The sequence below is a fragment of the Xiphophorus maculatus genome, chromosome 13, assembly GCF_002775205.1.
Source record: "Xiphophorus maculatus strain JP 163 A chromosome 13, X_maculatus-5.0-male, whole genome shotgun sequence".
Lineage (NCBI taxonomy): Eukaryota > Metazoa > Chordata > Actinopteri > Cyprinodontiformes > Poeciliidae > Xiphophorus > Xiphophorus maculatus.
Genome location: NC_036455.1, coordinates 14,613,137 through 14,743,884, shown reverse-complemented (window position 1 = coordinate 14,743,884; position 130,748 = coordinate 14,613,137). Strand labels below are relative to the sequence as shown.

General features: G+C 46.2%; 14 protein-coding genes, 1 long non-coding RNA gene and 1 other non-coding gene across 29 annotated transcripts; 6 read left to right on the top strand and 10 right to left on the bottom strand.

The window, feature by feature from the left end:
• The first annotated feature begins 3,005 nt into the window (after positions 1-3,005).
• Positions 3,006-5,870, top strand: meaf6 (MYST/Esa1 associated factor 6). Of its 2 annotated transcripts, XM_005814081.3 has the most exons (8): positions 3,006-3,185; positions 3,980-4,095; positions 4,184-4,271; positions 4,360-4,405; positions 4,481-4,673; positions 4,942-4,971; positions 5,519-5,552; positions 5,644-5,870. In XM_005814081.3, exons 1-8 carry the CDS (start codon positions 3,096-3,098, stop codon positions 5,656-5,658), a joined length of 612 nt encoding a protein of 203 aa, XP_005814138.1. In that variant the 5' UTR covers positions 3,006-3,095; the 3' UTR covers positions 5,659-5,870. The 2 variants fall into 2 exon arrangements, with proteins under 2 accessions (XP_005814138.1, XP_023200272.1); XM_023344504.1 differs by lacking the exon at positions 4,942-4,971 and having other exon boundaries at positions 3,007-3,185.
• Positions 5,871-8,838: 2,968 nt separating this feature from the next.
• On the bottom strand, positions 8,839-17,196 carry LOC102238354 (four and a half LIM domains protein 3-like). 3 transcript variants are annotated; one of them, XM_023344545.1, is made up of 6 exons: positions 17,090-17,196; positions 14,067-14,231; positions 11,359-11,533; positions 10,708-10,877; positions 9,876-10,062; positions 8,839-9,089 (listed from the first exon to the last, which is right to left on the bottom strand). In XM_023344545.1, the coding sequence occupies exons 2-6, from the start codon at positions 14,220-14,222 to the stop codon at positions 8,938-8,940; spliced, it is 840 nt and encodes a 279-aa protein (XP_023200313.1). In that variant the 5' UTR covers positions 14,223-14,231; positions 17,090-17,196; the 3' UTR covers positions 8,839-8,937. The 3 variants fall into 3 exon arrangements, with proteins under 3 accessions (XP_023200313.1, XP_023200312.1, XP_023200314.1); XM_023344544.1 differs by lacking the exon at positions 17,090-17,196 and adding an exon at positions 15,741-16,105; XM_023344546.1 differs by lacking the exon at positions 17,090-17,196 and adding an exon at positions 14,324-15,319.
• A 969-nt stretch (positions 17,197-18,165) lies between these two features.
• Positions 18,166-18,304, bottom strand: LOC111610668. The gene has a single exon (XR_002753762.1). It is a non-coding gene; the product is annotated as a U11 spliceosomal RNA (small nuclear RNA).
• A 1,058-nt stretch (positions 18,305-19,362) lies between these two features.
• Positions 19,363-23,825, bottom strand: LOC102236796 (ras-related GTP-binding protein C-like). The gene is made up of 7 exons (XM_005814080.3): positions 23,609-23,825; positions 22,860-23,063; positions 21,597-21,796; positions 21,413-21,527; positions 21,195-21,337; positions 20,170-20,312; positions 19,363-19,973 (listed from the first exon to the last, which is right to left on the bottom strand). The coding sequence occupies exons 1-7, from the start codon at positions 23,798-23,800 to the stop codon at positions 19,816-19,818; spliced, it is 1,155 nt and encodes a 384-aa protein (XP_005814137.1). The 5' UTR covers positions 23,801-23,825; the 3' UTR covers positions 19,363-19,815.
• A 239-nt stretch (positions 23,826-24,064) lies between these two features.
• ppt1 (palmitoyl-protein thioesterase 1) lies at positions 24,065-29,361 on the top strand. Of its 2 annotated transcripts, XM_023344547.1 has the most exons (10): positions 24,065-24,154; positions 25,277-25,398; positions 25,886-25,995; positions 26,468-26,595; positions 26,670-26,740; positions 27,698-27,800; positions 27,869-27,959; positions 28,029-28,127; positions 28,207-28,278; positions 29,118-29,240. In XM_023344547.1, the coding sequence occupies exons 2-10, from the start codon at positions 25,284-25,286 to the stop codon at positions 29,238-29,240; spliced, it is 912 nt and encodes a 303-aa protein (XP_023200315.1). In that variant the 5' UTR covers positions 24,065-24,154; positions 25,277-25,283. The 2 variants fall into 2 exon arrangements, with proteins under 2 accessions (XP_023200315.1, XP_014330040.1); XM_014474554.2 differs by lacking the exon at positions 24,065-24,154 and having other exon boundaries at positions 25,284-25,398; positions 29,118-29,361.
• On the bottom strand, positions 29,358-36,718 carry cap1 (cyclase associated actin cytoskeleton regulatory protein 1). Its single transcript, XM_023344543.1, has 13 exons — positions 36,575-36,718; positions 33,970-34,077; positions 33,663-33,763; positions 33,489-33,566; positions 32,757-32,900; positions 32,532-32,617; positions 32,347-32,452; positions 32,069-32,255; positions 31,636-31,826; positions 31,432-31,555; positions 30,927-31,009; positions 30,704-30,847; positions 29,358-30,003 (listed from the first exon to the last, which is right to left on the bottom strand). Exons 2-13 carry the CDS (start codon positions 34,073-34,075, stop codon positions 29,920-29,922), a joined length of 1,434 nt encoding a protein of 477 aa, XP_023200311.1. The 5' UTR covers positions 34,076-34,077; positions 36,575-36,718; the 3' UTR covers positions 29,358-29,919.
• Positions 36,719-40,277: 3,559 nt separating this feature from the next.
• kiaa0319l (KIAA0319 like) lies at positions 40,278-54,902 on the bottom strand. 4 transcript variants are annotated; one of them, XM_023345050.1, is made up of 24 exons: positions 54,576-54,902; positions 51,545-51,726; positions 50,777-50,906; positions 49,831-50,099; positions 49,149-49,211; positions 48,877-49,063; positions 48,378-48,479; positions 48,199-48,296; positions 47,997-48,087; positions 47,029-47,121; positions 46,817-46,949; positions 46,575-46,680; positions 45,769-45,891; positions 45,578-45,701; positions 45,246-45,378; positions 45,010-45,158; positions 44,663-44,814; positions 44,431-44,569; positions 43,549-43,708; positions 43,331-43,473; positions 43,118-43,240; positions 42,629-42,719; positions 42,466-42,557; positions 40,278-41,582 (listed from the first exon to the last, which is right to left on the bottom strand). In XM_023345050.1, exons 3-24 carry the CDS (start codon positions 50,898-50,900, stop codon positions 41,410-41,412), a joined length of 2,868 nt encoding a protein of 955 aa, XP_023200818.1. In that variant the 5' UTR covers positions 50,901-50,906; positions 51,545-51,726; positions 54,576-54,902; the 3' UTR covers positions 40,278-41,409. The 4 variants fall into 4 exon arrangements, with proteins under 4 accessions (XP_023200818.1, XP_023200816.1, XP_023200817.1 ...); XM_023345048.1 differs by having other exon boundaries at positions 45,563-45,701; positions 54,576-54,899; XM_023345049.1 differs by having other exon boundaries at positions 45,563-45,701; positions 48,378-48,476; positions 54,576-54,899.
• A 1,000-nt stretch (positions 54,903-55,902) lies between these two features.
• ncdn (neurochondrin) lies at positions 55,903-62,172 on the top strand. Of its 2 annotated transcripts, none has more exons than XM_023344423.1 (8): positions 55,903-55,974; positions 56,048-56,201; positions 58,237-59,176; positions 59,819-59,991; positions 60,060-60,298; positions 60,383-60,598; positions 60,668-60,810; positions 61,519-62,059. In XM_023344423.1, the coding sequence occupies exons 2-8, from the start codon at positions 56,055-56,057 to the stop codon at positions 61,935-61,937; spliced, it is 2,277 nt and encodes a 758-aa protein (XP_023200191.1). In that variant the 5' UTR covers positions 55,903-55,974; positions 56,048-56,054; the 3' UTR covers positions 61,938-62,059. The 2 variants fall into 2 exon arrangements, with proteins under 2 accessions (XP_023200191.1, XP_023200190.1); XM_023344422.1 differs by adding an exon at positions 62,095-62,172 and having other exon boundaries at positions 55,908-56,201; positions 61,519-62,005.
• Positions 62,173-62,953: 781 nt separating this feature from the next.
• tfap2e (transcription factor AP-2 epsilon) lies at positions 62,954-71,141 on the top strand. Of its 2 annotated transcripts, none has more exons than XM_023344459.1 (7): positions 62,954-63,310; positions 64,340-64,783; positions 65,830-65,884; positions 67,225-67,450; positions 68,798-68,916; positions 69,613-69,751; positions 70,410-71,141. In XM_023344459.1, exons 1-7 carry the CDS (start codon positions 63,281-63,283, stop codon positions 70,663-70,665), a joined length of 1,269 nt encoding a protein of 422 aa, XP_023200227.1. In that variant the 5' UTR covers positions 62,954-63,280; the 3' UTR covers positions 70,666-71,141. The 2 variants fall into 2 exon arrangements, with proteins under 2 accessions (XP_023200227.1, XP_023200228.1); XM_023344460.1 differs by lacking the exon at positions 62,954-63,310 and adding an exon at positions 63,361-63,836.
• A 1,880-nt stretch (positions 71,142-73,021) lies between these two features.
• Positions 73,022-81,609, bottom strand: psmb2 (proteasome subunit beta 2). Its single transcript, XM_005813362.2, has 6 exons — positions 81,396-81,609; positions 79,910-80,032; positions 79,768-79,838; positions 73,847-74,009; positions 73,314-73,363; positions 73,022-73,204 (listed from the first exon to the last, which is right to left on the bottom strand). The coding sequence occupies exons 1-6, from the start codon at positions 81,484-81,486 to the stop codon at positions 73,103-73,105; spliced, it is 600 nt and encodes a 199-aa protein (XP_005813419.1). The 5' UTR covers positions 81,487-81,609; the 3' UTR covers positions 73,022-73,102.
• Positions 81,610-81,720: 111 nt separating this feature from the next.
• cdca5 (cell division cycle associated 5) lies at positions 81,721-82,941 on the top strand. Its single transcript, XM_005813369.3, has one exon. It carries the CDS (start codon positions 81,744-81,746, stop codon positions 82,536-82,538), a length of 795 nt encoding a protein of 264 aa, XP_005813426.2. The 5' UTR covers positions 81,721-81,743; the 3' UTR covers positions 82,539-82,941.
• A 356-nt stretch (positions 82,942-83,297) lies between these two features.
• LOC111610631 (bypass of stop codon protein 1-like) lies at positions 83,298-86,342 on the bottom strand (the record flags this gene model as incomplete). Its single annotated transcript, XM_023345345.1, has 3 exons — positions 83,298-83,319; positions 85,924-86,039; positions 86,286-86,342. Coding segments are annotated over 3 exons (195 nt in total), but the record flags the coding sequence as incomplete, so codon positions are not given.
• Positions 86,343-86,354: 12 nt separating this feature from the next.
• On the bottom strand, positions 86,355-88,588 carry LOC111610580. Its single transcript, XR_002753728.1, has 3 exons — positions 88,365-88,588; positions 87,447-87,512; positions 86,355-87,358 (listed from the first exon to the last, which is right to left on the bottom strand). It is a non-coding gene; the product is annotated as an uncharacterized LOC111610580 (long non-coding RNA).
• Positions 88,589-93,225: 4,637 nt separating this feature from the next.
• c13h1orf216 (chromosome 13 C1orf216 homolog) lies at positions 93,226-96,747 on the bottom strand. Of its 2 annotated transcripts, none has more exons than XM_005813363.2 (2): positions 96,491-96,747; positions 93,226-94,558 (listed from the first exon to the last, which is right to left on the bottom strand). In XM_005813363.2, the coding sequence occupies exon 2, from the start codon at positions 94,534-94,536 to the stop codon at positions 93,589-93,591; it is 948 nt and encodes a 315-aa protein (XP_005813420.1). In that variant the 5' UTR covers positions 94,537-94,558; positions 96,491-96,747; the 3' UTR covers positions 93,226-93,588. The 2 variants fall into 2 exon arrangements, with proteins under 2 accessions (XP_005813420.1, XP_023200184.1); XM_023344416.1 differs by having other exon boundaries at positions 96,421-96,548.
• Positions 96,748-100,462: 3,715 nt separating this feature from the next.
• On the bottom strand, positions 100,463-111,116 carry clspn (claspin). Of its 2 annotated transcripts, none has more exons than XM_023345524.1 (24): positions 110,860-111,116; positions 109,043-109,163; positions 108,544-108,872; positions 108,329-108,475; positions 108,202-108,249; positions 108,052-108,124; positions 107,861-107,963; positions 106,654-107,117; positions 106,376-106,564; positions 106,082-106,245; positions 105,840-106,012; positions 105,716-105,759; positions 105,032-105,198; positions 104,481-104,937; positions 104,279-104,312; positions 104,096-104,171; positions 103,914-104,023; positions 103,684-103,845; positions 103,484-103,605; positions 102,573-102,697; positions 102,389-102,509; positions 102,243-102,313; positions 102,004-102,159; positions 100,463-100,735 (listed from the first exon to the last, which is right to left on the bottom strand). In XM_023345524.1, exons 1-24 carry the CDS (start codon positions 110,884-110,886, stop codon positions 100,610-100,612), a joined length of 3,609 nt encoding a protein of 1,202 aa, XP_023201292.1. In that variant the 5' UTR covers positions 110,887-111,116; the 3' UTR covers positions 100,463-100,609. The 2 variants fall into 2 exon arrangements, with proteins under 2 accessions (XP_023201292.1, XP_023201293.1); XM_023345525.1 differs by having other exon boundaries at positions 108,799-108,872.
• A 1,619-nt stretch (positions 111,117-112,735) lies between these two features.
• LOC102216706 (protein argonaute-4) lies at positions 112,736-130,181 on the top strand. 3 transcript variants are annotated; one of them, XM_005813365.3, is made up of 19 exons: positions 112,736-112,935; positions 119,689-119,860; positions 120,007-120,127; positions 120,200-120,381; positions 121,004-121,140; positions 121,752-121,886; positions 122,284-122,371; positions 122,450-122,597; positions 123,226-123,345; positions 123,423-123,584; positions 126,533-126,666; positions 126,999-127,183; positions 127,259-127,418; positions 128,364-128,535; positions 128,606-128,749; positions 128,824-128,958; positions 129,036-129,137; positions 129,209-129,408; positions 130,073-130,181. In XM_005813365.3, the coding sequence occupies exons 1-19, from the start codon at positions 112,917-112,919 to the stop codon at positions 130,179-130,181; spliced, it is 2,625 nt and encodes an 874-aa protein (XP_005813422.1). In that variant the 5' UTR covers positions 112,736-112,916. The 3 variants fall into 3 exon arrangements, with proteins under 3 accessions (XP_005813422.1, XP_023200712.1, XP_005813421.1); XM_023344944.1 differs by having other exon boundaries at positions 112,917-112,935; positions 123,423-123,551; XM_005813364.3 differs by having other exon boundaries at positions 112,917-112,935; positions 126,518-126,666.
• The last annotated feature ends 567 nt before the right edge of the window (positions 130,182-130,748 follow it).

Sequence of the window (130,748 nt, the reverse complement as noted above, 5' to 3'; positions counted from 1 at the left end):
GCTTAAGCACCTAATTTCCGCTCGCTGTCTCTCTTCCGCTGCCTTGACTTTTTCTTATCACAGCCAAAACCTTCATGCCGGACAAATGGACGGAACCAACTGGAACAAGAGCAGAACCGGGTTTTCTGGCCGAAGCGGACCTCAGGTCATTTCTGGGGAACTCTGACGAACCGAACCGGTTCTCCTCACGGCGGCTCTCCTCAAAGCGAACCCCAGAGGCGGGAGGTTCTGCTGCGGTTCGGACCCTGAATGGTTCGGTCCGCCAGATGATTCAGAGCAGCTGAAAGCGGCGAGTGGAGCCGCGCAGGCCGGCCGGACTTCAGGCCCAAATCAACACAAAACCGAAGAAATAATCAGCAGAATTTTCCCAAAAGTAGAGATAATAATTATAACATTCACAAAAAGTGTATAAAATTAAACAACATATTAAAAACAAGATATAATAATGTACTATGAAGAACATTGCGCACATATTTGATGTGTATTTGCTTGATTCCGGTGACAAAATTCATATTTCATATTTGATGACGTTTTATGACGTAAAGCACTTTGAACTGAAGATGGACTGAGTTGCTGAAATGTTCTATTAAAATAAACTTAACTTGACTTTTGCATCCAGTTATTATTCAGTTAATCTATAAATAATCACCAGATCATTTCTACTCTCAAAGGATTTTTTAGCTGCAGATCAAATATTCAAACTTTCTCTAAAGGAATGAAGTTACTGGCTTTTAGCCAATAAAACTTTTGTTTTCTTACTTAAAATTAATTGAACTATTTATTTGTGTGTTCGATGCATTTTTAATATGAATATTGTCAAATGTACATGTATCAGTGTTGCTCCCTTAATTCTGACTCAATATAAAATCATGGAGACCCAAATGTAGGAATCAGCATTGATTCCAGTCATGGCTGAAAATCTCACGTTGATGCATTAAGTCGCTTTGCATAATTTTAATATCAGCTTTCATCATCGATTCAATATTTCTGCCTAACCAGATTTCAGTGCTGGTTTCATCATCTGACCTCAAACCGCTGCAGCTTTTCCAACAAGATTTCAGTTTCATTTGTCATATTTATTTGTTTTCATCAAAATGAACTAACTCTGAGCTGCTGGCCTTGTTGATGCAGACAGACCTGGTTCTGTTTCTGATGCTGCTGGTTTCAGTGAGTGATGCAGATTGCTGGTTGAGCTGCTGCAGCAGTGATGCATGTCCAGACTCGCCCGTCCAGCAGGAAGCATCTCTTCTCCTGCCTGGGAGCGGCTCTGTCTCTGCGGTGAGCTGTTCTCCCAGCTGCCAGACAAAGAAGCAGGAAAACTCCCAGCCTGCAAGCTGCTGGGGAGGAAATGCTGCTGCTGCTGCTGCTGCTGCTGCTGCTGCTGCTTTCTGAGGAACGTTTTCTGTCCCTGCGTCTATTTTGTGCTTCAGCAGCTGCTGGAGGGAAAGCACCACGTCACTGAGGAGGAAAGACTGGAAAATATGTGTATGAGATGAATCACATCAGGCACCATGCAGGGAATGAGCAAAAGGAAAAGCTGGATCTGAGATAGAGACGGATGATGATTCACATATCATACAGCGTCCTATGGAGTACAGTTACAATCAAAAACTAGCAATAATTTGGGTTATTTAGCTTGTTAGAAGATAAAAAAACATTTCAAATTATATTTTCACTGTATTCATTTATTTATAGATATTACATTATCAAGCTAAATATCAAGTATACCAACTAAATGTTTAGCTCCAAACTAAATAGCTAGCTAGCAAGCTAAATATTTATTTAGCACCTGTAAACTTTAGTTTTCAGCTACAATCTCCTTCTTCCTTCATCATTAGTTTTCCAGACCTTCTGAGGGTTTTCTAGACAAACTTGTACCTGAACATTTTCAGGCTGTTGGTTACCAGTGAAGGCAGGATGAGCTCAGGTTAGCAACGAGAAACGCAGCTGCTATGTTTCACTGTGACCACTAGATGTCACCCTCTCTGAGACAGCGAGCCTTTAAATTGGAAGCAGCTCTGCCTGGTGAAATGAAGCCAGCCTCATTCTGCATCACAGCCTGGGTCTGTTTCCACTTAGTCACATGACACACACACACACACACACACACACACACACACACACACACACACACACACACACACACACACACACATCCCATCCTGCCCTGCAGCAGTTTCTCCTCTCAGCTGTTCCTGGACCAGCAGCAGCTGCTGCAACATGACCATCAGTCAGAAAACAGCTGACCTTCCACAGCAGCTGATTCATTCTCACACTAATAGACAATAAAGGGATGGAAAATGTAATTTATAACTCATGTCAAGCAGGAGGAGCTGTAGGAATGTTTGAGGCTTCAGGCAGTCCTTTGTCCCAACATGAGGATTGCAGTAAACTGAAACATACATTTTATTTAAAACAAAAAAAACCCTAATAATTAATCTGAATGTCTGAATCAAACTTAATCCTTTTTCTGAAGCTAAAATGTTCCTAAAATGAAGCTAAAATCTTTCTAAAAGTGTGACTGAAGAAGAACATCCCATAAGCCTCCAGCTCTGGCAGTGTTTCCTCTAAGTTTTTCTGATGAAGAAGGAAGAGGAGTCAGGTTTTTCTGATGCTGTGAGATGTGTTGCTACTTCACTTTGACTTGATGTTTTCCTTCTGGTAAACTTTCCCTGCTTTTGGCTCTGTATCGGCTTGGAGATATTCCTGAATGCAGCAGAAAGCATTTCCTGGTTGTTCTCCAGCTCCACAAGTCATTAGGAAACATTTAAGGAAACCAGAAATGTTTGGAAAACTTCGATGGATAAATGCTAGTGATAAAACTTTGAACACGGTGAAGTAACAATTAAAACTAATCAACTTTATATTCTCTGCTGTTAAATCGGTATCTTCGCTGATCAGATCTCATTGAAAAACATACAAAATTAACGTGAAGCTGCAGATGGAGTTGTTGTCATAGTAACTGTTTCAACCCTACTGGAGTCCTGCCGTGGTCTGGAGCGCCCCCTGCCGGATGTATCGGGACCCTGCTACACTGCAGCCTGCTGCTTCTACCTTTTCCTCCGCTGCGGTTTTCCAGAAAGCCTCCTCCCGTCATGGCGATGCACGCTAAGGCCACCCCACCTCAGATCCCGGACACCAGGAGGGAACTAGCGGAGCTGGTGAAGAGGAAACAGGAGCTGGCTGTGAGTAGATGTGGATTTGGGGGGGTTTATTCGCGGAATTAGTCGCTCCGCCATTAAATGAGGCCTGCATGCTAAGCTAATGGAGGCTAAGTAGCGTTTTGCTCTTGGTAACTCAACGGTTAGTTTCCTTTTAAAACGCATCTAAAACTATATTAGAAAATTATTGAATGGATAAAAAGCCCAGGTATTGTTTCCTAAAGATTTACATATGTTTATTATCGTTGAAAAATTCCGAATAAATGTGTTAATAACGCTCTGGTGTTAGCATTGAAACATGCAGCCGCCAACGGTTCGACTGAAATCTCGCGATATCAATATATCATCCAGTCTGTTAAAGAGGACATAATTAACTGATGAAATTAATATTATTTAATGACTTCCAGAAGAACAAACATAAACGTATGTCTTATAAGCTATAAACATAAGCATTAAATTTAAAAAGAATAGAAATATCTCTTATTGTCCCAGAGGGGAGAAATTTAGCTGCAGTTCAAATGTGAGAAAGTGCAGGCACACAACGGTAAAACAATATATTTATATAACAATTAGAATAAAAGGAAGTAAGGACAAAATACAACATAAGAAAATATCACAGTATTCCAATTAAAACTAATTTGCAGTTTACTACACTAAAGAAAAAAATGTTTAAGATGAACACTCTTTACTAGAAATTAGAAAAACTAAATGGGGTAAAATTTGATTAATTTACTTTTTATTTGTTTATTTTATCCAATAATATTGATTTTGTCCAAACATGCCCATCATCTGAACAGCTGTCTGTTTCAATCTAACAGGAGACGCTGGTGAACCTGGAGAGACAGATCTACGCCTTCGAGGGCAGCTACCTGGAGGACACCCAGATGTACGGAAACATCATCCGAGGATGGGACCGCTACCTCACCAACCAGAAGTAGGAGGAGGAGGAGGAGGAAGGTCTGACGGGTTTTACCTTCTGATGTTTGGTTCTGATGACCAGACCCTCCATTTTCTTTACACAGGAACTCCAACAGTAAAACTGACAGAAGGAACCGGAAGTTTAAGGAGGCGGAGCGTCTGTTCAGCAAGTCGTCTGTGACATCTGTTGCTGTGAGTTCTGTTGTGTCAGGTTCTGGTCCTGGTTATGGTTCTGTGTTGAGTAGCGGGCTCATGCCGGTGTCTGCGTTGTGATGTGCAGGCGGTGTGCGCGCTCGGAGGGATCCCGGATCACATGAATGAAAAGCGTGAGTGGTGTTTAACCGTCAGACCGCCGCAGCAGCGCCTCTTGCTGGTCCTGATGTTCTGCCGGATCTCTGCAGGCGAAACCGGCAGCGGCACAGAGAGCGACACGTCTCCGGACCTTCAGAACCAGGAGAACGAGCCAAGCCAGGACGACACGGAGGACGTGGACTCGGCGCTGCAGGACCTGAAGCCTCAGAAAGCCGCGTCGTCGTCGTCGTCCAGCAGTCACCACGGCAACCACAAGAAGAGGAAGAACAAGAACAGACACAGGTACAGAATCCACAGCAGGTTCTGACGGGCCCGATAACACTGGATCTTGCAGCAGCTCAGAACCCGCTCAGGCTCATCCAGTTAGAAGGTCTGAACCTGTAGAACCCGGACCCGACTGGCAGTTCAGAACCGGTTCAGACCCGATTAGTTCCAGAACCATGTGAATGATTGTCACCGGGCTGCAGCTGCAGCAGGTCGGCGGTCTGCCGGTCCGGACCGTCTGATGAACTAACAGCTGCTGCTCTCTTCCTCCATAACGCTCCCTCAGCCCCTCCGCCATGTTTGATTATGACTTTGAGTAAGTCTGAAATTTACTTCCTGCCTGCTCTGCTGTTTCCACTTCCTGCTGTGATGTTTCTACTTCCTGCTTTGCTGTTTCCATTTCCTGCTCTGCTGTTTCTACTTCCTGCTCTGCTGTTTCCATTTCCTGCTCTGCTGTTTCTACTTCCTGCTCTGCTGTTTCCATTTCCTGCTCTGCTGTTTCTACTTCCTGCTGTGATGTTTCTACTTCCTGCTCTGCTGTTTCCATTTCCTGCTCTGCTGTTTCCACTTCCTGCTGTGATGTTTCCATTTCCTGTCTGCTGTTTTGTGAGATTCTTACTGCATGGCCCGGTTCTGATGCATGGCCCGATTCTGATGCATGTCTGTGTTCTATCAGAACTTTCTCAGCATCTCTTGTTTCACTCCAGAACCGACTCATTGCTGGTTTTACTCTAAAGGTTCTGTTTGACCCTTTTGGGTTCCAAACTTCTTCCTGGTTCTGTAGTGGCTCCGCCCTTTGCGTTCCCATCCAGAATCAGAACCTCCGGTCCAGAACTAACCGGGTCACTCTGTTTTGTTTTCAGGTTCGACATGAAGGTCAACAAGAAACCCAGAGCTGTGAGTAGAGCAGAACCAGCAGTACGGGTCAGCGGGGTGCTGTAGGGGTTCTGGTTCCGTTGACCCTGTTTTGTCCTGTTCTCTTCTGCAGGACTACTCCACCTGATGGACCGGGTCGCTTCCGAACCTCTGCAGACCAGCGTGTTTCTGGACTTTAGTTTGAAACATTCCCACCTGGTGTCCTGGTTGTGTCCGGATCAGAACCACCAGAACCATCCTGTATTTATTGTTCAGCTCTGTCTCATGTTTCCCACCAACGTTTTTCTTGTTTTATCAGCTGTTTGTTTTACAGAAAACCAATAAAATGTTGGAATCAGATGTTTGATTTCTGAAAGTTCTGCTGTCCATCACCGGACCGAGCCGGCCCGCTCGCCAGACGACCGAGTTTTTTCAGATCTGATCAGTGATTTTTTTCCGAGTGGAGAGCAGAGTCGGGTCAGACAGTAGGCATGACATTTGGGTCAGAACCAGTCTGGGACCAGGTTTCCTGCATGTATTTTAGGTCTGAATAATAATCTGTTAGGCCTTTTCCTAATAATCTGGTCTAATACCTGAATAATATTTATTCGGGTATTAGAGACTTAATCATAATGGAAACTTTTGTATTTCTCCATAAAATTTTAAACATCGTTGGATTTCTGACTGATGTAGTTCCTGCTGTAGTACATGTAGCTGCCAGCAGGAGGCGCCAGAGGCCTGTTCCTCCAGGTCGGTTCTACCTCTGGTTCAGTGACGTGCGGTGAGGCACTGATTTAATCATAATCAGATTTACAAATATAGACTCCCTGCATGTTATTGTTTATTTACAGACATTTCACGCGTGCGCACAGCGCTGGAGGGCAAAAGACTAACTTTACATGCTATCCAAAGCCGCGGTGGAATAATTCCGTTAACTCAATGAAACCTGGAAATGTAGGTATAAATAATTTATGAAAAACCGTTGAAGTACAACTCAAAACCACTTCTGTCTCACTCTCTATGTCGGTAAAGCTACACAGACTCGTTGCCATGACAACAACGCCACTTTATCATACATTTCCAGCCATTTTCCCGTAAATATCCCGGATTGTGCCGCCGCTCACGTTAGTTTTCTCCCAGGTCTTATTACGTTACTCTATGTTCGCGTCCCTTCTTACGTTTCATGTCTCTCAGACTCTTTTAGGGTAGAAATGTAGTCATCCATGAAGAAAGCAATAAATATGTCGCTACGCTTGTCTGATTTACTATATGCTAGCTCGCTGTCTCTTACTCTGCAGACGTGGAGTCATAAGACCAATGTCTGGGATCATGAGCGCCCCCTGCCATGAGGCAAGAGAACTGTCTGCTTCACCTCAACCTGTGCTCTGCCGTTTCTAATCGCTCCTCGGCACACGAACTGTACATTATATAAATAAGCTAAATTATGGAAAATCAGTTAATGTTTTTAACCATTTTATTGGCGGTGTACAGACAGCACAGTGAGCCAGAGGTTGATCAGTCCAGGTGAGGCTCCGTTCGCTGCTGCCTCACCTGCTGCACTTCTGGGCATTTGAATGGGAAAATGCGAAAATTAAGTGATTTTGAAGAAAAAATAATTAAAATTGGTTAAGATAAATGAAAAATAAAAACTTTAGGGTACAAAGTAGAAATATAAATGATCTTATATATTATTTTTCCATAATGACAGGTGAGGCTCTGCATGTCGCTGATCTGGTTGCTTAGAAAATTCAGTTTTTAATAATAAATCAGAAAACCAATATTTGGTTTGTGATAAACCAATGAAAATTGAATCCACATAACTGAACCTCCAGGTTCTGGTACTGTTGTTAGTCTGGGTCGGTACCAAGTCCAGCTGGAAAATGAGACCAGTGTCTCCATGAAGCTCTAGAATGTTCTGGTGGACGGTAGGAACCCAGTGGACGAGAACCAGCAGTTTATCACTGACTGGGAGGGTCACTGGATGTCCAGATGACGTTGAACCAGTTCTGGTTCCCCTCAGCCCGGGTCCGATCCTGGTGGACCTGGATGTTCTGACTCCTGCTGAAGTTGATCCAAATTCCTGAATGAATTCTGCTTAACAATCTGCTCATGGCTGCTGTTTTCCCTGGTGCTACTGCACTTTGTCCTTCCACTCAACTTTCTGTGACGCTCAGATACAGCACTCTGGGAACAAACGGCGTCTTCAGCAATCTCCATCAGAGGTTAGTAATTATTAGTGAAGATGATGAGCAGAACCAGTCACTCAGAACCAGAACCTCCCCGATGACGTCACCGAACATCTTCATGCGAGTTTGACCCAATAATAAACCGGGCCTGAGTCACTGAACCGGAACCGCTGGGATGACCCAGAACTCACAGGCGATTTATCTGAACCACAGCGGGTCGCTGGTGACTAAAAATAACTGAATAATCAACTGCAGCACAGCTGGTTCCGAACAGGACGGGATCAGAGGTACAGAACTTTCAGTGTTAACGGATCCAGATCTGAAGAGTTTGTAAAGTTACACGGTCAAAAAAGAACAAGAATAATTTGGGTTATTTAGCAATATTTAGTTAGCAAGCTAAATATTCAGATAGTGAGCCAGTTAACGAGCCCGGCGGGCCGCCGGTGAGAGGGCGGGGCCCAGCGGCCCGCCGGTGAGTGGGCGGGGCCCGCCGGTGAGTGGGCGGGGCCCGCCGGTGAGTGGGCGGGGCCCGGTGGCCCGCTGGGACCAGAGAGGAAGGTCAACCAGACTGGAGAGGAGTCATGGGAACGCCTCAGCCGCGCTGACCTCAAGTCAGATCATAAAGTCCATCAGAGTCCGTTCAGAGCAGGAAGCCGTCAGAACCTCTGAGCCCGACCTCCGGTTCCGTCTCACGTCCTGCATGAGAGCCGGACTCTAAGCAGAACATCTGACAGAGAGTCGGCCCGGTTCAACATAAACACAATCAGAGGAGCAGCACAGAGGTTCTGATCTGTAAATATTTAGATGATTACATCACTGGTGACATCATGGATGACATCACGGAGGGGCGGTTCCCTCTGATCTTCCCAAAGATACATTTATGAGCCGGGAGGTTCTGATCAGAGGTTCTGGTCAGAGGACGCAGGAAGCGCTGACTCTAATTTCAGAAATTTGATTTTAATCTCAGTAGCTGCTGGGATCAGAACCGGGCCGACACTCCAGAATCTCCTGAGCGTTTCCCAACTCATCCAGCAGGAAACCGGACCATCTGCATCAGGTTCTGGTCCAAGTCGACCTTCAGAACCAGAACCAAGTGGCCGACCCGGTTCTAATAATGAATAAAACCAGACAGACGGTTTGGTGTTTCAACCTTTTATGATTTGTGCAGTGTGATGATCCTGTGAGCAGAACTAAGTCTAGTGTTCGGAACCGGTTCTGGTGTTTGGAACCGGTTCTGGTGTTCAGTCGTCGCTGTTGCAGTCGGCGCAGAGGATCTGGTCCCGGTCGGGGAAGAACCCGGACCCGACCAGCGACACGGAGCAGCGGGAGCATTTGAAGCACGGCTGGTGCCATTGGCGCTCCTCGAACGACACGTACTTCCCATCGCCGAAGCCTGCAGAACCGGGTCAGAACTGGGTCAGAACCAGGTCAGAACTGGGTCAGAACCGGGTCAGAACTAAGTCATCCGGTTCGTTTACAACTAATATCACTTCTGATGCTGCTGGATAAACCTGGACGTTTTCCTCCGCAGAACTTCAACACATTTTACTGCAATAAAAACTGACTTCAGTACTCCTAGTGTTAATGTGTTTTTGGCAAAATGTTAAATCATAACATCTGATTTAATATTTATAATGATGCCGTCAAACTGACAAAAATAACAAGTTATGGTCAGACTGATCCGGGTAGACGATCCTCAAATTTTACTCAAATAAAAGTAAAAAGTGTGTTTTAGCTAAACAATTAAAAAATGTTTCATTCCCCCAAAACTTATTCAAATATAACTATTTATGACAATTTATATAATCATTTCTAACTATTTATGAGTATTTATAACTATATATTTACTAGCCGCCTCTGCTCACATAAAGCTGGAATAAAATGTAATGTAATTGAAAATGATTTGCTGTTTGTCTTATTACTGGACAGGAAGTCACGAAACCAAAACAATCAAAAAATTTAAATTAAAGTATTAGTGATATTACTGATCGCAGAAAGATGGCGGCCTGATCAATGAGGCGGCCATCTTTCTCTTTTCTCTCATTATCAGTTTCTTTCTGCAAAGATTTGATTCTCCAGATGAAACCTGATGATTATTTCTGCTTGTTCTTCCTGCAGGTTCACGTTTCCTCCAGGCTTTTATTGTGGCGGGTCACCAAGCCGCCTGCCAGAGTCTCACCTGTGATGGGCGCGTTGCACGCGGCGCACTTCTTGGCGTACAGGTTGCTGAAGCATCTGACGCAGAACGGCCGCTCGCCCTGCGAGGTGAAGGTCTGCCCGGCCAGAGGAGAGCCGCAGCCGCAGCACAGGAAGCAGTCCCGGTGCCACACCTCGCCCCGGTACGTCAGCCCGCCTTTAGTCAGCGCCTGCAGCGGGGCAGAGCCGGGTCAGGACCAGGTCAGGACCGGATCAGGACCGGGTCAGAACCGGGTCAGGACCGGGTCAGAACCGGATCAGAACCGGGTCAGGACCGGGTCAGAACCGGGTCAGGACAGGGTCAGGACAGGGTAAGGACCGGGTCAGAACCGGGTCAGAACCAGGTCAGGAACAGGTCTGAACCGGGTCAGGACCGGGTCAGGACCGGATCAGGACCGGGTCAGAACCGGGTCAGAACCGAGTCAGAAGCTCCAGACAGCATGAAGCTGAAAACCAACACCGTTAAAACAACAAACATTTTTCCTTTCAGGTTAGAAAACGTTTGTAAATCAGTTTTACCCAGAATTCCTCAGTCGGCGTTTTTAGCTCAGACTGGTTTGGGTTCGAATCCTGATGAAGCTTTTCACGTTTCTGTCAGAAGGATTTATTCAGCTAGCAATCGCTCACTGAAGGAATGCTGGGTTTCACTTTTAGATGTAGATTTTCTCTTATTGAAAACAGAAATTCAGTTATTTATTTGCATAAATATTTGAGTCTATTTGTGTGAAAAATGTGCAGAATGTATCGTTTTCCAACCGATTAATCGTCAGAATAGCTGCAGCCCAAAGCGAAGCGTTGCGCCGGTTCTTCCTCACCTTCCTGCAGTGGCTGCAGCGCGGCGCCACCTGCTGTTCGTAGCAGGCCTGGCAGTAGAAGCGCCCGGCGTCCGGGACGAAGGCCTCGGCTCCGATCGGCTTCCTGCAGCCGCTGCACAGGAAGCAGTCCTCGTGCCACGCCGCGCCATCGTACTCCAGCATCCGGGACCCTGAGGGACAGACGCCGCTCCGATTGGACCAGAACCAGAACAAACTGCTGGTCTGGATGCCAGACAGGCTGAGGGAAAGCAGAGCCGCAGCAAGGCATGCGACGGCACTCTGAAGACTCTGGAGTCCATCAGCTGCTGGAGCCAGAACCAGAACCTTTAATCACCGGGTTTTATGACTGCTTGGACCGGCAGCGGGACACGAAACGGACTCGGCTGAAACTCCAGGCCCGTTGGGGATAGGAGGCCAGCACTAGCACGCCTGGACCGGGCCCAGAACTCTAAAGAGCCCTACAGAACCCTACAGAACCCAGGTCATCCTGCCACAGGAGGCTGCCTGTTTAATTTCAGCACTGCTGCCATCTAGGGGCCGGAGGCTAGTTTATCAGTCAGACATGAATAAAGACAAAATAAAAACTTCATGTCGATGAGGTCAGCTGGGTTCTACCCACTGGTCCCACCCGGCTGCAGGCTCCGCCCCTACCTGGCTGGACGCTCTGGCTGCAGGCAGCGCATCGGGAGGAGAAGCTGCTGCAGTAGCAGGAGCTGCAGAGCAGAGCGCCGCCCTGCTGGGTGAACGACTCGGCAGCCAGAGAGCGGTTGCAGCTGCAGCACCTGAAGCAGTTCTCATGGAAGAATCTGTCCTGGTGCACCAGCTCCTGCAGAGACAAGGGGGAGGTCAAAGGTCGGGGGGGGGGGAGTCACATTTAATCTAAAATTAAACGTTGAAACATCTGAAAGTTCCTTAGAGACGACAGACGGGTCCAAACTTCTTCTGAGCGTAGAATCCATGCAGCTCTTTCAAAATAAAAGTTCTGTTAAGTTCTAAGTTCTTCAGTGATGGTTTCCTCTGAACCACACGATCCAAGTCCAGTCTCATCGGGTCCAGTCCGGTCTATTCTGGTCCAGTCCAGTCCGGTCTGGTCTGGTCTATTCTGGTCTATTCTGGTCCGGTCTGGTCTGGTCCAGTCCGGTCTGGTCTGGTCTATTCTGGTCCGGTCTGGTCTGGTCCGGTCCGGTCTGGTCTGGTCTATTCTGGTCCGGTCTGGTCTGGTCCAGTCCGGTCTGGTCTGGTCTATTCTGGTCCGGTCTGGTCTGGTCTATTCTGGTCCAGTCCGGTCTGGTCCGGTCTATTCTAGTCCAGTCCAATCTGGTCCAGTCCGGTCTGGTCCGGTCTATTCTGGTCCAGTCCAGTCTGGTCCAGTCCGGTCTGGTCTGGTCTATTCTGGTCCGGTCCAGTCCAGTCCGGTCTGGTCTGATCTATTCTGGTCCGGTCTGGTCTGGTCCAGTCCGGTCTGGTCTGGTCTATTCTGGTCCGGTCTATTCTGGTCCGGTCTGGTCTGGTCCAGTCCGGTCTGGTCTGGTCTATTCTGGTCCGGTCCGGTCCAGTCCAGTCCAGTCCGGTCTGGTCTGATCTATTCTGGTCCGGTCTATTCTGGTCCAGTCCGGTCTGGTCCGGTCTATTCTGGTCCAGTCCAGTCCAGTCCAGTCCGGTCTGGTCTGATCTATTCTGGTCCGGTCTGGTCTGGTCCAGTCCAGTCTGGTCTGGTCTATTCTGGTCCGGTCCGGTCCGGTCCCATTATAATATATTGAGAATATGCTGAGAATAAATAATTCTGTGTTTTCTTTTTATCTCTTTTAGCTTGTTGCTAAGCTAAAGCTAAAGGACGTGACATGATAGAAAACGCCCTCTTTAGGGCGGAGCTTAAGTAGAGGCCATTTTGTCTGCTGGCTGCAGCGAAATGGACCGGCTGTATTTTGGTTCTAATGGATTCATGAATTCGATTCGCTGACTCTTCAATCTCAGACACCAGGAACTTGGAGAAGGATAATTCTGTTCTTGTTCTGGTCCAGTTCTGGTTCTGGTTCTGCTGATTGTCCGGGTCTGAGTGGACCGGTGCTTGGTTCACGTAGATCTGTGAGAGCAGAAGCTGCTGAGCCCCCTGCTGGGCGGCTGCAGCGGTGATGGACGGCTCCATTAAGGCGACGGGAAGCAGAGCGATGAAGATGCGTTGTTGTTTATCTGAGCGGAGGAAGAGGAGGATCAGAGCTGGAATGGGCCATAACTCACAGCCTATCAGAGATCTGCTGCTGTCTGCAGCTGCTTCCTCCAGAGCCGCTTTTTCCCACTGAACCTGAAGGCCTCATCCGTCAGGTTCCTTATCTCCAGGATGTGGAGCCGCCGCCTGCAGACGAGCTGAAGGTCTAAAAACAACCAGAGGAACCATTTCCTGCTGGTTCCGCTCCCGTCAGGGATGGTCCAGCTGGAACCCCTCACACCAGGTCAAAGGTCAGGTCCCTCTGCACCCACAGGACCAGCCATGTTCTGGTCGATTAAAGTTCTGATCTGGTTTCCATCCGGTCTGAACAGCTCAGCTTCAATCTGAATCAATCAGACATTCTTCATAATAAAATTCAGTTATATAACACACTTTAACATTAATTTAATATGTAATAAATTGATAAATTGACATGTGATGCCACTGTTTTGTTTTAATAAATTGAAGTTTTTTTTTACCAAGTTTATCATAAAAACTATCAACCAGTTTATAGAATAACTGTTCTGCTAAAGTAAGTATATATATAAGTAAGCATATATATATATATATACTCCAGATCTTCCAGGTTAAAAACGTTTCCAAAGTTTGGGGTTGAGAAATGATTTTCAGGATGTGACGTCAAAGACAGAAAACGTACGTTTCAATAAATTTATTAATCTGTAGAGCATCTAAGGGATTTTGGGAAATATAAATATAAATAACTTTCTCCTGCGCAGTTATTTCTTATCTGACGTTTATCTGCGTGCCCCGGTGACGTCAGACAGTCAGAAATCAGTGAGACGAAGCGACGTCGTTACGTCAGTCCAAACTGGAAATGTGGCTCATGTCACATATTTCCATTTCAGTAAACTCAGCCAGTCAGAAATAATCTGAAGGGTTTCAGTTATCTGGGGAAATGTTCTGCTCCAAAAAACAAAAACTGTTTGTTTGTTTGTTTGATTCATTTAGTTTAAAATTAACATGTTAACAGGAGCGAGACGGTTGAATGATGCGCGCTTTGCCTCTTTAGCTGCTGTGTTAATTTATTAAAAATAATCCCATTTAGTTTTTAGTCAGCAGGAGGCCGCCGGCTGCAGATCATCAGCAGTGACCCATAGCGCCTGGTTCCGGTCCGGTCGCGTGCAGGACGTACCTTCTCGTCGTATCCAATCAGCTGCTTGCACTCCTGGCAGGTGTTGGCGTGGCGCCGCTGGTAGCAGCGGACGCAGAGCGGCTCCTCCGCCACCCGGATGAACGTCTGTCCGCTCAGCGACTCGCTGCAGCTGCGGCAGCTCGGCGGCTCGCTCATGGTTCCGACCTGCGGGTCAGAAAGCGGGTCAGAACCAGCGATCTGGACCTGCGGTTCGGCTGCCGCAGAAGGAGGGTAGAGTTCTGTTCTGGTAGCAGAACCTCTGCTGGGTCAGAGGAACAGACAGGCTTCCTCCTGGAACGTCCTCAGAGGTTCGGGTTTCTATTCTGGTTCGGTTGCCGACCCGGAACGCAGAACCAGAACAATGGACTTCCTTCCTGCTCGCTGCTGGACTTCCAGCTCAGAAACATCTGCTGCTTCTTTCAGCAGAACTTCCCCCGAACCCGACCGGGTCGGACGTGCAGAGTGGGACTGCAGGTCTGGTTCTGGTTCTGGTTCCGGTTTGGCCCTGCAGCTCAGACATTAAACAAAAACATTCCATCCTGTCAGTTCTGGTTCTGGACAGGTTTACGGACCGGCTCGGTTCGGCCCGCTTGGAAGTGGGAGCCAGATGGAAAGTGTCTCCGGTCGGGTTCCGGTGTCAGAACAGTCTGGATCATCAGGCGTCATAAACCCGTCCGGACCAGAACCCGTCAGAGCCTCTGGCCCAGATTACATTCAGAACCTTTTATGGAGATTTCACTGCGGCCATCTGGACCGGCGGCCTGGCTCGCTGCGCCATCAGAACCTTATGTTTCAGAACATTTAACAGTTTCTCCGGACCGGACCGAACCGGACCGGGCGAGTGAGAAGCTGGAAGATGGAGGTTCCAGAACCAGGTCCAATAAAGTTCTGAATACTCTCTAGAAGAACTTCAATAGAAAGTTCCGGATCATTTCCAAGCTCTGATGAACAGAATGACTGTAATTGTAGTCCTTTTGATTAAAGACTACAAACATGGCGGATCACAGGAGCGCAGACAGTAAACTACAGCTAATGTTTTTATTCATTCAGATTTTCTTCCAGAAACTGAAACTTCCCGAAGCAGGACTGGATCAGCTGGTTCTGGTTCTGGTTCTCTACTGGACCCGTCAGTCTACCAGCAGAACCATTAAAACATGATCAGAACTGATCCAGCAGAACCAGGAGAACCGGGTTCTGATGTCTGAAGCATTCTGGTGTTTTAGGTTTTAATGATCCAGCATGTGGGCCGATGCTGGAACCAGAACCAGCAGAACCAGTCAGCTGGTTCCTGTCTGACTAAAGTTCTCCAGTATCCAGCTGCTGTCGGACTTCCAGAATGTTTTCATAACTTACATCATTGTTCCTTTAATTAACTAAAACTTCATAATTTTTCTAAAATGATTTGAGTTTTAAAAATTAAAAAAGTTATTTCATCTGTAAACTCGGTTCTGCCAATAGAACCTGATATTTTTCTTCTTCTATTTTAATGGAACAAAGTTTTCTTATTTTTGTAGAAAATGATTCTGTGAACCATTTCAGAACCAGAACCTAAATGGATCTTTAAAGGTTTCATTTTTAAGGAACGTTTCCAGAACTTTAAAGTCCAAATTAGCTGAAACTCGCAGGATGTTTGTGTTCTAAAAAATAAAAGACTCATTTCATTAAATATCACACCAAGTCCCACAAAGGGCCCCCGCGCCACAGCTTGGGCACCTCTTCTTTAGACTCCAGGTGTTTTAATTCTTTTGAGTCGAACCGGGTCAGACCCGTCCTGCTGAAGCCCGCCGAACCTCCAGGACGCATCAGGAATGTGACTGCGGTCAGAACAGAACCGGCGCTCAGCGGACTGTAATGGGTCGGAACACGAGAATGGAAACCGTTCAGGAGGAACGTTTGGATCTCCGCAGATATGGCGGGAATACATCTGTTTGGCAGAACGGACCGGAACCGCCTGCAGGGGTCTGACTCGTCAGAACCGGGTGAGAGATTCGGGTTAAATCAGGTCCAGCTGAGCTCATCTGCTTCACCTTTGACCTTTTCAGCTTCCTGCTGAGCAGCTAAACCTGGAAACGTTCCGTCAGTCAGACCTGTTCATACAGAACGGAGGACGTTACAGAGAAAGGGTGAAATATTTAGTCCAAAATAAATATTTAGCTTGTTAACTTAATATTTAGCCTGCTAACTATGCTAAATATTCTTTTATTTTGAAGCTAAGTATTTAACATAGTAACTAAATATTTCTTTAGCTAACTCAGTCATTTTATTTGAAGCCAAATATTTACCTGAATATTTAGTTAGATAACTTAATAATTAGTTTGAAGCTAAATATTTGGCTTGGAAGGTAAATTTTGGTTAGAAATTGTGACATTTTTAGAATGAATAAGTGAAAATATGACTTTGAAAAATGAATCCTGTTTGTTCCTCTGATCTCAGGCTAAATAAACCAAATTATTGCTGCTGGGAGGCGACAGAACGTTCCCAACATTCAGATTCAGATTCCTGTTTGGTTTTCACTGGGAAGGAGAAATATGAATTATCATTCTGCTGATGTTAAGGCAGAAGGATTTCCACAAAATGGACCAGAAATACTCTAGAACAGAACCGAGTTTATGGATCTAAGTGGTAAAATTCTCTGCTTTTAGTTAATCTTAGAGTGAAATGTGACAAAGTTGTGACTAATAACAAAACTACATTACTACGTTACTACAAACTACATTAAATTATAGTAACAAATAAACTTAAGAGAAATATTTTAAGCGTTCTGTGGTCTCAGCTTCGGGGCCTCCCTGTAGCACAGTTTGCTTATGCCTTGGTCCGGTTCTGAGTCTGCTTGAACCTGGAACCAAACATTTCCTGACCCGTTTCCGGTCAGAAACCTTCAAGTTAATTAACCAATCAGCTCCGAGCTCAAAGTGAGGACAGGTGAGACTCTGTGCGCCTGCGCAGCCCACAGAGATTAAACCTTAAATGTGACCCCAGATGACCCCTGGTGACCTTAACCGAGTCAGTAAAGGCGAACTTACCGTCGTGGATCTCCCGGGACTCCTCGCTGCTCCCACGCGTCCGGAATCTTCCGTGAAGTTTCCACGGACTGAGGCGGAGAGGCTGCGGCGCCGCGGCGGGGGAGGAGCGGACCGCCTCCTCCTCCTCCTCCTCCTCCTCCTCCTCCTCCTCCTCCTCCTCCTCCTCCTCCTCCTCCTCCTCCTCCTCCTCCTCCTCCTCCTCCTCCTCCTCCTCCTCCTCCTCCTCCTCTCACGTCTTATTCTTCCTCAATTTTATTTCATTATTTATGATCAGATTCAGATCGAACCGGAACCGAGTCAGGTTCTTTTATGTGTTTAATGAGAATTCAAACGAACCCGGTGACGCATCAGGAACCAAAGTTCACAACCAAAGCGACAAAACTGAGCAGAAAATCAGACAGAAAGAAAAGAACAAAGTGAGGAACTGAAAGTAGAAAATGTTTCTATAACAAGAGGATTTTCAAATCCTAATTTAAGTTATTAACATATTGATTTAAGGATTGGACTTTTGAGTTGTTGTAATGTTTAATTACCTTCGTAATGAAATTATTTCACTTTTAAAAAAGTTTAAATGGGTTAAAATGTTATTACCACAATTTAGCTCTTCTGTCAGAAGAGCAAATTTTATAATAGCAAAACTCAAAAGCAGAAAACATTTCTTGTATAAGATCTAGTTTTGAAAAATGTTTCCAAAAAACATGAATGAATTTAAAAATAGTTCTGTTGTCTCAACATCCGAGTCACAAAACGCAGGATCTGTTGTTCATAATCAGTTTCTGTTGCAGAAAGTCCTGACAAACATAAATCTCACAAAACTTTGACATGAACTTATTAGTTATGATGAGAATAGCGCGCATCGCTAAACTCTCGCATATTGATGAGGAAACGGACTGAAATCTGACCGAAGAGGAAACTTTTAAAGATATTCATAACATTATCACGTTTCTTAACCATGTAAGCCATAAACGGGTTTTAATGTAACAACACTTGTTCTCTGAGACAGGGGACGCAAATATTGGCAGGCTCAGAAATTAAAATGCATCTCCCCACATTAATAGACTAGACACTAGAAGAATTACTTTATTCATCCCAGCAGGGAAATTATTTTAAAATAAAAATTAAAAATGATGCTTCCGAAATCTCTTGATGGCGATTCCGCGCAGAGGATGAGACTCCCTCAGCCTCCCTGCGTCAATCACCACAGAAGCCCTTTTTTAAAAAGATGATATAAAATGTTCTATATGACGGGATTCTGCTTTGTAATGCTTTAAGCTATTATGATGTTAAAAGAAAAAAATCTGGGAATTTCAAACCATCTGCGGAAAACATTTTCATCAGACACTGACTGAAAAACGTTTGACTCATGTGTGTCAATAAAGCTATAAAAACCGTATTTATTTCAATTAATCTGCGAAATAAAACCCGCCGTTTTATGGCCACATGGTTAAGAAACGTGTTAATGTTACGAATATCTTTAAGAGTTTCAGCTCCCGCGACAGCAGATGCGTTTCTCGGCGTAACACCTGTTCATGTTGGAGAAGCCCGTTCATTAATCTACAGCGCCCCCTGCCGGCGGAGGATCGTAGTTCCAGCAGGAGTTCTGATCAGATTCATTCACCAATTTCTAAAGTTGACTTTAAACAACAAATCAAAGCTTCAGAACATTTCTGCATCACCAGCATCAGGCAGATGATCTGCTGGAGTCGTGGTTCTGGTTCTGATGGTTCCAGTTCGGATCCAAACAGCTTCACTTGTTGGCACAGGTGTTCACAGGGGCCTGCTTAAAAAAACACACACAAAACGGTCATCGAGAAAATTCTGTTTTTGCACTAAATTTTCCAACATTTATTACAGATTAATATTTTTGGTCTCAAATTATATACATTTCGAAATCGTATTTACTAATTGTTTTCTGAATTTTCAATATGGCCGCCACAGTTATGGAAAATGAATTTTTGCACCAAAATAACAAATGAAATGAATCAATTTGGTGTCAAATCATAACCCATATATTTTGAACCAAATCAAACATTTTCTTGATGTTGCGTTTCCTTTTTCAAATGGACATTTTTCAAAATGGCTGCCATGGAGAATGTTAGAATGTTCTCCATGGCAACACTAAAACATTCGAACCAAGAAGTTGGATTCACTAACCAGGAATGTTGAACTGCTAAACACAGTAAGAAGCTCGGAGAAGCTAAACCGCTAAAATAAATGTGATGGTTTTGAAACATAAAAACTTTATTGTTCTTCAATGGAAACAAAACACAAAGTTCTGCAGAACCTTTTAATTAAAAATCCACACCAAAATAAAAGCACCAAACTGATCTGTGGCTAAAAGCTTCTTCAGAACCAGTAGAGTCAAACTGGGTCAGTTCTGGTTCTGTTCTGGTCAAACTGGGTCAGTTCTGTTTAAACTGGGTCAGTTCTGTTTAAACTGGGTCAGTTCTGGTTTTGTTCTGGACTCTAAACTCTAACCTCACACTGAGAAAGGAAGGCCCGTCTCCACTGACGGAGGTTCTATGGGTTCCAGTTGGACCTGCTGGGAACCAATAAGCTGGGCTTACTGGGAAACATTTCAGCTTCCAGAACCATCTGCCTCCTCAAGCAGAACCTGGAAAACAGATCCAGACTTGGAGTTTTTCAGTCGGCTTCCTGTCTGTGTCTCTGGGAATAATTCTGTGTCCAGCTGTCTGGGTCTGGAGGTTTCCGGGTCTCCAGCAGCTTTACACTGCGCTCCCGTTCAGAACCGGGTTCTTCTGGGCCGACTGCTTGGTTCCGGAGGAAGTAGCCGACATCCAGACGGCGCCGTCAAAAAGGCTTCCCACCTCAAACACTTCGTGGATCGCCTTCCGGAAACAGTGGAAGTTATAGTCAATCAGACCTGGACAGGAAGCAGAACACGGGTCACTTCCTGTTGGGTCTTTAAGGTTCCTCAGTTTTCTACAGAAAACAACAAGATATTTTATCCTACAGAGGACGGAAAACTGGAAAAGCACAGAGAGGAAGGAGAGGAGGACAAAAGGAAAGACTAAAGTCTAGAACATGTTTTTGTGAGTGAGAGCGGAGCGACCAGAGACCTTTCCTCTCCAAGCTCTCCTCCCTCAGGATGCAGACCAGAGCCAGGAACCTGGTGACCTCCTTCAGGTAGAGAACCGTGGTGTTATTCAGCCTGATGACGGCCAGAGACTGGTCATCGTAGGCGCCGCCGTCCGCCGTCAGCCTGGAGGAACCATCAGGATCAACAGAACCATCAGAACCAACTAAAACTTTACAGAACTATGGATACTATGGATTAGTTGAATTATGATTGGTTGTTGACTAATGATTTATTAGATTAACAGTAGTTCCAATCTTTTATCTAATAACCTCGCTTACACCTTGTTTCATTGTTGTAGTTTGGCCGCCAGCCAGCAGGGGGAGCTGCTGGTCATCCTGAAGCAGAGCCAGAAACAAACATGGCGGGCACATCAGAAAGTGTCCGGTTTGGGAAGTAAAATGCTTTTAAGTGGTTCTGTTTAGAAATATAAACTCCATAAGATCCATAAGTCTCTCCTTAAAGCACCGTCAACTTCTCCGTTAAAAATGACAGATCTGCCCAGAAGGCGAAGATTTTACGACAGACAAACAGAGGAGAAAGCTCTAAGCCCCGGGCAGGAGGCGGGGCTTAGAAAGCTCTAAGCCCCGCCTCCTGCCCAGTTTCCCTTCTGTGAAACACAAAACAGAAAAATTGGAGCTCGGTTTATTATGAGGTCTGTCATGAATTAATGAACCGGGGAAAAAAGATGATAAGGAATTATGAGTTTCACATATTTTATTCTTTTCCTCTTTGTATTTTTCTATTCAGCGACCTTAGAGGTTTGTGTTTTGTTATATTTGATGAATATTTGTACTTTTATTGATGTGAGAAAACTACCTTTTTCTGTTGATTCAATCAGTTTTTAATACAGCAGACACAAAATAATGTTGGATTATCTTGTTTTCTATAATTCCACATGTTATTTTGTCCTATCAACTTTAGATCAGCTCATTAATCTGTAACTTGCATCCCTAATCAGAACCATCTCGGTGAAGTTCTGATGGGACCGGGTCCGGTTCTGCTCACCCATAGATGCAGGAGACGTCGATGACGACGTCGATCATGTCGCAGCAGAGTTCGTAGGTCTGCATGTCCACCGGCGAGCTGTCGGTGGCGATGTAGATCTTACTGACCACATCAAACAGGAAGGCCTTCTCGATGCCCGAGTGCTGCAGAGCGGACCGGATGTTAGGGACGGGACCGGACCGGACCGGACCCGGCGTGGCGGCGGCGCTGGAACCTACCGATATGAAGATGTTGAGCAGGTTCTCCAGGGTGGGAAGCTGAGGGATGAGTTTCTGCACCACCTTGCTGAAGGCCTCGAAAATGGAGTGGTCGTAGATGCTGGTCAGGTAGAAGCTGCGGATCGGAGCAGGGAGACGGTCAGAACCGGTCCAGACGAGCCGGTTCCGGTCCGGTCCGGCTCACCTGAGGTGCAGCTTGTCCAGGCTGGCGTCGGCCAGGTCGTCGTTGGCTCGCTGGTGGACGTCTCGCTGCGTCTCGATCTTGTGGTCGTCAGACAGTCCGTCCACCTTGTGGATGAAAACCTCGAAGTTGATGTCCGGGTTGACCTTGTAGGCCCTGGAGACGGTGAGGTGCAGCCGGCCCAGAGCCTCCATGTAGTCGTCCTGGAGATTACAGCGGATTATAATCCAGGAAGCATCGATAGAGGACTACAGAACGATGCTGGAGGAACTGAAGAAACCGCTGATCTACACAAACCAAGCATCTGCTCTATGACTGAAACGATTAATCAGACTGATCTGATTACAGCTGCAGTAAAAACAACCAATCAGAGCCAGGAGGCGGGGCTTAGTGCTGTCAGTCAATCCTCCTGAAATCGCTGCTAAATGTGCTAATGACAGAGAAACTACTTACTGTTACAGGAAAACCGTTCATTCACCGTCGTTGATGGCTATGCTAACTAGCTTTAGCTTTTATGACAGGCTATGCTAGCTGCAGCGTAGCAGAGAGGAAGAGCAGGAAGAGCAGGATGAGCAGCGCCACAGGAGACTGTGATTGGCCTCCTGGCTCTGACAACCAATCACAGTCTCCTGGCTCTGATTGGTTGTTTCTGGTTAGAACTGGGAGAACATGGAGATTTTCTCAGATTTTCTGTTTCATATCCAAACATGACAGTTTGAACAAATAAGTAAAGAATATTTTTACAAAAGTTACATACTGCAGCTTTAGTGGATTATTGGAAAAACTAATTCAGTAATCTATTAATTATTAATTGGAGAATATAAACTGCAGAAGGCCATTTACTGAACGAACACTGAGCAGGAACCAACATGTAAACATTTAGCATTTCAGTCTTTATAGTTTTAGTTTCACATTCTGTAAAAAATCTCCTGTTATCACATTTTTCTATCCAGTTATTAATCAGTGATCAATAATTGATCATCAGGCGAGCTCTACGCTGTGTGGATGTTCAGCTGAGTTTTCATGTTAGATTTTTTTTGATCAAACGTTCACCAACAGAACGCTGTTATTCAATTTTTGGCAAAAAATTGGGATTTTATTTAAAAAGGGGATTAAATTATTTTCTAAAGAATAAAAAAAGTTTAAGTGGTTAAATGAAAAACCTGCAGGATGTGAATTTATCAGATTAATGGTCAGGATAATGGATCAGAACCTCTGTTCTGATTGGCTCCGTGGCGGTCAGGTGACTCAGCCCTGACCTGCTACCTGAGCGTCGATGACGAAGATGAGCGCTCCGGTTCCCTTGAAGATCATCTCGCTGTCAAACGTCGGGTCGAAGAAATCCACCTGGCCGGGGAAATCCCAGATCTGGAAGCTGACGAAGGAGCTGCTGGAGACGTCGTCCTTGTAGATCTTGTTGGTGCTTTCCAGGAACAGCGTCTCGTTGGGAGACATCTTATGGAAAACCACCTGGACCGGGACACAGAGGGCCACCATGTTCAATCATTACATTTATTTATGCAGAACATTTCAGGAACACGGAGCTCAGAGTGAAAACATTAAACATCATGAACTTCATACAGTTATTAGAAATGTTCTTCAGCTGACAGAAGGCCGACTTTGTAACTGTCTTTATGTGGCTCTGAAGGTTCAGGTCAGAGGTCAGAGGTCAGGTTCCAGCTGTAATAACTAAAGCTGTGCTGACTCTAGATCTATAACTCTAGATCTATAACTTCAGTCTTGTTTCAGTTCAGCTGGAGAAGGTTAAGGCGCATCCTCACTTTGCTTTGTTCTAAGAATTGGTAGTCATGGTAACTAATCTTATTTCCTGTCATAATCTGAAGTAGAACCCGAATTAACCCGAATTCGGAGTTTAACAGAACCGCTTGATTTGGATGCAAACAGGAGGTAAAAACCAAAGAACATCTTCAGAACCAGGACCTGTCGGTCCGGATCACAGGGAGTTCTGGATCAGAACCGGTGGTCAGCCTGCTGCTGGGTCAGAACCTCGGTACCTTCTGGATGGAGGACTTGCCGCTCCTCCTCAGACCCATCAGCAGGATCCTGGGTCTGCTGGCGGACGGGTTCGCCTCCTCCGGGTCCAGGTCCAGGTCCTGGTCCTCCCCGCCATAACCGAAGCTCTTCGGGAACGAACCCACCACGCTGTAGCTGCTGCCCAGGGTCGGCTCCTCGTACTGGATATTCATCCTGGACCGGATCAGAACTGGACCCGCTCCTCCTGCGGACCCTGGCTCTCTTAGGCCTGCTCCTCCTACTCCGAACCCCGGCTGTCGGAACCCAGTCGACCCGAACCGGGACCGCAGCTTGTTGTTTATAGCTCGGAGGTTCGGACCGAATCAGAACATGTCGGCGGACCGGGTTCTGAGCGGCTCAGCAGCTGGACTGTGACGGGTTCGGTGTTCCAGAACCTCTGGAGCACTAAGTTAAAGGGCTGCTAACACGCCTAGCTTAGCTTCAGCTGGCTTCTGATTGGCTGCTCACTCCAAACACTAGAGTCACGTGACCAGCAGCTAAACCATCAAACAGGAAGCAGTCAGGCGGTGAGTTCCATTTTCTCAGGTTTTATAACACTTTCAATATTATTTAAGTTTAATAAATAAAAAAATCTGATTTTAAAGTTTTATTTGATGGATCTAAACCTTCAGTGGAGCAAAGCGCCGCTTCTGTTCCTATAAAAGCTGATTTTATTTGGCCTGTTTTCGGTCATTTCGCTCCTGTGAAACGACGCAGTGAACTAATGTAACATCCCATAATAATCTTTAGTCTCTGAGACGTTCAAACAGACCTTATCGGACATTCTGTAGACTTTCCTGCTGATTTATTAATAGAACCAAAGCCAGAGCAGAACCAGGAGCTGATTAGATATGAAGTTTAAACACAGGAGCGAGTCTGGACCAGATTAACGAGCAGAACCAGAATCTGAGATCAATCACTCTGAATGATTAAGATGCTGATTGGTTTGAAGTCTGCGGCACATCAGAAGTTATCATCATCATCATCATCTTCATCAACCTTTCATTATGACGGTTTGTCGTCAGTGCCTTGATTCAATCTGCTAGTTTTCCTACAGTTAATAATAAATGGAATTATAATCTGGATCTGACAGCATAGTGTTAGATCTGGGATTAAATGTCAACCTGGATTGATTGGATTTTATATTCCTGTCTGTAGATTAGTTCTGTTTGACTTACTTGCTGAGACATTTGTTGTGAATTTGTGCCCCATGAATTAACTGTATTATTATTACTTCAATATATTTTTTACTAAAGTAAAGGTAAAACGTATTTGAAACAGAGACTGATGATAAAACCTGATTTAACTTTTATAAATGACATCAGACAGAAAAGTTTGGTTCAGTTTCTGGTATCTTAAAGAGTAAAATGAAAAACGTATATTAATAAATAATAACTAAATTAATTTAGAGTGAAAACTCAACATAAACTTTATGGGTCTGATGCTTACAGTGGGACCCATAAGGGTAACGTCTGACAGAACTTCCTGTTTATTATTTTGAGTACAGATGGAAAACATTAAAACAACAAAGCTTGTGTGCAAACAGGAGGTCTCACTTCAACATGTTCTGCTCCTCTGGACTTGTGGAGGTTCTCCAGCTGGTTCTGGATGTCCAGCTGCTAATCGGACCTGTGTTTGTGTGTTGTCAGTTTCAAGATGGCCGCCGTCCTCCTTGCCCTGACCCTGGCTGCTCCGGTGCTGCTGGTCACCTCTGGTCCAGTTCCTGACACCAACAACGGGACGGTTCCTCTGGTTCTGTGGCACGGGATGGGTCAGTCTGCTCTAGATTAATACAGCCAACTACAGACAGAACCAGAACCAGAACAGAGAGGCTGAAACCGGTACCGGTTCTGGTAGCTTCATATCAATCCTTCAGTCCTGCTCTGACTGAAGATCAGAGCTGGTTCTCCTACTAGTCCGGTTCTGTTCCTGGTTCTGTTCCCGGATCTGTTACTGGTTCTGTTCCTGGTTATGTTACCGGTTCCGTTACCGGTTCTGTTCCTGGTTCCGTTACCAGTTCTGTTCCCGGTTCCGTTACCGGTTCCATTACCGGTTGTGTTCCCGGTTCTTTACCGGTTCCATTACCGGTTCTGTTCCCGGTTCTGTTCCTGGATCTGTTACCGGTTCTGTTCCTGGTTCTGTTCCTGGATCTGTTACCGGTTCTGTTACTGGTTCTGTTAATGGATCTGTTACCGGTTCTGTTCCTGGTTCTGTTACTGGTTCCGTTCCCGGTTCTCTTACCGGTTCTGTTCCTCCAGGAGACAGTTGCTGCAACCCGCTCAGCATGGGATCCATAAAGAAGATGATGGAGGAGGAGATCCCAGAGATCTACGTTCTCTCTCTGATGATCGGGAAGAACGTGGTCGAGGTAACCGGTCGCCATGGCAACGGGTTCCCATTGTACCGCTGTAAACATTTGAACAGAATTAGTCTCTGCTTCATATGTAAAATACGTATTTTGTGAAGCCGAGTCGCTCCAGGTTTTAATTTCTGCTTCTAATCGATCTGATTGGATGCTGGAAAAGACTATTGATGTGTTCAAAGGAGTTAGCCTATCGGTGAAGCTATGCTATCCTAAAATAGCATCTCAATGCTAAACATGTAGCATCTAAAGAAGCTCCATGAATGATCAGGGTTCCTGAAACTCTTTGCCTCAATCTGATGGTTGAAGAACCTGAAGAACAGATTAAATCTATAAATGTGTTTGTTGTTGTTGAGCTCAGATGTTTATTTATTCAATAATGTAGCAGCAGGAAGAGGTTTGGAATTGAAAAAGGTGCATTTTTGCAGCCATAGTTTGATTAAAATGTGATTAACGACAGTGACGGTTCGTCCTGCAGGACACAGAGAACGGTTTCTTCCTGGACGTGAACACTCAGGTGTCGATGGTGTGCAGCCAGCTGGCGCAGGACGCCCGGCTGCAGGGCGGCTACAACGCCATGGGTTTCTCCCAGGGAGGCCAGTTTCTGTACGGGAGTTTGTTCAGAAGGTTTCAGCCTGAATGAGGAAGCTCCGTCTGACTCCTGTTCTCCGCTCTTACAGGAGAGCCGTGGCTCAGCGCTGTCCCTCTCCACCAATGAGAACGCTGATCTCCGTCGGCGGCCAGCATCAAGGTATGGTTAGCTCACTTCCTGCTGGGAGTTTCACAACATTACTGCCCAGAGTTTCACTTTTGCTGCAGCAGCTCAGCTTCATGTTTGAGAGGTTTCCATGTGTTGATATGGAAGAAACACCATCACAGCCTGAAAAACGATTTTTCTCATACAGACTCAAACCAAGATAAAAGATAAAACACATAAAAACAGGAACTATTGTACAGTCATGATTGAAAGAAATGTGTGAGAATTTAAAAATCTACAACATGAGCATGAATACGCATAGAAAGTAAACAGGATATTTTACTATTTACTGTTCCAATAGCAGTGGGCTGTGACTACTTACTGGTTTTGTTGGGAGCAGTTTTAGCATTTAGCACAGGAATCTACAACTTTTACAATCTCAAGAGCCATTTTGTCTTTAGCCCGGCTAATTAAAACTTGTTTGGAGCCACAAATGTTACATAACTTAAAAAGGCATAAATTTTAATGAACATCCACTATAGAAAATGTATTGATATTTCTAAAACCCCCCCCTTTTATTTTTATTCTCAGGTTTTAAAGTAAAGAAAAATATGAAACTTTTGCAAAAAGGGAAAGCTAAGTGTGCTACGCACTTATAAAGTTAGCAAAAACACTAAAGCTTTAACTACAAACATTAGTTTACAGCAACTTAGCATTTAGCCGATGCTAATGATAAAGTGCTAACTTCAACCATTTAAATTAGCACTTTAGAATTTATCTGACAAATTAATTTGGGGGAAGCTAAATGTGCTAAACATTACCAAAGTTATCAAAATGCTAAAGCGCTAAATGAAAAATTAGCTCCACTATTAGCGCATTAGCAGATCCAAATACTCTGATTCTCATCCTGAACAAGCACAAGGTGACAGTAGGAAGGAGTGGCTCTTTTTCAGCAGGCAGAACCGGAACCAGAACCGGGCCATCTAACAGCAGCTGTCTCTGATCGCTCAGGTGTGTACGGGCTGCCCAGGTGTCCAGGTGAGAGCTCCCACATCTGCGACATGATCCGGGAGGCGCTGAACCGCGGCGCCTACAGCGACCTGGTCCAGAAACAGTGAGTTACCATGACGACCGTCCCATTTCCCGGTTCTGCTTGCCGTGACGGTTCTGTTTGGGTTACAGCCTCGTTCAGGCCCAGTACTGGCACGACCCGCTCAACGACGACCTGTACAAGCAGCACAGCCTCTTCCTGGCCGACATCAACCAGGAGCGGGTCAGAACCAGCAGCCGTGACGGTCCGACCCGACTTCAGAACCGCTGACCCGGATCTCCTCTGTTTCAGGTCGTCAATGAGACGTACAGGAAGAACCTGCAGCAGCTGCAGAAGTTCGTCATGGTGAAGTTCCTGCAGGACACCGTGGTGGACCCGGTCGATACCGAGGTAACAAGCCCGCTTCTGGTTCTGACCCATTGAAACCCACAGGCTGAGGTGATGCAGCTGCATGTGTTTCCTCCTGCAGTGGTTCGGTTTCCTGAAGGCGGGCCAGGCCAAGGAGACGGAGACGCTGCAGGAGAGCGCCCTCTACAGAGAGGTAACAGTCCAACCGGACCAGAACCACAAAACAGCAGAACCTGGCGTTGGGAGCAGGTCCTGTTGGCGCTCTGCTGCCTCCTGCTGGTGAAACCATGAAACTGAAGTTCACTGGATGTTTATATCTGCTCTGCAAACAGTTTTATCATTTAGAGGAACAAAAATTTGAATCAAAAGTAATTACTTCAATTTTAAAATTAATTTGTGCAGAAAATTATTTTTCTACTTGAATGTTCACAAGCAGCTGCTGCTGGAGAGGTCAGAGGTCAATGCTTCCAGCTGAAGCTCCCTGATGTTCTGCAGATCGCTCCAGTCCATTTGGTTAAAGTTCAGAACCAACAAATGTTTTAGAAATAGATATAAAATGCTCACTTTAGCAGTTTTACAATTATCCATTTGTTTTGAGCTTTTTTTTAAATTCTTTAATAATTTTTTTTTAATTTACATTTTACATATAAGATTATATCTGTAAATGTTTTTTTGTTTTAGAACCTAAACAAAATAATCCTATTGTAGATATTTAAAAAAAAAGTCATCTTTTCCCAAAATTGTATGTAAAGTTTGTAGTTTTAAATGAGTTTTGTTCAGCTGGACTGAGGGGAAAAGCTGTTTTAGTCTGGAAATGCTGCAGAAGTTTCTCGCTGTTCTGGTTTTTGTCAGTCAAGTTATTTTCTCATGTTCATTAAATCTGCTTCAGCCTGAAATGCAGAAGAGTTTTAACATAAAACAATGAAATCATAACTATGTCCTGTTAAATCTGAAGAGGGGATGAGATTTTTCTAACCTTTTGGATGTTTTCTCGTCTGGACTCGGTTTAACAGTTTACCCGTCTTCCTGCAGGACCGTCTGGGTCTGGCCGCCATGGATAAAGCCCACAAGCTGGTCTTCCTTTCCACAGACGGAGATCACCTCCAGTTCAGCAGGGAATGGTTCACCGCCAACCTGCTGCCCTTCCTCAGGTAGACCAGCAGAGGGCGCTGCAGCAGAAACTCCTCTTTTGCACTGATGCTTTCCGGGTGATTTTAGCTTCCTGTTGTGAATGATGCTGCTTTTAACCCAATAAAGACACAAACTTCCTGCTGTTATTGCAACGTTTTAATGACTCAGCATTGATGAGAACATTTCAATTTGGACCCAAAAATAAAGAAGTGAGAAAAAAAGGAAACATGTTTAGAGATTGGTCACCACTTCCAGGCTTTCTGTCTCCAGCATGGAATGATGCCAACACTCGGGAATGTCCTGGAAACCTGGAGCTTTATTCCTACCTGATCTGGATTGTTTGAGCCGGATTGAACTCAGCAGAAGTAAAGTGATGCTTTAGTTGGTTTTCTAGGTGCTTTAACAGGAAGTTGCATAAAAATGAAACAGGAAGTGGAGCAGGAAACAAGGAAGCGTCTTGACGGCTGATTGGCTGCTGAGAATCTAATCTACGCTCTCAGCTGTTTGCTGCCGATTGGCTGGAGGATCTGCTCCAGGTGCGAGCAGCCCTCTCATTGGCTAATGAAGGGTCAGCTGCAGCTGTGATTGGCTGATAGGAGGCAGGGGGCGGGGTTAACTCATGACGTCTGAATCTCAGTCTACAGTGTGACATTAGCTGGTGGGCGGGGTCAATCAGTCAGGTGGTTAGGGGGCGGGGCTCCGCCTAGCCAGCGATCTCCGTTGCTGTGGTAACGAGCTTCTGGCCATCCCAGACCGTCTTGAACTGCTCCGGAACAGGAAGCTCCGTCTGGAGGACAGGAAGGACAAACCAGCTCAACCAAACTAAGCAAAAGCTTTTATTTTGACATTTCCAGCAGGAAGTGTTCATGCAGTGTAGCTGTTAGCTTAGGAACAAGAGAAGGTCAGAGGTCATTTACGTTTGTTTTGTTCTGAAATGATCCAAATGATTCAAAGCAGCGTTCAGGTGACGATACATTCATTATTATGACGCTGCAGCTAGCATGAGCTGGTTGCTAGGAGACGTTAGCATCCCATAATAATCTAGTAAGGTCACTGGCTAATAATCAAGTTCATCCTTTCACAATAAAACAAGCAGCCTGGAGATTCATTATAGATAAAAAACTGAGACTCGAGTGTTGGACTCGAGTCCAGGTCAAAGGTCAAGTCGAGCCTGAAGTCTATTTGAAGCTCGACTTGAGTCCCTGATGATCTGCTCTAATCAATCAAACAATCAGACTTCCGACTTCCTGTTAGCTTCATAAACATTTCAGCTAAATTCAGATCACGTTTCTCTTTAATCCGTCTGACGGCTCGGTTCTGACCGGATCAACAGTTCCGGTCCCGACTGAAACCAGAACTGAACCGGGTCCAAACATAGCCAACCGTCTGCAGTCGGATTCTCCAGGTAAGACACTGACTGCTCAGAAGTAATCCGCCTGACGCTGGTTTTAAGGAGACTGTGTTGGAACCGGTTCCGAGTTACTCACAAACTCTCCGTCCTTGTTGGGAACCAGGATGTTCATCTCGGAGCTCTTGGCGCTGATGATCTCACAGCTCAGCGAGTCTTTGCTCAGGTAAACATGGCAGCCGTCCGTCTTGTTGATGGAGATGGTCGGGATTTTCCCCATAACCTGCAGAGAGACGGGCCGGTCAACAGCCGGAACCAGGATCGGGTCCAGAACCAGGACCGGATCCAGGAGACGTACGCACCTGGACCTTGACGTCTCTGCAGTTGATGACCTCCACGATGCCGACGACGTCGTCGAACACCAGACCCATCTTCTTACAGCTGTCTGAGGATCAGCAGCGCTTTATTACATCACAGCTTCATCGGCCAATCAGGCGACCTGAATCACTGCCCAGCGCTCTGATTGGTCAGCTGATCAGACATTTTATTTCTTTTATTTTTTAGAAAAACCTGAAGCAAAAGTTTCCTCATTTAAACAGTTTCACAATTTAATAAGTTTCTGATATACAAATAAAATAAAAAAATTAAGTTATGGAATCTCAGGTTTTTATTTAAACAGTTTGTTTTCTGGTCAATGATTCAATGAGTGAGTTCTAAAACTGGCCAGCAGGGGGAGCTGCTTCCTCACTGGCAATACAGGAAATAAACCAGGAAAATAACTGGATTAAATCTGATTTTTAATCATGAATGTTTGTGGATTAAACCTGGCGTGGACCTAAATGTTCTGGCCCGGTTCTGAGCTCTTACCGATGGTGATGGAGTTGATTTTGCCTTTGACCTGCAGCGTGCTCTGGTTGCACTTGAAGGCGTAGACCACCTGCTTCAGCTCCGTGTTGCTGATCACCAGGCCCTGGGCCCCCTCCTGGTTCTCCTGCAGAATCAGAACCAGAACCAGTGGGTCAGAGCGCTCACAGCTCCAGATGCACAAAGCCACCAGAACCACCCACTCACCACTTTCCACTTCTTTCCCTCCAGCTCCAGAACCGGCGGCAGCGTGCGGGTCGGTGCGGCGGACCCGGCGGGTCGGGGCGTGGCAGAGGAGAACGGTTTGGGTCCGGTACGCACCGGGGCCGCCTGGGCCGCCTGGCCCCTCAGGGCCGGGTTCTTGTGGGTCTTCTGGTTGTCGCTGACGTGCTTCAGGCCTGAAAGGGTTAAAAATCAGAGTGAGGCTGCTGCAGCAGAACCGCACAGAACCTCAACGGAACCGCAGCAATGAAAAATATGACAAACTTTAAATTTTATATTAATATTAAATAATAATAATTTTCTTTTTAGGACATTTTTTATGAAAAATATAAAGAACTGAATTTCTCAAATACAAATGACATTTAGAAAAATACATTTTCATATAAATTTCTTATTTTTTGGTGGATTAACCTCTGACCTCTCGTGATGTCGGATCCCTGGTTGATGGCGGCAAACAGAGCGTTCCTGCTGGTGGCGCCGCCGCCGTCGCTGCCGCCTCCTGGAGCGCCGCTCAGCTCCTCGGGTGGAGGGGGGGGGCCCGGCGGGGGCGGGGGGCCTCCGGCCGGCACACTGGGCGGAGCCACAGAGGCCACGGCGACCGGACCCTGAGGACGGCGAGACAAGATGGACGTCAGCGACAAATAAAGGGATGGAAGTGGTCCGGTTGCGGTTCCAGGTCCGGTTCGGGTTACTCACGGTCTTGCTCCAGCTCAGGCCGGTGGTGTGGTGCTGCTTGATGTAGTTCTGCAGCTCGGTCCAGATGGAGACGTAGGCCTTCACCCAGTCCACATGCATCTTGTCTCTGCAGGGACAGGAAGGGACAGGAGACATGAGGAACCCGCTTCCTGTCTGGACAGGAAACAGGAAGCAGCTGTACTGACTTCTCCTTGTAGTCCTTGAGGACCCGGTTGGTGTAGAACATGGCGGCGTCCTGCATCTCCTTAACGTACGGACCGGGCTTCGGAGCCTGACGGAACCAGAACCGTTAGTTTCTACCAGACGCCAACGGTCGCTAAGCAACGGCACCACACATGCACTCCAAACGAACCAGCGGTGAACTACGAACACGAACCAATTCAGAACCACACAGACAGTCGGGGCGTTACCATGGCAACCCATCCCAGGGCGGGAACGCTCTCGCTGACGGCAGACAGGTGGTTGAAGAGCGGAGAGGTCCGGTTCTGCTCCCGGAAGGCCTGGACCTGCTGGATCGCCTTGGAGACGGGCTGCAGGAGCGCCGTCAGAACCGGCTGGGGGGCGGAGGGGGATGACATCATCAGTAAGACAGTGACATCATCAACAACATCAGAGCAGATCGGCACGTTTTTCCCCTCTTGGTTCTGATTTGACCTCTGACCTCATCCAGAGGTTCTGCTGCTCAGACAGAACCGGGCCGACACCAGAACCCAATCAGAACCCGGTTTGGTTACATACAGGAATAAACTTGTTTTATTGAATTAACAGCTCGGTTTAAATGGACCGCTGTGGTACCGGGTCAGATAGATGGTTCTGTTTAAGGAACCAGTAGACCTGCTGCTGGGTCCAAATGATCAGCTGGTGTTAAATCAGCAGAACTGGGTCAGAACCAACCCTCTGTAAAAACTACAGACATGGAGGACAGCTGGACCTCATGGTGCCTTCCAGGCTCCCGGGTCGGGACGGTTCAGACAGAACCAGGTTCTGGTTCCGTCTGGATAGATGATGAGTTTTAGACGGTTCTGATCATCTTTCAGAACCAGAACCAGTTGCAGAGGTTTGGATCCGACTGAACGGGGTCAGAACCACCAACCGTCTGCTGCTGTCAGAACCGAACCGGGTCGGGTCGGTTCTGGACTCACGTCTGAGGGCTTCTGGGAGGAGGAAGCGGCGGCGAGGAGCTGCCTCTGGCTGGAGAACGCCTGCTTCATCATGTCCGCCTGAGGAGGAGCACAGAACAGGGTTACCATGGCAACGCCGTCACCACGGCGACGCCCCCCCCCTGGCAGCCAGAGGGGGCGGAGTCAGAGACCTACGTGTTTCTGGACGTCTCCTCCGATCTGCTGGCTCAGGGCCACGTACTGCGCCACCGGACCTCTGATGATGTCATCATACGCCTCCACGAACGGCGCCACGGCTAGGAAGGAACAGACAGGGTTCTGATCCGGACCGGTTCTGATCCAGGCAAGTTCTGATCCGGACCGGTTCCGACACAAACTGGTTCTGATCCAAACCTGCCTGACCCAAAACCTGGAACAGAACCGATTCTAACTGGACCTGTGGATTCTTTTGTTCTGGTTCAGGAGAACCAGAACCGTCCAAAGTGGACCAAGCCCGACTTACCTCCTCCAGCAGAACCTGCGGCGCCGCCCGGCGGGCCTGACACCACCTCCAGCCGGCCCACCGCCGCCTCCAGCCGCTGCACCAAACTCGCCAGCTCCGCCGCCATTCCTGCAGGGGACAGGAAACAGGAAGTGACACGGCTGCAGCGGTTCTGATCCAGAAGGAGTCGCTCCACCCAAAACCAGCGGGCTGGGTTCTGCTCCTCCAGAACGGGTTCGGGTCAGCAGCTCGTTAACGGGCCGCTGAGCTCTTAACGAGCTGCAGCTCATTAAAGGATCAGAAAACTTTCCACAACAACAACCAGGCGGTTCTGCTGGTACCGCTGATCGGGTCAGTTCTGATTAGGTTATTGGTTCTGCAGAGATCACACCCAGAACCAGCCGGCCCAGTTCTTTCAAACCTTGACTTACTAAATGTATTGTTTAGGACCCAGATTCTAATGTTCGACCCGGTTCTGGTTCTGCAGCGTGAAACCATTCCGGACCATCTCTGGTCCCGGTCGGATCCAAACTCCTTCCTGTTTCTCCTTCTGTTCTGTAAGCGAGAAGCTCCACACCCAGGGTGTTCAAAGTGAGGGTGGCGGGCCGTTAGCGGACACAGATCAAATAAATTAGGACAAAAACACTAATTAACTTAAAATCTACTAAAATATTAGATTAAATAAATATTTCTGGTGTTGCCATGGTAACCAGGTCTACATGTAACCATTGATTGATTGTTACACTCTACAGGAAGTGTTTTCAGATGAAGACCGCCCACTTCCTGTTTTTACTGCATAAAATATGAAATATTCTGAAATATTTTGTCTGTTTTCTTCAATCGAGACCAAAACAAACAAACTGGATGATTTAATTTAACAAGGAAAAAACATTTCAAGTTTTGGATCTATGATCCCGTTCCTACAAAAAATTATTTGTTTAAAATCATTCATGTTTAAATTATTGTTAAGAAAACGAAACATTTTTATTATGTGGTTTTGTAAAAGTATTTTTCATGTGACAAAATGTTTGTACACCAGGATCCAGCTGATTTCTCCTGGTTCCTTTTCTGCATTTTAACCAAATTTATCATCAATAAAACGTTAAATTTGTTTAAATCTAAATCAGACTCGTTTCTCCCTGAACTTCAGCTGGAAGTTTCCAGACAAGCAAACACAGACGGAAAATCCCAGAGGAGGGAAGAGCTGAAGCTGCAGGAAGCCAGTCGGACCGGCGGTTCTGAGGAGAATCGGGTCAGAACCAGGAATAAAATGGAGTTTCCCAGGAATTTACAAAAACTCAACTTTATGAACTCAGAATCCCAAAGAAGAGAAAACCTGAGAAGAACTGGAGGAAAACTGGATGCCTGTGGTTCTGATCCGGTTCTGACCCAGAACCCATTAATAAGGCTCTCTGTCACTTTGGACCTTCATGAGGAAACCAGTTAAACGTTAACCTGAGGCGACGCCTTCAGGCAGGGTGGGGCCGCCGGCGCTTCCTGCTCCCAGGTGACTGACTCACCTGCAGGGGGCGGGGCTTCAGGGGACAGACAGGAAGTAAACAGCTGCAGCAGGAAAACTGAGGAGCCAATCAGAAGCCAGGAGGCAGGTCTGGTTCTGAACTCAACAAAGTTGCTGAATGCCTGCAAATTAAACTACAGAAACCAGTGGAAAAACTCAATTTGGTCCAAAATCTGAAAAACTGCAGTTCTGATCCACTTCAGCAAAACCGGGTCAACCCAACAGAACCGCATCCTGGCTGACCTGCAGAGAAATCTTGAAGCTGGAAAAGTTCCTGCAGGATTCACTTCCTGTCAACCCGGACAGCTTCTGCAGAACAAAAAAGGTTCTGGTTCCATCCCAGCAGAACCAGCCTGGAACTTTTTGGGTTCTGGTTTGGCCTGTGCGGGTTTGACCCGCGGAGGGGGACAGACAGAAAGCAGGGCGCGTCGCTCTGCATCCTTCACTCCAGGCTGAAAGGTGTTCCGGCCGCGGAGGGATACACGCCCAGCCGCCCGCAGCGCGCAGCCTTCACCTGGACCACAGGTGGACCACAAATCACGTCCAGGCTGCTGACGTTGTTAATGAGATTTGCCAGCCAGGCTAAAGCTAAGCTAGCAGCGCCGGGCATGTTGCGTTCACCTCTGCGTCCCCGTTAGATGTAGACCCGGCTAACCGACCCGACCCGACCCGCTACCTTCAGAACCAGAACCACCGGCCAGAACCGAATAGACAGTACCGTTGGTTCTGTGCGGGAAGCCGCTTCAGAAGCGAGGAACCACCTGCAGGGGTTACCAAACCATCCAGAACACCGTCTGAAAACAGAGCCGCTGCAGCGGGAGGGGGACAATTAAACGGGTTAACTAAACGGGTCAGAACAGCGTATTTAACCCGACTGGTTCTGTTGGCAGCATTGAAATGGGTCAGGTGACTGCGGCAGAACCGAGCCGGTTCGGTTATCTGTACGGAATAAACACCGTTCATGTGTTTTCCGGGTCGCTCCCTCCCTGAAGTTCCTGATTTCTCCGTCTGTCTCCTCTCCGTCCGACCAGCCGCTCCCAGTTCCGCTTTGTTCCCCTCACCAGTAAACCCAGTGAAACCAGCGACATGCGTTCCGGTTCGGCCTACCTGCTAACCGGGTCTAGCAGTGATTTGGTCCGTGTTCTGTCGCAGGGTGTGCTGACTGCAGAGCAGACTGAGCTTCGGTGGGTTTCTTCCTGGATGAGGTGAATTTACCCGGCTGGCACCGCGGCGTGTTTCCGCCCCTGTCACCCTGATTCCTTTCCCATATAAGGAGCGCGGAGGCAGAGGGCAGCGGCGCTATGACGCCCAGAAACCACCGCTTTTCTTCCTCTCATCATGGCTGCAGCGTGCACCGTCATGACAGCAGGAAGCAGAAACTACACATGCTTCCATCTGCACACTGCAGTTAGCGCCACTCTGCAGTCAGAGGCGCACAGACTGCACACAGGGCTGCACATGTGCACCAAATCAGAACTCTGCTCTTATGTAGGACAGACGCACAGCTTGCAGTGAAGCTGCAGGAGCAGAAGGTGGATGAGGTGAAGAAGAGGATGGAGGGGCGGGTTGTGCACGCAAACCCCCCAAACCAGCAGGGGGCGCTCCCGTTAATGACAATAGATCACAAATGTTATTTGTTTTAGTGAGAATACTATGAAACAGTGGTGGACACTGCTAGCTAAAATGTTACCAGCACTTACAGCATTAATTGAAAACATTAGCTCCTCTAATGCTGAAAGGCTATGCTAACATGGTATTTATGGGAAGCTAATGCTAAACTGCCGCGCTTATAACCAGCGCTTCAGGATCAATTCTTTGGGTCAGTCTTTTCACTCGTGGGTTCAGTTTTATTGTTGTTGGTTTTGCGTTAAAATTTATTTATGGGAAGCTAAGTGTACTAAATGTTTTCAATGTTCGCTAAGCCACTAAATGAAATACTAGCTCAGCTGTTAGCACATTAGCAGAAGTGTACCCACCACTGTTACTACAGTTTCAGCCAAGATAAATTAAAATATTTTATATAGAATTTAAATTTAAGACTTAAAGGAAATTTAAGTTCATTTTATAAAACTGTAAAGAATAATTGATTATTTTACTACCAAAGTGCTCTGATGTTTTGAGTTAGCTCAGCTAATTAAACTTCCATGTTGAGATGTGGTCAGTGGCGGTCGGGCCCCAAATCTAATTCTGCTGAAGGCCTCAGAACACTCTGGGTCGGCCCTGGTTGTTGGGATGACCCGGAGCTATTCCCAGGTCAAAGATCATCAGCTTGTACGACCAACATCAACAAAACTGATGCTTTCTCATAAAACAGTTATCTAATGACAGGAAATGACCTCAATCTGCTTCCTTCTTAAACCAACATGGACATTTCTGTCTGCTTCAGTTTCAGGAGGAAACCATAACGGCTCTTAGAAGGTCACATCCAAACACCAGCCATTATAGACATCATCATCATCATCATCATTAATGAAGCAGCAAAGAGGAGCTGAGGTTAATGGGCTGAGAAAAGTCAATGACAGGATCAACTTCAGCTGAGTCGTCTGACTGAGACGATCACCGTGGCAACAACAGATGGATGATGTTCGGTTCTCATACAGAAAATAAAATCCTTTTAAATTATTTTTATCACAAAACTAATAGAATTAAATAAATCAGGACTGATGTAAATAAAGTCATGTAAAGAGTAAATATGTAGTCTGTACAAATACTGATTATTCACTTATATTAAAAAAGATAATCTGTGAAACATTAAGATAAAAAGAAATCAGTACTTTATAAATGCACTGTTTTCTGAGGAGCTACCCAGAGCCAGCAGCAGCCAGGACAGGGTGGCAGTTCACCTCTAGGGGGCAGCAGACTCCGTAGGAGCCAAAGGGCCAGCAGACGCATCATGCTGGGTTTGCCATCCTAACCATCGTACTTTAGTTAAGTTTTCCTAACTCCTTCCAGTTTCTCCAATGCTCTTCCTTCACACTGAGACGTTTTCAACAGACAGCAGAGAAAAGTCAATACAGAAGCAGCAGAACCAGAACCGCACAAAGAAACGACCCACTAACTCAGATACAACCTGATTGTTATTTAAAAACTGCAAAGAAACAAATAAAACAGTGAGAGCGGAGCTGGTCATTAAATATGACAGATGGGTTTGCTTTAGTGAAACAGTGGAGGCACAGCCAAATATCGTCTGCATACGGTGTGATACCAGAGGTCATTTCAGGAAACAGCAGCAGAAAACCAGGCGAATATCGTGACAGATATGATCTGCCATAAGTCTACATCATTAATGGTCTGCTTTGGGTTTTTACTTATTAACTCATAATAATCACAATCCAAGCAGCTCTTTATAGTAGAGCGCATCCCAGAGGGGGATAGAAGTCACATCGGTATCTTATAAACAAAAGATTACTTCTGAGTAGGCATGCGTCACTTTAATATTATTATGAAGTGTTGCTAACTGTTAGCACTTTCACTGAATGAAAAACGATTATTAGCGTAGCGACTGTCAAACAAAGTCGGGGAATCCTTGTTGACGCGCCAGCTGATCCAAAACGCCAATCCAGGATGCAGTTAAGATGGTTTCATTTTGTTATGTTGTCAATATCCAAGAACAATAAAGCTGATTGATTGATTGATGATTGAACAGTGTCCAAAAGAGCATTAAAACCGGATCCGCAGGTTTAAACAGTGATCAAGGACAAAAAACATACTAGCATAAGGCGGTCAGCAAAAAGTAAACCTCCCCATCACCCACTCACTAAAGTCACCTGGTCCGCAACAGGTGATCTACAATCAGTAATAACACCACGTGATCCCGCCCCTCACCTATCCACAACAACGATGTTCAACCAAAAATGTATCAGACAAACATTTAGTTTATGTCAAAGTGAGACCTCTTATTTCTACACAATCTTTGGGCTACCTGGAGGTCAAGTGTAAGCAGTAGATATTTTTATTAGTACTTCGCATTTGTTTCATGTTTTACGTCGACTAAAAATCTTTTTCTTTTGTTCATTTAAGGATTTTCACCAAACTTGATATTTTGGTCATCATTTATAAATACTAAATCAGATCTTATGAACAGTTACTCGGTCCTTAATTATTTTTCACTCGAGTAATTCTTTGGATAACTTCTTTTACTCACCTGGATAAAAATGCATTGAAGTAGCGCTACTCTTGCTTCAGTACAACCACCGGTGGATCCCCGACTATTCCTGGGTTTTTCTGTGAAACATGACTCCTAATTACTCGTGGAAAAAAATCGCCTATTCAATAATTCTTTTAGTTTTTTTGGACAACACGCCTATAACAGTCAAAAGAAAATGTCGCTCGGGAAGCTGAAACACAAAAGCCAAATACTAGCCGACACGCTATTGGCTGGCGTTAGAAAAACCATCCAATCCAGGAGAGCCATTTATTTTCGTTGGCTCTGATTGGCTGAACCCGTAAGCGTGGAGTAAAGAGCCCTGCTAAGACGGTTCCCACTGTGTATTAACACATAACGCCATATTTGGCGTTTTAACTATTAAAATACGCAGTTATCAGCATTTTTAGAGGAAATCTCAACTTCCTCTCAAATTTATGGGTATTTGTGGCCCATAACCTCCATGTATGTCGCTGTTTTATGTTGTCCACACTGGTGCTGCGATTTATTGTTCCGCCATTTTCAGGTCTCCTCCAGAGAACCATCAGAACTTCAGCTTCTGTCTATTGCTAACTATCAGAACCCGTTTAAACCAGCGACTGAAGAACAAACGCAGCAATAGAAAGATCTACAAAGAAAAATCACAGTCCATTTTTTTTTACAATAAACTTTTAAAACATTTTATTTAGATTTACAGATGATCCAGTTTCATTAGGTTTGACCACAGATAGACGGGAGGACGATCCCTCATTAAACATTAGAAAAGCAACCAGTGCCTCCCTGTTCTGGCTTCACAGTGAACTCTGCAGAGCTGAGGTCCTACAGGTAACAGGAGACATGCTGAAGCAGCTGGAAAACTAAAGGACAGATGGATGAGAAGAAGCAACATGGTGTTGCTCTGCGTTTCTCCCCCCAGCCAGGAAACAACCAGGCTGCTTCATGGTGGTTCTGGTTGAGCAGATTAGAGGAAACCTTCTCATCAATCTCCTGCTTCACATCTGAATCTAGAATAATTTCCTCTTTTGACTTTTAGTAAAGCAACATTCAGTTTTCACATCTTTTCTCAAAACTATTCCTTTTCCTCAGCTTTAGAAGTTATGAGCTTTTCAGGACAAAGTAGAATCAAGCAAAATAAATAAGAAAACATTCAATTAAAAGCTCATCATCCAGATAAAAATCAGGGTTCTGGTGATGGCCTGTCTAAGCAGGAAGACTACAGATTAAAATCCCACCCTGTTTCCACTTTAACAGGAAATTAAAGCTTTTATTGAAATAAAACCAAAGCTAAAATGAAGCACACAGTCAGAGAAGCTTTCAGTTTTTCTCCCATGTGAGCTTCCTGTCTGCAGCGACCAGCTTTGATTCCAACTCAACAGCCAATTTCTCCCTTTTCAAAGCAACACCAGAGACAGAACGAGGTCAAAGTTCATCATCAGCATCTCAGTGGAGGGGCTCAGTCAGCGCCTTAACAGGCTGCTCTCCAGTGTGTGACAGGATTTCAGAATAAAAGCCCACTCTGACTGTCCAGTGGGTCAACAAGACAGAAAACAAGCAGACATGCAGCAGAACCTCCGGCCCGGTCCAATCCGGCCCGGCAATCCTCATGCGGGGATCTGGATGGGCTTTGGGTCGGTAGCTCTGGTTTGGTGGCAGTGTTTGGTTGCGAGGTGAACGCTCCCAGCGGCCAGCCGGCGCGTCGCTGAAGCAGGAAGTGATGCGTCCATCAGTAAAAGTCGTCTCACAGTGAGTACCCAGCGGCCCAGAACTCATTAGAACCCGGTTCTGGCTAGACCCGGCGCTATAGAAGCTCCTCGCGGGGCTTCTTGGCCCTCGGGGGCCCCTGGCCGTTGTTCAGAGAGCCGTTCTGGGGCCGCAGCAGGTGGCCGCGCTCCTGGCCCTCGTCGCTGTCTAGGTCCGAGTCCGAGTGCATGAGGGCCGAAGAGGCGGGGCCGGGGGCTGGCTTCAGGCGCGCTGCGGAGGGGCACAGGGGTCAGAGGTCAGATCATGCATTCTGTAGGACTGCAGCTAACGATTAATATAGCAAACGATTAATCTATTGATTAATCAGATAAAAAAATTCTGCAGGCTGCTTTCTATGACCGAGTGTTAGGGCCAGGCTTAGAAAAAAAATAATGAGAATAAAATCATAACATTACCAGAATAAAGTCATCATATTAGAATAAATTATCATTTAAACTCAAACACAAAACATAAAAATGAGGAATGTTGAACATCTTGTGAAGTTCTACTTTGTTTTTGGTTTTACAGATTAAGAAATTTTTTTTTTTTTTTTTTTTACCCCTCCAGGGTATTTTGTGGCTCTAGTGCCCCTTATACGTCAGCAGGCTGACAGGAAACGGGGAAGGAGAGGGAGGAAGACATGCGGCAAATGTCGTCGGGTCCGGGAGTCGAACCCGTGACGGCCGCGTCGAGGACTGAAGGCCTCCAAATATGGGTCGCGCTAACCGCTACGCCACCACGGCACGCCCCAGATTAGGAAATATTTAATCTTTTAGTACATCAGCATCAGATTATGAGCAGCAGGAATTTGAAACAACTGAGAAAGAATTTATTTATTATGAAGAAATAATCACAGACTGATTTCTTGCTCTCATTAAAGTAACTCATCCGGTTATTTTGCAACTTTATTCTGTTAATATTATGACTTCATTCTCGTAATTTAAATAAAAATCTTAGTCTGGCCCTAATGCTCATATATTTTACACAATTTTAGAAATACATAAACGCAAATAAACAAATAAATAAATAAATCTTTAAGGAAGAGTCAATAACAACATTCCTTCAGTGATCGATTGTGTGTGTGTGTGTGTGTGTGTGTGTGTGTTGGTCCTACTGGTTCTGGGCGGCTGCAGCGCCATCACTTCCTGCTCTTCACCTTCCAGGATTTTATATCGACTTTTACTGCGGCGAACTTTATTCCTTCGTCTTCAGGAGACAAAACATCATCATCATCATCATCATTTGGCGGCCAATCAGCAACCAGGATCTGAACTCACCTGTTGCAGCAACACACCAACGACCAGATCAGCGTTGCCACGGCAACCACAATCAGGAAGGACGCTATGGTCACGTACAGAACGCTCCAATCTGGAAAGAAAACACGTTACAGTTTAAAGACAGGATCCTCCTCCTCCTCCTCCTCCTCCTCTTCCTCCTCCTCTTCCTCCACCTCCTCCTCTACCTCCTCTTCCTCCTCCTCCACCTCCTCCTCCTCCTCCTCCTCCACCTCCTCTTCCTCCTCCTCCTCTACCTCCTCCTCCTCTACCTCCTCCTCCTCCACCTCCTCCTCTTCCTCCACCTCCTCCTCCTCTACCTCCTCCTCTTCCTCCTCCTCCACCTCCTCCTCTACCTCCTCCTCCTCCTCCACCTCCTCCTCCTCCACCTCCTCCTCTACCTCCTCCTTCTCCTCCACCTCCTCCTCCTCCACCTCCTCCTCTTCCTCCTCCTCCTCCACCTCCTCCTCTTCCTCCTCCTCCTCCTCCTACCACAGTTGCTCTCTGCGTCTCCCAGCTGGGCTCTCAGGAAGTTCTCCATCCAGAACGGCTGGCAGACGCACTTCCTGGTGAACGAGTCGCACTCTCCGTGTCCGGAGCAGTTCAGCTGGCACACTGAGGAAGAGGAGGGAGGTGAGGAGGAGTCTCAGCATCAGACCGGCCTTACGGCTCCCCCTGCTGGTTCCCGTCGGCGCTGCGACTCACCGACCGTGTCTATGTCCTGAGCCTTGAAGATCAGGAAGTCGTTCTTCTGTTTGCGCAATTTGCTGCGCAGGTTGAGCGTGACGCTGCGTCCGGACAGCGGGGGGCGCCCCGGACCGCCCGACACCAGGAACACCAGCCGGGTGCTGAGGAAGAGGAGGACGGCTCAGCTTCATCACAGACAAACGGCCGGAGGCCGACGGGAAGGGGTCGTGGCCAACCTGTGCTCGCCGAAGGCGCCGATCTCCCTGACGATGATGTCACCGTCCAGGACGCCAAGCAGGACGCCGACCTGACGCAGCAGCAGGTCCCGCTGCCGCTGGGACACCTGGGATACGGAGACCTCCAGGACCAGCTCCACCAGGTCCCGCTGCCACGGGTCTGACAGGGGTCAGGCAGGGGTCAAGGAGAGGTCAGGAGAAGGTCACAGGAGGGAATCGGATCAGTGGGTCGTCAGGTAGGTCTGACTTTAATTGATTTATTGATTAATTGAAGATTTCATTTTTGGGAAATCTGGATTTTCTCCTTGTGTTTACGAACTTCATAGTGATGTCACCGCGCCATGGCGGCCATATTGTTTTACAGCTTCCATGTATATGGATTTTATTTCAGGTTGTCTACGATGGAATATTAAAGCCAGGCTGGAATATTTTATTTTTAAATTATGAGAAAAAATTTTTAGAATTTCATGAAAATGACATGAAATATAATAAAAAGTTAAAATCAGAATCAGAATTCCTTTCAATGAAGAAAGTTGAGCATCTTGTTAAGTTTTACTTTTTATCCGTTTTCCAGATAAGGAAATTCTTCATCTTTCAACAAATTAGTTTGAAAGTTTGAATCATACAAATATTTACATGAACTGAGCTGCTCACAGCATTTTTAACTTTTCTTAAAGCTTTTCTCATAGTTTTAGATATTTTTTAAAATTGCATATTTATTCTGCTAATATTTCTTTACTTTATTCTCTTTATTAAACTGCAGAGCCGCCTCAGAGCACGGACGATTAAAATAAAAATATTTACTGTAACTAGATCTGGTGTTTTATTTGGAATCCATAAAGCCCCGCCCTGGTTCTGATTGGTTCTTGTCGGGTCTCCTACCGGGTCGGACCTCCACGGTTCCCCGGTCTGAGCTGCTCTGTCCTTTGCTGTCAGTCACCTGCAGCGTGAAGCTGTACTTCCCCTCCACCAGGTTCCCCAGGAACAGCACCGCCTGGTGGTCGGAGTTGTTCAGGACGTCCTGGAAGACAAAACCACCAGCATGAGGAACCGGAACCAGAACCAGAACCAGAACCTGAACCTGGACCCGGCAAGGTGGTGCAGAACATCTTACCCCCGCAGCCGGGCTGCTGTCGTCTCGGCTCCACAGGAAGCTCAGGCCGCCTTTATCGTCAGAGGAGCGCGACCCGTCCAGGGCGGCGGTTCTGACCGGCAGGGAGACGGGCGGGGTGGACAGAACCCGGGCCACAGGAGGCTGGTCCTTTTCTGGGGCAATGACAGGGACAGACACTCACTACAGGCCTCCTGATTGGCTGTGAGACGCTGCAGGCCTCCTGATTGGCTGTGAGACGCTGCAGGCCTCCTGATTGGCTGTGAGACGCTGCAGGCCTCCTGATTGGCTGTGAGACGCTGCAGGCCTCCTGATTGGCTCTGAGACCCGGTCCAGAACAGCCCACTGACCTTCTCTGACGATGACCTTCACCGTGTCGCTGCTCTCCAGCTTCCTGTCGTCCGTCACTGTCAGCGTGAAATGATACTCCCCGACCTCCAGGCCCGTTACCGTGGCAACAGCTTTGTCTGCGTTGTTGATCTTCACGCCGTCCGGACCGCTGGAGAAACAGAAAGCGTCCAGAAAGTGGTCCATTTTTAAATCAGGCCAAGTCCAGTGCACCTCCAGAACCAGACCCAGAACCGACCTGGTCTTGGTCCAGAGGTAGGAGGCGATCTTCTGGTCATCTTTGCTCTCTGTGCCGTCCAGCGTGGTTTCATCCACCGGCAGTGTCAGCTCCTTCTCCGGCCCAGCGTCCGCCACTGGAGGCTGGTTGTTCTCTGCAGCAGAACCAGCAGAACCATTAGAACCCAGCAGAACCATTAGAACCCAGCAGAACCAGCTTAAAATGTCTCATTTTTCTTTTGTTTGACCAAATCGTTAGGAACTGAAGAGTGTGAATACTTTCTGCTGTGTTTATTGGCAGACCGACCAACAGGAAGGTTCTGGATCCATGAAACATACTGAGGCGGTTCTGACCCGGTTGCACGATGACGGTGACCTTAGACGTGTCCTGCTGTCCTGCCGAGTCCGTCACCGTCAGCTGGAAGGTGTAGTCTCCCTCCTGCATGGCCGACAGCTGCAGGATGGGGGTCCGGACGCCCTGGAAACCACGAGACACGGTGAGGCCGGCGCATCCGGACCGACCCGGCGGCGCTGCAGAACCTCACCTGCATCTCCACCACCTTGTCCTTGCTCTCTGGGCTCAGCGACCATTCGTAGCCCAGGTTGTCGTGGTCGTCCGTGCTCTGGTTGCCGTACAGCGTGATGGAGTTCCTCGGCAGCTGGATGGCCTGGAAAGAGACGCACAGCCCGTTGGGATTGGTACCGCCTGCGGCCGGTTCTACAGCCCGGTTCTATGGTGCACTGTTGGGGCCAAAATTAACACTGCTGTTCACCCAGTAGAGGTTGCTGCCTTGTTCCAGAAGGTTTAATCCAGAGCTAACTACTGATCTGATTAGTGATGGACCAACTTAGAGTCACTTTGAATTACAGTAAACAAAAATACAATCCATCTGCAGCATGGTGTCTACTGGTACTTTATGCTAAACATTTATCTTGATCATTTTTTCTACATCAGCCTAGACATGCTAGTTGTTAGCCTATCCAATGCTAACACAAGCCTACCCAAAGTTAATGGTAGTTTTTCAAATGTATTATTATTATTAATGTTAGCCTATCCAATGCTAATGCTAACTGAACTGATGGTAACACCAGCATATCTAATGCTAATGCTAGCCTATCCATTATAATGGACAGCAGAGGAAGGAGGATGACCAGCCTAACCATGATAGTCATTAGCCTCTCCAAAGCTAATGCTAGGTAATATTGTCCTGCTCAGTCAGTGATGCCGGCCAGCGCCAGAAGTAGCCTCCTGGGAACAAAGAAGTACTCGATGCTGGGTGGAGAATAGTCCAAGTTTTGGCACTGTTGGTGCGCCGCACAGTCCAGAACCAACAGGAAGGAGGTTTCTGACCTGGTTTGGGCCGGCGTTGGCTACAGGCTTGTAGTCCTTGGCTTTGTTGACAGACAGGCTGGCCTGGGTCGAGTCCGTGGCGCCGTCCGAGTCCGTGACGGTCAGACTGGAGGAAGAGGAAAACTCATTCACAATTTTTTACTCAGGGAAAAAAGTTCTGGCTGGCAGCTTTAACCACCCTGGACCCGGTCTGTGTTTGGACCAGAACCTCAGCAGAACCGGCCGGGTTCCTCCACCCCCACCTGAACGTGTAGTTCCCAGGAACCAGGTTGGTGAGGGTAAGGATGGGCGTGTCGGCAGAGACCTTCTCCTCCCTCAGGGGACCTTTGACCTCCTCCCAGTGCCAGGTCACGACCTTGTCGTCGTCGGTGCTCTCTGCGCAGAGGAAGAGGAGGAAGGTTTGGGTCAGAGCCATGGCGGCTGGCGGCGTTTCTGTCGAGTGAAAACCACTCACGGCTGCCGTCGATCACCGTGGAGCTGGTCGGCAGGGAGATCTCCTGGTACTTGGGGGAAACCATGGCAACCGGGGGTTTGTTTACGCGCGGCTCTGCCAGGTGGAAAATGAGGCATTAAGTGGATCACTGAGCAGAACCAGAACCAGTCAAACACATCATGGGATGTTCATTCATGCGACCTCATCTGCTCATTTATCAAATGTTTGTGATTTTGTTCGGCCCAAGACCAAATAAAAAAACGTAATAATTTGGCCAACAAAACAGAAAACAACTGATGACCCAAAAAATGGAAATGATCAGTTTTTCTTTTAATAAGGCAGGTGTAGTTCTGTTTGTGTTAATGATGCACATTTCATAAACATTTACTTTATTGATGAGCAGGTAAGATAACATTTTTTATGAAAAAGTATCTTGCATTTTCAATTAATAAATATAAATTCTCATATAAATGTATGTATCTTTCTTTTTTCAAACAGCTGCTCCTCTCTAACTTATTTTACCGACCAGCTCTGTCCACCACTATGAAAGTTTTTTCTGGGTCTTTGCTGATCGGTTCTGCAGTTCGGGTCGGACCTCCAGAACCTTCAAGGTTTCTGACTCAGTTTCCAGGATCCAGACATTTATCCATCGCTCCTCGTTTCTTCAGTCGCTGGAATCGGTCGTTGATAAAAAGTATTCAGGGTTTAAAATCGGCTCCAGGTGAGTTCAGGTGAGGCTCCGTGAACAGCTAACCTGGAAATTAATCTGGGCCTGAACAGAACCTGAACAGAACCTGAACAGAACCTAAACAGAACCTGAACACAACAGAACCTGTTGTGTTCAGGAACACAACAGGTTCTGTTGTGTTCAGAACCTGTTGAACACAACAGAACCTGTGAACAGGTTCACAACAGGTTCTGTTGTGAAAATGAACAGAACCTGAACACAAACTGAACAGAACCTAAACAGAACCTGCCTCCCGTCTCACCTGGTCTGACGGTGACGTTGACGTAGCCCCGCCCACGAGCGCCGTCCCCATCCATCACCGTCACCTCGAACTCGTACAGGCCCACTGTTAGCTGGAGGGTGGGAGAGAAGGTCAGACAGAACCAGAACCAGAACCAGGACTTGAACCAGGTTCAGAACCAGAACCAGGACCTGAACCAGGTTCAGAACCAGAACCTGGGTACCTTGCTGAGCTTCAGTGTTTGTCCCTTCTGGCCCTCCATCTCTCCGGTGTAATTTCTGGGATGCGTCTTCAGCCGCCAGTCGAAGGCGTAGCTGCTTCCTGAAGAGAACCAGACATGGGGCATCGTGGAGGGAAGCTCCGCCCCTCTCCACGATGCCCCGCCTCCAGGTGAGACCTTACCTGGTTGGGGGGTCGGGACCACGTAGGCGTTGAGCTCCACCTCGTTCCGCGGCAGCGTCACCTCCACGCTCTGTCCGGCCGAAACCACCAACTCCCTGACTGCTGGAGGAGAGCAGGACCAGTGAGCTGCACGGTGCGTTCGCTGACCCTCAGGAAACGCGCATGAAATTACTATTTTATTCTCTTGAAATTCCCAAAAGTTAAATGTATTTAATGATGGATTAATGGCTGCATGTTCGGTTAGCTCCATGAATCTGTGAGATGGAGGAGTTTGTTCCGACTGCAGCTGATTGTTTCTGGTTTCCAGATATTTGCTCGGCTCACAGGAACTGATAACTCGGTTCTTCCTGTTTGCAGAGCCTTGGAGCGCCGCGCCACATTCCAGCTGTCGACACTAAAACGCCTCTGGATCTGGGAAAACTGCAGCTGACCTCGGGCTGGCGGGGGCAAAGTCCACGCTCCCACCTGCAGGTCATGTGACGCCTCTGCTGCCTCTCACCTGCTGGGGGCGGAGCCACAGCCGTGTCGGAGGACGTGGTGGGATCGACGGTGGCGTTCTGCGGCGGCGGAACGGGAACGCCGTCTGAGCTGCCATTGGCCGGCAGGTTGAGGTTCTGCTGGGCCGTCGGCAGCAGACTGGAGCTGCTGGGAGCTGTGGGAGAAGTGGGAGCGGCGTGCAGCGTCTCCTGCACACACAGATTCATGAACGAAACGGATCAGAACCAGAACAGAACCGGAATCTGCTGCTGGAGCGCCGTTCTATGGCGTTACCATGGTGACGAGGTCGTGTCTTCGTGCATGTCGAGGATTCCTGCGCCTCATCCTGACCGAACCCTGCAGGAGGAAACAAATGGGTCAGGAAAGAAAAAAGTTTTGGGAAATCTGGATGTTTTTGGGTTTCAGTGACGGCATCGCGCCAAGGGCGGCCATCTTGACAATTATGTTCTCTTATTTACACTTTGAATTCAGGTGGAATATTAGAGCCAGTTCACGATTTTTAAGTTTCATTACAAGAAAAAAGTCACAACTGTACATGAAGAAAATAGTATAACAAAAAAGTCATTATGAGAAAAAAAGAAGTTTTTATGACTTTTGAACATCTGGTGAAATGAAGAGTTAAATGTAACGCCGGGATAAAAATAGGAAAAAGTTGTAATGTTTGGTGAATAAAGTAAATTTTATAATAACGGCGACACAAAAATTACACAAAAATTAAAGTGAAGTTATATTTTCATGTTGGTTTAATTAATTACTTTTGTCACATCGGCATCAAATTTGAAACGATTGAATCTTTTTTGGAAGAAAGAATCACAAACTGATATCGGATGCTTAGAACTCTAGAAGCTTTTTCCTCATTAAAACTTTTTTTTCTGGTACATTTGCTAATATTATGACTTTATTCTTATAATGAAACTAATTTCCTTCCAGCCCTCAGCGATAAAATGAGCGCCACCTTGGCCAGCAGCTGCAGCAGCCCCAGCGACTCTTGGTGAGGCTGCGGCAGGGCGGAGATGCTGCAGCCGTCCGTCCTGGAGCAGCCCAGCAGCACGCAGCGCCCCCCGACGCTCCACACGGCGCCGCAGCCGGGCCGCAGGCAGCACGTCTCAAAGCAGGTGGCGCCGCCTTGGCCGGACGCCAGCGGGAACCAGCCCAGGCTCAGGGTGCTGCTCCAGTGGATCCCCAGGACGCCGCCGGAGACCCGGCACAGAGCGGCCGCCTGGCCTGGAGGAGGAGGAGGCAAAGGGTCAAAGGTCATCCCACACGCAGCAGAAGAGTCCAGACGGAGAATCTAAAGGATTCTGAAAATAGCGCAGTAATGAAAGCAGTCAGTGAACGCATCACGTTCCAAACCCAACACATCTGACTCCATGTCCAGACAGAACCGGGTCAGAACTGAATCAGAACCGGGTCAGAACTGTCTGTTTTATTTTGTTTATGAATTTTTCGTGTTTTAAATAAAATTATTGGAAAAACAAAGAGGCTGTGACGAGAGGAAACAGAACTGCTGTGTCTTCACCCACTTCAAAATAAGAGCATGAACAAAAACGTTGATAATCCAAACTTGTTCAAATTTACCAAACAGCCAATTAAATTAGTGCTTTAGAATTTATCTGGAAACTTTAATAATGGTTAAGATAAACATTAGCAAAGAAGCCAAAGTGCTCATATGCTAATTAGCTGTTAGCGTGTTAGCGGATGTTTGGCCACTACAGGTTTTAGTTCAGCTTAATCAGAAACCTTCGGTTCCGTCTCCTGGTGGGACAGGTGCACTGAGGACGGCCCAACTGGACCCGGACGGCACCTTTGACTGCTGTTGCCATGGCAACGTGATGGGGTAAGAGCTGAAGGCAACGCCACACAAAGCCCTGTTCATCTGTCCGCCATGTTGGCTGGCTTACCTGTGGGCGGAGCCAGGAGCCACAGGCGGGCAAGCAGCAGCAGATGAGGCCAGCGCCAGGTGAGCAGGCCGCCGGACATTTTCCACCTGGTACCAGAACCTGCAGGAGCAACGGAGACAAACATCCAGAACTGGACCGGAACCAGAACCGGTCCAAAACAACAGATCACATTTCATTTAAATTATTCAAAAAAAATTAAAGGGATGAAATAAAATATTATAAAAACATTTTTACAAAAAATAAATAATAAAAAAGCTAAAGATCAAATAAGGTTAAATTTTGTATTTAATCTTTGCTGAAGAAACAAAAAAAGTCCTAATATTAGAATAAAGACAAAAATACCAGAAGAAAATGAGAAAACAGTGAATTAAGTGACAGACAGACGACAAATAAATAAATATTCACCACAAATAAATAAATATTCAAAAGGTTTACAAACTGACTTCAAATATTTCAAATAATAATTAAAAGATTAAATGTTTCCTCATTCACTGGATTCTCACATTTAAATGATTTTTTTATAATAAAGAAAAATAACATAAGAAACATTTAGTAAATAAATATAATGAAGAAATATATTAATTACAAAAAACAATTAAATAGATAAACTATAAATTACAGCACTATAAATTATGCATAAAAAGTACAATTTAATTTTTAAAAGTTACATTTTAATAAATTTACAAATAAAACAAAACATGATAAAATAGATAAAAGGTGAAATAAATATTTATCTTCTAAATGTTTCCTGGATAATTAGCTGCTCACCTGGTCCTGGTTCTGGTCCTGGTTCTGGATCTGGTTCTGGTCCCGGGACGGAAGAGAAGAAGATGAGGAAGAGGAGTTATGTTGGCAGTGAGCTGCAGTGAGGCGACGGGTGAAGACGGGTCGACACCAGAACCCTGACTGTCAGATCCAACATGGCCGCCTCGGGAGGCTCCGGCGCTGCGCTGCGGAGCGAAACATCGGATCAGCGAAGAACCAGAACCACCTGGTTCTGACTGCAGGTCCAAACCGTTTCGGGCCCTTCAGGGCCACCATAGGGTTGCAGTCATAGCAACGGTAAGGTGAGCTGTAGAGAACTGCAGAACCAAACCCACAGGTTCTGATCCTGGCATCGCCATGGCAACGGGTAGCAATAACGTCACAGTCACACGGTCCTCTAAACCCGAGTGCTCAGACAGATGAGAAGAAAAATATAACATTTTATTTGACATTTTTCATCATGATTTCTGTTTTGTTAGATAGAAGAAAAGTTGAAATAAATTCAGATTTTCTGATTGGCTGCCAGTCAGATTCAGAAACACCAGATTAGCTCTGCTGCAAAACACTCATAAAATGACATTTGATTCATATTTTAATCAAATTTTAAATATGTAATATTTACTAGAGTATCTAGTTTATTTACTTTGGATCAACATTATTATTATCTTTTTCTTCTTTTGCTCTTTCCTTTGGTTTGTTATTTTGTTTGTATTTCCTTTTAATTCCTGTAAATTTATTTGTGTTGCCCTGTTGATGAAAATGTGCTACAGAAATAAAATGACCTTTACAATATTACATTTTCTTACAATCAAGAGGAGATTGTGTTGGAAATTGTTTGTTAATAAAGTCATAATGTATTATCTGATGATGGACTGAAATCAGATGGAATTAGGTTATTATTTATGCTGAATGAATGTCATAATTATTGAATGGCTTTATATATTATTATTTATTATATTTATATATTTTAGTTTATATTTATGTTTAGATTTCTTTATATATTTTGTAATTCCTGTGGGTTTGCAAAGAGGTCAGAGGTCAAAGCTGTTGGAGTCATAGCATTGAAACGTTTGAGAATCCCTGAGCTAACCTCCAACCGGATCAAACTGGGTCAGAACCACAACCCGAACACAGCAGCAGAGCTACAACAAAACCAGGCCTAGTCAAAGTCCAGAGCTCAGCCAGGGGTGGGACCTCTGCCAGTGTTTACTCTTCTTCTTCAGTGAATATCCTGCGGGAGCGTGACGGTGAGGTTATCTGGACCAGAACAGCAGAACTCAGACTGGGCCTAACGCTAACCCTCCTGCAGCCGGTTCTGTTTCCGGTCCGGTGATCCAGGCCCGACCCGCCCCACGTTTCTGTCTCAGTTCTGATATTTGTTTCCTGCTGCAGTTCTGCTGGCAGCTTTTCACACATGCTTCTAGTTTCTGCACTTCCTCCTCTGCAGATTCTGCTTCTGCCAGAGATCCTTAATGAGTCAGCTTTAAACCACAGATTTTGTCCTAATTAAAGTCAGAGAAAAGCTGAACACAGAGGTTCTGCAGGAAGAATCCCTGAATGTGTTTGGAGCAGAAGCAGAACCGGTCCAGGAGGGCAGAGGCACACTGGAGGCGGTTTGGTGACATTCCTTCATTCTGGATTAAATAAAAAATGAAGCGGGAAAGTTTCTGAGGAAATCTAACATGGGTCTGCCAAAGTCTGAACCGAATCAGAGGTTCTGAGGTTTAGTTTGGTTCTGTAGGCCTCAAGTTTCAGCTTCAAAGCCGAAACAGCCACAAACAACATGAGAGTTGTTTTGATTCCATGTCAGGAGAATGTCCAGAATTAGCTAAAATGCTGTCAGTATCATCCTGACAAACTCCAACATACTCAGGATGCTAACTCCCATTTTGATATCAAATGAGCCTAAATGTTAATTTTTGCTCATATACTAACATAAACATGCTACCTCTAGCATGTTGATCTGCAATAATAGTACATCTAGTATACAAACAGTAAAGCATTTACTTAACATTAAGTAAAATGCTAATGTTAGCTTTAAATGCTACCATTAGTATGTGGGCTACCTCTAGCATGTTTTACTTAATGCAATTAGAATCAATTCATGTTAACAGTTTAGCAAACATTTCCAACAGCAAGATGTAAGATAAAACACTGAAGATTAGCATGTTGACTATTATTGATTAGTATGTTACGTTTAGCTCAAAATGAACTACAACACTGATGTTAGCCTAACTGCTACCATTAGTATGTGGGTAATACTAACATTGACTTTCTGCATTTGGTAAACAAACATTAGTTAATGAGCTAAAAGGAACTGAAATGCTACCAATTAATATGTGGCTATTATAGCATGTTGGCTAACATTTACAAAACAATGGAAAGTCAATGTCAACAGTGGAAAAATACAGTAATGAAGAATCAATAAGAGGATAGTCCTGAGGGGCCCCATCACTGAGCCCTGAGGGGCCCCAGCACTGAGCCCAGAGGGGCCCAACACTGAGCCCTGAGGGGCCCCAGCACTGAGCCCAGAGGGGCCCCAGCACTGAGCCCAGAGGGGCCCCATCACTGAGCCCTGAGGGGCCCCAGCACTGAGCCCAGAGGGGCCCAACACTGAGCCCAGAGGGGCCCAACACTGAGCCCAGAGGGGCCCAACACTGAGCCCAGAGGGGCCCCAGCACTGAGCCCAGAGGGGCCCAACACTGAGCCCAGAGGGGCCCAACACTGAGCCCAGAGGGGCCCCAGCACTGAGCCCAGAGGCCTGACAGAACCCGGCCGGACCTCTGAGTCCGGACCAGATGGTGGGTCTGCATTCAGCTCGAACCGGCCCAAGACGGGAATAAACTGGAGGAAATTCCGTCATGTGGAGGGATCATTCACCGTGGATCTGACATGAGTGTAAACATCAGTCCGCGGTCACAGCGGGACGGCCGCAGCCGCCGGAGGAGCGTGGGCAGGCCGCCGTGGAGTGGGTCGGGTCTGCTGCAGCAGGTTGGCGCTGACAGCCCGGTACCGCAGGTTCGGTGAGGCTTACCTGTCTAATCCGGGATCAGCCGCGCTGAGGCACCTTCAGGCTAACAGCTGCGGTCACCTCTCCAGGAACCGGGGCTGGATCCGGAGCTCGGTCCCGGTCCGGGGGTTCTGCCAGCGGTGAGGCCGCCTCCCAAGGTTCGGTAGCGGAGATGTGCCGCTGGTTCTGGCCCTCTGTACTGTAAAGTGGGTCAGAGCGGATCTGTACAGCTGATGAGTGACGGATCACCGATGGAAAACACAACTTCCGGTAGAGGGATTTTCAACTTAAAAGTCTGAAAGGAATCAAATGAATGGAACAGTTCGAGTTCCCTTCAATACTTTCCTCGGGATAGACTCGTTACAGGTTCGGTTCTGTTATATAACCAGTCAAACTGTGGGTTTAAATCTTCATTTACCAGAATATGACGAACTTTAATCAGACTTCCGCTTTGCGTCACCTGGCGGCAGCTTGGCGCTACTACACCAACTCGGCTGTATTCTGTTCTGATTGGCTGTTTTCTTAAAAGGTGAATGATGACGTGCTTGAAAGTTAAAGTACGGAAAACCATTTTGATCAATACTTTTAAAAGTCCTTGAGACCAATCCATAACATGCAGTTGATTATTTATTTAGCTTTCGCTTTAATTAGTCCGTCACAGATACCAGAGCGAACCCTGGACCCATCTCACACAGTCAGACATGGCAGTGTTGTTTAGAAAGATAATGTTTTTAGAGAGAATGCCTGCCAACACTATGCGGAAAGGTCCCTGGGCAGGATTCAAACCTACAACCCTGACAGCTAATCCGCCCAACAGCCTTTATGTTATTGAGTTGAATAACATGTTGCCTGGTGAAACCGGAGGATCGGGTGGATCCAGTTATATAACTTTCTACTGACTGATTCTCTGATCAGAAACCATTTAACTCCTCAGATTATGGACAGTAAATAAGGCTGAATAGGAGTCACAGGTTGCATCTCTTACCGTCAGCCGGCAGATCACCTAGGAAGAAATGTGGACAAGGTGGTGTGGGAGGAGATTACTTCTGGAACACCGCACTCCCCTGTGGGAGCGGGTTATTGAAGTTTATGACGTCATCAATCGCTATAGATGTATTTAAAAAAGAAAAAAAAAGGTATTATTAAAAATATAAACACCGGAAACCCAAACCACTGCCTGGAATACAACGCTTCAACGTTTCTGTCTCCGGCTGATGCGCCGGCTGTTAAACGATGCACACCCAGTCAATGCCTCGTTTTCCGGCGCGGCTTAAAATGGCGCCTTTACTACGCAACAAACCCTGATCTGATTGGTTCCCCGCGACTGTTTGAGGGTTTTTATTGGTTTCTGGTAGTTTATTTTGATACGGGAGGATTTAGAAGCTGCTGTGCTGCGTCTGGGAACAGCTGACACATCACTAAGGTGGTTTTAGAGTCTCCCTCCTGTCGGGTTTCACATTTTCAGCTGACTTTAAACTGCTGTTGCTGGTTGCCAGGGTTACCATGGGTGACCAAGCGGCGGAGGAAGAGGAGCAGGGAGCAGCAGGAGGAAGGTGCCTCAGTGAAGCTCAGACCCAAGTGTTGGACAGGTGTCTGCACGCGCTCAGGCACGCGAAGAATGACAGCCAGACGTTAGCGGCTCTGATGCTGGTGAGTCTCAGCCTGCCGAGGTTATTTTTTATTTTTTTATTTATTTTATTAAACACTTTGAACAATTGTACAAGATCACGTGGCATGTACATACATGAAGAAGTCAAGTCTGACAGGCTTAAGGCACACATATAATTATAAGACAACAATTTAAAAAAAAGTAAAATAAAAATAAATAAAATTCGTCAGACATCAAACAGAGGGAAAGCAGAACGACAAAAACAAACAGGAAAAGAAAAAGGCTTTAGTTCTCACATAAATTCAGGTCGTTATAGAGCTGTATTTATTCCTGCTGGTTTTTCATCAGTTTTAGGTTCTGAAGTGATTTTTGTCCATTAAAGGGTTTTTAAAAGCTGAAAAGTCAGGATTTCTATTTCCCCATTTACAGGAGTGGATGAAGAATCTGGTGAGGATCAGCAGGTTGTGAGGAATCAGGTTCTTCTGTCTCTGTGGGTCCAAATATTAGATCCTCTCTTTTTAAGGGATGATGGAGGAAAGTTTGGATGAGATCCAGTCCTGAAAGTTCCTCCAAAATGTTCCAGTTTGCACACAATAGAAAAAGAGACGATCTGTTCTTTCAGTCGTTGTCACAAAAGGTCCAGCTGTTGGTATCAAAGTTGAATCTTTGTCTTAATAATTCCCTGGATGGAAAAAAGTTATTGAGAATTTTAAAATGAACTTCTTTAGCTTTAGGACTTAGAGGAGATTTAAGGTCAGCGGTTCTCCACTTATTAACCTCTGAATCAGAAAACTAATTTAAAATGGAGTTTTTATTTGGTCGGACAGGAAATATAATAATTTTTTTCCTCCCCTCCAGGGGGTCTTTTGTGGTTCTAGTGTTCCTGATATGAAAGTAGTCTGACAGGAAAGGGAGGAAGACATGCGGCAAACATCGCCGGGTCCGGGACTCAAAGCCTCCAAACATGGGTGGTTCTGTCCCCTACGCCACCGCAGCACACCCAGGAAATAACATTAGTTAGATGCTGACGCCTCCGTTTGTTAGAATTACTTTTGCCCAGAAGGTTACATCCAAACAGTTGAAGTAACTGAAGATTAGCTGATTGAATGTTTATATTTTGAACCAGATATTTGACTGCAGAGGGGTCAGAGTTCATTACTGTGTTAAACTGAGTACATGAGCAATCTAGATTATACAATAAGCAAAATTCGTCATAAGTCAACCAATCTCCACTGTCATTAAGAAAATGTCTTATGGACCAAATTCCTTTTTCCATCCAGTGATCCAAACACAGAGACTCTCTGCTGTTCCAGATGGAGTTTGGTGAGGAGTGAAGCTGTTCGTGTTCAGAAGTTTCCAACACAACAAAACCTGCTTGTAAAGGCAGATCACTTAACAGGAAGTCTGTCGACACCAAAGTCACATCTAAGAACAAAATCTATGCATCTAATTTTTTTAAACAAACCTTTGGGGAGACAAAACCAGATACTATTTCTATTCATTAGTAAAATATGTAAACCAATTTACCTTTAAGACCGCATTTAAACACTCAAAGTCAATAACTTGTAAACCTCCATCTTTAAAGTCTTTAACCAGATTTGTTTCTTTAAGTAGTTGACATGATTTCTCCACATGAAATTTGGAGGTTAATCCAGCCGGCTGTAAAGATTAGCTTCGCGCATACATGGTGTATTACGGTAATACAACAATAGCCGGTAGTGGAGTCCCTGCAGCCAATCAGCTGCCTTATAGACAGGAAACACTCACAGGTAATCATCCAGAGAATGCTCCTTCAAACTGTAGTTTTGTTTCATTTGTATTTATTGCTCCGTTGTTTGGTCCGATACATCACGAAGCAATTATTTAAAAATTAAAACTGGTCCAAATGGCTTGAAAATGTGGCATTAGGATGAATGTGGCTAAAATTCATGATCAGCTTTTTATAAATAATGTTATTGATAACATTATTACAGTGAAACCTCCATCTATGTTTTAACAAAAGCTGATAACCCTGCTAACTGGACCTGGTTCTGACCCGGTTCTGATTCGTCTCTGACCCGGTTCTGTCTCCCTCAGATAACGCGGCTGTGCCCTGCCAGCCAGCTGGACCCGGCCACCATGCGGCGGGTGTTTGAGGCGGTGGGCCCGGCCCTCCCGGCCCGGCTGCTGGTCACGGCCCTGCGGGACGCCGGGGGGGCGGGACTTCCTCCCCAGGAGCTGCTGTCTCTGGGTTCCGCCCTGCTGGCCGCCCTCAGCACCGACCCCAACATGGCCGCCCGGCCCCAGCTGCTCGCCACCGTGCCGCTGCTGCTGGGCCTGCTGGCCGACGGGCCGGGGTCGCAGCAGCAGAACCGGGCCGAGGCGGGTCCGGAGGCCCGGCCCGGAGGGAGCGGGGGCGAGGGGGATGAGAGCAGGAGGTCAGAGGTCAAGTCTCTGGACGAAGCCGTGGTGGCGGACTGCTTCCAGGTTCTGACGGCCGTGTTAGGGCTCCTGCGGGGCCCGGAGCGACTCCTGGCCCGGGGCGCGGTGCCGGCCCTGTGCCGGGCCTCGGGTCAGAACTGCTGCCACCAGAGGGCGCTGTCGCTGCTGGGCTGCCTGCTGTCCAGAACCAGAGAGGAAGCCTGGCGCAAACACCCAGCAGAACTCCTCTCTCTGCTGCTCAGGCTCTGCTCGGAGTTCTGCCGGGCCTCGGACCAGACCCGGCTCCAGATGTGCGCCCAGCTGGTGCGGTTCCTGCCGCCGCCAGAGGCGGCGCTGCAGAGCGCGGAGCTGAGAGAGGCGGTGGGCAGAGTGTGGGCGGCGCTGAGACCCACGCTGCAGGCCAAGCTGACGCCCAAACAGATCGGGCCGGTTCTGGTTCTAAGTGCCTGCTTATTGGACCTGTATGGCTGGGAGTCGGTGGGTCCGGCCCGGTTCTGCTGCCTGCTGGTGAACCGGGCCTGCGTGGAGGTCCGGATGGGTCTGGAAGAACCGCCTGGGAACGATCCGAGTCCAGAGCTGCAGAACACACTGACAGGTAGAGTCCGGTTCTACCGGGTCACCGGGTCCGACTTCCCTCTGGTCCAGAACCAGAACTCAGTGTAAAGGCCGTTGAGTTCTGGTTCAACAGAAAATAAATACAATAAATAGAGAAATAAATAAATATACTTCTTTAATAAAGAGCCGACTGCGTCAGTTTTATTTTTTAGACGTTGATCTAATCAGTTTCTAAAACGATGAGTGAGTCACTTCCTGCGTGTTTGTGTTTTAGTGGATAAATTTGCATGAACATATCAGATGTTGCCTGAATTATCGAGCAGTTCATCTAGAAAAGACGTGTTTCAAAAATTACAGTTTGTCTAAAAAAAGTCTGAAGAAATAATTTGGGAAAAAAAGTTTCAAATTTGTTTGAAAAAAAAAGGCAGAACATAAAAAAATCTAAAAATAACAGTTAAAAGGATCATTTGGAAAGAATTGGATAAAAAAAATAAAATGTAAAAAGATTATTTCAAAAATATGAAAAAATATCTTTAAAAGATAAACTCCATAAATGTAGGTTCATGTATTGCAAAAACATTTTGAATTACTTGCCATAATATTGGGACTAATTTCTCTCCGTAGGTTCTGGTCCCTGAGCTGATTGCAGCGTCATCATTTCTTCTTCTTCTTCTCCCCGCAGGATGCTACCGCATCATGGAGGCGGCCATGGAGCAGGCCTGCACTGCCGGCGCCGCCGGCGCCACGGCGCCGCCTCACTGCTCCGCTCTGAGCGCGCTCAGTCTGCAGCAGAGCCGGCAGGTTCTGGAGGTTCTGCAGGAGGCGTTCTCCGCCGTCATCTTCTACCTGCAGCAGGTGGGCACCTGGACCTGTCTCCTCCAGCGGGGGGCGCTGCAGAGCGTAACGTGTCTCCTCTCCTTCAGGTGGAGTCCGACCGCTTCTCCGACCCGTTTGTGCTGGCGACGTTCCGGGCGCTCTGCGCCTGGCTGGCCGAGGAGACTTCCTGTCTGAAGGAGGAAGTGACCGCTCTGCTGCCCTTCCTGATTGGCTATGCCCGGCGCCACCTGCAGGAGGGAGCCGCCGAGCCGAGCCTCTCTGATTGGACGGCCCGGCTGTCCTTCAGTGAGGGGGGCGGGGCTTGGACGGGCACCGGGGCTCTCAGGTAAACCCAGAACCGGCTGCAGGAGCCGGTTCCACTGTGGCACAGGCCACGCCCCCTCTGATGGAGGCTCCACCCCCTCTGCAGGTACCTGCTACCTGCCCTGTGCCACCTGTCGGCGGAGGACGCCCCCAGGAAGGTGCTGCTCAGCGTGGACGCCCCGGCGCTGTTGGTGGACTTCCTGATCCGGACCTGGACCGACCTGAGGGGGCGGAGCCTGACGGCGCTTCCCAGAGACCCCAGCATGGAGACGGCGTGCTCCGCCCTCCTGAACGTGATGGTGACGGAGCCGGACAGCGTCAGGTAGCTGCTGGTTCTGGTTCTGGTTCCTGGTGTTTGGTTCTGGTTCTGAGCCCATCTGTCCGTTTCCAGGAAGGATCTGTGTTTCAGAGCCCTGGAGGTCCACCTGAGTGAAGCACTTCCTGTTCTGATGAATAAGCCCCGCCTCCTGGTCCTAGCAGCCAATTACTGCACTCTGGGGCTGATGATTGGCCGGCTAAAGGCTCCAACTGGAGGTCAGAGTTCATTTCCAATCCTCTAGTTAATCAGTGGTGAGCACAGCTAATCTTTCATTTAGCATATTTAGCTTCCCCAAGTTAAATTTTCCTTATAAGTTTTGTTTTGTAAACTTTCAAGTAAATAAAGTTCAACATCTGTGTTGAAGTTTTTGTTATTGACTATTAAGACTTTTTCAAGTTGTTTATATTCACGCTCTTATTTTGAATTAAGTGAATCCAGTTCCATTTCCTCTCCTCTTGTTTTTTTTCCCAAATCATTTTTTCAAACATGAACAAAATAAAAACAGAGCAAGCTGTGATATGAATAAACATCTGCTGCTGTTGATGTCTAGAGTTTGTTGGTGCTGCAGGATTTTAATCTGTAAAAATCTGATTTAATTTGAATTGAATTTGTTGGTGTTAGCTTCCACTATATGTTCTGTAGATATAGCGCTTTAGCATTAGCTTCAACTAAATGCCATGCTGGTATAGCGTTAGCAGAACTAATGTTTATGATTAGCGCTTTGTGGTTAGCGTAGCTAACTTTTAATCAAACCGGTGATTGTTTTAAATCAGTTTCAGCACTAATAGAAAGTTGTTTGACCACTTTTTGAAGCTGATGGTTGGACCGGGCCTGAAGCGGATCAGAACCTCCTGCTGCGTTGAACCAGACCTCCTATTTGTCTGTCCGTCCTGCTAACTCTGCTAACTCTCCCTTGTCTCCAGGTCCGGTGGATTCGGGCCAGAGACGTTTCTTCTCTGTAACCCTGCGGTTCCTGCGCGGCGCCCTGCGTCCCGGTTCCGGTTCTGGTCCGGTTCAGGTGAGCGCAGACTGGGAAGAGAGCTGGGACGAGGCGGCGGAGCTGTGGCGTCTGTCCCTGCAGGCGCTGGGTGGCTGCGTCCGGGCTCAGCCGTGGCTCTCTGGGCTGATCCGGGACGAAGGCTGGCTGCGGCACACCGTGGGCGTCCTGACGCAGAGCGGCGCCGCGCCAGAGCGCCACAGCCAGGAGGCGCTGGAGGAGGCGCTGTGCGCCGTGGCGGAGCGCTGCCCGGACTGCCGGCGGGAGGTCCGGGAGGCCATGAGGAGCGGCGGGGCTCTGGGCCGCATGAAGAGGCTGAAGGCGGCGGTGGGACTTAAAGATTAAAGGAGGTTCTGCTGAACTGCCTGGTGTGCTCTTTACCTGGCTCTGGACCGGCTCCTGGTTCTGATCAGGTTCTGGATCATGTTCTAGTTCTTTCTTTTGTTTAATAAAAATCTATTTTATTACTGAAGTTTCCCGTTTCCTTCCTCTGATCCTGCAGTTCTCTCTGCCGCCACCAGGTGGCGCACTGACTCCAGCCATCAGTTTCTGCAGACCAACAGAATTTTCCCGTTTTCCGGATGTTTTCTGAGTTCTGGAGAGGTTCTGACCCGTCTCTGATGATATAAAAACGGGAACCAGAACCTCCTTTTAAAATAATTTATTCTGTAACTAAAAGCATAAAACCAATCAGGAGATCACGAGTCTTCAATGATCCGGCTGGGATCAGAACCGGAACATTCTGATGGGTTTGGACCGAATTACTCTAGATGCTGATAGTTATGTTCTTCTTATAAACATGTATTTAAATTATAGCCTGATATAAAATCTGTAATTTTCTTTTTCTTTTTTTTTTTTTTGTTTAATATAAACAGATTTTTTTGGTTCCGGTCCAGTGATGTGATTCTGACTTCCTGGTTTTAATGTTTTGCTGCTTCGCGCTCCTCCTTTCTTCATCAAGTGATGATGAAGGAGCCGGTTCGGCTCTTTCTCCAGCCGAACCGGTCCTGGTGCAGAGCAGTTTGAAAAGAGAAAATATAGAAGCTCTCAGACGAACCAGACCCAGCAGAGTTCTGGACCGGTCAGAAATGGGTCCAGACTCGAATCATTTCCTGGCCGAACTTTTCTGCTCCAGTTTCACCAGCAGCATGAAACCTGCAGCTGCTTCAGGATCCATCCCGTCCAGGACCGGAACCTCCGGAGAATTTACTAAATTACACATTGAAAATTATTAAAATTTAAATTATTTAGTCTGGTTTCAGAAGAAAATTGGATTCACTTTTTAAATTTTGATCTTGTTTTTCGTTCTCGGGTTCAAGTTTAAACCTTTGGACGTTTATTGATGGATCCATCTGTTCCTTTAACCTCATTATTACTGAATTTGCTTTAAAACTTCTGGATCAGAACAAAATTCTGGTTTTCTTAATGTTTGATGTTCTTTCTGGAACATGGAGAATCCTCAGAGGTTCTACTGGACCTTCAGAACCGGTTCTGGTGTAAAGCTGTGGGATGGTCTCTGCTGAAAAGTTTCCCCCCCCATCCAGTCAAACTCCTGCTGCTCCTCTCCAGCAACCTCACTCCTCTCTGCACCTTCAGCCCGTCTCCTCCTCCTCTTCCTCCTCTTCCTCACTTTAACCCCTGCGCTGCAGCCACGCACCGAACCGCACCGAACCGTCCCGGACCGCAGGATGCTGTGGAAGTCCCGGACCAAAGCCGAGGTAACCCCCGCTGCTCTGACTGGTTCCGCTGGGTCCAGCCGGGTTCTCCGAATATTTTGGGATTTATTTGCCATCATAAAATCTGCAGAAAAACTGGAGTTTTATTCTGAAAATGTATTTTAGGGACAATGTTTTACATAATGTGTTTATTTTGTGAATCGTTCCGTAAAGTCATTTAAAGTAATACTGAAGGAAGAAGCGGTTCCGTTTGGACCGGAGTGTCCCTTTAAGACCCGCCGATCCCTCCCCTCTTCCCGCCGGGAGCGCGCGCGCCCTATAAGTAGCGGCCGCTCGAGTCCGCGTGTGTTCCGTGCGCGCGTGCGTCTCCGGCAGCAGCTTCCTCTCCAGCTCGGAACCGGACAGGTGTACGGCGAGCGGCAGCGGACACTTTTCAGTTGATGGAGCGCTGAGGGGCGCGGGCCACACCTGGACACACCTGAGCGTCACCGGAACCTGCGCGTGCTCAGCGAGTCTCCCCCCGGGTCCGCGGAGCGTCCAGATGTTGATCCACACATACTCAGCCATGGTGAGTCAGGATGCGGGGCTGCGGCTGCGGCTGCGGCTTTAATTAAACTCCAGATTGCGCAGTTTGCGGCGGCGCTCTGCGGGTTGGATCCAGGTTGGCTGTCAGGAGAAACTTGTTCCGGACTGACCGGGTTTGGTTTGGCCTGGTTTGGCTGCGGAGCATCGACCCGCATCGACCCGCCTGACCCAGCTGCAGAAAGCCGATGCGGCTGGATGAGTGGATGCACTTTCTGTTGCGTTTATCCACGCACCGTGTTCACAGGTCACCCCCGCGCTCCCTGCAGCGGTGCATTAGCTGTCCTGACCTCTGACCTCTGACCTCTGACTCCACAGGCTGCTGCTGCCACCATCACTTCAACCGGAAAATATTTAATTCACTTTTAAAAGTAACTTTATGTTTAAAATATTAAGATGTCTAAATATTTAATATTGATTTCCTTACACCGCTTGAGTAAACGTTAGTTTAGGTTCTTGCGGGTTTTCTCATGCGGGTTTCTCCTCCAGGAGCGGGCGGACGGACTCAGCGGATCCTCTCCGAGCGGCCGCCTGTCGCAGCTCTCCTCCCTGAACCAGGCCGCCTACTCCGCGGCTCCCCCGCTCTGCCACACGCCGGCCTCGGACTTCCAGCCGCCCTACTTCCCGCCGCCCTACCCGCAGTCCTCGCTGCCGTACTCCCAGAGCCAGGACTCGGCCTACTCGCACCTGCCGGAGCCGTACCCCTCCATCAACCCGCTGCACCAGCACCAGCAGGCGGCCTGGCACTCCCAGAGGTCCCGCTCGGAGGACGGCGGCCTGCTGTCGCAGTCGCACCGGGCGCTGAGCCTGGACCCCCGGCGGGAGTACGCCGCCGTGCCGCGGCTCCTGCACGGGCTCGGGGAGGGCGCGGCGGCGCTGGGGGACGGAGCTCTGGGGATGCACCTGGGACACCACGGCCTGGAGGAGCTGCAGGTGACCCGCTACTCAACCTCCGCTTCAAAACCGGAACTTTAATTCTCAACTCTTAGATTATATAAGCATCATTTGTTTAGATTTTTTAAAAAATACAATTACCTGATTTTTGTATTTAAAAAGGCCCGTGGACTTTTTTTTTTACTTTGTTTTTCAAAAATTAGAGTGGAAAAAAAAAGATTTAAATGTTTTATTATCAGCAGATTTTTCTGTTTCGGTTTAATTCAGTTTCTGGTTTTTATTATTTTTGTAATAATAATGTTTATTTTATTTTATTTCAGTTTCCTAAAATCCTTAAGGCCCTTTAGAAAAATCATTCAGGCCTTTAAAACGGAAAAACTAAAATATTTTTATATAATGCGAGATCAAATTTTGCTTCAGTTTAAAATAATATTTAAAATACAAACAATATTTCCTAACATCTTGAAATTGTTATTTTATCTGGACTATAAATGTGGATCAACTCTCTCTTTTTTTTTTTTGCCGTAAATGAAAACATTTTCTTTGGGAAATCACGTCCCGCTCGCAGCTGCGGCGCGTCCCGCCGCGGCGCACAGCGCAGCTGAACGACACTTTGTGCAGTTTTTTTGTTTTTGGCGCAGTCGGCCTCCTGCAGCAGGTGCAGCCGCAACAGAAACACGGCGAGACGAATCGATGCCCACGCGGCTCCACGCTCCGTGTTGACACGCAGCTTTGATTAATGACGTCAAAGTCACGATGTTACTTTAATATTGTAATTAAACCTCATAAAAATATTTAGTTTTTCTTCTGATTATTTATTCTCAAGTTGCGCAGAAATACAATTTGAATATTTGTTAAAAAATATTTAAATTACTGTTTTTATTATTACTTTTGCTCCAACATCAATTAAATTTCAGAATCAAATTTTACTTTTTATAGTGAGGCGGAAACAGAGAAGGATGATCTTTGACCTCAGACAGCGAGCACGTGGGTAGATGACGCTAACCGTGTGTGTGTGTGTGTGTGTGTGTGTGTGTGTGTGTGTGTGTGTGTGTGTGTGTGTGTGTGTGTGTGTGTGTGTGAAGGGGATGGAGGAAGGATCCGCCCTGGGCATCCTGGACCACTCTGTCATTAAAAAAGGTAAGAGGACAGAAGACTCTTCTGCGCATGCGTGCACCGATATAATTGTGTTCAACATGCTGGGGGGGATTTCTGTGTTTCAGGGCTCTCTAACACAAGTCTCACTAACACACATACACACACACACACACAAATCCGCGCGCGCACTATAAATAATTCTGTTTTGCTTTTTCATTTGAAGTCAAGAAGTCTCTAATACTGAGCTGCAGACTGCAGCCCAAAGGCACAGATTCTTAATGAACTGTTCATGGTCATATGAGAGAGAGAGAGAATGTGTGTGTGTGTGTGTGTGTGTGTGTGTGTGTGTGTGTGTGTGTGTGTGTGTGTGTGTGTAGGGGAGAAAAGCGCAGGGAATGTGATAAAAGGGGAGTTGTGGATAAATTTGCAGAGGCTGATGGTCTAAAATCACCGTCAGCGACACTGAGGCCGAATAGAAAACCCAAACTGCTGCTGGGGGGGCAGGTGAGGAGGGGGAGGTGAGGAGGGGCAGGTGAGGAGGGGCAGGTGAGGAGGGGGAGGTGAGGAGGGGCAGGTGAGGAGGGGGAGGTGAGGAGGGGCAGGTGAGGCGGGGCAGGGGAGTAAGAAGAGGAGTTCTGCCGGTTCTGGATTCGTTGCGTTTCTGTCTCTGGTTCAGAAACGGAGCTGATAAAAACACCTGGAGGCGTTTCGTTCCCACCTGGACGTGTCGCACGGCGGGGGGCGTGGCTTAGCGGAAAGGACTTCTGGGTTTTCATCGGAACCAGAAAGAACCGGCTGAGAAATCAGAAGATTTGACTTTAAATCAGAAACTAAACAGATTAAATGTTTTATCTTCTGATCCAGATTTTAAAATAATTTCCTCAATGAACAGAAACAGAATCTAATTTATTAAATAAAGATATGAAAACTAAACACCCAGAATTATTTCCCTTTGGGATCAAGAAAGTATTTTTGATTTTGACTGAAGTGATTCGTCATCATCAGGTCAGCACAACGCCAGGCGGGAAAACCAGGGTCAAAGGTCATCTCCATTTGACATCCATCAGTCTCCATAGAGGAAGATTATTCCCAAGACAATTGTAAAACAAATTAATAATAAAAACAAATTAAAATGATGAAAAAAAACATTTTTTATTTAAAGTAAATATAAAAAACTGTTGAAATATTTATTTAAAATAAGGTATATATTTTAGAAAGTATTGAAATAAAAACATTAATTCATGAAAAAAATTAAATATAAAAATACATTTAAAAAACTTAAAATAAAAAAGGAAAGAAATAAAAAACCAAAAGAAGTTAATAAAAGTAATGAAACATTTTTAAATGAAACAAAAAGGTTTTTCTGACCTCCGTCCTCTCAGTTCCCTCCAAGCTCAACGGCTCCGCCCTGGCGGCGCTGTCCATCGGGAAGGAGGGCCTGGGCGTCGGCGCCGTGTCCAACCCGGCCGAGGTGTTCTGCTCCGTCCCGGGTCGCCTCTCCCTGCTCAGCTCCACCTCCAAGTACAAGGTGACGGTGGGCGAGGTGCAGCGCCGCCTGTCTCCACCTGAGTGCCTCAACGCGTCGCTGCTGGGCGGAGTCCTGCGCAGGTGAGCTGGGGGCGGGGCTTATCATTCTGACTCAATGTTCAGAAGTTAGCCGCTAAATCTGGAACAAACAGGAAGTTTATTTATCAATTATTTTGTTCACCAGAGATTTCCCAGGTTACCTGAACTCATCATGCTGAAGCAGTTTAAAGATCTAAATGGGGATTGGTCCAAAATGACTTAATGTTTCAGCGATATTTATTTAGCCTCAAACTAAATATTTAGTTTTAGATATTTAGCTAGGAAACTAAATGTTTAGTGTGAAACTCTGATGCTTCTAAATAAATAATTAACATGGAGAAAATATGAGTTTGAAAAATGTACCCACATTTTTCCCTTGACAGGTTTAATAATCCAGATTATTGTTGTACATTTTTGACTAATTTTGCTGAAATGAGCTGCAGCTGAAAGCAGAACCTGGACTGTCCCGGTCCGACAGAGCAGAACCTGCAGCAGGAAGCTGAAATTCAGATGATTTATGAATTTTATCTGGATGTAAATCTTCCTTTAATTAAGCAGCTTCACGTCACATGACCTCTCCTTCCTCACGTCTCCATGAGGCTTTCTTCTCTCAGATCTGCTAACGGAACCTGCGGCTCCGACCGGGCCCCAGAACTGGGTCATGGGACTGAATCACAAGCGAAGAAGTTTAATGAAGCAGCCTGAGGACAGCGGCGCCGCCGCGCTCTGAAACGCTTCAAAGATGTAAAATCCTCCCCCAGAAATCTGAAATTAAATCTCTAATCAGACAGATCTATTAAGATTTCACACAAACTGAAAAATCAATCAATAAAACTAAAAAAACTGAATTCTCAGTGATTTAATATTTTATTAATGGAGCAATTTAAAAACACCATGAAGACAGGCGACTGAATGATAAATAAATCAACAAATAAAATACTAAACAGTAAATACTGAATGTCTGTAAAAGTACAGAAATAAATGAAATGTTCAGCAGCAGAAGCTGCAGCATCAGGCGGATGAATCAACGCGGATCCGTCCAGAAATCTGGATCTATTTGTTCTGGAGGAGGAATACATCACCAAAACCCAGGAGTGAGGCAAACAGGGACATACAGAACTATATGGACCGGGCAAAACTAGAAATGAGCTTCTTTCCTGCAGAACCAGAAATAAAAAAAAACAAAAAGGGAAACTGATTTTTTTTTTTTAGTAAAAATGCTAAATTATAGATTATATAAACAGAAGCTGAAGAAAATAAAAGAGAAGCTTGAAGAGAGAAACTATCAGAGCTGACATGAGACAGATTTCAGCCTCTCTCTGTTTGGCTCACACACACACACACACACACACACACCCCGTTCTGAGCGCGCTCAGTGTCGTCCCTCAGGGCCAAGTCGAAGAATGGTGGCCGCTGTCTGAGAGAGCGTCTGGAGAAGATTGGGCTGAACCTGCCTGCCGGGCGACGCAAGGCCGCCAACGTCACTCTGCTGACATCTCTGGTGGAGGGTAGGCGCACACACACACACACACACACACACACACACACACACACACACACACACAGTGACCTGCATACACTCTGACAGAAACTCTCAGAAAGCTGTCCCCGCTTCAGCACACATGAACAAACAGGGATGACTCTGATAGCTGCAGGCGTATACACACACACACACACACACACACACCGACAGTGTGTGTGTGTGTGTGGTGTCACAGCAGAGAGCTGTTAGAGGAGAGAGAGACAAACTAGCACATTCAACCAGCTTCATACTGTTGAACTGGGATTCCTCTGCTCCAGTTCAGTTCATTGATTCAGAACTAGTTCATGTTCATAGTTCACCATCACATGTAAAATGATGCTTGGATAAAAAATCTGCAGGTCTGGATAAATGTGTGAATCTGGAAAAACATCCAGAAACTTCATTTCCAGTCAGGTTTATTCAGAGCAGGAATCTGTTGCTTCTTCCTGCTGAGGTTCATTTTTCAGACAGAAACGAATCTTAAATTGTTCTGAAGAGCTGATTTACTTTGCTGTTTCATAAAAGTTTAGTTGAACAGTTTGACTAACTTACTGAAGTTGGTAAAGTGCGTTAGCATTAGCATAGCTAATGTTTATAATTTGGTTTTTAGGATTAGCGCTTTTCAGGTAGCGGAGCCCGCCGCTGCAGATTCGGTTAACTCTTCCTCCTCTTCCTCCTGCAGGTGAGGCCGTCCACCTGGCCCGGGACTTTGGCTACGTGTGTGAGACGGAGTTTCCTGCCAGAGCCACAGCTGAGTACCTGTGCAGGCAGAGCGACCCGGACCAGCTGCCGACCAGACGCAGCATGCTGCTGGCCACCAAGTGAGTCCCACCATCAGACTGTCAGCTGATCACATGACCTGACAGGACAGAGCGAAGGATTTCACAGCAGCAGGTCAACATTTCTCCACAAAGCTCCAGTTATTCCACATTATAAATGCCCTGAGTAAATACGACCCAGGGCATTCTGGGTAAATACAACCAAAGCTAACATGCTAGCCTAGCGCTAGCAGCAGAAATGGCTCCTGGTCTTCAGCCAAAGACTAAAGAGAAATCCTCCAACACTAAAATCTGACGCCTCCATCTTGTTTCCATCTGGTGAAGAAGGAAGTTGCTCTCAGCGTCTTCAGAGGTTTTTGTGTCGTTTCCTTCAGTGGTTCTTGGTGCAGCGCCCCCACAGGCCAGGAGGGGAACAGGTTGGTTTGGGTCAGAACCACAGCAGCTGGAGGTGGAGCAGATGATGGAGTTCTGGTTCAAACAAGCAGATAGTTCTACCAGATACCTGATGGTGCTACAGACCGTCAGGTATTTTAGTCATTCCAGCTAACTGATGGGAAATTTCAGTGGTTTGGCTTCAGGAGCAATCAGAACCAGAACCTTTTCTACATCAGGGTCAGATCTCTAGTTAGCAGCAGTTTGAGGAAACCCATCATGGTTCATACCTTCCTGTTTGCTGTGACCTCCTCTCTCCTCTCTGCAGGGAGATCTGTAAGGAGTTTGTGGACCTGATGACCCAGGACCGCTCCCCGCTGGGCGGCAGCCGGCCCGCGCCCTGCCTGGAGCCCGGCATCCAGGGCAGCCTCACCCACTTCAGCCTGCTGACGCACGGCTTCGGCACGCCGGCCATCTGCGCGGCGCTGTCGGCCTTCCAGAGCTACCTGATGGAGGCCGTCAAGCTGCTGGACAAGGAAGGAGGGAAGAGCCACCATGACAAGGAGATGAAGCACCGGAAATGAGGAGAGCCCCGGAGCCACCTCCACCCTCAGGACCAGACTCTACCTGCCATCAGGCTCCTCCCACTGAGGGGCGGGGCTAACAATATCTGTGCTTTAGGAACACCTGATGGCGCCGCATGGACCTCTGACCTCCCAGTGGGGAGGTTCTGGTTTGTTCCTGTTTCTGTGGACTCTCCAAGCCCCTCCCACCCACTCAGACACGCCCACTCCCACCTGAAGGCTCTGAATCCATATCCGACTCGGTTCTGGATCTACAGGAGTCTGGAACTGTTCAATCTGTAGTCCGCTGCAGCAAGTGCTCATGGGAAATGGAGTCCTCTCAGTTACAGGAGATTTTTTATTTTCAGGTGTTCGTAACTTAAAGTAACAGAAATCATTTTGTACTTTCAGTGTGTGTTTATTATTATTATTGTTACTGTTATTATTGTATTACAACATAAATGTAATATATTATTAAAGAATTAAGAACTCGTTCATTCAGGAGTTTAAATCTTCTGCAGACTCAAAATTGACGTTTCTACAACCCAACACTGATTGGCTAACAGAAGCAGAAGTTATGGCTACAGAAAGATAATTTTATATTTATTTTTTATTTGTTTTTAACTACTTAGGTTAGTTTCATATTATTTCAGTAACCAAAACAGATTTTTTTAAATGTAATTTAAAAAAATTACATTTAATTTTTTAAATTACATTTACCGGCTATGGAGCTACATTGGGGCCATAAAGTTTGTTCAAAGAAACAAAAATTGAAACAGAAAAAAAATAATTGAAACTGAAAAAAGTTTGAAATAGAATAGAAAAACGATTATCTGAAAGTTTTGAAACTGAAAATAAAAACCATTGAATCTGACAAGAAGTTTCATTTTTCTCAGTTTGGAAACTTTTTTGTTTACTTTTTTTTTTTTTTGCAGTTTTTAAATTTTTTATTTTTCAATTTTTTTTCAAGAACAAACTTTATGGCCCCATTCAGCTCCACAGATGTTCTTATTGTGAAATGTAAGCGGAAGTTCTGTGTTGACTGGCGGAAGGAGAACTTATGGAGACGCCGCTAATGTTGGACCGGCTAACAGAATCAACCTGCCGTTATTACATGGAGGCTTAATATTTTAAAACACCGAGCTGGTGAAGCTAATTAAATAAATACATGTCAGTCCGACTCCAGACAAGTTAAGCTAGCGGCATTTAAAAACAAGACAAATGACGGATGTTAATTTGGTCCAGTCGGATGTGATCTTAATTAAAACTTTAATTTTGAAAGGCCTACTTCCTCTTCATTCATACCTACTGGAGTTCAGCGGATCTTCCGGATCCAGATCTCGTTGCCGCCTGAAAGGCTAAAGTTCCCGGGAATCTTCTGGAAGGTTCTCTGTGGTCCAGTTCTTCCCATCGGGGAACCAGAACCTGCTGTTTAAATTACTGGGTCCATTTAAAGCGGATCATTTGGCTCCGTGTTGTTCCCTTTACCTTAAGATCCAGCGTGGAGCTCCGTGGAGACGTCACCCCGCAACTTCACCCGAACGCCTCTCTCCTCCACCCATCTGCTCGTCTCCCACCTCCCCGGCTCACTTTATTTAACCAAGACGAGACTCTTTCAATCAGTGCTTTCCAGGGAAAACACACATAAACACACTCCTGTTCCTACCTGCCGCATGCCCCTCCCCCACCTGGTTCTGACACTCAGCGGGCCGCTCTCCGCCTCCCGGCGCCTGCAGGCAAACATATGCTGCTCTTCCCGTCAGATTCCGCTGTGTTTCATGTTTATTAATCACCTGGCTGCGACTCTCTCTCTCTCTCTCTCTCACACACACACACACCTTCGGCTGGTTCGGGCCCAGTTACTGGTGTTAAACTGGTTCAGACTGTAGCAACCAGGTCCAGTTCGGAGCTTCACGGGAAACCAGTTTTATTCTGAGCAGGGAAAAAATTTAAAACTCAATAAGTCTTTATTTAGAGACTAGAAATAAGTTTGAGTTCATAATTAAGTCGTAACTTCACAGTGATAATTCTGAATCATAACTCAGAATAAATCATTTTCTGCAGTCATAATTATGAAAATAAAAATCTATTTCAATGAGTCAATTTTACATTTTTAAGTCATAACCTGGGATAAAAGTACTAATTACTAATTTTATTAATGGAATTATTTCAAAACTCAACTATGATTTATTTTATTTGTTCTTCCATGCTGCGTTCACTGAACCTCAGATTTCTCTAACATCTCAGGTCAACAATGACGGTTATTTACATCTGTTGTGGTTATTTAGCCTCATGAACTGGGTCAGAACCAGAACCCAAACCGGATCAGACATGCAGCCAGGCTGACGAGTCGATCTCAGATAGAAAGAGGAGGAGCTGGTGTGTCTGGGGATTTTTATTGGAACAGAAACAGAACAAAAGGTCATCGGTATAAAACTGGATCTGGGTTCTGGGTGGATCACTTGGCGGTCAGCGTGATCTTCTCCATGTCGTGGATTCCATCTTTATCGATCAGACGGACGTTGAAGGAGGGAAGGTTGAGGATGAAGCGTTTGTTCAGCTGGAGGAGGAAGAGGAGCAAGAGGAAGAGCAGTTAGCATCATGCTAACAGAACCGGCTAACTCTGGTCCAAACGACTCCAGAGATGCTCAGGCTGGAGGAAGACTCACCTCTTCAACACATTTCCTCAGCAGCTCCACGGCCTCGTCCCGGCTCAGGTCTGCAGCACAACAGAACTTTCTTTAACAGAACCACACCCCGATACGTTCTCAGCCCCGCCGGGTCAGAACCGCCCCGTAACGAAGCTGGTACCAGTCAGGGTTGATTTCAACAGAACATCCAAGTACCAGGCAGACCCAGTCGGGTCCAAAGCCACATGCAGACAGTTTATTTAAGAGAAGCCGGAGCAGTGAGGTCCGGACAGGCGGTTCCCCCACCGGGTCAAAGGTCAGGACAACAGGAAGAAACAGAAACGACTTCCACTGAACGGCTCAGTCCAAACATTACAGAACCAGACCTTCAATGATTTAATTCATTTATTACTTTAAACGTTTTGTGGACGTTGGAGGTTCTGTTGCTCTCACATTTACTTTTATTCCCTTAAATTATTTTTTATTACAGTAAAAATAATAAACGCTGAAGCTCAGCCTGTTGTTCTCGATGCTGAGCGTCCATCAGGAAGACGGCGTCTCTCTGCTCCTACCTGGTCTGTAGTACCGGTCCAGGATGGACAGGGTCAGGAACGCTCCGTATCCGTGGGCAGCGAACGGCGCCTTGGCCAGCGAAGCCATGTAGTCCATGTAGAAGAGGCCCGGCCCGTCGGACTCGTCGTGTCCAGCCAGCAGCAGGTTGACGTGGTACGGAGTCTGCAGGAGGACGGACACCAGGATTAGGGTTCTGGATGTGGTGGAGAACAATAATAACTCCACTTAAATAGCAGAGGAATAAACTGAGGTCATGTTGGTGTCTGAACATTCACAGAACTGGACCAGAACCGGGTCAGACGTCAGGGTCTGACTGGGCTTTCTGGCTCCAGGGTCTCTATTGGTTTGGAACGAATTATCCAGGCTGTAAAGATGTTTCATGAGATGTTGACGCTACGCATAGCTGCAGCTAACAGGAAGTAGAGGTTGCTAACAGGAAGTAGAGGTTGCTAGCTCTTAACTCTACCCAGTCCTTTTTGACGCAGTCGTTTCCAATATTACAGAACTTAGGACATTTACCTAAGTAATATTAGCGACTCCAGACTCCCCCTAGTGGTTTGGAGGACTTCTGTTTGGTGGAGAAAGGTTTCATATTTGCTGTTCTTGTAATTTGCTGTATTTTCTATTTTGCTTGTTTTCTGTGGTTGCAGCGTTTTTTTGTATTTTGAAGTTTGGATCATCAGAGTGTTTTCTTTGACGATGAAGATGATCTTCCTCCTCCACTGATGGATCCACAGGAAGCTGAGGTGATGATGGCGGTTTTCCTGCTTCCTGATTGGCTGAGTTCCCAGTAAACAGTAAATTGTTTTATGAGGTGGGAGGGGTCAGAGGGCAGGAGGGATGGGGGGGGGGGCAGTGTGACATCTGCTGGGAGTCAGCACCCCTGTTGCTCCTCCGTCACCCCCTCCTCTTCCTCCTCCTCTTCGTCACCCTGAGCCCTGGAGAAACGCCAGCGCTCATTAAAACTTCTGAACTCGTCCCCCCTCCCCCTCCCGTTTCTGTTTTTAAATTACATCTCCTCTTCCTCGTCTTCCTCATCGGGAGAGGTTCTGGTTAAACGGAGCAGCAGGACGGGTCGCTGCAGTCAGAACCGCCTCAGAACTCCAGGTGGACCCTCCGGATCTCTGCGGAGCTCAGAGTGTCTCCAACACACACACCGATCCCCAGGTGTGTGTGTGTGTGTGTGTGTGTGTGTGTGTGTGTGTGTGTGTGTGTGTGAGGGCGTGAACCCCCCAGCTGGCAGCCGTCTCTCCGGCTACACTAACAATAACACTTGGCAGCAGAACCAGCAGACCCGGCTCAGAGGGAACCAGCACCTTGTTAACCCGACACCTCCCCCCCACAGGGTGACACCAACGTCTCACCTGAACACACCTGCAGAGTGAGGCTGCGCTACAGAACCGAACCATGCTAGAACACACTTGTCCCGACCCGGTTCAACAGCCAGGCCGTAAGGCGCTGCAGAACCAGAACCAGAACCAGGACGATAAACTACTGTTACTCTGTGGAGGTTCTATTCCACAGAACGGGTCAGGTGAACGAGAACTCGGTCTGTGGATATTTCCCACACATTTACTCTGATATTATGAGAATTTGTCATAATTATCAGTTTTAAAGTCATAATAATGAGAATAAAAATCACAATTACAAAAAGTTATAATTCCAAGTTTTAGTCATAATTTTGAGATTAAAGTCAATAATTGAGAATAAAAATAAAGATTAAAGATTACAAGTCATAATTATGAGTTTTAAAGTCACAATTTCTACTTATGAAATCAAAATAACAATAAATGTCATTAATTCTTGAAATTCTGACTTCAAACTGAACCTCAGGTTTCTCCAACACGTCTCTGGTCAACAGTGACTGTTGGTCAGTTCTGTTGTAGTTAAACAGCCTCATGAACATGAGTCAGAACCAGAACCTGAACCAGATCAGATATAATCCATCTGAACATGAAAGTTCTGGAAGAGAAACAGAACCTCTTTAATGTCTCTCTCGGATCCTATGAATAAAAAATGTCTGCTGCTGAGCGGTCCGGTCCATTCGAGATGAACACACCTACAGAGTGAGGCTGCCGCTACAGAACGGTCACTACTTCTGACCGGCGGCCATTAAAGGCCACCGGGTCGAGCCGAGCCGAGCCGGGTCGGTCCGAGCCGAGCCGTTATTAACCAGCTTCAGTTAATCATCTGAAACTCTCCAGCTGAAACGCTCGTCCTCGCCGTCCGCCCGGAGGCCCCGCTCTTTTTTACCGCCATTCCTCCTCGATCTGCTGAATTAATAGTTCATCTGCGCCGGAGCCGAGGCGCTGCCTGCAATATGGCGCCTCTAATTATTTGCGCCCGTTGCGGGCCTGTTATGGCGAATATTTCACCAACCCATATGGGCCGGGGCTGGATCAACGAGGGACCAGCTGCTGAAGACACTCTGGTTCTGCTTTATCAGAACCAGAACCGGATTTCTGCTTTATCAGAACCAGAACCTGAGCAAAGTCCGAACCACTCCGTTTCTACCGCGCTTAGCTTCCCGAGGTGCGGCCGAGACCTCAGGTGGTTCCCGCCACTCGGCCTCTGCTCTCTGAGCGCATGCGCAGCCCTCCAGAGGTTAGCCGAGTTGTTTATCTGGGCGGCAGAGCGAGGCGCCGCCGCCCGGCTCTGACTGGAGCTAACTACGCCTCTCTGCGGCCCGGAGCCTCCCGAGGCCCGGTGGGGGTTCATCTGTAATGTGTCCTGCAGGAGTAAAGTCTGGAGCTTTAACAACATGAAGCCGATGTTCAACTCAGCGGCACGGAGGAGGAAGAATCATTGATAAAAAAATGAAATAAATAATAATCACATTTTAAAAGCAACAGAAAGCTGCTAATAAACTTAAAAGGATTTTTAAACTCTCAACTAGCCATTTTGGTTACAGAGACTTCATAACTAATTTTATTTTTTGTTTCTGTTTTGTTTATTTGTATTGGATATTTAAAATGTCTCTCAGTACCAATGTTAAATCTTCATTAGAAATTAGAGTTTATTGGTGTTTGAGAATGTGTACTTGCATTATTATCCAATTATATTACTATTAATGTCAAAACAACAATATTATTTATTCCAATAACTTCTGGAACAATTTATTGTCCAGCAACATTTGTAACTGTGACAGGCCCACACCCGTTTTTTACCCCCGTTCCCGCCGTACTCCTGTATTATTATTTTCCCGTAAATGTCCTGGATTGTGCCGCCGCTCTCACAGGTCTTACCTCCCCCGGCTCTAATGTTATTACGTTACTCTATGCTCACCGCCACCACGACATATACCGTATTCTGAAGACCAAAACTTGAACAGGTCTATTTAACAAAAACTCTAATTTACTATAGGATCTAATGAAATCCTGGTTATTTAAGCTAATCAAAGGGAATAAACCTAAATAATTCCTCATTAATCTATTAAAATAGTTGGAGACCTTCTTGGACCAGAGACTCAACATGTTTCTAAAGCCAATAATTAGGAAGAGTCTGGAGGAGGAAGAGGAGGAGGAGGAAGAGGAGGGGATAGCTGGAGGAAGGTGTGGGAAGCAGCGGAGAAGCTTCGGTTTGTCTCCACTCCTGAGACGCTGCAGCGTAACGAGCATCTTCATCACCGTGAGGCACAGCAGCATGAATATCAATGATATCCTGCACAACACGCTCAGCCTTGACTGAACAAACTGATCCTGATCTTACAGGTCCCTGTGAGCCTCTCCCACACACACACACACACACAGCGCCTGTGTGTGTGTGTGTGTGTTGTTGTCTGCTGCGCCCCCTGGGACCTCCTCCTCCTCCTCACCAGGCAGCCCCTCCTCCATGTGTCCCACATTCCCTCCTCTGCCTCACTAATTGTTTTTTGTAATTATTTTCACCCTCTGCTATTGTGACAGGCCGCGGCTGCACCGCCGCAACAAATTAGCAACAGAATCGAGTGGCAGTGAGGCGGACGGATCAACTGGCGAGTCGGACGCATGCAGCAGATCAGAGTTCATCCTCCCACCCAGCCTCCCTCTGCTGTGACACTTTTTATGCACAACTCACTTTTTACCAACAGTTGGGACTTTGTGTAAAATGAAATAATTAGCAAATCATTTGCACCCCATATTTAGCTGCAGAAACATGTTCTGAGTGACAAACTGTTGGTTTGTTGGATTCCTGCAACACTTTGTCTGATTAAAACGTGTGAAATGATTCGTCTGCCGGCACAAACTCTGATACCCAGACGATTAAACCACTCCTGAACTTCCTGTTGGTCCGAGGTTCTGACGGGTCGGACATTAGGGAAGACGACAGGCTTAAAAATAAAATGTTTCACACCAGATCCGACTTTAAGCAACTTTTTTCCCCCACTCAAGTTACTAATGAGAGAAAATAGTTTCAAAAAGAGTTTATTGTTTCAGCCATCCTTTCTGTGAGTTGGAGTATCTGGGCCAGCCTTCAGAAACTGTTTCATTTTGAGAATATAAACTTAATATTAGTGGAATAAACAATTTAACCAAAATTATGAGGAAAATGGTTTAATGAGGAAAAAAGCTTCTAGTTATCAGAGTCTGATGTGAGCAGCTCAGGCTGTCTGGTTTTCTTCCAAATAGACTCAGTTGTTTATTAATAAAAGTCCAGCTAATGGTGATAATTTGATGTCGATGTGTTAAAACTTTTACAAAAATCTGTTTTCCATATCTGTTAAATCTGTCATCATGTTGTTACAGTTTGTTATGAGTCAGATAATCTGTGAAAAGATCAATCCTCTATGAGCTGCTGTTGCTGTCTGAAGAAATGCAACGCTCCTGACCGAAAACAACCAATCAGAACCAGGAGGCGGGGCTTAGCGCTGTCAATCATCCTAATGCACATGCTGCTAAATGTGCTAATGGCAGAGAAACAACTCACCTTTCCAGGAAAACTACTTATCTGCAGTCATCAGTGGCTCTGCTAGTTAGTCTGACCAGTTCATTAATCGTCGCTGATGGATGAAGTCGATTTGTGGCCCAGCCCTACCGGAGAACAGAACTCGGTCCAGAGAAGGTTCTGGATGTGGAGATTTGTCTGATTCGTCTCAGTTCTGTGTTTCCGTTAGAAAATGTTTGATTTGTTGGTTTTCTGCGTTTAGAAGATGAAAACGTTGAAGCTAACCTGATGAAGCCTTCAGACCCGATGGAGACGCCGCTACTCGCCTCATCATCAGAACAGAACATGGCTGCACTTCCATACATCTGGTCCACATGTATTATATACTTACAGTCTTTATTTCTAATTATTAAAGCTGCAGAGAATGAAAACCAGGATATTAAAAAGGAAAAATCATTTCTTCAGTAGATTTATTGTTGTGGATTTTCCTTTAAATATAAGATTGAACGCGTAGCTAAAGGTAAAAAACATTTGTTTTGGTCATTTAAATTTATAACTGCTTTAAGACCAACTGAGTGTTAAATATTTTTTGACTCTACATGTTGACTGTTCTGGATGATTTCATATTGATGCTGAATCTCTGCCATTAACACAGAACCTGTTGGTGAAGACTTAAAGTGGGAACTGCTGTGGATTCCAACTTCTGAAAATGTGTGTTTCTGTTTGGTGTGAAATAGAAGCTGTTCTACTAATGTTTTTTCTGTTTGCAGATTTTTTGAATAACCAATAGTCTGTCATTTGTTTTGCTCTTGATTTAAATAAAATCCCTTTTCCCCCTTTGTGATCAACAGCATTCAGTATTGAACTGAACCTAAACTTAAGAAAACCAGTAGAGTCTCACTTGATGATGTAGAAGTCAGGTAAAATGCAGTATGAGCATTCAGACTGCAGATGCTTTGAAAACTATCGGATACGATTTAGTTTAATTTTTCTTAGGGTGAAAGGTCAGATTCGGTTGCGTTGGGCTGCTGGGTGACCGTAGTCGTCAACTGCTTACCCGGCTCCGTAGATAGTCTGCCAGGTTCTTCCGGGTGAAGTTTGCTGCTGCTGACGGACTCAGTTCATAACCTGGAAATCAGAAGGAGGATGAAGCACCAGCAGCGGATCTGAGCTGAGGACAGGAGACGGCGGCGGCGTACCGTTCCTCATCTTGTAGAGCTGGACGTTTTTCTGGATGTACTCGGCGAACTGGACCGTGTCTCCCGCCTCGCCCACGCACAGCAGCAGGATCTTCTCACTCAGCTTGAACATCTTGTCGTAGTCTGCGAGACAGCAGAGCGACCGTTTGGGCTCAGGTTAATCAGAACCAGAACCTATTAGGGAACACCAAGGCTGGAAAACCAGGAAATGTTTCTGTCGCACCATTTCTGCAGTAATTATCCCTCCCCCACCTGTTGCTAAACACTGCAGAAATGCATTTCACTTTCCTTCAGATATCAGAGAGACAATGTGGCTGTTTGGAAATATTTCAGAGTCGTGATGTGAAAACTAAATTAACAGCAGCCGACTCTTCTACAAGCAACTGACTGCAGATAGACTGACTAACAAGCTGGTTATACTGGTGTTAACCTGTAAGGAACGGAGGACATGCAGTGAGACAATCCTATTTACATGAAAACTACCTCAAAACTTACAGGGAGTTTAATCTCCATGTTGCTTTGGTCCAACTATTAATCTTTATCAATTTTTATTCAATTATTAAACTGATAATCTCGACTTGACTCATTCTAATGCATAGATTTATTAAAGGCAGCTCATATTCATATTCCTTTATTTAATCAGGTAAACCCCGTTGAGATCTAGATCTCATTTTCAAAAGGGACCTGAGCAAAAAATGTGCACTACATAACTCACATGGGTTCTTCTGCGGATTTTATGTCTGCTTTAAATTAACGTTTAAAATAGAGTGATGCAAATTTCAGCAAATAAAAGCTACTTTATGAAGACATGAAATTAAAAAAAGTTAATTTCCAGAGAACATTTATGTGTTCAGTCCTGATTTAAACAGAAAACATGAATATAAACGAGAGAATGTTGACTGTCTTGTTTTCCCCTCAGCAGTTCTTCACCTCAGTGAAAGCTGCATTATTATTATTATTATGTGGTTTTAAACTGAGTTATTACTGACTGTTATCAACCTGTTATGATCAGGTGGTCTGAGTCTCTGATAGAGGAATAATCAGGAAAAGTTCTGGGCTTTTTTCATAAACAGCTTGGTTGTTTTCAACAGAAACAGATCAAGTTGCTACCAGGATGAGAGAAGAAGCCACGACTTTCACTTTCATCATGTTAGCGTTAAACCTACAGGCCAGGCCGGGGTAAATGTAGCAAAAATCACCTTCAAATATGATTAAATATTAAGAGCCAGGAGAGTGTGGAGGATAAAATTAAAAAGCACAATAACAGTTAATAAATTTAATGTTAACAACGCCGTTAGCGCAATTTTTCCTCAATTTTTCCCCATTAAGTATAATAAAACTCTCCCGTAAATTACATAACAACAATAAAACCTTAAGACTCCAGTTATATTTTATAATAAGAGCATTAAAATGTAAACAAAGACCGAAACAAGACCTAAATCCACCGGCAGAGCAGATGCTAAGCTAAGCTAACGAGGTAGCATACCGTGTTTCATCTGAATAATGCTGCTGGCAGCAACATTATCAGCAGCGACGAGCACATAATCCGGTCCCTGAATCCCGATTAAATATTCCATGATGTCAAACGGGCGAAATGTGAATTATTAGAGGAAAACAGAGAAGATGAAGCAGTAATGGAGCTTCTCCTGTTCGGATTACACAGCAAAAGTTAGCTGGAGTTTAACTGTCGCAGCCTGAGTGCGTCATCAAGACGTGACCAGAAACAAAGGGCGGGTAATTTTAAACGGATCGCTGTTGTGTTCGTTTCACTGAGCGGAATTGTGATCAGATTATCAGGAATATTAACCGAAATCTCACTGGGACAGAGCGCGGGATGAGCGAAGGGACCCCCCGCACCGTAATGGTGGAGGCGAACCACCTCCAAGGCTCGCAGCGGAGACGTTCTCCTCGGTTTGGTTCCCCTGGAGTTCTGCAGGATAGCGAGACCAAGATGGCGCTGGGAGTGAAGCGGTCCATCACTGTGAGGAAGATCGCCCCCAGGAAAACCACCGTTCTGTCCGGGAACAACAAGGAGAACACCCCTAGGAGGTCTCAGAACCTCAAGGAAACAAAGGGCGCAACCCCGGAACCCGGCTCGAACCGCCGGACTCCCACTTCAGCCGGGAAGAAGAGGCAGCAGGCCCTCGAACCCACACCCAGTGGCCCGTCCTCCTCAGCCGGGAGGAGGAAGCAGCCGCGGCCCCCCGTACCGTCCCCCATCCTGGCCTCCTCTCCCCCGGCCGCCTCTCAGCCCGCAGATCCACAGGACTCGGTCTGGACCCAGAAGGTCCGCCGCTCCTACAGCAGGCTCAGCGACAGCTCGCTCCACAGCCCCGGGCACAGAGAGACTTTGTTCGGCTTCGAGAGGCTCAGCACCCCGGAGGTGGTCCGGAGCCGGGTGGAGCTCTCCCGGTCCTCTCTGGAGGTTTCTGGGTCATTCGCGTCTATGCTAGAGGCCGATGAATGCGGACCCAAACCGGACCCGAACATCCCCGGGGTAGCGGTGGTGAAGGAGAAGCGGAAGAAGCGGAAGGTGCAGCAGATCAACACCGAGGAGCTGGAGGTCCTGGCGGCCCAGATGAACGCGGAGTTCCGGGAGGCAGAGCAGTTCGAGCTGGTGGTGGAGTGACCGGGGGACGGACAGATTCACAACACCTGGGCTGATCAGACTGCGGGGCTTTCTGTGTAAAGCTGTTAGTTTATAGTTATAGAAACACCGGATGATCTTTCTAACTGAATGGACCGAACTGCAGCTTCCGGTTCTGTTCTCAATAACAGTTTATTCTCCAGGTTCTTCCTTCATTTAGTTTCTATCCGAACCAGAACCAGAACCAGACTGCTGGGATATGGACTATGTAAATACTGCCGCCATTTTTTAGGAGGTTCTGAAAGATTCTGGCTCTCCTTCAGTACTTTAGGATTATGAAGGTGGAATTACAGATTATCCAGGAGACGCTTTTATTAAACATCTTATTCTTGGACTCTTGTCTGGATTTTCTGTCTGAATAAATCCAGAATGAAGAAAATCTGAACACAGCAGTTCTGTGTCATTCATTCATTCTTTACTGTTTTTATTTGTGTAAATAAAGTTTTCTTTAGTTCTGGGTAAAGGAGATTTATAAAGGGATTTTCTTCATTTTAAACTCAAAATGTTCATATATTTTATACATTTTTGTCTTAATTGCTGCTCTGAAGATATTCCTTTGGCTAATTCCTGTTTTTGTTTGCATACTCCAGCTGATGATTGATTACTAAACTAGTTGATTATTTTAATAATCAATCCGATTAATTGTCTCAGTCATAAGTGTGAGTGGTTAAACGTTTCACTGAAAGCTTCAATGATGCATCACCAAAATATTAATAAACATAAATCCTCAGATATTTTGATTCAGAGGACGTGGAGAAAACACCTGCAGGTGACAAACTTATGTAATAATCAGAGAAGAACTGTAAAATTTTTAAGGCTTAATGTTTCCTGTGCTTTATTGTCCAAGTGGAGCGTGAGGCTTGGCTCATTTAATTAGCTTCATTAGTCACTGAACGCAGCAGGATTACCCGATTATTTCCTGTTTGTTTAATGAAGCAGATAATAACCATAAAATGAGGACAAGGTGAAGATTAAAACTGAAATAAGATCATTAGTAAATCAATCCAAATCAAATGTGTTTTTATTGCAAAAACACAACAGAATCTAAAGGAAGTTATGAATAAACATCTGGAAAAAACAGGGATTATCCCCAGATTAACAGACATTAACCTGGGACATTTATGGATTATTGATCAGTCGAGTTTATTAGTACAGAAGCCTTCAGTAACAAGGCAGTTCAAAGTGATTCACATGAGAAAAACTTCATACAGTTTATATTTCATCAAATGATCAAATATATTGATCAATGTCCCAGTTATTGCTAATCAAAGCAACTGGTTTTTAGTCTATATTTAAAGGAGCTCAGGGTTTTGGCTGTTTTTCAGTTTTCTGGAAGTTTGTTCCAGATCTGTGGTGCATAGAAGCTGAATGTTGCTTCTCCATGTTTGGTTCTGGATGCAGAGCAGAACCAGAACCAGCAGGTCGATCCAGCAGCAGCAAAACATTTTTAATCTGTTCAGTGATTCATAAACGAGCAGCTTAAAGGCAGTGAAAGAATGTAGAACTAGATGATGTAGAACTAGATGATGTAGAACAAGATGATGTAGAACAAGATGATGTAGAACAAGATGATGTAGAAGTAGATGATGTAGAACAAGATGATGTAGAACAAGATGATGTAGAAGTAGATGATGTAGAACTAGATGATGTAGAACTAGATGATGTAGAAGTAGATGATGTAGAAGTAGATGATGTAGAACTAGATGATGTAGAACTAGATGATGTAGAACTAGATGGTGTAGAACTAGATGGTGTAGAAGTAGATGATGTAGAACTAGATGGTGTAGAAGTAGATGATGTAGAACTAGATGATGTAGAACTAGATGGTGTAGAAGTAGATGATGTAGAACTAGATGGTGTAGAAGTAGATGGTGTAGAACTAGATGATGTAGAACTAGATGGTGTAGAAGTAGATGATGTAGAAGTAGATGATGTAGAACTAGATGATGTAGAAGAAGATGATGTAGAACTAGATGATGTAGGACTAGATGATGTAGAACAAGATGATGTAGAACTAGATGATGTAGAACTACATGATGTAGAACAAGATGATGTAGAACTAGATGATGTAGAACTAGATGATGTAGAACTAGATGGTGTAGAAGTAGATGATGTAGAACTAGATGGTGTAGAAGTAGATGGTGTAGAAGTAGATGATGTAGAACTAGATGATGTAGAACTACATGATGTAGAACTAGATGATGTAGAAGTAGATGATGTAGAACTAGATGATGTAGAACTAGATGATGTAGAACTAGATGATGTAGAACTACATGATGTAGAACTACATGATGTAGAACTAGATGGTGTAGAAGTAGATGATGTAGAAGTAGATGATGTAGAAGTAGATGATGTAGAAGTAGATGATGTAGAACTAGATGATGTAGAACTAGATGATGTAGAACTACATGATGTAGAACTAGATGATGTAGAACTAGATGGTGTAGAAGTAGATGATGTAGAACTAGATGATGTAGAAGTAGATGATGTAGAAGTAGATGATGTAGAACTAGATGATGTAGAAGTAGATGATGTAGAAGTAGATGATGTAGAACTAGATGATGTAGAACTAGATGATGTAGAACTACATGATGTAGAACTAGATGATGTAGAACTAGATGATGTAGAACTAGATGATGTAGAAGTAGATGATGTAGAACTAGATGATGTAGAAGTAGATGATGTAGAACTAGATGATGTAGAAGTAGATGATGTAGAAGTAGATGATGTAGAACTAGATGATGTAGAACTACATGATGTAGAACTAGATGATGTAGAACTAGATGGTGTAGAAGTAGATGATGTAGAACTAGATGATGTAGAAGTAGATGATGTAGAAGTAGATGATGTAGAACAAGATGATGTAGAAGTAGATGATGTAGAACAAGATGATGTAGAAGTAGATGATGTAGAACTAGATGATGTAGAACAAGATGATGTAGAACAAGATGATGTAGAACAAGATGATGTAGAAGTAGATGATGTAGAACTAGATGATGTAGAACTAGATGATGTAGAAGTAGATGATGTAGAAGTAGATGATGTAGAACTAGATGATGTAGAACTAGATGATGTAGAAGTAGATGATGTAGAAGTAGATGATGTAGAACTAGATGATGTAGAAGTAGATGATGTAGAACTAGATGATGTAGAAGTAGATGGTGTAGAAGTAGATTGTGTAGAACTAGATGATGTAGAAGTAGATGGTGTAGAAGTAGATGATGTAGAACTAGATGATGTAGAAGTAGATGATGTAGAACTAGATGATGTAGAAGTAGATGGTGTAGAAGAAGATGATGTAGAACTAGATGATGTAGAACTAGATGATGTAGAAGTAGATGATGTAGAACTAGATGATGTAGAAGTAGATGGTGTAGAACTAGATGATGTAGAAGTAGATGGTGTAGAAGTAGATGGTGTAGAAGTAGATGATGTAGAAGTAGATGATGTAGAACTAGATGGTGTAGAACTAGATGATGTAGAACTAGATGATGTAGAACTAGATGATGTAGAAGTAGATGATGTAGAACTAGATGATGTAGAAGTAGATGATGTAGAAGTAGATGATGTAGAACTAGATGGTGTAGAAGTAGATTATGTAGAACTAGATGGTGTAGAAGTAGATGGTGTAGAAGTAGATGATGTAGAAGTAGATGATGTAGAACTAGATGGTGTAGAAGTAGATTATGTAGAACTAGATGATGTAGAAGTAGATGGTGTAGAACTAGATGATGTAGAAGTAGATGATGTAGAACTAGATGATGTAGAACTAGATGATGTAGAAGTAGATGGTGTAGAACTAGATGGTGTAGAAGTAGATGATGTAGAACTAGATGATGTAGAACTCCAGAAGGAGTAAAAATTCTCCTAAAGTTGTTTTTTAGTAAATGTAAGTCATTTCATCTGATTGAATTGGACCTCCATGTGTTGTTAATAAAGGTGATGAAGAGTGTAAGTAATCCTGGCCGGTTCTGGTTGTGTGTCTGCAGATCCAGATGAAACGGTTCTGGTCCGGGTCAGAGGTGGGTTCTGTCTGCCAGGTGCGCGCCGTTTCAGAGGCTGTTTACCTCGGCGCTGCAGAGGAAGAGGAGCAGCAGAAATAATGAGCGTTTCTGTGAAAATCCACTGTTTGCTCTTGCAGTTCCAGCGTGTGCTCAGCCTGCGCTGTTTTTCTCCTCAGGTGGTTTTTCATCTTCATTTCTCATTTCGGTGTTTTGCTCATGCAGGCGCTGTTTTGTTTATTTTTAACTCAGCAGATGCTGTCAGGAGCAGTGAAACTTTTCTCTTCCTGTTGGTTTACAGCAGAAGCTGCAGCTTTTTCTCTCATTTTCATGCGTTCCTCCTCTCCCCCTCCCTTCTCCCTCCTCTCTTCCTCCCTCTTCCTCACTCTTCCTCACTCTTCCTCACTCTCGGCAGTTGTCGCTGGTTCAGCCTGACTGCTTCGTTAGGGCTCATCATTTGCATTCAGATTAATTATCTAATTACCGCCCGATGTCCGGCGGCCAGCCCTCACTGCGGCTCATCAGCGCTCAGCCTGTAATTATTTTAATCATTTACTTTCATCTGGAGCGTTGCTGCCATGCTGCCGTGTTTAGAGGCCATTCTTAATTACCCTGCCAAGTCGCTCTTCATGGGGGAGCGGGGTGAGGAGGACCGACGGGAAGCTCCCCTCTTTTATCGCGGGCTCACACAGGAATGGCCGTGGGCCTCGGAGTTCTGCCACTGTGACACGCAGAGCCACGCGGAGCATTCAGGCCTGCTGCCCTCCATCAGGGGTCAAAAGGTCAGCTCAGCCTGAGCTGCTGAAGAGGAGCAGATACCAACGCTTTAATTGGGCTTTTGAATATTCAAGTCGGCGGATGAAAGTTAAATGAAAAGATGATTATCTACCAGTTTTATCGCACCAAGCTTTCATTTTCCTGTTCCCAGTTTCTAGCAGCTTCTTTGTCCTGACAGCTGAGGAGGAAGAGGAGGAAGAGGAGGGTTAGGTAGTGACACAGATTTACCAGCTTAAAGGACAGAGTCCCAGTAGAACCAGTAGAACCAGTACAGCATCATGTTTCCTTGCTTCTACATAGTTGATTAAAATGAATAAATCAGGGGTGTCCAAACTTTTTGTCCCTGAGGCCAAAACTCGCACATTTCAGCTACCTGTGGGCCCCAAAATTAAATAAAACATGACAAAATTTGTTTTGTGATTTTTCCACAACCCTGAACATAAAAAGGGCTTCAGACAGTTTCCCTATTAAAAGAAAAACAGACAATTTTCCATAAATTTCCAACATTTTGGGGTCAATTGTTTTCTATTTTGTTGGCCATTTTTTACTCTTCTTCACTTGTATAAAGGGGCCTAACAACATAATTTTAAGGGCCACAAATGGCCCCGGGGCCACACATTGGCCACCCCGGACCTAGAAAATGCAGGACATTACGGGCTGCCGTTTGTAAAGTCACAAACTCAAACCTTACCAGGAATAATTTGGTATTTCTGGTACCGAACTGCTGCAGGTTAGTCAGAAGAGAATGAAATGAGGAGTTTATGTCTCAAAGTCATATTTTCACCATGTTGTTCTTTTTAAGAAGGCTTAGATTACAAACTAAATATTTAGCTAATATACAAGTTGGTTCTTCTGACTTTTCCTCTTCGTTTCTTTTCGTCTTTTCTTAAACATTTCAGCTTAAAACAAAGAGCAAGTCATTCTCACCATGTTATTCATTCATTCATGTCATAAACGTCACAGTTTCAAGCTAAATATTTAAATAGCAGGCGCTGAGATAGTTATACAGCTAATATACAAATTCACTTACCGTTAACCGGAAGTTGGGTCTTCCGAATCGCTTCCTGTCATCTCTTCGTCGTTGTTTAATTTCGTCTTTTCTTAAACAACAGTTCAGTTTAAAAAGCAATTCAGACGTTTAGCTCTGGATCTACAGCAACGGCGACACGTCAGCATTGAAGGATTCAGACCCGGCTTTTATTTTGATAGTGCATTTCCGCTTATCTGTCAGTCTTCACATTTGGCGGGTAAACATCCAGCAGAAGAAACTGGAAAAATAAAGGGTGAGTAGTGAACAATTAAAACGAGATGCAAGAAAAGATGGTGTGGAGACATTAAACATGGTTAAATATGACAGGATGAATGAAGTTATTACATTTGTAAAATTAAAACGGGATTAAGAATGTAGTTTTGGATATTCTGGCCCAAACTCCAGCGTAGTAGACGGCAATAATTCAAATAAACCCGACATGAAATCTATAAATAATAATAATAACCTTATCTGCAAGTGAATTTGCATATTAACTTCTTCAAACTGAATATTTAGCTTACTAGTGAATTTATTCATTAGAACAATTAACAACCATTTTTACTGTTACTACAGAATAATTAATAGGTTTCTGCTGTTAATGTCCAACTGTTTACAAATCCGGTCTCCCTGGGAGGTTCTTCTGCATGGTTCTGGTTCTGGTGCTGCTCTTTATTTGGGTCTTTTGTCAGGAAGGTGTTCAGCTCTGAGCTCCACAGTTTGGACGGGATTCTCTGGGTTAAACACTTTAAACACCGCGCTGTTTGTTATTCATCATTATTTATGACCATTAATCCCTTTTAGCTGGGAGGTGAAGCTGCAGCTCTGAGGAGTTCCAGGGATTAAGCTGAGGAGCCTCGTGTCGCCTCGGGCCACCGAGTGGAGGGGCGACTCTGTGTGGAGGGGCGACACCGAGTGGGGGGGCGACACCGAGTGGGGGGGCGACACCGTGTGGGGGGGCGACACCGAGTGGAGGGGCGACTCCGTTTGGACCGCAGAGATTAGCCACTTCCAGGCAGAGATGCCCCCTGCGCGGGTCAGTTACGCCCGGCGTTCATCAGCATCTCAGGGAGATCCAGATAAGAGGCGACGCGTTTAAAGATTAGCTTCCTTCTTTCTGTCACTTTGCTAAATTCATTACAAAGTGCAGCGGCCCACCCTGACTCCAGAACCCGGCCTGGTACTTCCAGCGTTCTCGCTGCTTATCGGTTTAATCCTCGATTTCACGGCGCCGGGTCAGAGACTCCCACTCCACTCCTCACTTTTGTTCCAGGATGTCACCGTTTACCCCCATCAGAGGGCAGAGGGACCTGCAGCTGCCCCCGCGGCCCCGCGGCCCGGCGCACGCACCTGCCAATCGCAGCCGGATAATCAGTGGGCGGGGCCCCGCAGAGGACCCCCTCAATGCGCTCCTGAGAACCTCTTAAGCGTGAAAAAGCTTTCTTTCTCCTGCTTTTGTTCCCGGAGGTTTTATGGACCAACATGCGTCTTTATGAGGTCGGGGGATTTTTCACGGGACTCTATAGACGGAGATAATCCTTTCAGCTCCCAGTTTAACCTGCTGGTTTCATATTTATTAGCTGGTTAAAGCAGCCGAGGCAGCTGAAGCACACACACACACACACACACACACACACACACACACACACACACACACACACAGATCCAGTCCTGGAATCACTCTGACCTCTGACCTCCAGGGCGATCCGCAGGTTTCCCAACAGGTCCAGGAAAACTGACCAGATTTACTTCCTGCTGGATTTTTCCTGGAAAACTTATTTTCACGTTTCTGTTTTTGTCTGAAATTAAAGAAAAAATCATAAAATGAAATAGAAGAAAATAATTCAGCCTGTAATAAAATATAAACAAACATCCTGATGTTTATATTTTAAATGTCTCTGTTTCCTTTTCCTGGATTATCTGTATATCTGTATCTGTATAAATATCTGTATTTTATTAATAAGAATTACAGAAACAGATTATTTAATTTTAACAGATTAATTAAAACAAGTGAAACAAATCAGGTTCAAGTATTTTGTTCTTCTCTAATCAGACAAGACATCTTTACTTACAAAATGATATTTTTGGACATAAATGTGAAACTACTTTTATATTTATGACACATTTCTTCTCCTGAGTTTTTGTTTACAAATAAAAACTAAATAAAATGGTAAAACTCCATGTTTGCAGTAAATGAACTGATTTGATGCACAAAAGGATCTGAAACATTTTAAGCAGAAATGAATAAAATGGGATCAAATAAAATGTTACTTGAAGGAAACAGGTTTTAATCTGGAAAACATTTAGGATATTAATGAGAAATTAAAAGATTATGGACTCTTAAAAGTAATAATCTGTTTATTGTTCATGTTTTCTTTTGTTTGTTTTGTTTCTGCTTTAAGTTCAGATTATTTAAAGGAGGAAACTGAAGGATGAATTCAGCTTATTAACAGTTAATGAACTGATGGAAGCAGAATGTTTTGGGCCTCCAGGGCTTCCGTACACAGAGCTCACCTGCAGACTCAGACCAGCTGATTGGAAAATGAAGAACAGGTGTGATCATCTATCTATCTATCTATCTATCTATCTATCTATCTATCTATCTATCTATCTATCTATCTATCTATCTATCTATCTATCTATCTATCTATCTATCTATCTATCTATCTATCTATCTATCTATCTATCTATCTATCTATCTATCTATCTATCTTCATCATCTCTTCATCATCCTCGGGCCGTGGCCTCCCCTCCATCCTCCTCCTCCTCCTCCTCACCCTTCATCCCTCTCTCTTCCTCTTCCTCCCCCCAGCCACCCCGTTCCTGTCAGAGCTGATAGTTTCCACGCCAGCGGAGCGCCGCGGGCCTCCGCTCTGTCACACCACATCAGGCAGAGGAAGAGGAGGAGGAGGAAGAGGGCGCGTGGTGTCTGCGTTCAAACTGCAGCAGCGGAACCCAAACTTTCTCATGTGGAGTCGGTCCGGTCCAGTCCGGCTCGGTTCGGAGGAGCCGCGGGAGAAAGGGCGCCAAACATGATGAGTGTTCAGTGACGAAAACAGAGGATGAAGAGGAAGAGGAGGAGGAGGAGGATAGTTTTGAAGTTTTCCCCAGGAATCTTTTTGGGACCCCGGTGATGACGTCATCAGTCTGGACTGGAGTCTTTGTACTGAACCGGTTCTGGTTCTGTTCAGTTTGATCTCCAAACATCAACATGATCTGGTAAAAACACATTTATATTAAATTTAAGGATTTAAATCTTCACACTCATGAACTTTCATGTAAATATTGACAGGATTCATTGGAACTTTTTTTATTATTTAAAGGTTTTGTTGGCCTTTATTTGAAAGTACTTTGACAGGAAACAGGGAAGACATGCAGCAAACGTCGCCAGGCCGGGAATCGAACCTACGACCACCGCTACAAGGAGTAAGGCCTCAACGTGGGTCATGCTTTGCCCCTGCGCCACCACAGCGCCCCGTTCATTGGAACTTTAATTGGGTCAAATCTCTGAAACGTTTTATTTAAACTAAGAACGGTCTCTTTTGTCCTGAAAAAATAAATCGATCTCTCAAAATAATTATTTTGAACAGAGAAATCTGAAATTCTCATAACGTCCTCCTTTTCCCAGCATGCACTGGGCCGTTTCCGTTCGTCCCGATGCGGGGCCTGCATTGTGGCCCCTGCTCGCTGCCGCCCTCTGCTGTTACTTCCTGCACACAGCAGGGTGTACCTGCGGCCTCCCATCCTGAGGTAAAGTAAGTACACCCCTATGCAGCAGGTTTCTGGATAAATCCCATGTTCGGCGTATAAAAGTTCTGCTGACGGTTTAAATCCTCAGATATAATTAATCTTAAAGCTCAAATTTCTTAGTTTTACTTTATAGATTCATTTGTACCAGAAAATAAAACTTAAAATACATAATTCTATGCACTTTATTTCAAATAAGTCAACATTAGATACATTTCAAAATATAAATATTTGAATTTGAACCATTTTTTATTATTTTATAAATTTTTATTTATGAATTACATTTTTCTTCTGTTTCGGCGGTGCAGTGTCGCCCCCTGGTGGAGGAGACCAGAGACTGCTCAGACTGAGGAAGAGGAGGGTCCTGAGGATTTATTCTGCTGTTTAAACCTAAAAACATATTCAGCAGTGTTAAGACGTTTCCTGTTGAAGTGCCTTTGAGCAGCCGACGGCTGCTGGTTAAATTGGGGTTTGGTGGGAAACCAGAGTTTCTCTGCGCTTCTTTAAAGACTTCCAGCTGCTGTGACGCCCAGTTTGTTCCTGAGGTTCCAGGTTTTCAATATAAAAACTCTCAGTCTGAAAATAATTGACGTTTTCTTCCATATTCTGATTTATTTGGAGGTTGATTCTGAAATCCCTCCACCCCACCGGTCTGCTCCTTCTTTTGGGAGCTGCTGCTGGTTTCCGTCTCGGTTTCATGGTAAACATGTTTTCTGCTCGGCCTGGATCCAGAACCGTCAGCCGGAGAACAACGGCTCTGATAAGCTTCTGAAACGGCCGGGGGAGGAGCAGGGATTATCCCGAACTGGCCCCGGGGCCCTGGCTCCTGCACTCAGACAGATCGGACCTCCAGGGCGCTCCAAGGGCCCGGCGACCCCCTCAGGATGGAGATTACAGGGCGGCGCTGCGGCTTGTATCTGGGAGCGCCGCAGCCTCACATGGAATCACAAGGACAAACAAGCGGCCGTGTGACGATCAGACACACAACACCGCTGTTCAGGCCACACAGAGCCCATTGTTAGAGGAGAGGCTGCTGCAGGAAGCAGAGGTAAAAATAGCATCAGCCATGTTTGTTCTGTTCAGCCCAGATCAGATAAAAACTCCCAAACACACAAAGTTCAGATAATTTCTTTAATCTGGGATAATAAGTCAGATACAAACACAAAATGTTCAGGAATAAAGACAGAACGGTTGGTTCAGAGTCAAGTTTATCTGCCTCTGTTGTCATGGTATCAACACTGGTTGTCATGGTTTCATCATACTGCCTTCAAGGTATCATTATGGTATGGCCACCCTGTTGTCATGGCAACGTCATAGTATCATCACAATGTTATGGAAGTATCATCATGGTATCGTCACGGTGTCGTCATGGTGACGTCACACCGATGTGGAGCTCTAGGGTTCCGCAGAAAGTCACACACATTTACAGACACAGAAACACAATGAGACACAGGCGCTGTGACATCACACTGTAGGCCTCCTATGATTGGGCGACAGCGGTGGCGGCGGCGGCTCCCATCCGCAGCAGCTCCTTCCTGTGGGTCAGGATGACGTCGAAGCTGGACTGCAGGCGGTTCTGCTGCTCCTGGACGCGGCCCTGCAGCGTGCGCACCCAGCGGATCAGCGCCAGCCGGCGGTACATGGTCAGCTGCACCTGGTGCTTCTCCATCTCCTGCGCCTTGAAGCGCTCGCGGTCCCGCAGGGTCCACACGGCGTCCATCAGCTCCGGCAGCTCGCCGTCCGAGTCGGACGATTGGTTGTCGCCGTGGTTACGCTCCCCTGGCAGGTCGCTCCCAGTCGGCGGCTTGTTGCTGAAGCTCCTCTGTCTCACATCTCCGGTTCTGGTCGGCCCGGCTTCAGGCTTGCTTGATTTGGGCTCTCCGACGCCGACCCGGTCCCAGCCGCCCAGGATTCCCGCCTCGCCTCCACTCTCCTCATTCAGGGAGGAGACGCTGCCGCCGGAGCGACAGCTGAACTCCGACTCCGAGTCGCTGTCTCCCCATTCATCATCCGGGTCCTCCTCCTTCCTCTGGCGCTCCTTCTTCTCATCAAACATCATCATCCTCTCCTCCTCCTCCTCCGTCCTCCACTCCTCCGCTCCGTCCGGCGGGACCCGTCCGTACCCGTCATCCCCCGTCTCGATTTCAGGGAGCGGCTCCAGTGGGCTCCAGCAGGGCAGGCGGGAGCGAGGCGACATCAGGCTCGAGTTGAAGCCGGAGGTAGGAGAACTCTGAGGGTCGCGACCCAACGGCAGGTTCCGGGGACGGACCTGGTTCCGGTTCTCATCGCCTCCTCTCCTGGTTTCTGCCTGGGCTTCGTCGTTGGCGCCTGGCAGGAAGTTGAAGTTGCTGTCTTTGTTCCTGAGGGGGCAGCTGTTGGTGCCGCCTCTGTAGGCCAGGTCCAGATGTTGGTTCTGATGGTGCAGCATCACTGACCTCGACTGAGACTCACTGAAAGACACGACACAACAGAACTGAACTCAGAGCCACCATCGGGTCCAAGAGCTGCTTCTGCCGGGTCTGAAAGTCCCGAATAACCAGAGTTTCCTCATCATCCGGATCAACACATTTGGCTGCTTTGCCTCTCAGTTTCAGTCCAGAACCGGACCGGTCCGATTCTGGACTGCCGGGTTAGAGCTCCAACCCAACCCAGGCAGCTGCTGTCTGGCCGGCCTGGCCGCCGCCTCGTTAATCCCGGTTGTTTCTCATTGACCGGGATTTTCTACCAATCAGAGAACAGAAGGAGAAATTACAGCTGAAAAATGTTAAATGTTAAAATCTCACAGGAATTTATATTTATTTTGATTTTCTTTTGCAGAAAGTCAGCTATTATAAAATATAGTAAGTTTTGTATAAGTATAAAACTTTTGCAGAAATAATTATGTATGTATTATGTAATTATGAAATTAATATCTTTTTTGTGGGAGTGGAATAAAAAGATGCTTGGTTTTAATATCATGACTTTTAAACAAAAGTTTTCTTCTCAGACTAGAGGAGCAGGAAACTGATGAATTTATTGTTTCATAAAGTCACAACATTCAGTTTCTTTTAAAATGACATTTTTAAATGTGTGGTGGTGGCGGAGGGATTAACGGCCCTCAGTCAGAGGCACTGCGGCCTCAACGCGCCTGTTTACCGCATGTCTCCCCTTTCCTGTCAGCCTACTTTGAAAAAGGGAAAGTAGAGCCCACAAACGGAAAAAAACATTTTAGTTTCATTAGTCTTTTTATTTTTCAAATGTAGCATCAGGCATTTTTATTCTGTTTTATGCTGCATGTTTGTCCTTCACTGGATCTTTGTTATTATCTCCACTTTATACCAAACTAACCTTTAGCTGCATAAAACAGATGGTTTTATGTCTCTATTAGCCAAATGGCAGAGTGATTATTAAATATTAGAACATTTTAATGTGTTTTTTTTCCCTATCTTGGAAATATGCAGTAAGTTCACAGAGCGAGCTGTCTGTCGCAAAAATACAAAATAAAATCAGTTTTCAAAAGCAAAGCATTGAAATAATTTTTGTGGGATTATATTGAATTTTCTGTGATCAACGAGTCACAACAAAACTAATATCTGCAGCAGAAATATCTTTACTGTACATTTAAAATGATCTGTCTTGCTAGCAGCAGGATGCTAAACAGTGACCAGTCCGCCATTTTGGATGTGACGTTACGACCCAGGCCGTTCGGTCCCAACCCTGACCCCTGACCCCTGACCGAGTCCACACTTCATAGGGGCGCAGGGCGCTGAGCCCCGGACCGGGCCAACACATGGATTCATTGAACAGGAGCAGGTCCAGATTTAACCCAGCGGAAGAGATTGGACCGAACCAGAGAAGAGAAGCAGCCAAAGAACCGAACCAGAACCGTCTGGACCACCAACCAGGTCAGGAGCTCCAGAACAGAACCGCTGAGCAGCAGCAGATTATAATCCAGCAGCAACAAGAAGGATAACACCCAATATGCACGCATGCGCACACGCACTGATGCGTGACCTATGGGCGCTTCCATCATCATCATCATCATCATCGTGCAGGCAGCTGTCAATCACTCCCCAGCCCGCGCCGCGCGCGCACGTGAGGCTGAAGGACGGGACGTGACCGAGTCGGGAGCGCGCATGCGTTGATGTTGATGAAGGCTCGGTTCGCTTTATTCCGCGAACCCGCCTCTGATCCTGCGGCAGAACCGTGAAAATGCGACAGAATGGAGCAGCCGAACCCGAACCGAACCGGGTCGGTCTGAGCTCCGCTCCGATTCTGGATGCTTTGGTGAACCGAGCCAGGAGGTTCGGTCCAGGCTCCTTATGTAACTCACCCCATCCCCGCTCCTCTTCCTCCTCCTCTCGCAGTGTGATCGGGTCTACATGGTTCTACTTGGTTCTTACCTTTTCTACTGGTTCTGGTCGCTGGAGCCGCTGCTGGTCGCTGCGCCCTCCCAGTTCCTCCTCCTCCTCCTCTCGCGCTCCTGGCTGATGTTTATCTGCCTCCTCTTCCTCCCTCCTCCTCCTCCTCCCTCCGTGTGACTAACATCCTGCTGCGGGAGGAAGACACAACAATGTGAGCACAGAGTTCCTGTCTGGAAACCATAAAACTCTGATTTCTGAATTTCTGCTCGAACATGAAAGAAATGGATCAGAACCATTCAGCAGAGGAATCAGCGAACTTTGCGGCCCCCTGCTGGCTCCAGGAGAAACTGGATGTTTTTTATTCTTTTCCACTCATTACATGAGCTCCTGCTGCTGTTCCCCAAGGCTGAGTCCTGGGCTCTCTCATGTACGGGGTGCCGATTGAGTCAATAATTTGGTTATTTACCCTTATGAGAAGAAAATGGGGGTTAAGTTTTCAAAGTCATATTTTCACTGTTATTCATTCATTTATCAATGTCATAGTTTCAAAGTAAATGTCATTTTTGGAGCTAAATATACCAACACAAACTAAATGTTCAGCTCCAAACAAAACAGTTAGCTTCCAACAAAATCATTCTGTCAATATTTACTGAGCTAGCTAAATATTTAGCACCAACCTAAGCTAGCTTTATAAATATTTAGTTAAATATATTGCACTAAATATTTAGATTCAAGCTAAATATTTGGCAAAAAAATTAGCAAAGTCAAATATTTAAGTTACCAAATAATATTTAGTTTTGAGCTAAGTTTTAGCTTTGATCTATCTAAATATAATTTAGCTAGCTCTGAACTAAACATTTAGCTTGGAGTGAAACTAAATATGTGTGTAAAAATATAACTTTTTGTCTTATAACAATTTTAATTATTTCGGTTTAAGTTTACAAACTGCAGCCAATGTTCCGAATATGAATGAAATATGAGAAATAAAATCAATCTGTTGCTTTAACTTTCTAAATGAACTGAAGTTGATCAGAAGGATTCTGTGATCTGGCTGAACCGGAGCGTCAGAGCAGGACAGGAGGATCTGCAGAGGTCACTTTGAATGTGGGAACCTTGAATGCTTCCTTTGTTTCCAGAGGGACGCCTTCGCCTCGTGTCCCAGCAGCTCATGATGTTCTGTCACAGCTGAGCTGCAACAAAACCAAACACTTTGGAGCATGAAGCGGATCCAGGATGAGATCACAGAACATCACAACGCCGACGACCTTCTGACCTTTACTCAGCCACTCTGTCTGGACCTGCTGCAGATCTCTGGCTGACCTTTAACCTGTCGCTTCCTGACCTGCTGACCTCCAGATCTCAGCCTGCTGCTGGAGTGAAACTTTCTCCTACACATCATAAGTTCCTCTGGTGCATTCTGGGAAATGTAGTTTAAACAACAAGCAGATTAAATCATTCACTCAGGCTGCAGACATGATCACCAGGTTCATCTGATTCAACCTGCAGTGTTTGGTAGGTGTTACCCACAATGCAACAGTGCAATGGCGAAACCATGCAGGAAGGCTGCAGGGTGTGTGTGTGTGTGTGTGTGTGTGTGTGGTATGCAGAGAGGCTACATCACACAGATTTAACAACTTCAGCGTCTCTCATCCCTCCTGACATGTTTTTGCTGCTGGCAGAAAGAGCAACCCTCAAAACACACACACACACACACATACGCACACACACACACACACACACACACTTTTATCCCCGTTCTCCTTCAACTAGAATCCCATTCAAGTGCATCAGCTGCCGACGTCCTTCCTGCCTTACTCCCTCTTCATCCTCTTGCAGTAGCCTCAGCACATGAAAAATACATCAAACACAGTCCTGCGGCCTCATCACACACACACACACACACACACACACACACACACACACACACACACACACACACACACACACACACACAGAGCGCCGCCTCTGTTTGAGGGGGAGAAGAAGAAAAGTGGCGTCTGCAGAGGACAGCGACGAAGAGACGCAGCCAGCTGAAACGTTAACATGCTGAGCAAACAGAGCAGCAGCAGAACTTCTCACCTCCTGCATGAAGCTGCTCTGTTTGGGTCGAACCCACCTGCAGCACCTGTTGCACTGCCGGACCCAGAACAGGGCCTGCAGAACCAGAACCAGGCTGTGGTAAAGCTAGAGTCAAAAATGAACAGCAATACTTTGGGTTGTGACTTTTAAACTGTTTTTGCTTCGTTTTTTTTCTTGGCTGTGTCTTGTTTTTATTTTTGTAATAAATGTTTACTGTATGTTACACTAAACTTAACCACATATTGAAATCTGTCATGCATGTTAACTATACTAACAACCTGCTAGGGAACTACAGAGGGAAATTAGCCTGCCTGGCTAAAACTGGTATATTTACGTGATGAATTCATGTTGATTAATATGCACTGTCCTCATGAAAAATAAATTGGTCTAAATTTAATTTATCACCTTGAGAAAAAAAGGGGTTCATTTTAAGTCATATTTTCATCCTGTTTTTCATTCATTTATCAAAATATCTAATTAGAAAGCTAAATATTTAGTTAGCTCGTAAATATGTAGATAATATACGCAGGTACTTCCGATAAGTGGACTATCAAAATAAAAGCTGGGTGTTAAGAACTTTGTAAACTCATTATGGCTCCGTTGGTTACAGATTCATCGATGTCCCGCAAGGAGCCGCGCGGTAGACAGACTTTGGTCCCGACAAGGATATAAAAACCTGGTTCTCTCTCACACACACACACACACACACACACACACACACACACACACACACACACACACACACACACACACACAGCAGCCTCTGTGGGTCTGAATGACCCGGATCCGAGTCCTCAGGATGTTCGGCTGCGCGGTTCTGACCTCTGCGGGGTTAAAGCAAGTTGTTCCGGAAGCTTCAGATAAAATGTTGCTATTAAACTCCAATCAGATCCGGTTTGGTGACCCTGCGATCCGAACCAAACCGGAGGGTTTCTCCGAATGGAGCGGAATGATCGATGCTGAGTCGAACCGGCGGCTCTGCAGGCGGGGCCCCCGCTGCTGCTGGCCCCTAGTGGTACTTAATGGACCCGCCTCTAATCACCGAGCCTCCTAATGAGACATGAAGGGCTCGTTTGGACCGCAGCCTGTCATTAGACTCATTAGGCTCCGAGCTGCGATCAGGCGACAGGAAGAAGAAGAAGAAAGTCCTCCAGTCCGGGTTCTGTAGGTCCAAATGATCAAACTACCGACGGTTCGGAGAGGAACCAGCCGAGTCTCCGCTCCTGAACCGGTTCAGTTCACCAGGGCCGGTCCAAGCAGGTTTTCATTGGGCCCCGTTCCAACATGTCGACAGCAGATGCTCATTAAGCTACTGTGTAGCATAGCTGCTAGCATTAGCATCATACCGGTATTAGCATACTGTTGACTTTAACCTTACAGAAGCAGCGAGCCAAAAGAAAATCTGGATTTTGAAATGCAGTGGCATTTAAACGGTCTATTTAAAGTAACATCAGCTGAAACTACATTTACAGTAAACAAGCAGTTTGGCTTGCAACTCTGAAAATATAGAAATCAAATTTCCATGTGTAATTACATTGACTTTGTATTAATGTTATTTTATACATTTATAATTCTAGCTTGGTGCTCTCAGAGGCAAAGGTTAAAGGTCACGGTGAACGCTCCCAGCCCCGGTTTGGATCCGTTCCAAACTTGACATTTTCAGCGTTTGTGGGTCTAGTTGAGGTTTAATCAGCAGGAAAATGTTCCTCTGTAAACTTCAGATCATCTAATATTCACAGAATCCGCCACCAATCAGCTGGAGTCGGAGCAGGTCATTGGTTGAATGTGTAGTGATGTCACTTCCTGAAGTTAGTGAATCCATTTTAAAATAAACGGTTTCAGTTGAGCTGGTTTGGACTTTAGCAGCCGGGTCGGACTCTGCGGTTTGGTTTGAGTTTTAGCCAGCAGTCGGAACCGAGGCGACACAAACCGGATCTTAAAATCTGCTTTTATTTACACTGTAAAACAAAGACGGTCAGCATCAACGGTTAAAATTCATCAGACAACATTTACAGGATGAAACATTTAAACTGGACCGGTCTGAATCCAAGATGGATCAGAACTGGTGGAGGTCAGAGGTCAGTGGTCCAGGAAGCTGAAGATGCTCCTCTGAGAGTTCCTGTTGGGTCTAGCGGTCCGGTTCTGTCTGCACGGCCGCTTGGCTGCCGGGCTCACCGCCTCCACCTGGCTCCTCTTCCTCACCACCTGAGAGCAGAACCCAACAGAACCTTAGGTCCAGCATGTGAGGAGGTGGACTCACAGCCAGAACCATGAGAAAACCAAACTGGTTCTTTGTTCCCAACAGAACCAGAACCACTCTGTAGTATTGTGCAACTGCAGGGCAACAGCTCCCTCTAGTGGTGGAGACGTGGAAGCTGATCTGTGCAGCCAGAGGTTCTGCAGGTTCTCTCTCGACTCGGGCGGTTTTAACAGAACCAGTTAAATGATAGAATGTAAAACTGATCAAATGAGGTGGTTCAAACAAAGGTGACAAAGGTCACAACAGTTTGTTTTGTTGGTCATTTTACAGAATTAAAAGGGGTTGAAAGCGTAATGATGGTGAAGGTGTTATACCGATTTTCACCACGGGGTGGCGGTGCATGGAGGACTAAACTCTAATTCTGTTTACTTACAGGTTATTAGTGTCCGCTAAGCACGTGGCTGTGATTCCAATAAAGTTTTTATCATATAAAATTTATCAACCAGTTTCATGTAGACGAGGTATTAAGTGGGGAAGAAAAAAACACGCTAATACTGTGTTTGCATTTCAAGCTAGCTGAGCAGCTAACTGCTAACTGCTGCTCCAGTCACTGTTGTAACAGCCAGTGATTGAAATATATCATAGCATAATATATTTCAATCAGAAATTAAGACGTTCAATGAGCAAAAATATGTTCATTATGCTAAAAGTTCTGAATTTTATGTTGACGGCAGTAGCGTTATACGACTGTTTCACCCTTGAACCATCTATAAATTACATTTAAATCCCAAAACAATACAGCTTATAAAACTTTAAGACCTAAACAGTTTCTTTAGATCCAAAGTTGTACATTTCGTAAAAGTGTAGACCTGCCACAATAACATTTTAATGGACAATAAATTCTTAGAAATTATTGCGATAATCATGTTTTGAGGCCATTTTTTCAAGTAATAAACTGATAATGGTATAATGTTTGCCCTCTCAGATCAATAAACTGATTTTGTACAGAACGCTTCATACTGGAACGGCAAAATATCAAATATTCAAAATAAAACCAAACAAAATGGAAATTAAAAACTGAAGACAAACAAATTGGATTCTAAGTTCCTGCAAATAAAATTGCCTTTCAAAACTATCAGAATGGAAATTGAGCTTATTTATCTTTGTCATTAATTTCTTACTGTGACGGGCTTATAAAAGGTTAACATTAAATTTTATTTGACTAAATCTCAGCAGGGTGCAGGTAGCGGTCTACCTGCCCAGCGAGCCTCACCTGGTTCTGAGCGCGCTCCGTTGGCGCCTTGTCAGGCGACAGCGTCTGGAACAGGAATCCTCTGGAGCTCCTGGGAGCCAGCGGGTTCCCCTCCGAGAGGCCGGCCAGCTTCTGCAGCACGGCGGCCGGCTGGCTCAGCAGGGAGCCCCTCCTCACCTGGAAGAGAGCCGGGTCACTCAGAGTAGCCGCCGACCCGTCAGAACCGACCCACCCAGACGGTACTGGAGGACGAGACCCACCTGGACGGGCTGGGAGGGTTTCTGGAACGGGTTCAGAGCCGCTGCAGTCCTCTGGTCCGACTGAGGCGGTTCTGTTAGCAACAGGTCAGAGTTAGGTTCTGATCTGATAAACCATCAGAACCTGGGCAGGACCGGACCGGACCCACCTTTCCTCTGCAGCGTTCTGGCCGTCAGCTTCTTGGCCAGCTTCATGAACCGACTGTCCTCGTCTCCGATCTGCTCGTCCTCTCCATCCGGATCCTCTCCTTTCAGAGTTTTCTGCTCCGTCTGAGACACACGGGTCAGACCCGGTTCCGTCCGCAGCAGAACCGTGATGAAGGTCGGACCTACCTGCTCTCGGAGCCACTGCTCCCTCTCCAGCCGGTCCTTCCTCCTCTGGACCTCCGCCGGGTCCACGTCGTCCTCTTCCTCCCCGTCTTCCTCTCCGTCCGCGGCTGACCCGTCGAACCCGGCATCTGGACCAGAGGACACACACTGAGGCCCGGTTCAGAGGTTCTGCAGGGGCCTGGTTCTGCTGACCAAGTTCTGGGTCAGCAGGTTTTAAACCGGCTGCTTCAAACAGAACCAGTCCATCTGCTGAGGTCGTTAAAAATGGCCAACGACGTTTTTACGATCGGATCTTCTGTGTTTTTAACTTCAGGACGGTTCCGACCTGATGGTCCGGTAGACCCGGTTTGATTCAGAACCAAAACTACATCATCGGTTCCATCTGCTGTGGTTCCCTTTTTTTTTAAACTTAGAATGAGATTACTTGCATCTTTTAATGCACTTCAAATATGGTGTACAAAAAATAAACTCTGCAGAAATTTGTCCGACTAAATGAAGGGTTAGGGTTAGGGTCACCCGACTAAATGAAGGGTCAGGGTTAGGGTCACCCGACTAAATGAAGGGTTAGGGTTAGGGTCACCCGACTAAATGAAGGGTCAGGGTTAGAGCCACCCGTCCTGCTGCGACGCTTCGAAACTTCACCGAGTCAATCTTCAGCAAAAATTTCCCTGTTCGAAAAGTTAAGAAAAAAAGTTTACAAAATAAATTCAGAAATTTTCTAGAAAAGCTTGGATATTTCTGGGATTGGTCTGAAAATTTAATTTTTGACTCTTGTAGAAAATTAGTTTTTTCCAGAACATTTCAGTTTTTGATGCAAATTTACGCTTTTCTCTCTACAGAGGCGCCGATTCAGTTGGGTTCATTTCTGACCCCGTGTCTCCAGTTTGGACCTGGTTCTGACCCGGTCGGCTCACCGATGTTCTTCCAGCGGAAGCGGCGCGCTCGGCCCGGCCCGTCCGAGTGCAGGTCGCCGTCGGCCAGGTAGCGGTCCTGGTACAGCCTCAGCCGCCGCTTGTCGTCGTCCAGGATCTGCTTCCTGCGGAGAAGAAACCGTCAGCCGGACCGTTTCAGAACCGGATCGGCCTGCGGAACCGGGTCGGCGGCCCGGACTCACATGTGAATCTTGTTGACTTGGTTCTGAAGCTCTTCGTCCGACGGGAGCTCCTCCAGCAGCTCCTCTTCCTCGTACTCGCTGTCTCGGTCGCCCTCCTCATCGTCGCTGCCGATGTCACTTCCTGAGAGCTCCGCCTCCGACTCCACGTAGTCCATCAGCGCCCTGTGGCCAGAACCGGGTTTTTACAGCAGAACCATCACACTGATGTTAGCTTAGCTTAAATAATTTACATTTTCTTCTTCTCTGATCGACGAGGAGCGAAGACGCCCTGCAGCTCCTCCTCTTCCTCATTATTTTCCTCTTCCTCACCGACATCATCTTCATCCTCCTCCTCTTCCTGCTGTTAATCCAATTACGTGATTCAGTTTTTCCAGGAACCAATCAAACGTCCAGACTCAGGAAACTTCCTCACCTTTTCACTTTCTACATCCGACAGAAGACGAAACTCGCAGTCGTCCTCCTCCTCCTCTTCCTCAGCCTTCGTCTCTCTTTGTGGGAGGAAACGAAAAGCAGAAGTTTAACCCACAGATAAACTTCTGTTTAACCGTTTCCTGTCGCTTTCGCTCTGGAAGGAAGTCGGATCGGTCTTTGGTACCGTTCTGCAGCTGGTGAAGCCGAGTCAGCAGAATCTGAAACAGAAACAATCAAATGAAAATATTTTTAAAAATTAAAGAAAAATCTGTGAAAAAACAAAAAGATTTTATAGTTAAATGTTCTAACAGTTAAATATTTATTTCATCAATGTGATAAAAACTTCTGATGCCCGATCCAGTTCCTGCTCCAGAACCAGAACCCACCTGGGCCGGGGAACCTCCCGGAGCAGAGCCCCATCAGCTCCTCCATCTTGTCCTCCTCTTCCTCCTTCCTCTCCTCCTCTTCCTCAGCGGCGGTCTGCGGGAACGCTCCGGAGCAGAACCCCAGCAGTTCGTCCTGGGCCGGGCCGGTCGGCGCCGACCCGAAGCGGCCGGAGCAGAGCTCCAGCAGCGCCCCCATCTGGGCGTCCATGGCGTTCTCGTCCAGGCTGTCCAGCAGCAGCTGCCTCTTGTGAGTTGCCCCTGGTCGCGACCCCACGTTCAGGAAGCCGTCGGCGTCCAACAGCTGGGACTGGACCTCGTCCTCCAGGCAGAACCGGGCCTGGGAGTCCCCGCCCAGAACCGGGCCGCTCCCTGCGGCACCGGGGGACGGCGGCGCGTACAGGTCCTGGGAGTCCTCCACCGGGAGGCAGAGGGACGGTTCCGACAGCCGGCCGGAGCTCTGGGTGGGGGAGAACGGGTCGGAACCGGGTCAGAACACACACACACACACATCCACAGCAGCAGTACGAACCCGGGGTCAGAGGTCAGGTCACCTTGGAGGCGGAGCTGAGGATGCTGGGCCGGAAGAAGCAGGGCGACGGGGAGCGTAGGGCGGCGGCGTGGGGCCCGCGGGCCGCGCTGCGCTGCGGGTTGACGGGCTGGTAGGAGGTGAGCATGGAGCCGGGCAGCTCCAGGCTGCTGTTGTGGCTGCCGTCCTCCTCTGGGGACACGGAGACACGGACATGAGCCTCACCGGGACCAGGATGCTGCTGCTCCGACTCAGAGTCACGACAATCAGAATGGAAAACCGTTTCAAATCCATCAAACCTTCCATTTCAAATGTTGCTTTAAGCTCAGCAGCGCCAGCCGTTTTCCCAGAATGCACCTGGCATCTGGTTGGCAACAGAAGGAACAAAATTTACCCATGTAAATTTGTCCTGGGTAAATTTACACTTACCAATGACAGACAGGGAAAAGCTAGCGAGCCAGCTAGCTAGGTGTATTAGCAGCCAGTTAGCATAGCGTCAACCACCTTGAGTCACAGAATATAATTAAGATGCAGGCGACTGAAACTTTGCCTGACTGAAAGTCCCTGAGACAAAATAGAAATATTCTTTCTAGGACGAAGATTGTGATTCATTTAAAACTGATTTTTATGTTTTTAAATGAATTCAAGACATTTTAAGACCTTCGTGTTCAAAGGATGAACCATGTTGGACTCTGTTCTCCTGACTCACCGGTCTTGCCGGACACGTCGGGTCCAGACTTCCTCACCCCGTCCCTGGAAGACAGGACAGCCGTCAGGAACGAGTCCTGGCCGGATCGGCGCCGCGGGCCGGATCGGTACCGGATCAAACTCACCCGGTCCGGGAGCAGGAGCTGCCCGGGAACAGCATCAGCGTCCCGTCCATGTGGAAACGGTCCGGAGTCTGAGCGGCGGGAGAAAGACTGCGGACGCTGCGAACCGTGCTCTCCTCTTCCTCCTTGTCCTCCTCTTCCTCGCCACCATCACCACCCAGTAAGTCGTCCACATTCTGCCAGTTACACACCAGTTAAAGAGCCTGAGTTATAGCGACTGCAGCAGCAGCCTGTCGGGTTTTCACCTCTTCCTCAGACTCGTCTGTCATATCTTCCTCTTCCTCCTCTTCTTCGTCCCCACAGTCTTCGTTGTCGAGGCGATGAAGCTCGGCTTTTCGCGCTCGCTCCTCCTTCCGGCGCTGGGCCATGGCGAGCTGCAGCCGCTGCTTCAGGGTCAGCAGCTTCTCTCCTGCAGAGACAAAAAGAAAACGGAGAACTGAAAATCAGAAACGCGTCAGAACATGGAAACGCCATCAGGCCCGAGGAACATGGCGCCGTGTCAGGAACGCGGCAGCATGTCGGACTGTCAGGTGACCAACCCGGCTTGGTGGCGGCCGGCTCCTCGGCTCCCTCCTTCAAGGTGACGGTAACGGACTCTGAGCGCAGCTCCTCCTGGCCAGAGGGGGCGCCGTCTTTACGGATGATGGTGAGCTGAACGGTGCGCTCCACCGGCGGACGAACGGGCGCCTGGACATGGCGCAGGTAGCGCTCCTTCAGGGCCGCCACTCCTGGTGACCGGCAGATCTGGGTTAGACTGTGATTCCGGACTCTGACGGTGATCCGGGCCGGTTCGGACCCGGCCGATCCCATTTCTCACCCGGGTTGCAGTGAGGCGGATCGAGCTGAACAAACACGCCGTCGTCAGGACTCAGCTTGGCCGGCGGCGGCGGGTCCAATCCCAGCTCCTTCAGGCGAGACAGTCGGTCCGTCTTTGTTCTGGCTGGTTCTGATGCAGACGGCGGAACTGGGTCGGACTGAGGTTCTGAGGCTGCTTGGTTCTGTTCTGGTCCACCGTCAGGAAGCGGTTCTGCAGAATCGGCACCGAGAGACTGCTGCAGAGTTTCTGAGAGCAGCAGCATCGGACCGGACTCCGGTTCCGGTTCCTCTGCAGGCAGGTTCTGCTGCTGTGGGGAGGAGGTGGCTGCAGGTGCAGGTAAGGACTGGATCTGATTGGACGAGAGGTCCAGGGAGGGCGGGGCCTCCTGCTGGATGGGCGGAGCCTCCTGCTGAGTGGGCGGGGCCAACGGCGTCTCCAGCATCAGCTCTGAATATCTGAAAGATCTGAGAACAAAAATTAACTTCAATATTAAATGATTGATGAGTTGATCAGGTAATCAGTACTCCAGTATCAAACACTTTGAGTACTTTACCAACTCTGGTCAGAGGTCAGAGGTCAGGTTTAGAGGTAAGGTTTGAATTTAGTTCAGCTCAGGAATAGACTATCAACGACTCCAGTAAAAGTAAAAAGTCCAAGAAAGAAAGAAGAAAGTTTACAGAACCTGCAGGTTTGAGTTTCTGGTCGAGACATTTTTGTTTTTCATCCAGAAATTTTACTCAACAGCAGAGATTTTCATAAAATTACTCAAGCAAAAGTAAAATGTACAGCGAAGTAAAAATACTCCTAAAAGTTACTCGAGTAAATGTAAGTAGTTACTATCCAACTCTGGTTATGGTGACGGAAAATATCTGGGATAAGAGTAATCACTGGAACTAATGAGTGGCAGTCAATGCAAAGTGTCTCTCTCTCTATGTGTGTGTCTCTCTCTCTGTGTGTGTGTCTCTCTATGTGTGTGTGTGTCTCTCTCTCTGTGTGTGTGTCTCTCTCTCTGTGTGTGTGTCTCTCTCTCTGTGTGTGTGTCTCTCTCTCTGTGTGTGTGTCTCTCTCTCTGTGTGTGTGTCTCTCTCTCTGTGTGTGTGTCTCTCTATGTGTGTGTGTGTGTCTCTCTCTCTGTGTGTGTGTCTCTCTCTCTGTGTGTGTGTCTCTCTCTCTGTGTGTGTGTGTCTCTCTCTCTGTGTGTGTTTACTTGAGCAGGGCCATGGCGGGCCCCTGGGGCCGGGCCCTCCTCCTGTAGAACTGCTGGATGGTTTTGGGTTCTGGGATGTGGTACGGCAGGCCGAGGCTGGACTCTGTGGAGACGGAGAACAGGTTGAGCCTTCAGCACGCCGCCGCCACTCACCGGTGACGGCGACGGCTCTGATGGCGGCAGCGGCGAACCTCGGACCAGACGCTGCGACTCGCTGTGCAGCTGCTTCATGGCCTCCCTGCTGGCGCGAGCCGCTCTCCTCTCCTGTAGACGGAACAAGAACAACGTTTCAGCGCTCGGCTCAACTTCCTGAAGTCTTGCTGCGCTTTAGCGTCACGGACCGCGCGGCGGGGTTTCTCTGGAGCCTCTTCATCCTCCTCCTCTTCCTCCTGCAGTCAGAGCGAAGCCTCAGTCAGAGGAACCAGAAACAACCTGCAGCAGTGGGAGGAGCAGAGCTCCTGCTTCTACCTCCTGGTTTCTCATCTTCATCCTGACTGCGGCTCTGATGGCGTCCAGAGACTCTTCCTCCTCTTCATCAGCCAGGCCGGTGTCGAACAGGTCCGGGTCTCCCAGAGGACAGCCGCTGTCGTTCAGAACCACAGGAAGCGCTCCGTCCTGAAGAGACCAGATCAAAATGATTTTTTCCATCTGAACGCTGGAACCTGTTCAGGATGAAGACGCACCTCCTCTTCCTCACAGAACCGCGCCGCTTTCTTCTTCTTCTTCAGTTTCTCCATCACTTTGCTGCGTTTTTTCTTCTTCTCGTGATTTCTCTGACTTTTCTCCCTCTTCTTCACATCCTCCTCTTCCTCGCTGTCATTAGGAGCCTGGCGGATCGTCCTGCTGCTCCGCCCCCCCTCCTCAGGCTCCGCCTCCTCGCCGCTGGAGCCAGGCGACCTCTGACCCCCAACCAACTCCACGCTCTTCTCTGCCGCCACCTCCTCTTCCTCGCTGTCTACGATGGCGTTTCGCCGAGGCTTTCTGCGAGCTGCGACGTCTTCATCGTCTGAATCTGAAAACCAAACCGGGCCGTTCAGAACCAGAACCTTTACTGATTACTGAAAGAACACAGAGCAGTAATGAAGCCAAAACTACACAAAAATATAAACATTTAAGATAAAAAAAAAAACCTTCGTCTGTAAACCTGTTCTACCAGAACTCCTTTAGTTTCAGTTTCTGTACCTGGAACGGCGTCTCTTGTGTCAGCCGTCGTCATGGTAACCGCCTCCTCGGCCGGCGAGCCCATCCCGCTGTCGGAGTCGCTGTCTGGCGTCGTCTGGGCCGCGGCTGGCGGCGCTTCAGCCTGAAAACAACGAGACGGCTTCACTAGAGAGGAGAAGCAGAACAGAAAACCTTCCACAGGTACGTTTACAGCGAGGGTGTTCAAAGTGGGGCGCAGGGGCCATTAACGGCCCCTGGACTGATGTAGTGCGGCCCCCCCAAACACAATTCAAGAATAAAATAGAACAAAACCATGACAAAAATCTAAATTTACTAAAATATTGGATTCAACACAAAGTGATCGTCTGGTTTCCCTCTGTCGTCACGGTAACCAGGATCACATCTACTCATAAAATTATAGATAGAAACTTTATTAATCCCTTTGGGAATTTACAGTCTAAATTAGACCTTTGTGTTCCAGAATCTGATTTTAACTGCTGGGTTAGAAGTTGGCTGAATGCAGGAAGTCTTTCTGATGAAGATCCTGATTTTATTGCTGAGAATAGATGAATTTTTATTTATTTTTTTCCCCTCCAGGGGGTCTTTTTTGGGTTCTAGTGTTCCTTATATGACAGCAGGCTGACAGGAAAGGGGGGAAGGGAGAGGGGAAGACATGCGGCAAATATCATCGGGTCTGGGAGTCGAACCAGCGACGGACTCAAGGTCTCCAAACGTGGGTCGCGCTTTCCCCTACGCCACCACAACACGCCCTGGATGAAATACTTTATCAGTTTTCTTCAATTGAATCCACAAATAAACAAACTGGATGCCTTTCATTTAATAAAGAAAAAACATTTCAAGTTTTGGCTCTTTGATCCCATTCCGACAAAAAAACCTGATTATTTTTGCTTAATTAAAACAGTTCACGCTTAGTTTATTGATGAGTAGGTTAAAAAATTGTTTTAAAGATATTGTTTTGGCCCACAAGGTCATTCAAGTTACAATTTTGGCCCATGTGACAAAGTTTGGACACCGCTGCTCTGCACTAAACACACATCACTGAAATCACATTTTTAATTTTATTAAAAATATATATTAATTAAATGTATCAATACTTTAAGTTTCCACTTTGGTCAAAACATGTTTGGTTTACTTTAAGTAAATGTCCTGTTTTATGAAGAACACCAGTGAATCTTCTGTTTTTATTTATGGTTTATGATTAAAATAAAATGTTCCCAGGTGAGTCTGTGTGTCCGGTTTCCCTTCAGCCTGGACGCTGATTACAGGATCCTAGATGTGACCTGAATGACCCCACAGAGGACAAAGCTTCACTGAAACCTGCAACCATCCAGAACCAGAGGGAGGCCATTTTACAGCTCAGACCGGCTGGGTGGAAACCCAGAGTACCAGCTGGGTAGCCCGGGTTCGGTTCTGTAAGGCGGGTTTCTGTTTAAATCCAGGCCGAGCTGCAGCTGTGGCGCCTGGAAGCAAACAATGAAGCATCATGGCTTCATTCCTCCTAACCTTTACTCCTGGAAACGGCCTCAAACTGAACACACTGCGGTCCACCTCCTGCTCTCCGACCCCAGGTTGCTGAACCATGAGGTGATAGCAGCGGATAAACAAGTCAAAGTCCATTTTAATCTGAATCTTAATGGGGGGGAAACAGGCCTCAGTCCAGCCTGTACTACAGGCTAACCTAGCTCCCAAGCTAAGCGGCTAGCTCTCTGCTCATTTTAACATCACAGTTCAGAACCTAAAAACACCCAAATGGAACCGGAACCAGGAGTTAGAACCACAGAAACCCAGTAGGCCCACTTATAAACCCGGTGCTTTACCTGCTGCTGGGACACAACCAGGCTCATCTCAGTTCGGACGGCTCCTCTGGATTAAAACCCAACTATCCCGCTCAGTCGAACCGACGCTGAAAGTACCGCTTCTGTGACACCACCGAGTAAAGAACTTGTTCTGATCTTTAGGTCCACATTCAGGCCCAGATTACCCGGTTCCCCGCACGCAGCTCCTCTTCCTCCCGCCTGACCCGCTCTCACGTAGCGCAGTTTAAGCTTTGGCGCGTCGCGACAGCTGGAGCTTTGCTTCCACCACAGAGCTGCCAATCAACCGCTTCTCCTCCAGCCATTGGTCCGTTCTGGACTCTTGGATCCGCCCACTGTGACGACACAACCCAGGGAGGGAATAAAAGCAGCAGCGCGAAAACAAAGAAATATTTCCTTAATTTAATAATGTTTTAAAACCATTTTACCATCATTTATTTTTATGTATAGTCATGCTAATTTCATTTTATTAGTGTTGCAATCGCATTCATGTGTTATAGCTTCGCTAAATGCATAATTTAATAGTAACTGTTTTGGTATAACAGTTATTATGAATGTTTTACTATGTTACTATGACCGTTTTAAAGCTGTAATTTTAATAACCAGCTGACCAACATTATTTTTTAAGATGAGAATCCTTTAGTCATTATGAAAACTGAGTTGAAAAGAGATGCTTGCAGCTGAAGATATGTGAGAGGATAAACTAAGTGATAACTGGAGCAAACATCAATGTCATAGATGAGCTTATTGGTATGATGGTGGCACTTGTGATGTGACTTCAACAGCGTAATCAAATGGTTAAATTCTAGTTTGATGCTTTATTTGTTATTTATAAATTGCATTTATAAATCATTGTACTTTTTTTTCTCTTTTTAATTTTTTTAAATATTTTGATATTTGTTGTGTTGGCTGCTTTCACATGGGTTTATGTGAAAGCTATACATCTATGTAGCATATTTATATTTTGCAATTTTTTTGTTTTATTTTATAAACTTTTATTTTATTCATAATTTCTTTTTTCCAGATATTTTCATTCAGTTTCACTCTAGTCTTTGCTGCAGACCATTTTCAGAATAAATGTGCATTAGCTGAAGCCGCATGACATCAACCCACTGATCACCGAAGCTTCAAAAGGCTTCTAAACTCAAATGAACGGTTTCTGAACATTTATTTTTGTGGCTTACACACACATTATAATCTATCTTATTGTTTTGTTTATGTTTTACAGTATATATGTTGATTTTTTTGTTTTAAACTTTGTTTTATATTATTATTATTTTGATATTTATGTTGTGATACAAGAATCAGACTGATGAATTGATCATTGATAAGTTACTAAAGGAAATTAAAGATTATGATAATAATTAATTATTTAAATTTAAAATTTTAATCTTAGTTTTAATTTTTAATTATTTTATGTAAAACTTGAGTATTTGACATATTAAATTCTTAAGCAAAAACATAAAGGTTGCTATTACTTATTAATTTTTCTGTTGATAACATGTAAAGTTACTTTGTTAAATAACTCTAAGTGCTTTTAAATTTAATGTCAAACTAATTATTTAAATACTGAGTGTCTGCATTTTGATATATGGTTTCTTTCTTCATTTTTAATGGCGTTTGGGAAGCCACGTTTTGGTAATATTCAGCCACCTACTGGAATGGATTGTGGACGCTAAACAGATTTATAAACTAAACTAAACTAAACTAAACTAAAAAGTAAATGCAATAAAAAATAATATAAAAAACAAACACGGAAGAAAAAACTTATTCTATCCACTAATTCGTTTACATGCTGTCTTTTATCATCAAGTTGTGTTTTTAAGTGCGCTACACCCTCTTTGCGCATGCGCACAATCGGCTGTAGGACTGCTAAGGGGCACATGCGCAGCTCGAAATCCCCAGCAGTACCAACGGTGAGTCCGACAGCAGCAGCCAGCGCAGCGTCCATCTCCAGTTTCCTTTAATCAGACACCAACAGCTTCGACATACCGCCCCCAATTTCAGCCTCGGTACGGAGCCGCCAGGCCGGGACAGAGACGGAGAGAGAGGCCTCGGCCATGGAAGCGCTCGGACCAGGTAAGACCCGTCCCACACCGCGGAGCAGCGGGCGGAGGGCGTGTGTGGAGGCGGCGCGCTTCACTGGGGGCCGAGGCTGTCGTGAGGCCTCCACGGAGATCCCACCGAGGCCCGGACCGTGGTCCCCGAGAGTGTTAGTGGGAGTTGGGGGGTGTATTTTTGCCTGTGTGGGGGGTCTGAGTGTGTTTAGAGCGAGTCTCTGCTGGTATTGTGTGTCGGAGGGGATTTAACTGGGACCTTCCTTCCTTCCTTCCTCCTTCACGCTGTGTTTACGCTGCTGTTTATTCTGCCTCGCAGCTTCACGCTCATTCTTTTCCTCTCAAAATGTCGTCGAAATCCGCCTGAAAACCCAGAAATCTCCTCACCGCCGTCAGCGGCTGCCTGCCTGGAGCCGAGCTCTCAGCGATGGGCGGAAAAACAAAATGAAAGCTGCTTTAAAAACACAACGCGTTTCGGTGGTTGAGCGAGCCAGCGTGCGGGGTCCTTCGGGCTCGTTGTTTTCGGTTTTTCTGCGGGGTTGTCATCGGTTCACGCGCTTCTCCTTGAGCCGCAGCCACGCGCTCGGCGGCGGTGGACGGATGGCGCTTTTATTGATCCCCTCTGCGGCCAGCTCCATCATATTCATCTCCTCTTATATGATAACAAAGACACACAGCCTGCCGAGGACACGGCCCGGACACGCACTTACTGAGCCCAGATGCTGTGATTGTGCGTGGAAATCCATTTCATGACTGACCAAATGTGATCACATTTATCAGCCTGGGAGATTAATGAAGAATCTGGTGTTTATAGTGGCTTTATGTGCTGCTGGTGGGCAGCAGTGCTGCGCAACCATCCACAGGTGTGATGTATGGAAGACCAGAACTGCCAAAAAGTCAGATTCACACGAAAGCTTCTCCCATTAAATAAACATAGGTGACTAATACATGTTAATGTCTCAATAAGTGGAATTAAAATTATTTCACCTTTAATTTTTGTTTACCTTGCTGCTATATCTGATTATTCAGAAGAGAAGAGAATATTTATGTCCTATTATGGTACAGACTGATGAAGTTTCTCAGACTGACAGTTTTCTTTCCCTACAAGTTAAAATGACTCAATATCTGCTTGATGAACTAATTTAAAGCACCAAATAATTTTTTTTCACTGATGTCAAAAATCCAAACATATCAGATAATGGTTTTAATTTGTAACATCATTTTTGTTTTAGTTTTAAAAAGTAATTTTAATTGGAGAGGTTTAACTAAAGCTGTATTGTCATGATGTGGTTTGTATATTGTTTTTTATGGAGTGTTTTTCTGGAAAACCAGATTAGAAACGCAGAGACAGCCGTCCAGTGTTAGGTGAGGTGTTGACTGAACAGGTAAATGTCTCGCAGGTGTGACGGTCTGTGGTTAAACCCGATCTCCATCTGCGGACTCATCAGAAGCGTTTGAAAAGAGGAAGTTTGGGGGTGTTGTTTCAGCTAATTCTGGGTCTTTTTCTGCAGAACAGAGGAGGCCGAGTGCTGGGATGAGTCACAGTCAGAAAGCTCAGCAACAAGTGAAACGAGGAAATTTGTTTCTAGTTTATGGAAAACCAGAATGATAATTATTTAAATTAAAATATTATATTATATTATATTATATTATATTATATTATATTATATTAAGAGCAGCAGGTTGTTAGAGCATCTTTTCTGGTGATAATAATGCTAAATATTGCTAAGATATTATTTTCTTTCTTACCTGTGCTTCCATCCCTCTGTGACCTTTAACCTTTTGGGTAATGTCATCTTCTGCAGCCTGTCTTTCCAACTGACTAAATATTACGTTAGCATGAAAAGTGCAGGTTCATAACACCTGGAATATATTTGCCAACAGTTATTGCTCTGAATATTTCTCATGCTGATGATGGAGTATCTGCAGTTTATTATGCTGCATTATTAGACATGAGTACTGGAGACAGAACTAAAGAGGGAAGGCTGTAGAGTAGAGCTTATAATTTAAAAATTAATTTTATAGGTGACCTCTGGATTGTTTTGGTGGCAGTTGATGTAATCAGAATTGTATGAATATTTAAATCAGTGATGTCCAAACATTTAGCCCCTTGGTCCAAAACTGACTAATTTAAACTAACAGGCCACAAAATTCATTCAATTAGAGATAAAAAATTAGTTTGATTTTTTTTTCTCGTTTTTTTTTTTGTTGTTGTTTTTTTTGGTTTGTTTTACCAATAATAAACAAGATTTTTATGAAATCTAAAGATGCAAACCACAAAAAAGAAAAGCAGACATTTTACAACTTTTTGTGATCATGTGTTTTTGTTTTTGTTGGCCAAATTTTTCCCGTTCTTGACTTGTGGTTGAGGGGCCGATCAAAGACATTCAAGGGCCACAAATGACCCTGGGCCACATGTTGAACACCGATCTAAATAATACACATTTGTGTCTAAATTATTGTTGAAAATGTGACATGAGAAAAAGCGATTTACCTGGGCTTGCTGCTTTCTGGCTGCTCTGTGTTGTTCTCTGTGTTTGACTGTTTCTGCTGTGAATCGGTGGAGACGACGGACTCGCGGAGGTCCGGTTTAGACGACGGACTCGCGGAGGTCCGGTTTAGACGACGGACTCGCGGAGGTCCGGTTTAGACGACGGACTCGCGGAGGTCCGGTGGAGACGGACAGAAATGATTCACTACAGGAAACAAACTCAGGCCACAGGAACCGGGTTCAGACTCCACTTGAATCAAGTTCAGCTTCACCTGCTGCTTTTCCAACATACTGAAGGCCAGTTTATAGCAACATAATTAATATAATTAATCAGCTCTGATCTAGTTAAAGTAAAAGTTTTGGTTTTAAAAGGGTTTCTTTTTTTAACTGTTCATCTAGTTCCTGCAGGAAAGTTAAATGAAAGTATGTTTGGTTTTGTTTTCAGGATAAATTAATGATTGGTGTAAAAATGTTAGTGTTTTTTCAGATGAGCTGTGAGCGTTTTTATCGTTTAATAACCAGCCACTTCTCAGTGTTGGCTGAATCTGAGTCTAACGTCTGAAATAAAATCAGAAGCAACTCCAGCATCTCCAGCCACCGAAAGCATCAGGAAGCAGAACTTTAATCTGAGTTAAACAATAAATGTCAATAATCTATTAATTACTGCATTTACGATGTGCAAAATTCCTGCCTCAATTAAAATTAAGTTGGGCTGAAACAGTCGGATTAATGGCGATTAATCAATTTCTGAAATAATCGTTAACTAATTTAGGAATGTATAAATTGTTACCTGGAGTATACAGACTATAAGAATGAGCTATAAGAACATCCAGAACAGAAATTAACCCAAAACTGTACAAAATATATAAAGGTTTAGCATTTAAGATAAAAACTTTCTTTGTTTGTAAATCTCTAGAAGGAGTTTTAGCTTCACCTGGTTCACATTCTGCAAATAAATCTATCAATCACCTTTTTCTTCCTAATCAATTATTAATCTGTTAATCAATAAATGAATCCCAGATCAGCTGTACTGAGTCCAGCAGAAAGGCCTGAGCTTTTCACACGTTGATTCATCCAGAAAGGCAGCAGTAAGGAATGTTGTTTCCTTCTGGTGCAACAGAAGGAAAAGTTGTTGCACGAAATGCAACAACTTATTTAAAAAATCAATAGATTTGTTTGCATCTTTATGTATTTTCGAATATTTTATAAAATAAGATTAAGTTGTTAAATGAAAAATCTGCAGAATGTTCCAGTTTTGTTTTAATTCAGTTAATCTCCAGAGTTATTGATTATTGAAGCTGTGAAATCCTACAGAATCTTAATGAAATAGTTTAAGTCCAACTGACCTTCAGGCTGCAGGCAGGAAGTTACATCACAATGAAAGAGGACAGGAGGTGAAACCCTGCAGGGAGGGAAGGTAGATTGTTCAGAGCTTTGATTAGTTTCACCAACAGAAGAAACGAGGAGTAGAGGTGAAGATCTGCAGGATCAGTCCAGGTTTCTGCAGATGTTCAGCCTGACTCTGCACCGGGCCGAGTATCTGAGCCCGGCGGCCTCTCTGGTTGCCTTGGGCACGCCGGGCTTCGAGCAGTTGGGCCCCTCTGCGGTCGGGCCCTCGGTCAGCTGCGTCAGGAGACGGTGGCTGTACTTCCTGTGGCGCTCGGCTCGGTGAGCTCAGTGGGTTGTTGGAGCCGAGACTGTGGGTGGGAGCCGGGGTTCGGTTAATTACCAGATGTGATTTATTGATGAATTAACAGGCTGTCAGGTAAACCCAGTCCGATGTTCAGCTGGTTCCTGGTTCTGTGGGTCCGGCTGAAACTCGCCTGTTGTGAAGACGAGACGTCAGATAAGTGGAGCTGGATGAGTCATGGGAAAATAACTACAAAAGGATTTTTCTGGGTTTCTTTTCGCCCATCGACCAAACAGATTTCAGTTTCAACATTTCATGGAGTAAAAAAGGAAGCTTTCTGATTTTCAGGATAACTATCTGGATGTATGTTGTGATTCTCTAATGATGCAGGTTCTCAGGATGTGACGCTCCTGAGAGCTTCAGTAGAAGCAATGCCACGTTTCTGCTCATCAAAACGCTTCTTCACTTCTGAACTTGGTTGGAAGTACAGTAGATGTCACACTAACAGGGCAGTTCAGTTCACCAACTGGGCGGTTAGGATGCTAGCTGGGCGGTTAGGACGCTAGCTGGGCGGTTAGGACGCTAACTGGGCGGTTAGGACGCTAACTGGGCGGTTAGGACATGTGGGTCACTGGGCCTCCATTCAGCTCAGGGTTCGGGTCGTTGTCCGTAACCATGCCAGGCTTGTTTGGGTCACCTGAGGACGACATGAGACCCTGGTTGCTTCTCCCACTTTTCTCTTAAGGCTCGTCTTCCCTGTCCAAAGTTTGGACTTCCTGTCCTCCATCGACTGTCCCTCTTGTCCCAGAGACGTTTTTGTGTTTGTGGATCCATCTTGAGTCCGGACCGGTTGGATCAGCTGATCTGAGGGTTCCCCTGAACACACCGCCTGAGTGTCGGGCTGTGTTTTCTGACGCCTACGTGTTCACACCTGCTGCAGCCTCCGGCCGTGCGTTGCCATCGGTAACGCGGCCAGTTGGATGGAGCGGTCTGAATCATCAGACGTTTCAGGTCATGACAGAACCCGTCGGCCGGCATCATCTCTGAGGTTGGAGTGCAGACGGTTCGGTCCAGAGGAGGGGGGTGATGGGGATCAGGGCGGCGTGTTCTCAGAGTGGCGGCGAGGCTCCTGATTGTCTGTGCTCTCACGCTTCACTGACTAACTGGAGCGTCGTGTTTGGGTTCAGGACCCCCGTGTCCCCCTGGCCTCCATTGCTCTGCTCCCCGTAGCCGGCAGCCTTTCTGGGTCGGTTCTGCTAATCAGGAGGTCCAGTTGATGTAACGGAGAGGCGTTGGTTCTGAACCTGGACCCTCCTTCAGATCTGCTCTTCAGCCTCTAAATTCACTAAAATGTTTAAAATCCACCAGATCTTATTATTATTGCTCAGTGACGCCATGACGGGAAGCTGCGCCCCCCCATGTGAATGTGGGTGTAAAGTTCAGGGGTGTACTTTCTTTCCAGAGCAGCCGTGCCAACGGTAATCCCTCCATCTGGCCATCTGATGGGGCCCGCTTTGTTCCCCATGGGGGCCGAGGGAGCTGTGTCTGGGTGGAGCTGGGGGGCGGCGCATAATTGGAGGTCGTTGTTTCTCCACCCTCTCCTTGACCTCTGGAGGTCAGAGCTGACCATCTATCTTCTTCTGGGGTTCTGAAGCTCAGTTCTGTTTCAGTTCTGCTCTTTGGGTCGCCGGAAAAGCCAGAACTCTTTCCAATCTGTGTATTTTTCTACAGTTTGCATTAAAATAATTATAAAAATATCCACTTTAGCTCCAATCTGAGCCTAAAAGTTCCCACCAGACCTCTGAGCTTCAGAGAGATTCAGCTGCTGAGAGCGACTCCAACGTTTCCATGTGAATTTAGATTAAACCTTTAAAATGTCACAAAGAAGAAAAAATAAAATGTGAGTTAGTCGTGTTTCCATCTCCTGGTGTGGAGAGAATCAAGCAGGTGGCGCAGAGCGTGATGTCATCAGATGACGCTACGCATGGCTATGATAAACAGGAAGTGGAGGTTGCTAACTAGCCTTGAGCAGAGACGGCCCTCGGTTTGGTTCCTCTGGTCAGGCTCCGGCCCAGCAGTGGATGGGATCGTTCACTACATCAGAACTTATTCAGTAAATCTGTTTCCATCGCTCCTTTAGCATTAACTCTGTCTGAAAAGCCCAAAACCGCCTCCAGCGAACATAGAAACTGTTTTGTGAAATTGAGGAAGTTATTTTGAATTTTGATGTTTCCATAAATAATTTTTATAATGCAATACTTCAAAATGTGAATAACAAAAGGCAATGGAAAAACATGGCTACTTCTGGGGGTTGTGATTGGTTCTTCTTCTGGACTGGATTCATGATGATAAAAATAAAATAAATTTCCTCTCAGCACCGACATGTTTGTCTTATTTCCATCCTGATCATTGTTGGCATTTAATGTCTCTCCATTCTGCTTATTTTACTGCGTCGTCTATTTCATTATTGATTATTATTGACGTGGCGTTTATCTATCAGTAAGTTGGTTTTTACCTGGAGGAAACGCTCGACATTAAAGAAGAAGTAAAACGGAGCAGATCCTGCTGCTGGCAGGGCTCTGTCTGTTTCTGTAACTGTAGATGTTGTTGTATTGTTGGAACCCGTCTGACCTCCTGACCTCCTGTCCCCCCAGGCCCGCCTGCCCCCACCTCTCTCTTCCAGCCTCCGCGTCGTCCCGGCCTCGGCACGGTGGGGAAACCCATCCGGCTCCTCGCCAACCACTTCCAGGTTCAGATACCCAAGATTGACGTCTACCATTATGACATTGAGATCAAGCCGGAGAAACGCCCCCGGCGGGTCAACAGGTGGGTGGAGGCTCTGCTCTGCTCCGCTCGGCCCTGCCCGGCCCGGCTCTGTTTAGCCCGACTTGGCCCGGCTCTGCTCGGTTCAGCTCTGCTCTGCTTGGCCCGGCCTAGCTTGGCTCTGTGGTGATGTTCTGCCCGTCTTGCAGGGAGGTGGTGGACACCATGGTGCGACACTTTAAGATGCAGATCTTTGGGGACCGGCAGCCGGGCTACGACGGGAAGAGGAACATGTATACGGCTCATCCGCTACCGATTGGCAGAGACAGGGTGGGTGTCTGATCTTTGAACCCTCTACCTCTCGACAGCGCAGGCATGTTGACGGTTCTGGTCCGCCCCCAGGTGGACCTGGAGGTGACCCTGCCGGGCGAGGGGAAGGACCAGACCTTCAAGGTGTCCCTGCAGTGGGTGTCGGTGGTGTCCCTGCAGATGCTGCTGGAGGCGCTGTCGGGTCACCTGAACGAGGTTCCCGAGGACTCGGTCCAGGCGCTGGACGTCATCACACGGCACCTGCCCTCCATGAGGTAACCGGGCCATGCAGGCTCACGGGTATCATGTGGTACCGTGACTAATAAAACTGGCTACCCAGAAATATTGTAGTTCTGACAGCAGCTTCTATCTGGAAGCATTCAGCATTCAGATGATGTTTGAAAAATCCTTCAATCTCCATGGGAACCATTGAACTTTAAAATGCCCCAATGGACCTAGCCCCGCCTTCGAGGCGAAGCTCCTCCCCCACTCCGCTCCTTCAGACTAGCCAGCAGCAATTAGCAAACAGCTGCTGATCTCATTAAAGGAGCTGCTGCTCAGAGCGACACTGGTAAAAACGTTAAAGGGTTAAAGAGGAGCCATGTTGGGACGACTTCCTGGGGGCGGAGCTTCAGAATCAGCAGGAACTTCTTAAAGAGACAGAGGCCCAATTTCAAGGAGTTCAATCAAATTTCTTTTAGGTCATATTTGATATACAGAATTTTTATAACAAATGAAGGTAAAATAGTTTGGATTGTCTTATAAAATTAAACTGTTTATAAGTGAGTGGGTGAATATAGTTTTTCCTGGAGGTGACGGGGTGAATGTAGTTTTTCCTGGAGGTGACGGGGTGAATGTAGTTTTTCCTGGAGGTGACGGGGTGAATGTCTCCTCCAGGTACACCCCGGTGGGGCGCTCCTTCTTCTCTCCTCCAGAGGGATACTACCACCCTCTGGGCGGAGGCCGGGAGGTTTGGTTCGGCTTCCATCAGTCCGTCCGGCCGGCCATGTGGAACATGATGCTCAACATTGATGGTAAGAAGCTAATCCTTCCCCAGAACCGGATCAGTTCTGATCTGATCAACTGAGACATCTGTGTTTTTGGTTTCTGTGCAGCTAGAAAATGTTTACTTTTATTTTTATTTTATTCCTTTCTCCATAAACTATATACACAGCCATTCAGTAAATTAGAATATTACTGAAAAGTAAACTTTATTCATGTCTTTTATCACAAACTGAAATGCATTAAATAGATTAATTACTATTAATAGTTTGAAAGCCTTACTGGTAATGGAAACATGACATTTAAAATTAGAATATTACATCCGATCAATTAGAAAATATTTTTCAAAACAAGGAATCACATTTTTAAGACCTGGTTAAAGATTAGAGCAAATTTCTAAAAAAATTTTAATCTTTAATGCTAAATATTTATATTTTGTACAGTTTTGGCTTCATTAGTGTTTTCAGTGAATTACCTTTTGTTTAGATTTTATGTACTTCAGTTAACAATTAGTCAATTATTACTGTTATTTCTGTAATGGTTAATAGTTTTAGTTTAAAAGTGGAGCTTCCTGCTTGTGATTGTTCTGACGGTGGTTCTGGTCCCAGTTCCGGTTCTCTAACTACTCCTCTCCGCTCCTCAGTGTCGGCTACGGCTTTCTACCGCGCTCAGCCCGTCATCGAGTTCATGTGTGAAGTGCTGGACATCCAGAACATCAACGAACAGACCAAACCGCTGACGGACTCACAGAGGGTCAAGTTCACCAAGGAGATCAGAGGTACACACACACAGAGAAACACACACACACCAACACACACACACATACACACAGAGAAACACACACACACACACCAACACACACACACACCAACACCAACACACACACACATACACACAGAGAAGCGCTTAGCTGTTAGCGCGTTGCTTTGGCACGTTAATGTTAGCGTGTTGCTGTTAGCGTGTTGCTGTTGGCACGTTAATGTTAGCGTGTTGCTGTTAGGGTGTTGCTGTTAGCGTGTTGCTGTTGGCACGTTGCTGTTAGCGTGTTGCTGTTAGCGTGTTGCTGTTGGCACGTTAATGTTAGCGTGTTGCTGTTAGCGTGTTGCTGTTGGCACGTTAATGTTGGCGTGTTGCTGTTAGCGTGTTAGCTCCATGGTCTCTCTCTGCTCTGGCAGGTCTGAAGGTGGAAGTGACGCACTGCGGCCAGATGAAGAGGAAGTACCGCGTGTGTAACGTGACGCGCCGACCCGCCAGCCACCAAACGTAAGCTTCGCCTCCTCCTGCTTCGTCCTCCTCCTCTTCCTCTCAGCCGTTCACCGCGGCGCCGCTGTTCCTCTGCAGGTTCCCACTGCAGCTGGAGAACGGCCAGGCCATGGAGTGCACGGTGGCCCAGTACTTCAAGCAGAAGTACAGCCTGCAGCTCAAGTATCCTCATTTACCCTGCCTGCAAGTCGGGCAGGAGCAGAAGCACACCTACCTTCCTCTGGAGGTGAGAACCCGCCCGCTTCCTCTCTGACTGCTCTTTACGAATCCACAGACAATATATGGAAAAACATTTTACTTTATTCCACTTTTATTTACCATTCAATAATTATTGAATTCACTTAGCATAAATTCTGCCTCATGCCTTCTAATTTTTGTTGGCAATGAGCTTTTTGGTGGAAAATTTTATAAGGTGACTTTATTATTCTGATGTTGAATTTATTATAAATTAAAATCCCTTCTTTTGATAAGAAAATATGTACAGTAATCTTCTCATATTAACTCCACTGGCGCCCCATGGCGGCCTGCTTTGAAAAACACTGATATAGAATATTTGCTGAACTTCAGTCCAGAACCGCACAGCATTCTGGGAGATGTAGGCAGAGGACAGGCTTTAGGTGCTCAACCTCTCATGGCTAGCTAAGCTAGTTGGGTGCCATCAACTAACTCACTCATTCTTCGGTTACCTAGCAACAACCTGCTGGGTAAGTTGCGCAGCAAACAGTTTCAGGTTTCTCCACCAGCAGTGTGGCAGTATTTCAGATATTTAAAACAAAATGAATCAATAATTATTCATGTTGGCGCTAATAATGTGATACGTTTTCTGCTGGGTTTTACTTCCTGTCCTCCTGCAGGTCTGCAACATCGTGGCCGGCCAGCGCTGCATCAAGAAGCTCACTGACAACCAGACGTCCACCATGATCAAAGCCACGGCGCGCTCCGCCCCCGACCGGCAGGAGGAGATCAGCCGCCTGGTGTGGCCAACTGCAAAAATAATAATGATGTTCTCCAACTGCTGTGGGCGGGGCTTAACGCTCCTCCTCTTCCTCAGGTCAAAAGCAACAGCATGGTCGGGGGCCCGGACCCCTACCTGAAAGAGTTCGGCATCGTTGTGCACAACGACATGACAGAGGTGACGGGGCGTGTCCTCCCAGCGCCCATGCTGCAGTATGGGGGCCGGGTGAGTACAGACACAGGGAGGGACTGTGGCAGGGTGAGTACTGGGCTGGGGAGCACCGGGAGGGGGGGGGCCCGCCGCTGGGGGGGCTCCAGGGTTTCAGGGCCGAGGGGAACCGGCCCTGAAACCGGTTCAGGTTCCAGATTTAAACTGAACTGAACTGAAAAGGCGCCTTGAGTCTGAAACCTGGAGCCTTCCCCGAGTTCCTGTACAGAGGGAACCTCAGCAGCTTTTCTCACTGCCTGGACCAGGGTCACACCGATACGCCGACCGCCCGATGGGAGATCGGCGACAGCAGATACTCGCATGAGAAACCAATCTTAGGTCAGGAAATCCACCACTGATACCAGTCACCCTACTGTTACCAACTCTATCACCATACTTAACAATTTTTAAGACCAAAAATCAGAATCAGCAGGTCAGGCTTTTTAAAGATCGGCCAGAAAACTGAAATCGGTGCAGCCTTGATCTGATTTCTGCTGTTATTCTTGTTTCATTTATTGTTTCAAATACTGAAAAATTAACTGTTTTTATTAAAACATCTTCCTTCAAAATAAGGAAGTGAAATCAACAGTTTTAGTAACTTTTATTCCTGTTTATGAAGAATTTTATAAAAGTCTTAACCTCTGTGAGAAAAGATCAGGATTAGCCAGGAGAACCACTGTTTTCAGGTCATCAAAAGCATCAGTAGCTACATTTCCATCAAAACATTATGCAAATTTTTAACATGTAACAAAAAGGTAACATAAAACACAAATTTATCGTGTTTCCATCTTCTGGTTTGAGTCAACCAGGCAACAGAGAGCATGATTTCGTCAGATGTTGACACTACGCTTGACCATAATAAACAGGAAGTAGAGGATGCTTTGAACCAGACAGAGTCCTCCCCTCCTGGAGGTTTGGACTTGAGTTTGGTGCCTCTGGCGAGGCACAGATCCAGCGGATGGGAGCGTTCGCTACGTCAAAACGTATTCAGCAAATCTTGAAAATGAGATCCTGATCTCAATGGAGTTTTATCTGGTTAAATAAAGGAAAACAACTGCTTTCCATCTCCCATCGGGAAATCCTAATGCAATACTTCAAAATGTGCATAAAGGTTTATAGAAACATGGTTGTACTCCCCTATCCTCTCATACAACAATAACACATGTACTATCCTCACACACACACACATCACGGACTGTTTTCTTCACACACACATACAACCTGTAAATTTTATCTGCCATTATTTATCTTGTATTATATTATATACATATATAATCCATTCCCTAACATTCTTGTATAATATGTGTAATCTGTATAATCTGTGCATATAGCTCCCATATTTATATTTATACACAATATCTATATCACTTGCTATAACCCCTTATAGTCCATACATACATAGTCTTGTACATCTGTAAATAAATATCTATATCTCGTAGAGCACTTCTGGATAGATGCAAACTACATCTTGTTGCTTGTACTTGTGACAGTGCAATGGCAATAAAGTTGAATTCTATTCTATTCTATTCTATTTATAGTCAGGTCAAAGATTGAGTTGTTGTTCAAAACTTTAATGATTCTTCACAATAGGAAGTTTGTTACCTAATACCCAAATTTTTGGTGTTAAAATCCAAGTTAGTCGATCCAAGGGCTCTAAAGAATCCCTCTGCTGATGATCAAATTCAGGTATCAACTAACAGCAGCGCTAAAGCTGATGTTTCTGCATTTAAACCTCTTCAGTCTGTTTGACTGAAGAAAGAAGCTGAAAGTAGAACTTCAGCAGGTTTACTCCCTGGCTACCACAGACGGTCACAGTCCAACAGCAGCAGATAGAAACTGGTTCTGAAAATTGATGCACCTTAATGCATTTATTCCCATTTTAAGCTACTGATGTCTCCCCCTGGTGGACAAAATACAGGTTCATTCATAACAGAATAAAAACGTGATGAGCTGCTGAGATTCCCTCTCTGAACTTCAAACCAGCTGCTTATTGACCAATCACTGATCAGAATGTTTTCCCATGAACCAATCAACAACCAATCACTGATCAGAATGTTTTCCCATGAACCAATCAACAACCAATCACTGATCAGAACGTTTTCCCATGAACCAATCAACAACCAATCACTGATCAGAACGTTTTCCCATGCACAAATCAACAACCAATCACAAATGATAATATTGTAGCTGGTTTGGGTTCATTGATTGTGTGAAAGGAGAATGAATGGACGTGCTTCTAACAGGAAGATAATCCTTCTCCCAGCAGGATGATGAAAATCCCACCATACTGCCGTTTTCCAGATAAATAAAATTATAAGTTTTTTGTGATCCTCACAGAGAAAAAGATTTCAAATTAATAATAATCTGCTGCCCTCCTGATCCGAATGACTTCGTGATCCAGATTCCCTGGGTTTCCTGGTTCCGGTCCTGCTGGGTTTCCCCTGGTTCCAGTCCTGCTGGGTTTCCCCTGGTTCCGGTCCTGCTGATATAGAGTCGGGTCATCTTCCAGTGAACTGCTTTAGACTGGAAGCTTTTCCCATCGCGAGTCCTGAATAGATTTAATAATCTCATGTGACCAATTCCAGATCAGCTGATTGGAGAACCTTATGTCTGGTTGGGACTCTGAAGGGAGAAGCTTCAGTCTGTTTCCTGTTGAACATCATCCCCCAAGATGATGATGATGATGATTCTCTGTAAAACGTCTGATGCTGTAAAATGACGCAGGAGCTGCTCAGCTTGGTTCTGATCCTGGAGGATGAATAAAGCTCTGAATAAACATTCTGTAAACATTCTGATTTGAAGTTTTGTCCATATTTTCATTCCTTCTGATAAGGAAGCTGGAAAATCTGAGCTCCTCTCCTCCAAGCCATCTGCCTGATGCTGAAAGCGTCTCCTGCTGAAGTCTGTGTTCAGTTTTGTGGGTTTGTTTCTAGTTGCAGTGTTTGTATCAAACCATCCAAACGGGGGGTTGACTAAGAGTGTAGGGACTCTCTCCGCAGAATAAGACAGTGGCCACTCCCAACCAGGGGGTGTGGGATATGAGAGGGAAGCAGTTCTACGCCGGTATAGAGATCAAGGTGTGGGCCGTGGCCTGCTTTGCCCCCCAGAAACAATGTCGGGAGGACCTGCTCAAGTGAGTTGCTGCCTCAATGTCCTGTCAGATTTTGATTCTTGCTGTCGGATTTTGATGCTTGCTGTCAGATTTGGAGGAGATTCATTCCAACTCATGAATATGCTGTGATCTTCATATCTATTATATGATCTCTCTGGGTGGATGTTTACAGTGTTTGAACCTTCACCCCAGTCTCAGGACTTCTGCAGGCTCTATCTTTAGTTAGATACAAAGTAGATGTTGTCTATTTGGTGTTTGTCTTTTTACAACAAATCCATCAGAATCGGGGCCTGATTCTGTAAAAGTTTTAGGTCGATGAGTCTTTTCCAGAATAAACCAGTAACTTTTTTCAGGAGCTTCACTGACCAGCTGAGGAAGATCTCCAAAGATGCCGGGATGCCGATCCAGGGCCAGCCGTGCTTCTGTAAATACGCCCAGGGCGCCGACAGCGTAGAGCCCATGTTCAAACACCTCAAGATGTCCTACGTAGGTCTGCAGCTGATTGTTGTCATCCTGCCTGGAAAAACGCCCGTCTACGGTAAGAGCTCCGTTCTTTCCTCCTGAAGACGTGTGGTAACGCGGTGCGGGGTTTTAACAGTGATGTGGATTGCAGCGGAGGTGAAGCGGGTGGGAGACACGCTGCTGGGCATGGCTACGCAGTGCGTCCAGGTGAAGAACGTGGTGAAGACGTCGCCCCAGACTCTGTCCAACCTCTGCCTGAAGATCAACGCCAAACTGGGAGGCATCAACAACGTCCTGGTTCCTCATCAGAGGTCAGTGAATTGTCCTCAGGGTATGGCGCAATATTGGTGCCAAAATAAGGACTGTCGCACATGCAGTGATAGCTACTTCTTTGCAGCAGGAGGCTATATCCAATGGCAAATGTAAAGGAGAGTTCTAGCTAGCATTAGCATTGGAGAGGTTGGTTACTGGCATGCCAAGGGAGAGTTTCCCCCACTGGATTGCCTACTTCCTCTGCAGGCCATTTGCATGGATAGACTGGCATTATCTTTTGATGGGCTAACATCTCGTATGCCTACTCCCATCACCCACGACTCATACTTTCTTCTATAAAAGGAATTTAATCAAGAAAACTGGTTGACATACAATACCTGAGCCCCTTAAATTGCATGCATTGACATCTTCTTTTGATAGTTTACTGTTATCTTCAGCACTGAGTTATACAGGATGTTTATGCTTGGTGTCACATTAGATTACAGTAAACTGTCAAAAGAATTCATGTCAGAGCATCATTGCACTTACAGATATTGTGTGTCAACCAGTTTTCTTTATAAAGTTTGCTTTAAAGAAAAAGGTAGAAGTTGTGGGTGATAAACCTGAACAATGCTAGTCATTAATTATATTAGCTGTTCTTGCTAATAACCAACAGAGGAAGTAAATAATCCAGTGGGTCACCATTCTATGTGTGCTAGTTGTTAGCCTCTCAGATGCTAACGTTAGCTAGAACGCTCCTTCTCATTTGCCAGCGCTGGCCGCTCTGTTGCCTCTAACGGTTGCTGAGTTAGCATTGCCAGCCTGTCATCAATCAGATTAGTAGCTGGCTTTGGAATGGATGTAGCCTTGTGCTACAAGGAAGTAGTCACTGCCAAGGGTGCGATAGTCATAATTTTGGGGCTAATATGATTTGGCGCCATATCAGAGAACCTGCAGGCATGATGACTCCAACTGATCTGTCCTTCATGCTGCTGCTCGTCCAGGCCCTCCGTGTTCCAGCAGCCCGTCATCTTCCTCGGCGCCGACGTCACTCATCCTCCAGCAGGCGATGGGAAGAAGCCGTCCATCGCAGCGGTGGTGGGAAGCATGGATGGTCACCCCAGCCGATACTGTGCAACAGTTCGAGTCCAGACGTCCCGACAGGACATGTCCCAGGTAGTTCAAACCCCATCCAGTACCAAAATCCCTGTCTGGGTTGTTGCTAAGAGCCAAGCTTCCTCTGCAGGAGCAACTCTTCAGTCAGGAAGTGATCCAAGATCTGACCAACATGGTGCGGGAGCTGCTCATCCAGTTCTACAAGTCGACCCGCTTCAAGCCCACACGGATCATTTACTACCGCGGTGGCGTCTCCGAGGGACAGATGAAGCAGGTGGGGGCGGAGTCTGTTCCAAACAGCCTGGCGAATCGTGTGGCAGGAAGTGATTCAGCTGGTTTGTGTTCCAGGTGGCGTGGCCGGAGCTGATCGCCATCAGGAAGGCGTGCATCAGTCTGGAGGAAGACTACAGGCCCGGAATCACTTACATTGTGGTCCAGAAGCGCCACCACACTCGCCTGTTCTGCTCCGACAAAGCCGAGCGGGTCGGTGGGACTCTGTCTTCTGTCCCCGTCTGTCCTCTGGCCGGTCTGAGTCTCAATGCGGTGTGATTGGTCCACAGGTTGGGAAGAGTGGGAATGTTCCGGCTGGGACCACGGTGGACAGCACCATCACACACCCGTCGGAGTTCGACTTCTACCTGTGCAGCCACGCTGGAATTCAGGTGAGACCTCAGACTTCCTCACATGGATGACGAGATGAGCTGCAGGTGTTTGACCTCCCTTCACCCCCCAGGGAACCAGCCGTCCGTCCCACTACCACGTCCTGTGGGACGACAACTGCTTCACAGCCGACGAACTGCAGCTCCTCACCTATCAGCTGTGCCACACCTACGTCCGCTGCACACGCTCCGTCTCCATCCCGGCCCCGGCCTACTACGCCCGGCTGGTGGCCTTCCGCGCTCGTTACCACCTGGTGGACAAAGACCACGACAGGTGAGGCGGGCCTGGTACCTGAAGTTCTACTGAGCATAATCCTCAGAGGATCGCTTTCAAAATAAAAGCTGAATATTAAGGATGCAACTAACCACAAGAGCAGTGGTGTTCACTGCTAACTAAGACGTTAGCAGTGAACTAACCCTAAAATCTAATCATAAACATTATATCTGCAGCTGCTAAAGCATTACAACAGCATGGTATTTAATAGAAGCTAATGCTGAAGCCCTATGCTAACCGGGGTTTTAGTGGAGGGAGCCAGTAATAAATCATACACCAAGATACTATGTAGTTAGAACTAATCCTAAAGCATTGTACCAACATAATATTTAGCAGAAGCTAATGCTAAACTGCTATACTAACATGGCATATAGCAGAGGAAGCTAATGCTAAATCACATACCAGCATGAAAGCTAATGCTAATATGCTCCACCAACGATAATTTGTGAAAGCTTATGCTAAAATAAATGAGTGAGTCTGAGTCAGGAGGTGCTGCTGCCTCTACTGTTGCCTTGCAGCAAGAAGGTCCTGGGTTCCATTTTGAATTCATCTTAAGGGGTGTTAATAGTTTTGCTGATCTTTCAGAAGGAGCAGCTATTTCCTGTGCTGATGACCTCACTTCCTGTGTATTTTCCGCTGACCTGAGCTCTTCCTGTCGTTGCAGCGCTGAGGGCAGCCACGTGTCGGGTCAGAGTAACGGCCGGGACCCGCAGGCGCTGGCCAAGGCCGTCCAGATCCACTATGACACCCAGCACACCATGTACTTCGCCTAAGCTGAGCGTCTTCCTGTGGATCTTCTCCTCTTCCTCGTCTCTCTGTCCTCGTCTCTCTTCTTCATCACTCTGTTTTTATTTTCTGACTCTGCACCAAAGCGGCTCGGCTGCCGGTCAAACGCAGCTTCGCAGGGCGCTTTCTGACCGGCCTTTTCCTGCCCGGGCCGCCGTTTCTCAACCAGCAACCTAGCACTGCGGGCCCCCAGGGGCCCCGATGCACAACCGAAAAAACAAAAACAAACCCCACACACACAAACGACCAGTCGAGCCATTGTTTTGAGTTTGTTTTTGTTTTTTCTTCTATGAATGTCTGCACTCGTGGCGTGTTTGTAAGAAACTCTGAGCCGCGGAGCGCCGCCTGGGCGCGTCCTCGGCTCTCCCAGCTAAGCAGGACTCTGATCTACTTTACCTCAAAGCCCCTCGGGGCCAAATCTGTCACAAGGTCTGGGGTTCGTCGGGTGGTGGGAGGGAGGCGCAGGGGCTTGACCTTTTAAGAATGAAATATTATATATATTATATTTTTCCTTTTTATGAGTGTGTGTTGAAACTTTCTCCTTTTCGGTCTTT

Coding starts and splice junctions, on each gene's coding strand:
- meaf6 (XM_005814081.3), top strand. CDS start 3,096: ATGGCGATGCACGCTAAGGCCACCCCACCTCAGATCCCGGACACCAGG. Junction 3,186..3,979: donor AGAGGAAACAGGAGCTGGCT/GTGAGTAGATGT, acceptor TCAATCTAACAG/GAGACGCTGGTGAACCTGGA. Junction 4,096..4,183: donor CGCTACCTCACCAACCAGAA/GTAGGAGGAGGA, acceptor TTCTTTACACAG/GAACTCCAACAGTAAAACTG.
- LOC102238354 (XM_023344544.1), bottom strand. CDS start 15,869: ATGCGTCCTGGAGGTTCGGCGGGCTTCAGCAGGACGGGTCTGACCCGG. Junction 14,232..15,740: donor GGGGCCCTTTGTGGGACTTG/GTGTGATATTTA, acceptor TCTGACCCGCAG/GTCGGAACCATGAGCGAGCC. Junction 10,063..10,707: donor GCTGCAGCCACTGCAGGAAG/GTGAGGAAGAAC, acceptor GCCCCGCTGCAG/GCGCTGACTAAAGGCGGGCT.
- LOC102236796 (XM_005814080.3), bottom strand. CDS start 23,800: ATGAATATCCAGTACGAGGAGCCGACCCTGGGCAGCAGCTACAGCGTG. Junction 23,064..23,608: donor GCAAGTCCTCCATCCAGAAG/GTACCGAGGTTC, acceptor GTCCCGGTCCAG/GTGGTTTTCCATAAGATGTC. Junction 19,974..20,169: donor GGAGAGCTTGGAGAGGAAAG/GTCTCTGGTCGC, acceptor CTTCCTGTCCAG/GTCTGATTGACTATAACTTC.
- ppt1 (XM_014474554.2), top strand. CDS start 25,284: ATGGCCGCCGTCCTCCTTGCCCTGACCCTGGCTGCTCCGGTGCTGCTG. Junction 26,596..26,669: donor TCCCAGGGAGGCCAGTTTCT/GTACGGGAGTTT, acceptor CCGCTCTTACAG/GAGAGCCGTGGCTCAGCGCT. Junction 27,960..28,028: donor CCGACATCAACCAGGAGCGG/GTCAGAACCAGC, acceptor CCTCTGTTTCAG/GTCGTCAATGAGACGTACAG.
- cap1 (XM_023344543.1), bottom strand. CDS start 34,075: ATGGCGGCGGAGCTGGCGAGTTTGGTGCAGCGGCTGGAGGCGGCGGTG. Junction 31,827..32,068: donor GGGATCCGACATCACGAGAG/GTCAGAGGTTAA, acceptor TAACCCTTTCAG/GCCTGAAGCACGTCAGCGAC. Junction 31,010..31,431: donor AATCAACTCCATCACCATCG/GTAAGAGCTCAG, acceptor GCTGATCCTCAG/ACAGCTGTAAGAAGATGGGT.
- kiaa0319l (XM_023345048.1), bottom strand. CDS start 50,900: ATGTTTGTCTCCGTTGCTCCTGCAGGTTCTGGTACCAGGTGGAAAATG. Junction 48,480..48,876: donor TGTGGCTCCGCCCCCAGCAG/GTGAGAGGCAGC, acceptor GCTCTCCTCCAG/CAGTCAGGGAGTTGGTGGTT. Junction 42,720..43,117: donor AGACGCAGAGAGCAACTGTG/GTAGGAGGAGGA, acceptor TTTTCTTTCCAG/ATTGGAGCGTTCTGTACGTG.
- ncdn (XM_023344422.1), top strand. CDS start 56,055: ATGGGTGACCAAGCGGCGGAGGAAGAGGAGCAGGGAGCAGCAGGAGGA. Junction 56,202..58,236: donor CGTTAGCGGCTCTGATGCTG/GTGAGTCTCAGC, acceptor TGTCTCCCTCAG/ATAACGCGGCTGTGCCCTGC. Junction 60,599..60,667: donor ACGGAGCCGGACAGCGTCAG/GTAGCTGCTGGT, acceptor GTCCGTTTCCAG/GAAGGATCTGTGTTTCAGAG.
- tfap2e (XM_023344459.1), top strand. CDS start 63,281: ATGCTGTGGAAGTCCCGGACCAAAGCCGAG. Junction 65,885..67,224: donor CCACTCTGTCATTAAAAAAG/GTAAGAGGACAG, acceptor CCGTCCTCTCAG/TTCCCTCCAAGCTCAACGGC. Junction 69,752..70,409: donor AGCATGCTGCTGGCCACCAA/GTGAGTCCCACC, acceptor TCCTCTCTGCAG/GGAGATCTGTAAGGAGTTTG.
- psmb2 (XM_005813362.2), bottom strand. CDS start 81,486: ATGGAATATTTAATCGGGATTCAGGGACCGGATTATGTGCTCGTCGCT. Junction 74,010..79,767: donor CAGACTATCTACGGAGCCGG/GTAAGCAGTTGA, acceptor GTCCTCCTGCAG/ACTCCGTACCACGTCAACCT. Junction 73,205..73,313: donor TGAGGAAATGTGTTGAAGAG/GTGAGTCTTCCT, acceptor TTCCTCCTCCAG/CTGAACAAACGCTTCATCCT.
- cdca5 (XM_005813369.3), top strand. CDS start 81,744: ATGAGCGAAGGGACCCCCCGCACCGTAATGGTGGAGGCGAACCACCTC.
- clspn (XM_023345524.1), bottom strand. CDS start 110,886: ATGAGCCTGGTTGTGTCCCAGCAGCAG. Junction 104,938..105,031: donor TCCTCAGCTCCGCCTCCAAG/GTGACCTGACCT, acceptor TCCCCCACCCAG/AGCTCCGGCCGGCTGTCGGA. Junction 102,510..102,572: donor AGCAGTGGCTCCGAGAGCAG/GTAGGTCCGACC, acceptor CGTGTGTCTCAG/ACGGAGCAGAAAACTCTGAA.
- LOC102216706 (XM_005813364.3), top strand. Junction 123,585..126,517: donor CAGGGAGGGACTGTGGCAGG/GTGAGTACTGGG, acceptor CTAAGAGTGTAG/GGACTCTCTCCGCAGAATAA. Junction 127,184..127,258: donor TGGAAAAACGCCCGTCTACG/GTAAGAGCTCCG, acceptor TGTGGATTGCAG/CGGAGGTGAAGCGGGTGGGA.